General features: G+C 46.5%; 4 protein-coding genes across 16 annotated transcripts; 2 read left to right on the top strand and 2 right to left on the bottom strand.

The window, feature by feature from the left end:
- Nucleotides 1-6,697: 6,697 nt before the first annotated feature.
- Nucleotides 6,698-30,178, bottom strand: GJA8 (gap junction protein alpha 8). Its single transcript, XM_041420986.1, has 3 exons — nt 30,097-30,178; nt 29,577-29,669; nt 6,698-8,437 (listed from the first exon to the last, which is right to left on the bottom strand). Exon 3 carries the CDS (start codon nt 8,425-8,427, stop codon nt 7,228-7,230), a length of 1,200 nt encoding a protein of 399 aa, XP_041276920.1. The 5' UTR covers nt 8,428-8,437; nt 29,577-29,669; nt 30,097-30,178; the 3' UTR covers nt 6,698-7,227.
- A 12,317-nt stretch (nt 30,179-42,495) lies between these two features.
- On the top strand, nt 42,496-60,922 carry GJA5 (gap junction protein alpha 5). Of its 4 annotated transcripts, none has more exons than XM_041420970.1 (2): nt 42,496-42,809; nt 58,092-60,922. In XM_041420970.1, exon 2 carries the CDS (start codon nt 58,141-58,143, stop codon nt 59,251-59,253), a length of 1,113 nt encoding a protein of 370 aa, XP_041276904.1. In that variant the 5' UTR covers nt 42,496-42,809; nt 58,092-58,140; the 3' UTR covers nt 59,254-60,922. The 4 variants fall into 4 exon arrangements, with proteins under 4 accessions (XP_041276904.1, XP_041276908.1, XP_041276907.1 ...); XM_041420974.1 differs by having other exon boundaries at nt 58,066-60,922; XM_041420973.1 differs by having other exon boundaries at nt 42,496-42,815.
- A 13,246-nt stretch (nt 60,923-74,168) lies between these two features.
- Nucleotides 74,169-82,045, top strand: ACP6 (acid phosphatase 6, lysophosphatidic). 3 transcript variants are annotated; one of them, XM_041420991.1, is made up of 10 exons: nt 74,169-74,453; nt 75,865-75,993; nt 76,084-76,214; nt 76,866-76,945; nt 77,643-77,730; nt 79,140-79,272; nt 79,990-80,090; nt 81,283-81,378; nt 81,587-81,752; nt 81,867-82,045. In XM_041420991.1, exons 1-10 carry the CDS (start codon nt 74,259-74,261, stop codon nt 82,005-82,007), a joined length of 1,260 nt encoding a protein of 419 aa, XP_041276925.1. In that variant the 5' UTR covers nt 74,169-74,258; the 3' UTR covers nt 82,008-82,045. The 3 variants fall into 3 exon arrangements, with proteins under 3 accessions (XP_041276925.1, XP_041276926.1, XP_041276927.1); XM_041420992.1 differs by lacking the exons at nt 75,865-75,993; nt 76,084-76,214; nt 76,866-76,945 and having other exon boundaries at nt 74,323-74,453; XM_041420993.1 differs by lacking the exons at nt 74,169-74,453; nt 75,865-75,993; nt 76,866-76,945 and having other exon boundaries at nt 76,096-76,214.
- A 5,938-nt stretch (nt 82,046-87,983) lies between these two features.
- On the bottom strand, nt 87,984-118,353 carry BCL9 (BCL9 transcription coactivator). Of its 8 annotated transcripts, XM_041420945.1 has the most exons (10): nt 106,201-106,705; nt 105,991-106,073; nt 102,807-102,889; nt 99,508-99,814; nt 97,316-97,632; nt 96,211-96,400; nt 95,641-95,740; nt 92,996-95,225; nt 91,085-91,345; nt 87,984-90,031 (listed from the first exon to the last, which is right to left on the bottom strand). In XM_041420945.1, exons 4-10 carry the CDS (start codon nt 99,558-99,560, stop codon nt 88,914-88,916), a joined length of 4,269 nt encoding a protein of 1,422 aa, XP_041276879.1. In that variant the 5' UTR covers nt 99,561-99,814; nt 102,807-102,889; nt 105,991-106,073; nt 106,201-106,705; the 3' UTR covers nt 87,984-88,913. The 8 variants fall into 8 exon arrangements, with proteins under 8 accessions (XP_041276879.1, XP_041276877.1, XP_041276886.1 ...); XM_041420943.1 differs by lacking the exons at nt 105,991-106,073; nt 106,201-106,705 and adding an exon at nt 118,277-118,353; XM_041420952.1 differs by lacking the exons at nt 105,991-106,073; nt 106,201-106,705 and adding an exon at nt 118,277-118,353 and having other exon boundaries at nt 87,984-89,995.
- Between the last annotated feature and the right edge of the window lie 22,442 nt (nt 118,354-140,795).

Here is a 140,795-nt window from a genome sequence, read left to right as displayed (position 1 = left end):
AAAGAGAAGAAAACACTCAGTTTTCATGGAGAAATGAACTGAGGGAGCAGCTTGTTGTATCTGGTCTGAGACCTTTTGTTTTACACCTTCTGGTATTGCTGCCAGTTAATGCAGAGCTGAGATCAGGCCTTGCCTGTTCTTTCTTTCTGTATCTGCTACTTAAAAACTGTTATTTCCTAAAGTGATGAGATTCCTGAGTTTGGAGGGATTTGTGGTTGTTTTGTTCTGTGTTGGTAGGTTGTGGGGCAAGGTTAGCTGTTGGTTGCCTTTTAGAGACCAAGGTTAACAGGAAATCCTTTAAAAATAAGTTATAAGGAGCCAAATTCTGATCTTGTTTATGCCTTGGCAACTCAACTTCAGCACAAGGGTAAAAAACAAGGCAGAGTTTGGTCACAGGTCTTAAACTTTCTTCTTTGCATGTGTTTGGAAATAGGCTTGAAACATGCCTCTGCTTAGCTGTAAATTACTGATCCCTGGGCCTTGGGAGAAACACACAGGGAACAAGATAATTCCTACAGGAAAAACCCAGCCCTGCACCCACCTCGCAGCCCCAGGGCTTCTCCTCCAGGGAAGAGAAAAAGTGTGAAAAGAAAATGGGAAATTTATTTTGTGCTGTTCCTCCTTAGATGGTCGCTGATGTGCCTGTGTGGGGAGAAGGGTCCATGGCCTTCCACAGGTACAAAGGCAGCTTCTCAGTTGTAGTTATTCTTCCACATATTATAGTGAATGAGGCTATTTTATGTTCAGTTTGTAGAGAGAACCAAAATCAAGCCTTTTAAGTAAAGCAGGAAGGTGCAGCATATTGAATTGAATCATGGGGTTTGGCCAAGAGTATATTTAGAAATCACACAGGTTTCCAGAAGGTGCTACGGGGCATATTTATGACAAATAGCCTTAGCTGGCAGCCAGCCAGCCATTTTCTTTTCTCTTCTCTCCAGAGGTTTTCATAAACAAGAACTCTGGAAGCTGGAAGCATTCCCACATCATTCTGATTTCTGCATTTCTTTTGAGTTCATTTTTGATGAGTTCAGGTGATGATATTCACTGGCAATTCATGGATACCTTTACAGGGTTGTCTGTGACTCTTTTGTGAACTAACACGTATGTATTGAAAAACTTACCTGAGCATTTTTTATATAGCTTTTGCACCTTGGAAGCCAACAAATGCCTGATTTGCTTGCACTGTACCAAGCTGGATCTAGCAAGGCGAAGGCCAGCACTCTTTGTTTTTTTCAAAATGTTCTGTCAGTAGCTCTGTAATCACCATTTCTATTCAGTGCTGCTTCATCCCAGATCAGCAAGCTTTAAAACACACAGGTTTTTGTTGACAGAATGTTAAAATGCAGTCCTCTGCACTTTCAGATGGATTTAAAGGCACACTTGATGCTGAAGTTAAAATATGGAAAGACCTAAGCCGCTATGTTTCCATTATTTTATCTGTTGAAAAGCATACTCTCTTTTTTCTTTTCTTTTTTTTTTTTTTTTTTTTTTTTTTTTTTTTTTTTTTATTTATAATGCTTTTTCCAAACCAGTTACACAACACGATTCTGGCCTCAAGCAGCTTTTGTAGCTACCAAACACCATTTCATAGAATCACAGAATCATAGAATAGTTTGGGTTGGAAGGGACCTTGAAGATCATCCAGTTCCAAACCCCTCCCATGGGCAGAGACACTTTCCATCAGACCAGGCTGCTCAGAGCTCCATCCAGCCAGGCCCTGAACACTTGGCCAGCGACTCTGTGTGTGCATGGGCCTCTGCTGGTGCCTGGGGAGGTGGTGAGGCCTTTGGGATAGCCTAAACCAGAGCACCCTGAGAGGCAGGAACTGCCCTACACGTGTCATTCCTCCATGCAGTGGCTGCACTGAGCTTTCAGCTTGGGATATCCCATGGGATAGATACTTCAGGCTGGAAGACATCACCTGGTCCAACCTCCAGCTCAACACAGCCAGATTTGGATGCTCAGTGCTTTCCCCGGCCAAGCTTCATCCCCCAAGGATGAAGATCCCACCATGTCTCTAGACACCTGCTTTAGTGCTGAACCACTCTCCATTTGAACACTTTTTTTTCCTTGTCAGAGTTTTTTTTAGCCAAAATTTTCCTTTACTGCTCATTGTGGTTGTTACCTCTGGTCTTTTGCTGTACACCTCTGTCAAGAGCCTCCAACATCCCTGGAATTCCTCCCCCTTTGGAACCTGGAGAAAGCGTTTAGGGCTCCCAGTGCGCTCAGCCCCCTCGTCTCCAGGCTGAACAAACCTCCTGTGTCTCTGTACAGCAGGCTGCTGAGAGGAAAGCTTGAATTGTTGACAGATACGTAAGTCTTGCCTCTTCTACTGAAATAGGCTGGTGCCAAGCTGGTGGCAAGGAAAGGATTGTGTGCCAGGCTATGTCTTGGCAAAGCTGACACATATTCACTTGCCGTGGTTACTGCTCAGCTGTGTGAGCACATTTGGTGTTGGCAAAAAGCCTTTCCTGAGCCATGTTAAAAGGTACAGCACACACAGAGCCCAAGGAATGGCAATGTCATTCTGTTGGGGGGAAAAAAATTATTCCAATACTTCAACAGGTCCCCTGATTTTGGTACATTTATCCAGCCCTGGCCCTCAGGAAATCTGGCACCATATACTGTTTTAACACAGCTGCCTTGGGCTTACAGGAAAGCTTTAGTTAGTACTCATGGATGTTCCTGTCTTTACTAAACAAAACTAAGCCTAGGCTAGGATTACTTTTGGTTGTTAGCCTGAAAAGCTATTTTCTATACAAAACAGCAAACTGCCCCTTTTTTTTTTTTTTTTCAGCATTGTGTGACACAGCTGCCCTTTAAATGTAAAACTGCACAGTCAGTGAGTTACTGAGCAGCAGGAGGGATAGGACTTCCCCCATCATTAAGTAGGTTTGATGCCCACACAGACCTAGAGAGCAGAGATCCCCCAAATCTCTCCTCTCCTGCAGGAGGAGGAATCTGCACCTCACTGTGTTTCAGCACTGAGAGGTTGTGGGTGTCAGTCTGGGTTGTTCTGAGTGGTTTAAAAGAGAAGCCCAGCAATATTCTGTATGATACAACCCTCTCCCACATGCCTTGCAAGCACCTCAGAACTGTCAGAGCTCCATCAGCCTGAACCAAGTGCTCCAGGAGCTGCCTTATTGAAGCACAAATGCTGCCCCAGAGCGGATGCTGGGCAGGGGACCACATCACCACACTGTCACCACAGCTTCATACATGGCCTTGGCTAAGGTGGGAATCATGGGTGAGGGAATCAATAAAGTCTTTTTTTTCCCAAGGCAAATCCACATCCATGTTCATGTTGTCAGTGCACTGCAGTGTTCCCATTTCCAAACTACTGCCCTTCTGGTGGAGGAGTCATATATTACCCAAGTTAGCAGTTCTGCCAAGAAATAACAAGGATGCCATGCATTTCAGCAGTGCTTTTCATCAGATCATTCCTACTTACTTTACAAACAGAATTAAGGAAGCCTCACAACATCCCTGTGAGGTAGGTGGAAATTCTTACACCCATTTTACAGGTGGAGAAAAAGGCACTGAGAGGTAAAGTGATTATCACAGCAAGTCAGAAGCAGAGCTGGAAATAAATCTAAGATTATTATCCTAGGTCCACTGCTCTAGACACTAGAGAACACCAACCCCCACATGCTATTGTAAGCTAAGAGACTACCTTGCTCTTCTACTTTCACCTCCTTTGGTGATTTTGACACTTGCATCTTATGCTCCTTGCAGAGAGCCATGTGATCAGTTAGGAGTTTATTTGCACAGGGAGCTAAGGGGGCAAACACACATTTTTAAATGATCCAGGCATGGCTCTAATTGTCCAGTGATTTCCCCCTTCCCAAGGAAATAATATTCCTCATTCATCATATATATCTCTGTGTTTTGCTAAGTTATTTTTTGGGTAGAATCATACACTGAATCCACAGCTCTGAGGCTGTTATGCAACTTCACTAGGAATTTCTTGAATAAACAATTACGTTTGTTTCTTTGAGAGGGAATAAAGCACATTTATGTGCTATCACATCCAGAAATAGCAATAATCCTTTGCTCATCTGTAGGGCTTTCCATCCAAGGACCTCCCTTTCCATAACTAGCACAACATGTCAGGCCTCACATCATGATTGTAAGGTAGGAAGTGATTCCCAATTGCACAAGAAGGAAGAATGACTTGCTGACAGTCCCACAGAGATTTCCTTGCAGAGATGAAGCTGAGTGCCAGAAGACCGGACTGTTCCCTGCCCCCTTTGCAGAGCAGCTCTGTCCTGATGCCATGGCCTGTGCTTGGTGGCTACAGATTCACTGCCAGCCAGGCAGAGTACTTGAAAACTGGCTTTAAAAATAAAAAATAAAAACTCAACAAGCAGTTGAGTGGATGCAGGAGGGAAATGCCAGCTTCTCCTTGTGCTGTTGGGACCCAGAGGAAGAAAGGAGCTTTCCTGTGGCAGCTGTGAGAGAAGCACAGTGTCCGTGGAGTGCACTGCACATGGTGCATTTTACTGAGGCTCTCCAGTGGAAAAGGACAGAATTAACATGTGGTGATTAAAGACTGCCCTGCCTCACAGCCACATTATGAAGCATGTACTCCTGGTGAAGAAGCACTCATCTTTAAGTAGTCCTGTAGTCTAATGAATGTATGAGTGTCAGAGATCAGGAGTGGAATTGTCAAGTAATTAAAAGTCAGCATGAGTGGGTGTGATTCAACCAGTCCAGTACCTTGGTATCTGGAAGGGTCAGATGCTCTGATGCAGGTACCTCATATAAACTGTAACAAGGTTGTGGGTTTTACCTGCAGGAAAGTATGTTTCCAACCCCCTTCAACAAGTGGGCTCAATGATCTCTAATCAACAATGATTTAGAATCATTCAAACTCTTGTCTCTTTCTATGGAGAAAATAAAATAGATCCCATCTAGTGTAAGTGTGGTGATTGTGTTTTTCATCTAAATCTTAGCCCTTTCTTTAGTTCTAGTGTCTTGAACTGGGCACAGTGGACTCTTCCTGCTGAAAAACATTCTCTTCCCTCAGTTGTGATAACTGTTCTGTTCTCCTGTTTCTGTATTAAGAGAGTGGCTAAATGGTAGGCTCCAGGCTCTCTCTCTGCATGTGTTACTTTGTCATATTCCTTCCCAAAACTGAGGAGGGACCTTCCAGTCTTCCTTCACAAGGAAGGACACCCAACAGCCTTTGTCTAAGGAAAAAAAGGTTTTGACCGCAGGCTGCAAACCTTGGGAAAATGTCCAGGCCCAAGAGGAGCAAAAGGATAAAAGGAAAAAAAATTTAAAAAAAAAAAAAAAAAAAAAAAAAAAAAAAAAGGAAAAAACTAAAACAATACGTGGCACCTCTGTGGCAGCTGAAGAATCCCAATGCACCCTACAAACTTTCTACATATGTACAGCTTATTGTCACTCGGCAGTGAAGACCAGCCACCTTCACGGCCGCATGTCCAGGCAGGGAACTCCACCAAAGGAGTGGGATCAGGAGCAACAGGACTGACTGTTGTGGGGCTGGGACAGGGCCCAAGCCTACCCAGGGCTCTCACAGACACCCATCTGCCTTTCCTGGGCTTTGAGTCAGACCTGCTACAATGGGAGGCTGCAGGGGGTCTTTTCTAGCTAATGGCAGGACGAGTTTGATGCATTGTGCCAAAGACCTTTTTTCCCTGACCTGGATTAGAGCCTGCCCTGGGAACAATGGGATGGGTTGCAACCCAGCAGAAAGAATTTGCTGAGATGGCAGGCTCTGAGGTTTGCATAGCAGAGCAGAACAGAGTGCATACCTGCACTTTTTTGGCATGGGGCTCAGTTTTGGGGGGACATAGCTGTTAACCTGAAGCTTTTGAACACATTGCTTCACTGTCCCAGCCAAGAGTTGCTGCTGTAGTCCTAAAATTAGAAATTATATTGGACATCTAAACGTTTGCAAGTACATAATTTTCTGCCTTCTGTAAAAAAAGATTTTTCTGAGTCTCTGAGAGTTCTGTACAGACCTGTTGGCACAAAAGGTCTAAGTCATCTTTTGAAAGGCATTGTCTTACTTGGTCGAGACTTTGGCATTTAATGGAGAAGCAGCCCACTGAATGGCTCCTGTCTGTCAAATTAAAAACAAAGGCTGTCAAAAGACTTTTACCCTATCAGTCTTTTCAAACTTGACTAACCAGTTTTGTATTTAGAAGTTTTAAAAGTCTTGTAATTACCCAGACCCCTGGTTTAGGTTCACAGGTGCCTTCAGGACTCTGTACCTGAGATTTGCTGAGTGCCTGGGAGGCTGGAAGCTCCAGGAACTGAACACTTGTCAGGATCATACCGTGAAGGCTTGTATTTGGTTTCATGCTCTGGGGGCTATAGCTGTCCCCTCCTTTCTCAGAAGATTTTTCCCTCTTGCTTGGATAAATCTAGTTTCAAATCTTTAAGTCACAAGGCTACAAGTAAAAAATATCACTTGAATTTATTCTTTCCAGTATTCTGAACTAGTCTCAGGGCTGGACGGCCCTCTTGGGAACAAATAATCCATCTCTGGGCATCTGCTAACTCCTAGTAGAGAGCTACTGTTAACCTTGCCCACTGTCAATGTCGCTTGAAGAGCAGAAATATTTTTGACCAGGAAAAATATATTTACCTAACTGAGATATGCATTCACAGAGAAATTTGGAACATTTTTGCCTTTATTTTCTGAATAAAGAAGGGAAGTATTTGGCTTGGTATTTTAGTGTGTTGATGCTAAGCACAGAATTCACTTTGTGAATTAATAACTGCAATTCCATGCCAACAGCAAAGGGGAGCTCTGCTCAGTGAGCCATAGGAGGAAACAGAAAGAGAAAGACTAGGTACAGTTGTTGATCAGTCTTTCCCCTCACTGGCTGAAAGACAGGTCTGCCCCACATTCCTAGGGAAATGTGGAACACAAGGCTTTCAGTAAGTATGATCACAGTGGCGACATTTGGGTATCACTGCCGTGTTAGGCTTTAAAATACATCAGTTATGTGTACAGTGTAGATATTACTGTAAGGAGTGAGCTGGCATGTGGAAACAGGGAAATACAGGGACATATGGGGCAAATAAGGCACTGTTACCATGGTAGTACCTTTCCAGTTGAAAATCTTAAAAGGAAATAATATTCAAGTGGCCATTTTAGCACTTTGCTTAAAAATATCTTTTGATTCTTTCTCTATCTCTCCTTTTCTCTTCAACTTTTTCCTTTTCATGTGCTCCCCACATCCTGCACCTTCATACAGTCAAATCATCTGACCTGGCCCGGCTGCTGGCTTTACTTAGCCTGCTCAGGGGTCTCATATCAGCAGCAAGTTCAGCAGGTGCTGAAGGCCCTTCCACTTCATCTCTCACCACCTCCTCTTCTGCTTTCTTCACCCCTGGCTCTTCCTGAGGCCTTGGCTGCTCCTCCTCTCTTTCCTCCTCCTCTGCTCGTACCTTCTCGTCTTCTGGTTGCTTCGCTTGCGCATATGATGGTAACCTCTCATCGAACGCCCTGGAGAGATCTTCCAGTGGTCCCATCCCAATCTTCTCCTCAAACTCATTGTAGGCTGATGGAAGGGGACTGGGCTCAACCCCTACTTCCGTGAGAGGGAAATAGTGGGACACCGGCTTCTCTTCTTCCAGCAGCTTGTAGCCTTTGGCCTTTGGGATGGAGGGGACTGCGATGGCATGGAGGGGCTTCTCTGGGACCTCTCCAAGCTGCTCCTCTGCTGGCCTCCTCAGAGCCCTCCGGATTCTTTTCAAGATCAAATGACTGATCTCCACCAGGTTGAGGAAGAGGGACACGGAAGCCACCACCAGCATGAACATAATGAAGATGGTCTTCTCCGTGGGCCTGGAGACAAAACAGTCCACAAGATTGGGACAGGGCCACCGCCCGCAGCGGTAAAGGGGCAGAATTCGGAAGCCATACAGGAAGTACTGACCTACTATGAATCCCACCTCAAAGAGGGTTTTGAAAATGATGTGGAAGATGTACGTTCTCAGGAGAGTACCTTCCAGGCGAAACTTCTTGGTTCCATCAGGGTTGTTGCCTTTGTTTTGGTTTGGAGCCAGGGGCAGCTTCTCTTCATCCACCTCAGCTTGCTGGCGCCTCTCAGCTTCCTCCCTCTCTTTCCTCTTCTCCTCCATGCGGACGTGGTGCACAGCATGTCCGAAGTACATGAGTGAAGGGGTGGATACAAAAATGATCTGCAGGACCCAGAGCCGGATGTGGGAGATGGGGAAGGCCTCATCGTAGCAGACGTTCTCACAACCAGGTTGCTGGGTGTTGCACACAAAGTCTGACTGCTCGTCTCCCCACACGAGCTCGGCAGCCGTGCCCAGGATCAGGATGCGGAAAATGAAGAGTACTGTGAGCCAAACTCTCCCGATGACAGTGGATTGCTCGTTCACCTGCTCTAAAATATTCCCCAAGAAACTCCAGTCACCCATTTCTTACGGTCTAAGGGAAGAAAAAACAAAGAGAAAGACCACAAATTATGCTAAATTTTAAAGATTTCAGGTTTTCCCGCTGATGTCTTTTGTTGCTTTGAGAACAGAAAGGCAGGCGTTTGCTTGCTTGCTGATTTGCCTGTTCACAATGATTTATTAGCAGAAGAAGGGCTGGGAAACCAGAGCAAGCTGCCTGCTAAATTCTTCCTTCCATGGCTCTAAATGGGCAATTACTTTTCAGCCAGGGAGTATATTTATCTCCTTTTGCAGGTGAGAGTCTTCTGTGGCGCCTTGTAGGCTCAGTTCTGTGAATCTGCTTAGATTTTGTACACGTACAAACACTCACCAGCAATACAGTGGAACAGATTTATCAGCAGGCAGCTGCAGTGGTTAGAAGGGAGGGTGAAGCTTTCAAATACTTCTGCACCAGAACCCCTCTCAGGTCAAACAGATCTCAAATCTGCACTCATCTTGCACCTAAACAAACATGAATTCTCTCTAGGTTGCAAATGTCAATCCTACTTTAACAATCACTGTTGGCTAAGAACAGCAATTACAACGCCATTACTGTGGTAGTAATGCTGTATAAGCTTAACAACTGCTATATAGATTAGTTTTGCTATATAGAATATGTTATATGCAATATAATTATTTGTGGCTATTGGGACTATTCTTTGCACCTCCTTCTAAGGTTGATTGCCACGCTGACAGTGGAACCAACCTGGGGAAAACACCACAGTCTCTAACTGGGACCTAAAATGCTATTTGCTGTCTCTAAAATGTCAGTGCCACTATCTCATGCTAACACAGAGCTGGAAGCCAGCTGCAGATACACTATTGGAAAGCTAAGGCAGTCATCCATTTTTGAGTAATGCAAGTCAAATATTACATCTGTCATTACTTTTGCATTATAGGAAATTATTCCTAGGTCAGGGCTTCATTCTGCATATCCTGAACTTCCCACTATATAATTTCAGGCAAGGGAAGATTTATGAATGAGGAAAATAGAGATGAAAGTTGTTTTGTATGGGTTGATTTAACACATCACAGCAGTCTGAGGTCTCTGAGGAATGCGGAATATTACAGTGGCCCAGAAAGACCAACTTGTAGAGCATGACAAGTGAAACAGGGAACATTATTCATAAAATAGCTGTTCACAGGGATCTAGAATTCCGTCTCTTAGATACTACCTCCATCTATAGTTCCCTAAATGCAGACACATACACAAGCACTCGGAAAAGGAAGGTACAGTAAACAGCATGAAAATCTGAGTATCTAAACTTTCCTCCTCCTTCAGATACCACTGGGATATATTTGTAATGCCATATGTTATGACACACCAACGCACACCAGTCTGTTTCAACTACTCTGTGTACGTAGTCACACATAGACAAACACGGAAAATATTGAGAATTCTATGGCTCAGGGGAATTTCACAAATTTTCAATCAGAAAAAAAAAAAAAACCCACAAAAAAAAGCCCCACAAACTTATGATGGCATTTTGCTAAAGCAAGATGGACTCATATTCCTTGTCTTCAAACCTCACAATATTTTTACCCCAGACAGCCATGTTAGAAAATGAAGAACAGAACACAGTTCCTCAGCTTGCACAAACACCTCGAATACATAAGTGGCAAACATATAATTTAATCACCAAGGAAAATTGCTACTTTCTCAGTCATTAAAGTCGTGTAAAGAAGTGTGTTAATGTCAGCGCTTACATTAACAAGTCTAGCAGAAGATTATGCTGTTTACATACATTATCTAAACTGATTTAAACATCCTCTTTCTGCAAATTCACAGAGCAAAGTACACCCCCCAGTTACCAATCACGTGCAACTCTGTAAAAAACATGACTACACACAGTACAAGCTTCATTGTCCCCCAGGCACCTCGGTTACCTCCATCCCCTTCTCCCCCTGTGAGTCACACTGATATCTACGCTATCATTCGAGCATTTCCCCTGCAGCCCTCAAGAACAACATTCTAGGTGTGATAGACCTCATCACACGGAAAGCTCTCTGTACAAGAGAAGAGAAAATGTTTCCTGTCTAACTCCATCGCACGTCTTGCTCGCAGCTTGCTACGTTTGGCTAAGCCCTCCCTGAGATCACTTCCAGCTGGCCACGTTCTTCACAGCTCTGCCATGCCCATCCCCTCTGTTTTCTGCAAGTGGAGCGGTTCGAGGTTGCTCGGTCGGTTCAACTGAGAGCAATGATATTGGGTGGAGGGATGAGGAGCTGCACAACCAGTCAGAATGCCTGGGGTTCCACCTGCAAGCAGTCAGCCCCTCCAGCCTCAAAAAAAAAGAGGTATTTAGGTAGCCACCTTTCCCCTGAAATCGCCTGCCACGAGGAAAGAGCAGGACTCTGCCTAAGCCCGCTCAGAGCCAAGAGATTGGTGTTGTGGGCTCTCCTGGGCTGGCCGCAGACCCCCACCCTGCGCTCCCAGACGTCGCAACCTGCGCACGCTACCGGCGCGAGGGGCTCGACAGGTTAAGGATGGGGAGCAAGCAACTTGCCGCTGTCAGAGGCTCCACCGAAGAAATGTGTCCCCCTCCTCTCTTGGCACTCTGCAGGGAAGAGTGAACTTTTGTCTCTCTTCTTCCCTACCCTAAAAGCCCCAATCTTGTCGCACGACTGAGCAGATATGACTGAATTGGCTCTGATGGTGGGTTTTAGTTGCCCTGCAATATTTAAGCTCCAAGCCAGACGGCTTTATGAAGTGAGTGACAGTCAGTGACGTGGGGAACAATAGGGAGAAAAAAATAGAGAGAGAGGCAGAGACACAGAGGGGAGAGTCCACTGAACATGAAAAAGCAGAGGGGGGAGAGGAACAGGCAGCAGGCAGTGAAAACCTAATACATGCATAAATGGGAGTTTGCTCAGTTAAGCAGGGACCAAAGCATCTCTGCAGTTCCACTGTGGTTCAGCACAGCTCTGTGTGTGCCCACACTCGCTGGTCTTTAGGTGCTGTGGTGTGGCAGATGAAAAGGGAATACCAACATCTCTGATGGTGGCAGCATTGATTGAATGAATTTGTTACCCTACGCCCAACTCTGACAGACAAGTTTCATTACTGATTTTCAGGCAGGTACTGAAGTACTGGGTTTATATTTGGCATTATCGGATACTTTGGTCTGCTCTTTAACATCTTTTACCTGGAAAAAGCAGCAGAATGGGAAAACAAGATTATCAGTCAATATTAATCAAGGCTGAGAAAGATCAATTTTCACAGCCTCACCTCTCAGTGTCCCAGCTCTGCTTATTTTTTCTTCCAAATGCATCTTGCATGTGCACATGCATCAAGAATGTCTAAACCAAACTGTTTTGTTAAGGAGCACAGCTGAATTCCAGCAGCCCAGCACACAGGAATGTTACCGCAAGCACACTTGCCTGCCACCAGCCACCTGTAAAAATGCTGGAGAGGTCAGAGAAGAGAGGAACCACAGGCTCAGTAATGCATCCACAAGTACAACTAAATGCCCTGAGAGTTTTAATTACAAGTCAAAGGCTATAACCTTACTCTGAGGTATGGTTTTTGTAGTCTCTCTGGAGGCATTGCTCAGAATGTTCTCTTGGTGCTCAGCTCTGAAGAAAAAGAGGATTACTGGAAGCAAGATTTGCTAAGCAGTGATACAGATGCCAGGCTCATAAAGTGATGAAGCAGCAAGTACCTCTCCTCTCTCTTTATGCAAACTCAGCACTGAATTTAATTTCCCAGAATGGCACTGGGAGACACTCTGTCTCCAGAAATGCTATCATTTGAATGAGATATTAAAACACGAGGGCCACAAAATTTTGTACCTTCAAACCAACAGTTTCAGGCCACTCTTCTGTGTTTCTGGGCATTTGTGTCCATGTAAGTTCAAGCTTCATCTCAGGAGTTGTCTTCCCAAACAGCTTTTCAGCTGATTTGCGGAGCCCCAAGGTCCAAAGCACAACTGGAGGCAGAGATGATGTTTTTCAAACTGGATTTCAAAAAAGCTAAAGTGTGAGAGATGAAAAATAATAATATTTTGCAAGAGGAACCAGTCTGGAGACACAAAAGAAAAATCGCCCTCAATGCACATAGTTGGACTGAAAGTTGTATTAAGAATCCTTAAGAAATCACTCTCCTAAATAGGGAAGCAGTAGCAGAACATTTTTTAGCCCAATGCCACATAAAGCATGGGAACAGACTTCCTGGAGAGAGGACACAAAATGGAGAATTCATAAGTCCCAAGAACACGACATGAATAAGAAAAGGCATGGTTGGATAAATGAGAGGAACAAGGAGAGTAAGGAGGAGGAAAGATCACCTTTGTGGTTTTGTTTTGCTTTGCTATATACTACTGAGATAAACAAGTATCAATGCATGAGTGAGTGGTCATCACTGCCACCCTCAACCCCTTTCTGGGAAGCAGTAAGAGAGGGAGGAACAGTACCACCAGCATCCACCACTTTCAGAGAGTATCTGCAGGCTGGTGCATCACAGAGGGCAGTTGGTTCAGATGTTAAACTGCCCATTCTTTTTCAAACCAAAACTGTCTTTTTGGAAAACTCAGCTCTAGCTGAATGTGCACATCCCTTTCTAGGCCTTTTCTCTCTAATATAATGAGCCAAACCCCAAATCTGGTATGCAACTACATGGCTGTAGTCCATCTCTAAATTACATCCAGCTACTGTCAGAGACCTTTCCCATTAACCTTCTATCTGCCTTTTGCTAATGCTATCCAAATATCAAACATTGTCTGACAAGTTGCAGAACAGCTTGCAATATGCAACTGATGCAGAAATTACATTGAAGTCTGTGGTTATTGGGTGTGTGTTACCTTCATCCAAATGATCAGGGCTGACTTTCTTTGGTATCACAGAGTGCAGAGCCTTTAGCGTGGGGTGTGCCCAGTTTGCAGGACATTTCTGGTTTATGGAAAACCGGAGTCCCTTCATCTGGAGGCTTTTTATGCAAGCATCACTGAGCTCTGGGCCAGGTTCTCCAACTCACTAGGGCCTCCTCCCTCTGAAGAGAAGGGTCTAAATGAAAATAAAGCAGGGCAGTGAGGAATTACTGTTGTACTGGGGCTATGCAGAGAAGAGGGCAGAGCACGAGAAGAGCAAGAAGTTGACTTGATTCTCCTAGGCACAAGGGTAATGCTGGAAGGCACGGCTACCTTTGTAGCATGAAAGCAGTGGCTGTGAAAGGAAGGAGTAGAGACCATAAAAGCAAAGGTCGAGAAGCCTGGACCTCACGTGCAGCATGTGACAATCACCGAGTCTACAAAAGAACTGCAGCACTGACAGTGCCAGACTGAGAAGGGCAAACACTTTCAACCTGTGTACCTTGGTATTTATGTTTTCATTAGGCAACCTGTAGATGTGCTGAGTACTTTCATCCCCAAAAACCAGTGCTAAAAATAGTGAATAGTATTTCACTATTCACAGTGCTAATAGCTAGTGAAAGTAACACTGTTAACTCACAGTGGCTTTTCCTTGCCTTCCGGACTTTTCTTGCCTTCAAAGTCATGGGCATCTCCTGCACTTTTCAAATACTATTTTCTTTTGGAAAGAAGTTTGCTTCATTGCTGACTTCTCAACCTTTATCTGCTTTGAGGCTGGCGATGGAGCTTCTGTCCCTGGCACCACTGAGTCTGTGAAGTCTCCACTGCAACTCAGCCTTTTGCTCAAAGACTACGAGGTCACTTGGGGAATGTGGGATTTTTCATTCCAAACGGATTTCCAACACAGACATGATGTCAGGACAAGGCAGGGCCATGCTATTGAACAGCTCTGTTCATGCATGATAGCAGATTGTGCAATTATATAGCGCACAACCCTGGATAACGATACCCCTCCCTCAAACAGAGTTATCTTCTGGGGATCTGCTTAGCTAGGAAGTGGCACACGCTTCCTGTTCTTCTGCTGAGCACACAAACCTCTCACTTGTGGCAGAGGCTGAACACTGGGCACATTCAGCCTCCCTACAAGAAGCTGGGACCTTCACCCAGCGCTCTCCTGTGCCAGACACTCGCCCAGCTCTCTAGTAACGTGTGTCCTCGTCCATCCCAGAGCCAAAGGGATCTATCCTCTCATCGCCAGATTTTATCATCTCTCTGCCACCTACTGGCCTCAGAAATCAGGTAAAGTGCAGCCAGCCCTGGACAAATCTTTAAGCAGACCTTACCATGTCCCTGCAAGCCTGGCAAATGTCACTGCCTGCATTTTTAGGGCCAGGCTCCCAGATTTTTCCAGGACTCTCTCCAGGCAGCAGGTGGATATGAATTGCTGGGGAATATATTTTGCTAGGGAGGTGCAAGCAAACCATAAAGAAAAGAGAGGGAGGAAGATATAAAGCATCAAGGAGGAAGAAAATTGGGGAAGTATGTAACAGGAGGGCAGGAACACAGGAGAGGTGAAGATAGGGCTGGGTTGTGCTGAGCCTCTAGTGGAGGATGAATACTTATGGGAAACATGTTTTTAATTTAAGGGATGGAACCAAACTAGACAATTAATAAAGATAAGCAGGGCAAAAGTGAATGTCTTTCAATATCTGTTAAATGCAGTTCTTCTCTGAAAATTACTGTTCTAGGAGGACCTGGGGAATTACAGGCCAGTCAGCCTAACTGTGATACCTAGAGAGATATGGAACCAATTATGAAACAATCAATTTATAAGGAGCTAAAGAACAATAAGCTGATAAGAAACAGCCAGCAGGGAATTTTGAAGAACAAATCATGTCAAACCAAGATAATTTCCTTCTTTGACTAACAGGCCTGGTAGATGAGGAGGAAAGGGTAGGTGTAAAATACTTTGATTTCAGTGAGCAGATAGAAAATATCTAGATTACAGGCTCCCAGAGCACCAAGCAGAGTCACCATGCAGAAGGTACACAGGTTGAAGTACCATAATCAAGGGTAATTATCTGGGCTTCACTTTTCCAGCTGGGAGAATTGTGTCCCTGAAGTTCTGCCTCCGGGGCTGTTCAGTATTTCCTTGAGTGTCTTGGACAACAGACTAGAGGACAAAAGGAAGAGGATGGCAGCTGGGCTGGGGGTCAGCAGTCCCTCCTGAAGGCAGGAGGCTGAAGTGATTGGAATTTGAGAGGAATGTGAGACACTGGGGAGCTGGGCTGCCTCTGCAGAGGTGACTGCACCAAGATCCAGCTCAGGAAAGGGCTGCACAGACACCAGGTGTGCTGCTCCAAACTCAGTTGTGACCGGTCCAGCAGAGAGAGCTGAGTGGGACCCAGTGTGTGTCTGTTAAGTGAGATCCCCACAGAAGAGGATCTCATTCTGAGGTGCTTTAATGCAGATTTTGTGTATAAGGCAAGGGAAGCAATTATTTTGTGCATTTATTTGATACTGCTGAGCTCCCAGCAGGAACAGTGTGTCCACTCCCAGGCACTACATTTTACAGGAGATGCAGACAAGCTGGAGAAAGTCCAAAACAGAACAGCAAAATGATAAGAGAGGTGGAAAAAGCCCCATGACTTACAAGGAATGGATAAAATAATTGAGTTTGTTTTCTCTAGGAAAAGAACAACGGGAGGGGAGGTATGATAACAGTCTTCCAGCACATAAACATTTGTTATAATGGGGGGAGAGACTAAACAGTTGTCCCCTACATTCACCAAAAGTAGAAGAGGAAATAATCAGCTTAATTTGCAATAAAAATGATATAGCTAAACATTAGAAAAACACTTTGCAGTGGCAAGAATAGCAAAGCACAGCACCACACTGCTTGGGGAGGCTGTAGAATCACAGGAGGTTTTTATGAAGAGGTAAACAAACATCTGTTAAGGATGATCTTACCTCATAAGCAGAAAAACAAACAGGGGGAGAGGGAGGCTTTCTAAGGCTCTATGGTTTTGGGTAGGACCAAAGACCTGAAGAAACCTCAGGGAAATATTTTCAGTTGAAAAACACACACAAAAATAATAGTATGTTGCCACCAGTTGTGAAAATCCAGCCTGGGGGGACACCAGCTCAGAACTGGGAGTGCAAGCAAGGAATTCCACTGGAGTTAATTATCTCCTCTGGAGCGGGGCTAATTAGCTGGGACAGTGAGAAGCACGGTGGAGCTGTCCTGCTTCCCGCTGCTCAGCCCGGCTATCCATGCAAGGAGAGCTGTCCCCAGGACACCTTCAGGGCGGTCACGAACGAGTCCTTTGCCTCCGCTGAGGGCTCTGAACGTGCTGCAGAGTTAGAGGTGTTTGCTCACCACAACCAATGCGCTGTTTTGTCGCCCAGCCCAGCCTTCCAGAGGTGCTGATTTGACCTTGTCCCGGCGCAGCCCGGGCCGCTAGCGGGCGGTGTCTCCGCATCCGTGCGCCAGGGATGCTCCCAGGGATGCTGTGCGGGACCAGCAGCGCCGCGGGCACGCTGAGCCTTCTCCGGGCTGCACCCCGCCTTCCTCTTCACTCGCTTCTTAAACTTCGGCTGCAGATGCAAAACTACGCACGGCAGACGCAGGAGAGTTGTAAGAGGAGAGGTTGTGTGAGAGGTGATGCTGTAATGACTATTCTGAATACGATTTTTTTACTTTTACAGTGGTTAAGCAGATGGAGTTAAACTGACATGAAAATCATTTTGATGCCTCTAATTTTACCTATAGACTCAGTGTAAACTTTGTTGACAAAGCACCTTTTTTACTAGTACTTTCACCTGAACCTGCATCCCTTTTCCAGCAAATATTTCATAGGTATACCAGCTGACCTGCATGATTTTCCCTTTGACAATAACATGGTCAATAATAGCAACTTCACCAAAATTATATCAATAGTAAAAATTCATTAAAAGTACAAAGAACAAGTAAGACAAGAAAGATGAATTCTCACGTGTCAAAGGTAACTGCAGAAGCACCAGGAAGAGAAGAGTTCTCCTTTAGACACACTTCATGGATCAGCATAATTTCACTTAAAACCCGACCAGACTATTTCTGGAAGCACAGACCTTTACAAGAGTGTGTTAGTTAGAAATTCTAAGTTCTTAGAGCATCTGCAGTGGCATTTCTGAAGAGCAGCACTGGGGCAGGGCCCAGAGCTCACAGGTAAATTGTTAACCATGCATTATGCAGCCATCATACACAAAATGCCTTTCCCTAGATCCCCATATAACCTCCTCTTATCTGTCCCTTTCCCTGCCTCCTGCCTAAAACTTTGCCCCTGGTCACAGAGGTGGAGCACATCACTGAGAAGACATAAAAATACAGGCATACTGCACACGTAAGTGGTCCATGGACTCAAATTTCTCGAGGTTATGGCCCTTCCACCGGTGCTGAGATCCTCAGGAGAGGAGCAGAGGCACAGCTATCAGGAGCTGGGAGGGATCAGGCCAGCCAGGGAACATGTTGCTTACAGCCAATCTGGGCTATGTGAAGTGGATCCAGGGAAAGCAGTGACAAGTACCTGATAATACTTCTGGTAATTAATTGCTCCAGGCCTGCCAGTAAAAGAGGAGCTAATAATATCTCCCAGCCTCTTGAGGGGATCTCCATATGTTTGTTTTATCAAGACTTTTTGTGCAATCTCTTAACATTCCCAGGCAGAAGGAGCTAGAAGGGACAAAGCTTCTGAAAGATGGGAACAAGTCTGTATGCCTGGGAGCATCCCCTGTTACCTCACTGTCCATTGGGGTCTTTGCCTTCCAGTTTTTGATGGGGGCTCATTCCCTACTCCTTTCTCACTTCTTCTGGGCTCTTCTCACACCACCAGGGCCTGCCTTGCTGAGTGGAAGGCTCAGGGCTCTCAGGAGCGTTGTCACCACCCACTCTCCACCTTTATCTCCCTGCCTTCATTTCCACACCACGGAACCACACAGCGTAGGTGCACTCTGCACACAGGGTGTGAAGGTGGCCCAGGAGAGCTCACCAGCAGGCCAGGGCAGGGATGGGGATAGCAAAGCATTATCTCTTCTTCCCATCCCAAGAGATGTGCATACCTGCTGTGCACTTTGGCTGACCTCAGCTTCCCATTTCCCACAGCAGAGCGCGTTCCCAGCCTCTCTGGGGAGGACATCCGTGGGGATGGTTCCTGTTTCCCTGCCCTTTCAGTCTTCCTGAGCCTGATATGATTGTTTCTTTGGGCACAGTGTAAGAGATGCCAGCAAGGAACGGAAGCCTCTCATGCCTCAGCAATTCATTAAGAAGTAAAGGAGGTTATTGAACTTGGAAGCTGTTGAGCCAGTCATTCTCGTTTCCTGATCAAGAAGACAACCTGCCCATAGATACATCATTCATCCAGAGGTGTTCAGCATTCACTGAAACAACTTGGCTTCAAACTAATAAACAGCCAGATGGAGAGAGTCAAGGATTTTCTACATAAAGATCTGCCAGAAAACATAGGTGGGAGAGCCAAAGGGCTTTTCCAGTTTGGAGAGGCCTGGAGATTTTTTCTTCATTATTTCCAGCAAGCTTCAATCCCTTGCAGCCCTGTTAGCGCTCAGTGAATATGATATTCTTAGGAGGAATATGGTTTAAAGCATGTTGGGATCCTTTTAAAAGATGCATGAAGACTCTCTGGGGGTTCCCTGTCCTGTGTGAAACCTGGCAGAATTTCAAGGAGCTAATTTCATTCCATTCCAAACTTCTAAATCCCACCTTAGCACAGCAACTGTAGAACACTCTTCCACATGCCCTGAACTATGAGGCCCCATTCCTGTCTGGTTGATAAACACCATCCCAGTGAATGCAGCTATTACAGGTAGCTGCTCAGCAAAATGTAGGCATGTTTTCTAATGGATTGTATCTCTCCAGTCCCCAAAGCTCTGAAGCAAGGACATGAGCTCTAATATTTCTGTTTGCTCCCCTGCTTTGGCCCAGGGTGCAGCAGGTTTGGTGTGTTTCTACTCCCCCTGAGCAGTGCTGAGTTTATGCAGCTGCAGCCCTGACTCTGCCTTTCAAAAGCATGCCCTCCTTTACAGGAACACAATATAGAAGTCAAGTCCATTCCAGTACATCCTCTTTAGCTGCACACAATTGTGGCATTCCTTTCCAGTTTATATTCATCAAGGCTTTGCCTGCCCAGGGGACTACAGCTGTAAGACATTGCAATAAATGCTGGCGTGGTTTGTAAGACAGTATTAAAATCAATAGGTGTAGCCCTAAGACTGAGTAGGGCAAAAATAAAAGTACTTGCTAGCTTGTTTGTGACTTTGAATCACAATTTCCTAGTTATCAGTATTCAGTATTTATGAGTTGGGGCTCCAGTAACAGGATTGATGATTTGGATGGATAACTAAGAAATACTGGGATATGGCAGCACTGGTTACTCAAGCACCCACCAAAGAAAAACTTAAGTTTTGCTTAGCTTAACACATGACAATGTTGCTGACTCAGACAACCTTGAGGATTTTTAAACATTCCTAACATCTTCCTCATCTGCAGACCTTAAATCCAATAGAACAAAACTTGTGTTTCTCTTATCAGGATGGGTAAAGTGGTAGCAGAAATGAGAGGCTGGTAGCAAGTTCCCTGATCCCCAGCTCGCTGCACTCTTATGTGAAAGCAGAAGGAGGTCCAAACTGGTAATGCAATGCTTTAAAAGATATGTTGCTTTAAGAAGTCCTGTTTCCCAGCCCTGAAAAGAATTCTGGGCTAAATAAACACCAAGAAAGTATTTAAATACAAAAATATAAATAATCACTAGCAACTGCTTAAAAATCATTTACGAGGCACCAAAAATACACAACTCCCCAGTAAAGAAGGAACAGTGCAACTGGAAAAACACAACCTGATGTAAAATTGAAATGAGGCAGCTTAAAATAAGTAAGGTGTAATACATGTAACAAGCAGTATGAGAGAAGCTGAATTTAAATTAGAAGATAAGAATTATAAAAAATATGATGGAGGTGAAAGGGGGGGGAAAAAGACTGACAAAGGTCTTTTTTTAAAAAGAAAATTAAGACCAGAAAGAGTCTGACTCATAGTATTGATCTGTTATCAGATGGAAATCTTAGATTATTCAATAACAATGCAGAGAACAACAAAAGAAATCAATAAATACTCCTATCCTACTGCTGAGAGGAAAGAAAGTAGTTGATGAAGACCTTGGTAATGACATGTCTATTCCTGTACTACCCCAGAGGAGTTAAATACCACCTACTAAATCAGGCATTTTAAATCACCAGGACTAGGTACCTGGCACTGAAAATGTCTAACTTTTGTTAGTTTTGGGGTTTTTTTTTCATAAGGTGCATACATAATTCCAATATTATGTTGATCTTCTGTACTTCTTGGTGCAATGGGTAACTCCTGGAGGAGAAGAAGAAATCCCATAGTCTGCCTTTTTTTAAAAAGGCTATGTAGAAGGGCATAAATATTTTATAATAATCTGATAATTACTCACAAGTAACTACAGACCTGTGATAGGATCTCAGACCCGAACTAAATAATGAAGTGGCTAACAAAGAACACAGGGAATAAAAAGAAGGAAATATAACTAGGGGCAACCAACATGGGCCTACAGAAAATTCACCCCCACTGAACTGTGTTCCTACTTTTCTCCAAGGAAATTGCATGTACAGTTGTTAAATATAACAAAGCTGGTACAATATACTTGAGATCCTGGAAGGCAGTTTCCCTTCTATCATGTGGCACTATGATTAAAGAACTTGTTTGGCATAAAAATAAGACAGCAGTCATTAAACAGACTATAAATGACCTATCAGACTGGTTCCAAAACACAACTGAGAACTAGAAGTGGTTGGGGGTTTTTCTGTAGTATGTTTGTACCAAGGTCCTGGAGGGTGTTCGGCATCAGGATATTTTTAGTAATCAATAATCTGGAAGAAAACATCAAACATTTTACAAAAGCCACCAAGTCCTGGAGAGGGATCGTGAAAAAGGGCACCGCAGAATCAGGCACACCTGATGGCTCAGAGGGTTGGACAAACACAGCCTGGGTGTGCTTTAGCCCTGGGAAGGGAAGGGCAGCTCCTGCCCTTCCGCAGGGAGACCAGAGCTGTAGCTGTGCTGTGGAGAACTTTGTCCCAGGAAGCAGTGACTTCCTGCAGGACTCTGAGCTCCGGGCAGCTGAGGAGCTGCATGGACTCCCACTGCACAGCTTGGGCTTGACACACAGAGGCAAGGTGGACACACCTCAGTCCTGCCTGGTTTATCCTCTGCTGTCAAAAGCTCCTGTTACGTGTTCTCCCTAGTTCATCAAATTTAAAAAATAGTGCTTATTTTCTGGTTCAAAAGCCAGCTTATTTTAATGGCTACCTGCCAGCTTGAATGAAGAAGGTGTCAAGGTGTACCCCCCAGAATTGTCTTCTTACCTCGTACTGAGCATGTGAGATTGCAGATCTACATGTCTGCTGATATGTAATTTTAAGGGCTCAAACCTGCTCATCTCCAGTCCACCTCCCAAAAACAATTTATGATTTGTGAGGTAGCCCAGAAAGCAGAGTCACAAGTGGTGAAGTGCTGCATTGTCCTGAGGATTCTTACACAGCATGAGGGTGCCAGCAGCCTCCTGTTTGGTACTGCACCATTTCAACTGCATTGGAGCACAAACACCAGTCCTGGAGAGCTGTTGATGAACCTACAAAGACTTCTGAACGACCTGGAGACAGACACTTGCATGAACAAGTGTCTTGCATCTCCCTGATGCCAAAGACCAGTCAATGATGAGTCTCAGATGTCAAAGGCTGGAGCCACCCCATTTTTCTGCCAACTATCCAGTGCTGTTTCCATGCTTTGACATTCAAAGATTGCAAACATGGATGTCTCCGAAACATCAGTCTTGGGAAAACCAAAGTCTGCCAAAGAATTTAAGGAAAGGTTCTTTGTTTAAGGAAAGGATGCCTGAGCTTGTCTGGGTAGAAAAGTCTCATTCATGGAACAAGAGAACAAAATAAACAATATAGGGTTTCTCCTAGTGCAGGGCAGGCTGAAGCTGGGACTTCTAGAGGCAGCATTTAATCTACAGTGTGTCCTTAGAGAGAAGATAGAACTTCTGTACTGATAGAAATTTCCATGTGAAAGGAGATCTGTGAAACTGCCAAGAGATTCTGGTGATCCAGGCCCAACTCTCCCTTGTAGGCAAGGTATTTAACAGTGACAAAAGTAAAGATGGTTGGAGGCAGACCACTCATCCCTGGCCCATGGAAACCAATGCCACAGGCTGGGCCTGAGCCCTGAAGGACTGCATTTATTTATCCAAGAGGTTTCAACAGCTGTGTTTGCTACAGAGAGGGGAATGGGCTTCTTGGGAAGGATTTCCATCCGGGCAGCAAAGTCCCCATGCAGCAGGGACAGAATGTTCTTAATGACTCATTAACTCGACTGTTTAGCACAGCAATAAGCCCTGGATAAGGAAAGAGCCAAGAGCAGCCCTGATTGCCAGAGAGGGGTGGGGTAGAGCAGAGGTCCTGACAAAACCTTTCACCTTCACTCCTCACAACCAGCTCTCCACCTCAGTGGCACCACGAGCACAGCCAGCTCTGGTACCACTGGGAACAAAACCACGGAATGGCACGTTTCTGGCAAGAGCCATCGAGGCCAAAAGCTGCAGGGCCTGGAGAAAGGGAGAAAGTCTCCTGGGGCCCGCTGTGCGAGCACAGCCGTGCTGACCGCGTGCTGGCGCACAGCGATAACATTGTGTGCCGAGGTTGGCACACACTCCAGGTGAAGTCACAGGAGGAAAAAGCTTCCCACCCCGCACAGCCTCGGCAGTCACATCCACAGATCCTCGCACGCCCCACCCAGGCAGCCCTGCGGCCCTGCCGGGCTTTCCTCCGCTGCCCTGAGCCAGGGCTGGCTCACGAGTGGCCATTGTGTTTCCTAGGAAGTTCTGTCACTGTTACAGCACGCTGTGTGCAAAGGCTCAGAGCCTCTGCTGGCACCTCCTGATGCTGTCCCAGCCTCCACCTGCATCAACACCCATCCTTCTGCTGCTCTCAGACCTCACACATTGCACCTCTGAGTCTTCCACAGGCACAGACTTGGCCTCTGACAAAGTTTAAGTCTGCGGGGAATAAGGTAAGAAATAAAGCAAAACCTGGCATCAAGGGAATATAGATTTTCCACCAAAAAAAAAATAATTAAGATGTTCATTGAGGTAGCAGAAGGAAGAACTCATTCTGGTTTGGCTAAGAAATACAAGAGAGTAACAAGGTTTAAAGTTTGAAATGGATGACAGAGCCATAGATGATGGGATGTAAAAGGAATGCCTTGATTAGGCTAGAAGAGAATTAAAGCACCATTGATAGATGACAATTAGTCATCACTGACCACTTCACTGGACACTAATGAAGCTTCATTTACTTTGGGATATCAGAGCAACATTACCCAATAAAAAGGTGAAGCAAACACTGGTGAGTGTTTGCACAGGGCAGGGTGAAAAGGAGCAATGCCTTTGCCTCTTGCCCTGAGGTCCCAGTTCTCAACCCCAGAGCTGCCTACAGCTGTGAGCCAACATCTGACTGTAATGCCAGAAAGAAGTGGCATGACCATCCAGACCCACATCTTCACAAACTTGCGTCAGAAAACTTGGCAGAAATCCTCCCATCTCTACAAGGGTCCAATTTCTGACAAGAATCCAGCCACAACTTTAAAGCCTCGTGGGAAGGATCCTCCAAAAGCCTCCCTGAGTTTTCCTAGTGGTTAATTACAGATGATGTTTAAAAATAGTGGTTCTTCTCACGTCATTTTTTTGGGATTTTAAATCCAGTTTCACATTCCTGTTTTTGAGTCTTACTGCCCCTCAGTCTGCTAGACCACAGGAAGTTTTTTCTCCTTGTAGGTATATATGGACACTGAAAAAAGTTAGTCTTCAGCTTTCCCTTTTCACCCCACCTCTTGAACCTCTTTTACTGGAAGGCACACTTCCAATTCTTCAACACTCTCAGGCATTGTCCCTGAAACCTGTTCCATCCAGGAATAACCAACAAAAGCACTAAACAGAGTACATGGGAAGTGATATGTTAGTGCTAAATCACACACACACTCAGCCCTTCCTAGAACCATTCAGTTTGTGGCTATTTACTGAAATCTGCATGAGTTCCCCCAGCTACAGCATCCTCCTGGAATTCTGTAGTCAGCCAATGAGCTGCACCAGCCCCCACTCCTTCCTGAGACAGACTTGCCAACTGATAAATGCAGCCTGTATTCCTTATTCTTTGACATGTGACTTACAGCAGCTAATGTTATGCTTGGCCCCATCCTTCTGAGTCATCCAGACTATTGCAGTAATGTTCTTTTGGTTTGTGGTTGGGATTTTTTAAATTTTTTTTTCCAGATCACTGATTTTTTTGAGTCATTCCTACTGATCAGTTCCTATCTTGCTGTCTTGCTCAATAGCACTGAGCCACAGATGTCCAACTTTCCAATGTTTACTCCTGCTTACAACTACACATCTCCACCCATTTGGAGAACTGATGGGTTTCCCGTAAAATCCTAACATCTGTACTGCAAAAAACCAGCAGCAAACCTCTCTAGAAGCACTGTAGCAGCACCACTTATTCCTGCCTCAGCCTACCTCGTGTAATTTGACTCTCAGAGCTTTAAGTAAAGCCAGCATTTGATGAATGTTTCTGTAGAGCCTACCACAAACAGGACCCTAATGAAGAAAGTTTTCCTCTTTCTGGCTGGAGCAAAAACAAGCTTAAACACACTCTCAGCTCCATCCTGTGTCAGAAAAAAAAACAGCCTCGATGCATACTGAAATACAGGATTTCCACAGGACTGGGCACCAGGGAGATGCATGACCTGCAACAGGGGAGGTGAATCAGGAGGTTAGACAGTCACAGTTTTCTTTATAATGTACTCACATCATCTTTTCAGCTGTTAGATACACAAATATGGGATTACATTGCCATGCCTGGTTGCCTTAGGGGCAGTGTACAAATTACAAATAAGCAAATATATGGATTTCTTGACTTCCAAGGGATTTTTTGAGATTAACTACTTAACCCCTAATTACACCAACACTAGCTGGCTAATGAATAAGGTGAGACAACACCCTTGGCTGGTAAGATGCACAATGGAAAAAAAGGAATTTCATCCCATGGAGGAAACAGGCTCATGGATCTGGCAGTCTTACTGTGCAGATTTCCCATCTGGGAAAAAGGAATATCTGAAGTTTCACGTTGTACTGTAGGATCACTGTACAAGAAGGTATGAAATCCCATGGCTTTGCTCTGTGCAAACAAAGGGTCCAGGTGAAACAGGTCCTACCTGGACAGGCACTTTTCCCCCACTGTTATAGCTGATGAGTGTGAGAACAACCTACCTCCTAGAAGATTTTAGTTTAGCTGTAAGGGACGCTTCTGTTCCTGCATCATCCATGTGCTTTGCACTTCAGTAATCTTCACTTCAGTCCCCTGACAGGACCAGGCAAAACAGAGCAATGCCTTACAAATAATTCCAAAGCACCCACACCCTGCAAACTCTGCACCCCATGGAATGGCTGTGGCCTGTCGTGACAGACCCATGGAGATTTTTTATGCCAAAAGCCTACATGCCAAGAAGAGCTTCAGAGACTCAAGCTGCAGCACCACTGTCTTCAAGCTAGCAAGAGGGGTAAGGATAAACACAGCATCCATGACTACTGCATGTGGCACTTGCCCTGTGATCCACAGAGTAAAATACCAAATGCATTCCCTTGCTCCTATCAACCTTCTCATTACTTTGGGGAACACAGGCTTACTCAGAAATCTGATACAGAGGAGCCAGACCATGCTAGAGCCACAGCACCTCCCCCAGATGAATTCGGGATCGTTATATAGGTGATAAATTCTACTCTCATTGAGAGAGCAGCAGGGCTTGGGGACCCATCATTTGTGTACTTGCCCCCACAGAGGCCCTTAGCCTAGCTAGCTGAAAAAACACAGTGTTTATGGAGTATATTTAATGGCTGAGCCACTTCTCCATTGTTCGAAAAAATGTTAATAGTTCCCCCACCTTTGTCTAATTATTTTCTTCTTCTTTCCTGCTTTCTTTTTGTTTTGACTCCTTCCCCTTTCTGTGTCTGACTGCTTCAGCTTGATAGGACTTTGATTTCCTCTTTGGCCCAAGATTCTGCCTTCAATACCATCTTCTTGGATGATCTACGCCAGTGGCACTGGGCACTTCTGTCCCCACAAGTGATGGGCTTCATCCTCCCCACAAAAGCATATTTCAGTAGTATTAGACCTGTTCAGAAAAGCAGACAGCTCTTGAGTACTGTCAGGTCCTTATTGTTTCATACAGGAAGAGCCTGTTTATAGCCTGGGGCTTGCAAGGAATTTGAAATGCTTTCTTCCACTTGGAGGGCAAGCAGCTGAAGAGAGCAGGAATCCTGCCTCCCCTCACAAATATCTTGGCATTCCAGATATCAGCCTTACCTTTAGATCCTGCAGCCCAGTAAATATGCTATCACATATCCCAGTGCTTACCCAGCCTATGCAATCTGATAGGCCACCTATACTGAAGGGGGTGATTAACATCTAAGAAGGGATGGGAGGTGACCTTCCACACAGCCATGATATATATTTTGGGAAGAGCAAGGCAAAGTCAGAAGGTCTTACTAAACTCTTTGATCATTTAAGTTTCTGGTTACCAAATAACCACCAGTATCCTTTCCACAAACGCATTTATTCTTAGCTGCATGAATTCCCATCCCCACTTCTGCAATATTAGTGTCTACTCCTAAGCTACATACTCCTAAGCTACATCTTTCCTCCCAGCTACCCCATCATCCCCCAGCAGCTCCAGTAACCCATTCCCCAAATGCTCTCCTTTTCCTGCCTGAAAACATGCCATGCATCTTGCTTGCTGCTCCCTTCTCTCACCTTCTACAACATCCCAGTCACTTGACATGAGCAGCCAGCAGGACACACTTTGAAAACTTCCACTTCTAAGACCTCCACACAAAGAAAGTAAGAGAATCTGCTTAGTTCATGGAGTTCTCATAGCTTCTCTCGTTCCCCTGACAGTTGTACAGCTGTTACATCTGCTGCTGCTAACTAGACTCGTTTTCAGCAAAGCACAGCAGGAGCTAAAGAAACCTAATTCTGGCAACGTTATAACACCAGAAACACTCCCCCACTTTCATTAATTTCATGCTCTGCTTTTTATTTTCTCTAGTCCCTTTTTTCTTCTCCTCCTCCTCCCTTTTTTTCTGGCACTGTGAACTTTTTCACCAGGTCAGCAGCAAACAGGAGCAGCTCAGCTGGGAGCTCACACCCCCTCGCTGCTGCACAAAGAGTGGAGGTGGCTGGCACTGGGTGCCTTCGCAAATACCAGCCCCCTTAGGGGATGCCACATCAGGTATCCATGGGAAAAGAGTTGCTGAGGGCATGGTTTCATAAGGACATGGATATCACACACCCATAGCACGTGTGTCCATCTGAAAATGGGACTCACCACCTTACTGTCTTTCCTGCTCTGTGTACAACATGTCGTAAAGCACTTGAAAAAAAAAAGTGATAAAATTATAGTAAGTCAGGCTGGTGGTGATGTGGCCCCATAGGTCACTAATTAAGTCACATTTCACAAAAATATGGGAAAAAAGAAGAAAAAAAATCAAGATCAACACTTTCTCCATTTGACCTCAAGTGCCTTGGACAAAAGGCTCCACCCTTCAGGCTGGAGCACATTCTGGAATGAAATTGACTCAAATCTGAAGTGGAAGCTCCTTGAAATGTCAAAGAACAACCTGTATGAGATCTAGCCCTGACAGAGGGATCCCAGTGGAAAGAAGCAAGACCTAGATGTTACAAAATACAGACTTTGAGGGCATTACTGACAGAGACCAGAGACAAGGGGGCATCAGCAGCACTGGAAATCCAAGTATTGCTCTCAAAGGGCTAACAGTGGGTGCCAGGGGGCAAATGGCAACAAACACCTTATATTCCCTTGCCCACCTCCTAGCTGGGCAGACAATCAGTATCCATGACAAGGGGAATTAGTTTTCACTGTTTTCAAGGTGTTGTGGTCTCAACGCTGCCCAGTATGAACAAAGTCCAAAAAAAAAGAAAATCAAGAAGACCAACAATATTGACATGCAGTGTAATAAATTTTGAAGGCTTGGAAAAAAAGCATAGATGCATTTTCAGTCAAACAATATAGACAGAAAGTCAGGTTTCAGAGGAGAAAATGATGAGATTTCATAGGTTCATGTTCAAGGCAGGGCTTAGACACAGTAACAGGCGTGGGGATCTGAATGTCACTGTCAGGGAGAAGAGCAGAAGTGCTGGGGGTGATGAAGAGTGGTGCTTTTGGGAAAAGGCCCAGGTTTCCCACACAGAGTTCCAGATGTTGGTGGGGGATGATGGAAGACTAGAGAAATGGTGAGGCTCTGAAATAAAGAGATGCTAGCACAAGATGTTGGGCAGGAACAAAAAAAAGCAGAAGAGGAGAACACTGCAAAATACAGAAAATAGCAAAGTTGGTGGGAAAAAAGTGAGAGACTCCTAAAGATGACTGGGGCAACACTAGATATTCCTGTGAGAAGAGCTTTGGGACTATGATTTTGAAAATAAACTTTGAGGTATCCCTTTAAGTATTGGAGAATAAGAACTTGGCAAAGCTCATGTCAATAGAGGGAATATGGAAGGAGTTTGCTCCATTCTGCAAGTTTGCAGCATGTGGAAGTGATTATAGGAGTGATTCCAAGAGCAATGCTATATAAGAGATCTGGGTTAATAACATTCAATAATAACATAGTACAGAGTAGAGCTGTAGCCAAAGAAGAAAAAAAAATATGCCAAGAGCTGTATAAGCCTATTTTCTGAATAAGATATAAAAGAAGGACAGCAAGTCAAATTGAAACCTTCCATTGATTTCTCTGCAAGTTTCTGTTGTTAACTATAATTCCTTTCTCTAAAGCAGTCCCTTGTTTCACCTTTAATCACTTAAAATATTTGGACCAGTAAAGGTGAAGTCAAAACTTCAACCACAAAATAAAGGACTTTGACTCCCTGTTCTGTGGTAAAAAGTTGAGAGGTTTTTTCTCAGCAAGAAACTCTGGCATCATGGATTTTCCCTCCAGTTCAGAAAGGACACCCATTTTAAAACCCTTTATTTTTTTTTTTAACAAAACAAAAGTAAAATAAAGGAAAAGGACTTCTAAATTTCACACTCAGAAGGAAAATTATTCTTTCCAACCAGTCAGGTTTCATTGTTCTCCCGTAGTGGCAAGATACTGTTCACCAGTTTGGCAGCAGTTACAGATTTCAAAAATTACATACCTGCTCAGTAGATGCTCAGGGTTTTATATTCAGAGAGCCTCAGTTCAGACCATCAAGAGGACTCTCCCAAGTGTATCACTGCAAGCTGCTCACCTGTAAAAAACAAAAAAATTAATTAATTAAAGCTACCTTTAAATTGCTGTGGGCCCACAGGTAGGCCTAGAGGTAAAGTAGCAGTAACGTGGGAAAATGATAGCCTTTTTTAGTGATAACTAAAAAAGTACCAGAACTACTTAGGTGTTTAATACCCCAAGAGAAAGAAAAGAGAGAAAGAAACCACAACCCTGGGCATTCCTTCCCAACTTTATTGTTTATAGCTCTGAGAACTAACATCCTGCAATCACTTCACATGGCTAACACATCCAACTGTGCCAGGTATGGGAAAGTCCCAGCGAGCCCCACTTCTGCAAACCCCTCTTCTGCCCCAAAATTCCCTTGCTGCTGCGCCCATCCCGTGGTGCACACCTTGGAGATCATCCTGCCCTCGCCTTGTCCCAGGTTTTGAGAGTTCCTTTGTTACCTTGCTGTGCCCTGGAGCCCCGGGCTGGTCTCTGGCAGCTCAGCTCCCATGCTCGGCAGGGTTTTCTGCAGGGCTGCTCACAGATCGCCCCGGCATTTTATCGGCGCCGCGCGAGGTGAGCACGGACACGATAAGGAAGCGCTAAAAGTCAACGAGGTGCCACTGACAAGGACTGGAGCTGGGCTCACGCTTCCCCACGGCCCACGTGTGTGCTGACACTGAGCAGCCCAGGCTCCTTCTCACCAGCTGCTGCCTTGGAAGGAGGCACCTTTCGCCCTCTCCTCTCGGTGTGCAGCCTCCTGTCCGTCCGTCCATCCATCCCATCTCCATTGGAAGCAGTCACAACTCCAGCCCTGCAGCGAACAAATTTTTTCTTATGGAAGGTCCAAGGGTTCCTCAGTGAGCATTTAAGAGGTTTTTCTTTGCTCAAACACACTGATGGATGTGTCTCCTGGTTGCTTCATGCCTGCCCACCCTTCCCTCCCAGGGAGGAAAGATTTGCTGCCTGAAGTGACTTCTTTCCCAGGCAAGCATTCCCGTATGCCTGGAGCAGAGCCCCCAGCAGCATGCCTGGCATACACTCCACAGAGATTAGCCCCCTGCTCAGGCAAGCCCCAAGATCTGGGAAGCCTGCTGTGACTAGCAGCTTGATTAGGACTTGAGTGTTTTCCACCAGATTTTCAGGGGAAGATGAAAAAGCTCATGAGAAATTTATTTCTGTTGTGCACCCACGGTCCCTGAGCTGAGTCCCACAAAAGAACAGGAGTTTAACCAGCTCACAGGGCAATAGATGCTGTTAGAGTAAAAACATCCTGGACCCATCCTTGCCACAGTGACCATTAACTCGACATGGCAAGAGCAGAGACAGCCCAGCTGGCCACAGACTGATTGGAGTGTTTCAAAACAGCCTGAAACTCAGGAATCTGGACCCAAATGTGTATCAAGGACATCCCCTCTACCTGAGCTGACACAGGTGGGGCCCAGTGGCTCAAAGCAACACTACTCTGGAGAGCAACCAACTCACCACAGCACTGCTACCAGGCAGAGACACACAGCAAACGCCCACAACCTCTGCAAGAAGTTAAAAGCCTCACAAAAGACTCCCTTGTATTCCCAGGGGGTGGGTGTGGTTGGCTCAGCTGCTCCCTTCCTCAGCTGGTGCCAATGAAGCCCTTATGAGGGACTTATGAGCCTCAGCACAGACAGCCAGGTCTGAAAAGCAATGTCCAGTTCATCTGCAGGGAGTCCCCACCTGTGCCAGGCTGAGCTGCACTGAGCGTTTAACCAGCCCAGCTGTGAGATCCTCTGACACCTGAAATTTGCATTCACAGAGAGAAGAGAGAGTCACTTTTTCTGGGTGTGTCCTTTTTGGAAAACACCTCCTGAGATACCCATGCTTTCTGTTTCCCAGTTTTCAAAAAACCATGGGCAAAAAGAGTCTCTCCCTACTCCCTGAGATCCAATACATCTCACCAATGGACCTCACAGGCAGTAGCAGAAGAGGCAGATCCTCCTGCTCACTCCAGCAGGCACGTAGGGTTTAGGGTGAGAGCTTGCTGTTGGGCCAGGCCAGCCCTCCCCATGCCATACCGTGCTTGTGTTGGCAGGCTCCACTTCCCGTGCTGCGAAAAACACATCCGAGGCTCCCAGGAGACTTAAACACGCAGGGATGTCACTAAAGGGAGATGTTTCTTTCCCAGAAGAAACAGATTTCCTATATGGGAGCTCTGTCACACACTGAGATGTGGATGCTGACCTGTTTATATTTGCACAGGGGGAAGAGGCTGTGACAGACCCTGCTCAAACATCTTGTAGATGCTATTTCAGCTTAATTTGAAAGAATTTCACCATTGCCTGTAACTTCTGCTTCTCTCTCCACTTCTGCTCCTCTCTCTGGTTCCTGACAGGCATCCTCAGCTCCTGACTCCTCCGTGCTGTCAGTCCTTGAGTGTTTTAGCCGAGAGCCTGGCAAGCTCCTCGTGGACTCCACGGACAGCGGCTGAAGGTCTGCTCCCACTCCCAGACAGGAGCAGCAAGTTTGCCAGTCTGGTAGGCTTCCCCCCAGCATTTTCACAAGCACTTGCTTACCTTGTTTGAGCTTCAGAGAGTTCAGTTTGGGGTGAAGGGTAGGTCAGCTCTTATCTCATATCTACACGCGCAAATGTAACCCTTACCGGTTCCCTTTGCAGCTCCAACAGTTCCTGCCCGGCGGCACTGCCAGGACCACGCTCTCCCCTCTGCTGAGACCTTTCAGCAGGAGGCAAGCAGGGCCAAAGAGCCACAAAGATGTCCTGGGGACCCCCCAGCCCTGAGGAAAATCCTGAAGGTCTTTGAGCTTTCTCCTTCACAGCCTTTGGTGTAGGTGAAGAAGCAGAGCCGCAGTTTCCCCTGCCTTGCTCCAGGCTGGTGAGAGGAGCTCTGGAGCAATGCTCAGGGATGACAGGGGCTGGGTGAAACCCCTGAAGAGGATCCTGCAAGGTCCTGTGAGATTTCAGAAATCCTTGCTGGCCTCCTTCTCCTTCTGGAAAATGTTTTTAGTACATCTGAGGTGGATTCAAGAGCTTGAGCTACTGGATCTTGCAGTTTGTTTAAGCAAATATCACTTCTGTCAATTTTCCAAATGTCTGTTCACACACAGACTGTCTTAGCATCTTGCCAGGGCTCTAAACATTCATCTGTGGAGAAATTTTCTGGAAACCTGTGCCTGCATCCCTGTCTTGCCTTCCAACCATTTAAAAACCAAACACATAAATATGAGCCCACATGGAAATGTGGGTGTGAAAGAGTGCATTATCTAAAGCCCTGCAGGTGTGTGTGACTCAGGGTGCCCAGCTCAGACCACAGTCACCTTGTCCTGACCACAGCACAGCACATCACACTCACCTCCAAGCCCAAACTAGCAAATCATACCCATATTCCTCACTGCTGGAGGCCACCACAGGACAAAGGCAGCAAAACTGAGTGGGGGTGGTGTGGGAAGGGAATGGTGGAGCAGGCAGAGACATGCGGCCCTGTGTGTTTTCTTTCCTTAAAGATAAAACTCTACCCCAGTCAAATGAGAAATCAGGAACAATGTAGGAATTTTAAAGAGGCCCGAGCTGCCACCTGACTCAGCGTCTGGGCAGGATATTGATTAGCAAGGCCATTCTTTATTCCTCTGCTATTGTTCGAGAGCAGCCTCCCCCATGACAGCAACAGGCGTGGGAACACAGCAGCTTTGGTGTTAAAAAGTGCTTTTATCACTGAGCTGAGGACAGGGGTCTCTGGGAACCAGAGATGGTTGTGTCTGATAGTCAAGGGAATGCATTCACACCGAGAACCTTATTCTGGGATCTCTGAGGTCCTGGGGCACACCAACACAATGCAGCACATCCCCCATCCACCATTTCTTCTGAGCTGTGTTCAGGTTCTGGTGAGTTCAGAGAGCTGCAGGAAGAAAGCACCTGTGCCTGCTAAAAATTCTTGGATTTCTCCTCGAGCTGCAGTAGCTGATGTGATGGCTGTTCCTACCAGACCTTGTTTTTGAAGAAGCCAGGTTGAGTTGTGTAACTTGTGTGGCACAGGACAGAGAACAAGCTCCCCACCAATGTCCTTATCCCTCCTCCTGAGCAGGTTTCTTGCCAGTTTTTTGCAGGGATTTCTTTTCAGGATGGGCTCCAGCCTGCACTAGCTACCACAATGATGTCAGTAGGTGAGGGCATCTCCTCCTTGTTCAACACACCAAACAATGTGGGGTGTTACACATCACTGCCACTTCAATTACCCAGCTGCCTGCAGCTGGCCAACAAGCCAACACAAGCTCTGACCAAGTGAACTGACAGACACTTACACAGCTTCCTGGGAGCTCCAGGCAGGAAAAAAATAAAATCTTTTGTTTCTGGTAATTCTCAGTACATTAAAAAGCTCAGTTCAGTACTTGAGCTCTTCTGATTTGGCTGAGTAGAGGAAAAGCAGTGATCAAGAACCAGGTTTTCAGCAAGCCAAAATATTTCTGGCTGTCCATAGAGCCATACAGTTGGCTTCTGATTTTATATTCTTTGTAGGTTTGTTCTTCATTTCCAAAAAAATCTCATCTGTAACCACCTTATATATACACATGGTGGTCTTTATTTTCACCCTTAAGATAAAATTATAAAATGGAAGTCCTAAAGGTGCTGCCTGGACAAACATCAATATACAAATTCATTTCACAGACACCTCAGCTGAAAGGGCACAGTGCACTAGGGAGTGGACCTCCAGACACAGCATGTGCTCTCTGCAGACACAAGACATTTATTCCAGCATCTAGAAATGCTCTGCAACATTGTCATGTAAAAATGCACAGTTTGGTAATAGCGTGACTGCACCAACTTTTTCTGCAGGCTTTCATGCTCCAGTTTCATTCTTTCCACGAATTTTTCACCTTCCCAAAGTTGAAAGGCAGTCAGGAATCAGCCAAGATTCTCCTCCTCCAATCTGTGACAAGTGGACAACCAAGCTAAACTTAGATGTTTAATAGCTGATGGTTTTCCTTCTACAAAAAGCAGATTTAGTGCACAAATACTGTTTTCCAAAGCTGGTGGACATGTTGTCTCAGGACTGACTGCCTCCCTGCCAGCTTGTACTCAGAGCAAGCCATGCACAGCTTGGGAATTCTGGGGCCCAGAGCTTGGCTCGCTCTGTTCATGGAGATACCACAGACACAAAAGGCTGGAGCCTCTTGGCTCTGCAAAAGCCAGCCCTACTCCAGCACCAACCTGCACATCAGTCCAGAGCTACACAAAGTAGCCACTGCAACAGCTCATCAGTTTAACAAGGTGTTGATTATGTTCTTATCCACTTATTTGGGCAGCCAGGAGTTGAGGAATCCATCACCTTATCCACTACCTAAAAACAGTCCAATAAATGCAGCAGGTTGCAATTTAAGGGATTTAATTTTCCCTCTCTCCCTGAGCTCAGTGGCACAGTCATACTTTTATTGTTTACTTTGTGACCTTCCTCCTCTTCCAAACCAGTGTGCTCTCAGAAAGTGAAGGCCCATCCAAAACTCACAAACTAAAGGGACCAAGGCACAGGTTCCAGTCTGCTCCCACTGTCATCAGTACTGTTGAACAGTCAGCGTGTTCCCTGACCTTTTATTCACAGTTCAGTGATGCTGTCCCAGGATGATTCAGGAGCTTGGCTTGATGAATAACAGCTCCCACAAGACAGCATGGACAGAAACACCCAGCATAGGGTGTGAGGGAGGAAGGGAGGCAGAGGAAAGCCAAATGGACATAAACTGTGCCACATCAGCTGTTCTCAAGATGAGCAGAGCAGTCTCTCATCAATATTAAAACATTGTTTTTTCACCTCCAGCAGTAAGCCCCATGTTTGGGCAGTCGTGCCTCTCTTGTCATGGAACAGCTCATAAGAATGCTTCCCAGAACCTTTTCTGTGAGGAGTTAAGGTCACCCTGGAGCCTGGAGTACTTAAAGATCATCACACTTCCTCTGCCAGTGCAGCAGCTCATATTCCTGCCAGGGGTTTCCACTGCTGCCTCACTGCTTTGTCCCCTGGCCATTTCAGATTACTCCATCACAGGAGTCCAGGCCACAGCTCCCACAGGACTCGTGCCATGATGTCTCAGAGCAGGAGAGATGGCTCTTTGGGAGTCTCAGAAACCCCCTGGCACATGAAAAGAAAGATGTCAATCTACGAGGCACTTCAGCAATTGCTCCCTAAATGGAACAGGAACTCAGAGGCAGGAATAGTCCCTGTGGAACCTGGGAACAAAGCATCCTCTGCCAAAGGAGTCTCAGCTACAGAACAGTGCTCCACGGAAAGCAAACAAATCCAGAATGTCTGTATCTGCTTTTCAGGACTCCTTCTTCCTGAGAAAAGGCAGCCATGAATAAAAGTTGATATATTTATTTCCAACCAGGAAAAACCAAGCAACCAAAACAAAAAAGGCCCCTCTGACAGATATGCACCTAGAAAAGTAAAGAAAATATGTGTTAAAACATTAGAGAGAAGAGACATCCTCAATGAGCAATCTAACCCCCAAATAAGAAATGTTATTGATGCTGTGGGACATATGTGCCTATGTGTAACACTGCTTACCAGACACATACAAGGGTAGGTAGATACATTTGCACTAGTTACAATTTTGGCCATGTTCTTGTTCCTTTTCAGGTCACTGCCATATATTTTAAACAGTATCTGTGATCTGGGATATGTCCCTTAATTATTTTTTTTCTGTGTTAGACTGGCAAACTACTTCATTAATTTCCTTCTTTTTACTTATTCATGATCTGTAGCAAAGCTTCCTTCTCAAACCAAGGCCACTTTGGCCCCCTTAACAGCCTGATCTGATTTTTTTTTAAATAACACAAATAATTTCTCCTTTTACTACTTTTCTTGAAATGCTGAAGAAATTCTGTACATTGATATGATTTACCTGTATAGGCCTGCATTGACCTCGACCTGCTGCAGACCATCTGCTCCCAACAATTTACAATCACAGCATCATTCAGGTGGGAAGGGACATCAAGAGACTTGAACTTTTTGTTCTTTAATTTTATCAGCTGAGACCAGCCTCCCATTTTGACACCAGTTCTTCCAGCAGCCCATCTTTATTTCCAGACAGACTAGGCCTGGATGGTGGCAGAGCTCAGCATGGGTATAGCTCAGAGGACAACCTGTTATGAGATAGAGCTGCTTGGAGGCTGCTCTGGGTAATACAAGAAGCCTCAAACAGATCCAGAACTCTGAGGGCTTTAAGACGGTTTAAGGTACAGAAGTTAAGGGTCTTCTCTGCTTCACTGCACCTGACAGCTCAGCCCAGAATTAATTTCTCCATGCTATCCACACTGACCATGCCACCACAGTCACCACAGTTCTGCTCCAACACCTGGAAATGCTGCAGGGAATTTCTGACCATCACCAGCTGGGTTCAGCCACTTGGACAGGAGGTAACAGCAGGGGACTAAAGGAAGCAGAAGGCGCAGAAATTTCCATCTTTGGAGAACTCTGACCATTACCAAGGCCAGGTAATATTAATGTTGGCATCACATTAAGTTTCTTCATCTCCATCATCTTTTTTTTTCATAGCTGAACCATGTCAGAGATCTGTTGTGCTTGGAAACCAAATGTGAGTTCCCATGCAGGCCAGCACAGAGCAGATTGCCTGCACAAAGCAGGCCAGACACCAGTCCACAGATCACCACTGACCTCTGCATGGATTCCTCTAGGGCTGGTCTATTTGCTTACACAGCTGCAGGCTCCTAGTTCACATCACTTTGGTAGCTGACAGATAATTTTGTGTCATTCCTGTGCTGGAGTTTTCACACAGGCCCACTTTTGAGGGTGGAGAATTATTCTTTTTAAGTATATGAAGAAGTTTATCAAAGTATCTTTTCTAATGCAAGAATGATCAGGGTTCTGAGAGGAGGAGGAGAAATTGAAAGGATTGCTCAGGTGGAAGGAAAAGTTGCGTGACCTGGATTAGAAAGAATTTGACTGGAGAACTGGCTTGGATTTGCCCAGTCCTACCAGAAGAGCTTCTCTCAGAATTATTTGGGAGAGGGTTGTAGGGACTTCTGGAGAAAGTTCCTCTTGGGTCCAGCATGGACAGCTACAGGAGCTTCAGGTTTAGATTCTCCCTAGATTGTGGTACTCCGAGAGTTCTCCAGCTCTTAGGAACCTGATGGCATTAAGGCATCAGCCTCTACTCTCAAGGCAACATTTTTCATGTTTTCCAAACAATTTGAGAACTGCAAATCGGTGCAGATATCTCAGCTCAGTAATTGTGGTGTTGCCTCAGCATTTTTCTATCAGGATTCTTCAAAGCCCTTTAGATTCTCTCCCCAAATGCAGCCATCCAACCTCCTCCAAGAAATCCCAGACCTCACTGATTGTTACCAATAAAGTTATTGATGTTGGAAATGCTGATACAGGAAGATGAGGCTATTTAGGAACGTTTTACCAGATGCTGGTTGAGCAATACTGCATCATTTCATGCAGCACATCACAAAACCTCTTTCTTCCCTGCTGTGTTAAATTGTTACTTTCCCTGAGGGAGAAACATGGCTCTTCACAAATCTGGCCTGAGAGGAAAGTGGGGGAAGAGTGTGGGAATAGCAGACAACATCAAGGATTCCCATTTCCTTATTCTCTGCTTCTTGTGAGCAGTCTTGCTTTTAACCACTGCCACTCATTTTCTGAAGAGCTCTTTCAGTGGCCACATCCTGTGCTGTCTCTGGTTTGGTGACAGCACTCCTAAATACTGACAGCACTGTCAGAAAAATCAGTCTTGGGTTCCTCTTGGGCTGAAAGAACCAATTTACTGCTCCCCTTCAACAGGCATAGGATAATTATAGGAAGTCCCTATGCCACATCACATGGGTATCACATGCAAAAACCATATATCCTACTAATGTGCACTGCTTAGGCATCTCTGTTTCTCATACAGAGAAAGATGAAACTGAACACCCCCAACCAGGAAAAAAAATTACTTCTCATTTTGATAGCTATTTTTTCATATCCCAATTGAACCTGAGGGGTAGTTTTTAAGGAAAATAAATTTCACATTTCTCACCAAGAAGCCAAACAGGACTGCAAGATTCAGAACAAAACCAATGAATTTATAGGTACTTCAGCTTGTTTCAATCAAGTTTAAATATTTCTTCCTTTTCTACCATTTCAAGGAAAGCAATAAACATCAGCAAGCAAACACAATCCTGTCTGACATCACTTACTGGTCAGATTTTATCCCCAGGTTTCTGCATTCACTCATACAGGGGTTTTTCCACAGTGCAAGGCCATTTTAACAACATCTGTCAATCACCAAATCAGAGAGATAAAAGACATTGACCCACAAATGAAACATTTCTGTGCAGGTAGCAATTTTGGGGATAGTTTTCTCTTAGGTGTCCTGTGAGCATACTTCATCTTTTACTTCACTTAGCATTAAAAACAAGAAGCTCCAGCATGCAGAGGACCCAGTGAGAATGCAGTGCCTGGATTTATATGGAGCAGGGCATCACACTATGTATGAGCACCAAGAGAGAATTCAAATTAAATTAAATGGAAAGCTAAGTGGGGAAAGTCCTGTGTTAGGCCACTGGCAGGACGTCAGTCCTCAGGGAACTCCCTAGCCTCCTCCTCACTCCTTGTAGCTTTAAACATGAGCTTGTGGCCACCTGGAGAGCCAGCAGGGCTGCCGGTGTGGCTGTGGGGAGAAGGCAGGACACCACTTCCTTGGCTTTGTGCTGCAGGTGACTCATGCACACACCTGTTTCCTCTGCAGCCTCTCACCTCTCCGGGCAGTGGGGCTGGCAGACTGACAGGGTTTTACCAGGAAACCCAGGTGTCCAGAAAAACAATTCAGGAGATTTGAATTGACCAAATCCTTCACCCTTCCAGAGAGCAAAACTGGGTACAAATCCTTTCCAAGCTTTCCTGTGATAAATCCTCAGGACACCACGTGCCTGATGCATGCCTGTCAGAGGATTTGTCTTTCTGCAGCCCCACAGAAGTGCAGCATGAAGGAGCAGGGCTGCCTGCTTCTCTCACAGGGCTCATGGCACACTTGGGAAAGGAAAGCCCCTTCAAAGGCATTTTCCCAGCCCCACATCACTGCTGGGCTTGTGAGCTCTTGTACACACACTGATACTTGGTCTTCTGGTATGAAATGCACCCTTCTAATCTGCTTGGGCCAGCAGTGTCCTCCTGCCCCTTCCCCCTTCCCCCCATTTGCTGTGATTTACTTTACAGAAGGCTTCAGAATCCAGCCAACACACATCACAAAATTGGTGGGAAGAATCACGATTCATTAATTTTTTCAATTAATCAAGTTCTTAATTTTATCCAGGAGGTCACGCCTTGAGATTCTTTCAGACCATCACAAAAGAGAACAAGCTGGCTGGGAGCAAAAAGCACCATCTGAGAATCCTCCCATAGCTCAGGCTGTTTACTTTTCAGTTTCACTCACCATCATCCAAGCACATGTCTCTTTTCCCTCAAATCCTTTCAGCTGTTTCTTCCTCTGAAGCTGACTTCCAGGGAAAGCTCTAGAGATCCTTGCCTTCAGAGCAGATTCAAGTCCTGATTTCTCTTCCCTCTGTGGACAAAGAACAGAGCAGGCTGAGGTCCTTCTACCCCACAGCTTGCTTTAGGAAGAGACATGCCTGTGATTCTTTCCACCTCTGCAGACTTTTCCTAAAGCCTCAAGATTTAGAGCTGGGATCTTGCAGCAGCACAACTCCAGGATGAGAGAGCACATCCCAGGAACTCGGTGCCAGCACTGGCACCACATGGCTGCAAGTCACAGCCTTCTGGGGTGAGAAGTCCCCCAGCAGCCATGTGTCCAGCAGGCTAGGAGCTGCTGCCATTCCAGAAGTTTCTGAGAAACCATGTTGGGTCCTGGAAGAAAAAAAACCCCAGGGGTTTCCACAATCTACAGCATTTTCCAGTCTATGACATTTGTACACGGAGGGACCTTACCCACAGAGCTGGCCCCAAGCTGTAACTATATCAAGGCACTCACATGACCAAGACTTTGCAGGATCTCAGCCTCAGGGGCTACCAAGAGTCCAGCAGGCCTGAGAGACTGACAAAAAGGCTCTCACAGCTCACATTCAGGATCAAAACTCTACTTACTAGAACAAAGCACAGATTAAGTGAGACCAGCCCAGATGAGACAGACCCCAAATAAGTGCAAATAAAATATTTTTCTGCTGCCAGAACACCGTCATGGGATTTGCACGTGGCATCTCTTCCCGCAGAGGCTATGGAGAAGTGCATCCACTGTCTGCTGTCTGCCTTGGAATTCCCCCAGGAAAGCTGGCCTGGCTGGCAGTGTAGGGTGCCTAACTTCCAGACTATTAAATTACACTGCAATCAATGCAACTCAAGAATGTACTTAATTTTAAGTAAACACCTAGAGACCGTGATGAACTAGGATGCTGCATTGCTCAGTGCACTTCTTTGGCTGATTTGTTCACCAAGGCAGTACCTCAGAGGGACAGAAATCACAGAAACCTTCTAAAAGCTGCTAGGATACCTTAAATAAAGGGAAGACTGTTGCATTTACATTAAAATTACCAAGTTTTTAAGACCCAGTTTCTTAGGCCCTTACAGAGATAATGCACTCAATGTGACTCTTTTATAAACACCTAACATGGATAAATTAAAAGGAACATATAAACCAAGATCTTCTATCACTTGCCAATACAAGATGCATTATTGCCCCAGGCCTCAGAGAAAACTGCAGCTTTGCATTTTTGCTTTTAGTTAAGCTAATGAGGAGAAGAAGGAAGAGAATTTTTGAGGTGGGCTCTTCTTCCTTTCATCTGAAAAGTGGTTACTGAGCTGTGCAAAGCCTGTGTGCACAGCTCTGCGAGCTCAGAACATCAGCGCCTGAGCTCCCAGAGACTGCCCTGCTGAAAGGAGAGGTGAGTTCTTCCTATATCCTCCCTGGAAGCTGGCTAAACACTCACTTAGCAGAGGGCCCTCTGAACAAGGGATGTGGCTTTGCACTGGGTAGAGTTTGCAAATGCTTCTCAGTTGCATGTTTTATTCTCTTCTTGTTTCGTTGCAAACCGTGAGGCTCCTCAGGAAGGCTCAGGCTCACAGACACTTTGTGACTCTGATGGTTTAGCTGCCCCTTCTTCACACCAGCCACGTGCCAGCGTGCATTCAGTGACTTCATGGTGTGGCTGCTTTGGGGGAGCTGGATGGGGAAGCAGGCTGCAGCTGCTTCTGAAGGATATAAATATTTTTTGCACTCGAGAGGCTGCAGCAGCCCAACAGGGTCAGGGACACCTGGGCTCTATTCCTGGCTCTCCTGCAGACCTGATGCATTGTTTCGCTCCTTTCAGTGGCTCTAAATGAAGACTTTTTCCTGCCAAATTTGTTTTCTTAGGTGTGAGGCTTGCACTTGAAAATTTGAGCCACAGTAAGGAATCTGGGGTGATGGGTCTGGCCTGTGAATTTGATCCATTCATTTGATAACAAATCCCACAAAAGCCATTGCACTGGTGAACACCACGAATGGCTCACAGGCCAACCTTACTCTCACCATTTACCAGTTAGCCATCTGCTCCCTTCAGATATTATTTTATGGCTTTCCTTTGTTTTCACTAAGGCCCAAACAGGAATGAAATTGCAGCTCCTGTTGCTAGCCCTTTTAAATAAATAGTACTGCCATCACTCTAATAAGTTTGACAAGTTGGTCACAGGCCCTGGGCAGGAAGCTAATAAACTTCAAGTTGCTTTTCTATTGTTTTCCTAAAACAATTTGACTTCCTTTCTGATAGCCTCAAATTCCTTCAATAAAAATAGAGTAGCTGGGAGCCAGAGGAAGAGCTGAACCTGAGCCAAGCTGTGCTTACAATGCCGCCTGCGTATGATCACATTTTATCCTGATCCACGAAGACCCTTTAAAAGAATAGCAGGCAGACAGCTGCCAGTGCATGTCAGGAACAGCTCAGGAGCGAGTCTCCCCCAGCACTGGTCCTCCAGGCTGGAGGGGATCTCCAGCCAGTGAGACAGTGTCAGACACAGGCTGAGCTCCTGGCAGCTGACGGGGTTTGCTCAGCCTGTGTCCTCCCTCAGACTCTTCAGGATCTCTTCTGGGAGCCCAACGCTGGCACAGAGGTGGGCTCCAGCAAGTGCTGTGCTAAAGCTCACCCACCCTCCAGTCAGCTTTACCTGCTCCTCTCTCTACCTGTGCAGGCTCAGCAAAAAAAGAGGTAAAGGTCTGTTCTTTCTTTTCTTCTTTTGGAAACATATCTGTGAGTATATGTATACACACATATTTCTGTCAAGCAGCAATTCATCCAGCTGGAAGTTTGCAGGACAAGGTGAATGTCTGGTGGCTAGGTAGATGAGGACTCCTTGCTTTAAAATGACTTGCTGATCCTTTGGACCAATCCTTTATGCTCTCCACGGTCTGGTTCCTCCACCTGTAAAACAAGGAGGGTGTTTATAGGAGCTGCAATTTCATTATCATCTGCAAAGCACTTCTCAACTATTCAGAGATGCTGCAGAGTTGAGAAGTGGAGGCAGAAGGGGTGAGAGGGCCATACTTTGTCTCTAGTAACATAAAGCTGACAGCTGAGCATTTGCTTTGGGATAGATGGCAATTTCTCCTCAGTGAGACGAAAACCTCTTCCAGTTTTTCTTGCTGAAAACTTTACTGGAAAATTAGTCTGACACAGAGTGATATTTCTCAACTGGCTGTTTCTTGTTTCCTCTTTTCTCACTCTGTGCTGGTATGGTACTCTGGGTTGGGAATATGAATACGGAATAATTTGGGATTTTTACTAAATGAGGAACGGTAACTATAAAACTGTTCTTATTCAGAGGCCTTTGCTACTCTTCCCTTGGGCCCATCATGTCCTTGGGAATTTGCCTCCTGCTGGAGGATGCCTACAAACTGTCTCCAGAGGTCTAATGCACAACAGAGAATTTCCCTCTCTGGCCTTCTCTTTCAATCATATCCGTGCATGGGGATTTGAGATAAAATGTTTCATCAGGAAGGTAATTTGGAGAAGGTACTAAGGTGCTTTGGAGAGTTGCCTGTCCAGCATGGAACATTATGAAGAACCAGAGTAAGTGCAGTGCTGTGGCCAGGCAGCAGAGATGAACTCAACCACTGTTGAGTGGTGTTTTTTTCTGAAATTTCCCGATGCAGTAAACCTGACATTCTCCTCACGGACAAAAGTCCTTCAGACAATCTCTTTCAGTTTTCACATCTCAAGAGAACATCCAGCTGCATTTGAAACAGCCTTCCAGCAAAGCCAGGTGCTCTGGGAACGCCTGTTTTATGTGAAGAAACTCTTTCAAAATGAGCTCTCATCTGTACTGCTGCGTATCTGCAGACCTGCTCCATGCATCGTCTTGGCTTGCTCTTTTCGTTTGTTTAAATCTCAGGCACAGAGTGAATCCCTCCATTAAATACCCATGGGATCAGTGCTGAAAAACTCATCACACAAACTCTGCTCCAGATTAACCTGCCTTTTGTGTGCAAGGGTGCCGATCTGATAAGGCACTAAGGCCAGTACAGGAAATAGAATGAAAAAGGGACATCTTGGCTTATCAGGTTCGCAAGTACAAACCAAATGGCCTTTTCTAAACTTACTAAACTGTGTCCTAAATCTCATTAGGTTTCCACCCTAACTTGTGCTGCTAAAATGCTGTTCCAGCACCTCCTTGCCTGCTCTGTTGCTTAGAAACCTTCTGATTTCCAACCTAAATTCATTCATGGCCAATTTATATCTATTTATTCTTGTGCCACATTGTCCTTTAGCTTATGTAGCTCTGCTCTCTCCTGAGCACTTACTTTCCCAACCCCCAACCCCTAAAAGTATTTATAGGCAGCAAATCTCTCCTCTCTTAACCTTTGTTCTGCCAGACTAAGTAACTAAGCTCCCTTATAGTATTCACCCTGCAGGCACATCACACCGTGGTTTAATTACTTTGTGTAGCTGCACTAGCATGAAATTCAGTGCAAAATAATTAATGCTGAAAAGCTCAAACTGGTAGCACATCTATTTTCAAATCAGCTCAAATACCTCTGTGCAGTCACTGCTGTGACCAATGAGTAAACACGCTGTTGGCTGAGACACCTTCCATCCCTCTGACCACCCCACTCCCTTCCTCTGCACCTGCTCCAGGCTGGATATCCTCCTTGCATGTGGGGAAGCAGCACTGCAGACACTATTTTGGAGAAATCTCATCCTCTTGGATAGCATTACTTCCACTCACTGCAATTGTAACTACTGCAACATCCTCAACATTTGCTTGCCTTTTTCACCCCCACACAGCATCGCTGGTTTCTCCTCCTTTGAGCCATGAATTTTCCCCATCTTTCTCCATCTCTTTTTCCTGGAAGATGGAGATTCCTGTTACTCTTCAAACCAGTTCCTAGTGTGTGACTTTGCACTCTCCCACTTAACCTCACCTTGATCACTCCAGTCACAAAGAGCCTTCAGCTCTGGCAGTGCTGGAATCCACCTCTGCCCTCATGATACCTCCCAGCTTGGTTTCACCAGCAGATTTCATTAGTGTTTCTACATTCTGTGCCAAGGTAATTAACAAAAATATAAAAAAAAAAATCATTCCTAAGAGCAATCTTTAAGCAGCCTCACAGATAATTTCCCTTCAACCTATTAAGGGACTGGTGTATCAATTCTGTCAGTCTCTTACTCACTTGAGGATTTATTTAATAATCCCTGTCTTCTTCAGCTGAATCTTCTATACTAATTTGCTTCTTCTGGGACACCGTATCATATGGTTTACTGAACTCCAGGTAGATAAGGGTTGCTCTGTTTCTTTTACCTAGGGGGTTGGGAATGCTAATTGAAGAAAGCTCTTAAGTTTTGATCAAAAGATAGTACATGTTGTTTTATTTTCCCTTTCCCTCCCGGTTTTATTTCTGCTTTCCTTCAAAATGCATTGCACAGCATCACGAACTGCTGTGATCTGCAAGCTTAGCATGGCAAGCTGTCAGCTGTTCTCCTCATTCCCACTGTCTGGGGCAGCATTCCCTTCCACTTGCTCTCCTCACTTAAGTCAGACAAGTTTTGCATAACAGGCTCTTGGGGAGGGGAGTCAAAATTCTTCCCTGCTGAAGATTGAGCAAACCAGCTATTTTTCTAGCTGATGGGCTGGAGAAGTTTCCAGGACTCCTCTGTTTTCTCTTGAAGAGGGTGCAGTGTAGAAGGGATGACACATTGAGGGGCTGGCTGAAGTATCTATGCAACATCTCTACTTCCCTTTCTGTCTCTTGCCTCCCTGTCTGCCTTCTACCATTTCCTTTTCGTGCATTAAAATCCAAATAGTTACCACTAGCACCAAACAGAAAGAGCTCTCAACAGGTACCTCCTGTGCATCATGCATGTGTTGGACCGAAGCCTTCTCCCCTCCCTCATACATTCAGCAGGACCAGACTGTATCTGCTGGACTCAGGATTAGCTCTGTATGCCACTCAGGAACAACCCTTGGGCAGGAAACACAAAGGAGTGAGCAGGGAGAATCAGACCTGATCACCCTGAGTGTACAGCAAAGTGTCAGGCACGCAGGGAGGTGAGTGCAGTTCAGACAGCTCTCTCACAGGAACTGTCTCTCTACAGCATGTGAAAAACACTTGACAAGCCTTATCCCTAGCCTATCCCAAAGCCATCTGTGAGCTGGACCTGTATTATTAACACCTTTTTTTTGGACACTTCTATGATGAATTCCTTGACAATCTCACTGGCATAAAATCAACATGAGTTTACATAATAATGCTTCATGGAAATTGCTCTACAAAGACAAAAAGCTGGAATGATATTCTCCTTCCCGAGAATTTCCATTGCAGATACACAGCTGCCATATATGAGAGGGAGAAACCACTCCAGAAACATTTCCATTTTCTTAAAAGCCACAGAAGGGCTTTCAATAAAGTTAGAAATGAAGCAGCAGGTGACTATACATGTCTCCATACCAGGAGGTAACTGAGCTGCTGTGGGAATTCACTGTGCACTCCCTGTCCTGCATCCTGCACTAACCATCAGTGAGGATACAGCCCTCCTGGAAAAGAATTGCACTCCTAACTTCAGAGTGAGAGTGTCCACACAGGACATGTTTCCAGAGACAGCCTCTGCACAGAACTGTCCCTTTGTAGGCTGGCTTTCAATCTTGTGACTAAAGGAGGTATTAAATTAGCTGGAGAAAAATTATTAGAAGAGTTGCCCAGCATTGTGTCTTAGTCCCTGGACAGCTTTTGTTTCATGATCTGCGCTCACTGATACATAGAGACCACCAGGCAATGCTCTGGGTGGAGATATCTGGCCTGGGAAGGATTGCTGGAGGGATAACCACCAAAGCTTGTGTGCAGCAAGTTAGTTCTCAGGTCAGCAGAGTATTCTGTGCAAATCTCACTCTCCTGCCACTGATTCTCTGAGACCTTTATCAAAGCCAGAAGACATCTCTGATTCTGCCTCCTCGCTGGGCCATTCCTGATGTGCAGGAATCAGAGGCTCACTTGACACATACATGAAATACAAGACCTTCAGAGACTTGATATGTCAAAAAAACATTTTCAAGAGAGGCCTAAAGGCTCATGAGTCTAACTGTGTGTGCGGGGAGGTGGTGGTAGGGTGGTGTGACAAAAAACACCTCTCTTGACAGGCAGATTATTCTCTACTTATCAGTAAGGGGGCATGTAAAAAGTCTCTGGGAATCATTTGGTGTCCTTTAGGACAAAGCTGCAGCTGTGCTGGGCCCCCGGTCCAAGCCAGCAGAGCAAGTTCTGTGTGATTTGAAGAGGTGGAAGACCCTGCTCCACATGAACTCTGCTTTGCCAGATTAAACTCGAAGGAGTCAGAAATACGTCCTTTGTCGGTTGAATTGTCTTTTGTCTTGTCTGGAAAAAGCTTTCCAGGGTCTGGCTGGTGTAACTGTGGGGCAAGGCTGTCTCTTTTCATTTGGGGAAGGCTTGGAGTGTTATTTGTGGGAAGATGTGCAAAGGAGCAGGAAGAGCAGTGGCTGGAAGGGACTGCGCGAAGCCGGCAGCGAATGCATCCTGTCGGCATGAGGAGGGTGGTACAGGGAGAGGCTGAGAATGGAGAGGGAGGAATGAGATCCATGGTCTTTAAAGGAAAAACAACAGGAAACCAGGTTTGAAAATAGAAAGATTAGTCTGGAGGGGGTGGGAGAGACAAGAAAAGTAGGTGAAGAAAGAAGAGGGGGAAAGGCGGAGAGGCAGTGGGGAAGACAGAAAGTGACACAGAAAGGGGGTGGAGAAAAAGAGAGGAAGAGAGAGAGAGAGAGAACCATATTAAAGGAATAAAACGAAGCAACTGAGGAGAACAAGGAGTTCAACTTCACTACAAAAAGGGCAAGTGCTAAAGCAAGGAAAGGAGACTGAAGACAAGACACTGGAAATCAGGTAAGACACCAAGAGGGGGAAATAATAGAAATGCAGAAGTGCCGATGGTAGATCAAGTTATTACACTCAAGGGGAAAACAGCATGAGGGGGAAAAAGGGATTTGGAGAGGCATGAAAAGGATAGCAAAAAAATGACTTAAGAAATTTACTTTTTCTTTCATTTTCTCTTCAAAACATTCCCACTAGTAACATGGTGGGCTTGGGACATTTTAAAAATTAAATTGTTTTGCCACAGGCAGCTACAGAATTAAGAAGTAACTTCCCTGTGGTGAACATAGATACCAATAGATTCCAATGTATAGGAAAGCATGATAAGAGCCCCAAACATCCTCCCTCAGACAGTATAAAGTGCAAATTGCCATTTCTGTCAGATCCCATTTCAACATGCTATCAAGCTGCTCGGGGGACAGTGGTGAAGGGAACTCTTACCTAGGAGAGGCTCTCGGGGTACAAACTCTTTATCGAGTGTCTGCATTAACCGCCTATATTGTGAAGTGTGCAGGATGCTTTCAAAATACTGCAGTTTCTTTTCCTTGAGAGTACTGTGTCCTGGCTGGTCTGTGACATGGAGCCTGGGAATGCAGCTCCAGTGCAGGGAAGTGCCTTGCTGGTATCTGGCAGTCACACGTTCTGTGCGCGCCGCCAGGGAATGAATGCCTTTCTCCTCCATCCCCACACTGCCCGTGGCAGCCTCAGCGAGGAGCCACGCAGACCTGAAGGGACAAATGTCCTCTCCCACACTAGCAGCTGCTGCTTCTTTTTATTTGCCTTCCTAACTTTCTCCCCGCTTTTTGTACTTGGAATAGTTATACGTAAATTACATTTACGTAATTTAACACTGCTTGTTCAAAGAACAGCCTGCCTGGAGAATATGGTACCCCTGGAACACACCCACCTGGAAAGAGGCAATCTCACCAAGTATAAAGGTTGCTGACTAATTGCCACCTCAGGTCTGTGGTGGCTCCTTTGATTTCCTGAAGGGTCTTTTGGCTGCCAATTTGTCATGTCTAAGGAGCTCTGTGGCATTCTGGTTTTAACAACTCAGGTAAACTGAGGCAGTGCCCCTGTCCCTCAAGTGGCATAACAACCTTTAGATGATCATATAAGTGGCTTTTCTAGACAAACCTCAGCTAAAAAAGTCCTGTGCTGAATGAGCCTTAAGCATTGAACTCTCCCTCCATGATAATAAGCATATCAAAATTCCTTGGTGAAGCATTGTGGATGAAAGTTTTCCCCTACTGCTGCCTCTGTGCTCCTCTCTTTAAAGAACTTCATGCATGTAGCATGTGTGTCCATATGTGTGTGCAGCAAGGAGCAGCTTAAACAGTTATTTAAAAGCCTCACAGTATTCAGCATTTTTATCAGGAGCCAAGAAAAAAAAAAAACTGCATTTGCTGCTATTTTCAAAATCTACTCTGAGAAGAGCACACATTTCTAACTTTGTTCCCCTTTTTCTTGGGAGCAGAGCAATACTTTAGGAGAATTCCTGAGGCTTCAGGGTTTAAAATACTCGTCAGGCTCTTGTCGCTTGGGAACTATGTTAAGTATTCCTGTTACTATAAGTATTTGGTGTTGGTTGTTGGTTTGGGGTTTTTTTTTTCTGCTCAACAGTATATATTATCACAATATTTTTAGTACTATATGGACATTAAAAAATTTAAGCTCTGACAGAAAATACAGAACTTCATACCTTAGCCGCTCTTCTCTTTTTGACCTTCAGACAAATTTCACACATTCTGCACACATTTGCCCACTTTCTGACTTATCTTGCAGCATTGAAAATAGACAAGGAGGAATGAGCAATTCAGCACTACCCTATGCCATTAGGGAGCACAGTTTGGAGACTGCTCCACACTTTGGGTGCTGTCGTATGAGGCACAAGGATAGAGGCTTAAAATTAGAAATAATTCCCAGAAGACAACAGAAAGACTTCAAAATTTGGGAGGGATCAATTTTATTGCTATTGATAAGCAACAGAGAGATGTCTGTGAGCAACACTCAGCATGTTAGCTCTTCCCTGAAACAAAGAAATATTCATGCCACACAGCATGCAAGGAGCAGAGAGATGCACTCTTTTAAGTATCTCTAGTGTATCTTTGAAGAGGTGTCAGGGGGTTTTAATTTAAGAACCACGGCGTTTACACTTATATTTCTGCCTTTCTCCATTCTTTATGTCATTATGGACATGCTGTGAGAATGGCTGAGAATTTCCATATGATACTGCTCTCCCTTAGAAGCAGAAAAGCTGACAGATGCCTTGGTCAGGGCACAGGGTGGCTGGGAAAGTGAAGCAGTCTGGCAAGGGTGATGCCTGCAGAGCTCCAGGGTCTTCTGCTATACTCATGTCTGGTGAAGAAAGGAGGGAATAGTGGGATGGGAAAAAACTGTCTCCAGTTTGTAATCAGATAAAGCTATCCAAGAGGACTGGGGTTAATTCTTGCTTCTTACTCCAATTTCCTCTGTCATGATGAGGTAAATCACTTAAGCCACATTTCCCCACAAATGCCCATTTCTTATCTTTTGGGTATCTGACTTCTACATGTGGTGTAACTGGTGGAAGTGATAAACTCTCCCACTCCAGCATAAAGAGACAGAGCTGTGCTTTGAATACACATTATACACTGCTAAGTACACTGGGAAAAAAGCACCAACAGATTAACCACATCACCAAGGAGCTTCCAAAATTAATGAACAGTTTTTATCTTAATCTCTCACTGCCTTAGTCCCTCAGCTGCACAGCTGATCTAATACCATCTCCTCACCTCTGGGTGGTAATGAAAGTAAGTAGATTTATAATTGTGAAGCGATCAGATACTGTTGTGATGAAAGCCATAGGAAAACCCATGAGGAAACTAATAATTCTGCCTTTAGAGCTGGACTTGAATAATGTACAGTAAATGAGGCACAGGCCACCCACTGAACAATGAGGAGAAAACAAAACATTGAATAGCTGCCGTTCAAGAAAGCCCCCGCCAGGCTGGCACAGAACAAGGCAGGCATCCTGTGCAAAGAATGAGGTGACAATGTGAGGATGTGGTTAAGGACTCTAAGAGGCACAGGCACAAAGAGATTGAATTAAGATTAGTGAGAACAGTAACCCCAGCATTTCCTAACTCCCTACTGCTGGGCTTTGCCAATTTAGTATTAGTTGGTTTCCAAGGGGGGGTGTGTTTTTGTGCATATAGATATATATATGGTGCATACACTGAGTACAAAAAATAATCCACTCACATAGCCAGACTGAGGCAAGGATACAGCAATGATGCTGGAGTGTGAAAAGAATCCTACAGATTTTTGTAAAGAAGGAAGAAATGAGATTTGACAAGGTAGTAATAAGTGGGAAATAGATAGTTGCTGAAAATGTCCCCTTTCTAAGGCTGAAAGAATTAGCAATTTGGGTGCTGTATAGAGTTAGCTGGTCAAAACTGCCCAGAAACTGAGGCAATGCTCTCTGGAGGAGCTTGACTGTAGGGAAACCACGGGGAACTGATAGGCAGGGAGATACTGGGGAGAGAGGAAGGAAGGATGGGAAAAGTCTGAATGAGAGTTCTGTCCTTCTCTCATTACCTCTTCAGTCTGTTTTATTTCCACACTATAACAGGTTGCATCTCATGCAGCCTGTGAACAAGCCTAAAATCACATGGGCAGGTTTAATTGCTGCTATACTGTGCCCAGTGTGAGGCCAGCCATCCCTGTACATGTCCTTACACCAGCCTTCCCCACAAACTGAGCAGTGCTTGGGATCAGCTTCTCTCAGCAGAGCTCAGGGACAGCTTTTACTACAGCAGCCCCCAAATTTCTCAGCTTGTTTTTGTTTTCCAGAGCTCCCTATGCCCTCTTTGCCTATCTCCTCACCTCTGTTTTGCTCAATTTAGTATCATCTGCAAGTTCAGAATCCCAAGAGAATTAGAAGATGCTACCTGCTTTTTAAATGTAAGCCTGGATACCACCATCATGTAACTATTTGATGCCAGCTTTTCAAAGATAGTGGGATAAATTCATCCCTCAGCTTGACTCATCTGAGTTCAAGGTCTCTTCTGTTCTTGGTCTCCTGAGATTACACCAGGCAGAGCTTGGCCCTAATATTGGGATATATGAAAGCACACGGGGAGGAATAACATTAGATGTTCTGGACAGACAACTAATAAAAATTCAGCTGACTGAGAGTCTGCAGCTTCCACCATCACTTCAGATGAAAATATTCTACATATTATTATCATCTGTGTGTGTAACACATCCCTGATGTACACACTTGGAGGTGTTGAGTGATTCCCCTCTGTCTGTGTCCCTGTGTGCGTCAGGGTTGTGTGCCTGTGTGTGCAGGAGGTGACAGGTCATTCAACTCCCTTATCTTCTCACCCACTGTCTTTTTCGTGAACTCTGAGATTTTCCACATTTGGAGAGGAGGGGGAAAGCACACCTCATCAAGAATAACAAGCTGTCTGCAACTACAAGTTGGGCTGGTGGTCTGGATACCAGCATGACCCTTCCAGAAATTACAGTGAACTTGGGAGGAGCAGAAAGATAAGAAACATTGGATGTCTGTCTTCTAGGACAAGAGCTGTTAACACAGAGCTCTTCTTCTCCTACGAGATTTCAGCTCTAGAGTCAAAGTCACTCTCATACTGGCTCAATACAGGACTTTGAACCCAAGGAACTACAATGGTACCTATGCAAACATGTCAATTATCTTCCTTTAAAAGCACAAGTACAAAGCTATTTATTCCAGATTCATGTGCAGATCAGAGTCACAAATTTGGCTAAAGAACTGGCCTGGTTCAGGCAGAAACTTATCATAAGCATATGTGTGCATATATGAAGCCAGAGAGATGGTGTTTGGACAAAAATGCCTTATAGGTTTGTTGCTTGTCCATTGTATATCCATAGGAAGGAGCCAGTGCCTGAATGTAAACGCTGAACAAAAATATACCTGCTGAGGTGGGCTTTAGCATGACAAATTCTCTGTAATCCAAAGCATTGCACCCACTCTGCAGAGTTGATTTCTAACTCTATTCATCATTTAATGCTGTAAGCCACATGGCCCCACAATGCAAAACAAAACCAAACCAAACAAAACACCTCTGGTTCTGCCAGGTGTACCAGCTACAGAAGGGCAGCAGGACAGGGTTTTCTCTCAGGTAACCAAGTCAGTGTTGTCTGAGGGCACAGGAGAGAAGGGTTGTGGTCTGTAGAAGCAGATGTGCAGCAAAAGCAGTTTGTGTTGCTGTCATGAGGTTTAAAAGGCAGTGCTGAGTGGAAAAAAGGACACAGTCTTGCAAGTCACAACCTCTAAGCTGTGTCCCCAAACTGTCTCTAACACAGTGACCTCAAACAAGCAGTTTGTCCCTTCTGTACCTCAGTGATCACCGTCTGCAACACAGAGGTGACAACACCTGCACTGCATGGGATGCTGAGGCTACTAGCCAGGGGCTGGAGATCCTAAAGTAAAGCAGCATTAACAGACCTCTAGTGCAGAGTTTGAAGGGTCCTTCCCAAGTGCCACAGCTGTGAGTGCACAGTTTGGCACTGTGGGCCCCACTCCTGTCTGGGTTCAGCCAGGTATCAGCACAGGGCAAAGATCTCTGCCCACTCACCCACCATGATCTGTTGTGCCACGTGCTGGCCTGGACCTGTATGAGATATCACAGCTGGAGGGAGGAAAGCCATGAGCAATTCCTAGGCACTGACCATGCCCCAGCCAGCCTGGATGCCCCACTGCAATGTCACTGCTCATGTGCCCAGTGCCCAGAGGGGACAGCTGCCTCCTCATTCAGTAGCTTGGAGGGGATGCACTTCTTGCATGGCATCCACACACAGCCACGTGTCTGGAATGTGAGCTTCTTAAAACATCCTGGGCCCTCCACTTCGTTGTGAAATCTCATTAATTCCCAGAGACACGCATTTGTACCTGATTGAGCAAATCACAGCAACTGGGCAAAAATGCAATGGCTTTGAATCTGATACTTTCCCCCTCCCTGGGAACTGTGCTTGCCTCACAAGAAGGAGCCTTCCTTGGAGAGCCTCTCCAGGTGCCCCTGGGATCTGCCACGGGGAAGAGGTGAGCCAAGCAAGGGAGAGCAGAAACAGTGTTATAATCAGACTCTCCACTTTATTTTAGAATCATCCCACAGAGATGGCGACCTCCTGTCACCTTCCTTGTGGGAAAAGCTAGCTTGAAGTGTTGAGCTCAGCTATTTATATCACTGCTGATAGTCTAGCCTGTCTTCTAAAGAGGGGAAAACTTTCTTCCTAGTGACCCCCAGGGAAATAAACTCATATAAAGTTGATTGCACAGGAACAGCCCTCCTGGCTCTCTGGTGTGGATTTGCTGGCTGCTCATCAGAGCCCTGGCTAGCTCCAACCAGAATGAGCGAGCAGCAGTGATGTGAAATGCTCGCCTGTCCTTCAGAGCACGTGGCATTGCCAAGAGGATGGGCAAAACTGCTCAGAGGGCACAGACACTTCCCCTCCCGCAGATAAAGGTAGTGCAAAAAAGGAATGGCAGGGAGCAGCCCGTGGCTGGTGAGCCAGCCTGGCGTGCTGGCAGGTGCTGTCCCCGCTGGGGTATTTTTATCGTGGAATTTGGCAGTCACAAGGCAGCCCAGAGCTGAGCAGACTCCGTGCTTGGCCCGTGGGGTGATGCTCAGTTTTCCTCAGCTTCAGTGGCGCTCCAGGTGATGACTGAGCCAGGCTGGCCACGGCGCTGGGTTTGTGCCAAGCTGCACTGCTCTGTGTCACACACGCTTCTCCCGGTGCCAGGGTCCCGTGACGGCGCCCAGCTCCTGTGTGGATCCAGCAGAAAGCTGCCAGGAAAAAGCAGGCAAGGGCAGTGGCACAGCCCACAACTGCTCGTGAATATGCACGACCCTGCTGCCAAGACTGTCTTCTACCAGGTGCTGAGACCCCACAAAAAAACCCAGAGGTGTTTTTTGCCCAGTCACACCAGAGCAGGACGAGATTTGTCCAACTGAGCCCAAACTAGGAATATAAAAGGCTGCAGATGCTCAGACGCTGAGAGGTCAAAGCATGTGAGGGCAACAGTAGTCTGGGACTGAGAAAAAGAGCTATATGGAAAATTCCCAAGAATAGTAAAGCTATGAGGAGAAAGGCTAGGTCAGGGGTAGCTCTGCATAGCCAGGAAAAGCTGTCAGGAGGTGACAATCCTTCTTTTTTTGCTGGCAGCAGAGAACTAGATGCTCTCAAAGACTCTTGGTCTGGCTCTGCAAAAATAGCTCACTAGTAAGTATCAAATGTCTAAGCAAAAAATGCTGCTCTAGGAGGGAAACTCCTTCTCTTGGTTTCCAAAATCTGTTCCCCTGTGGCCACCTACGCCCTTGCAGCAGCCACCTCAGCTCTCTACAGGGCTGTAGCAGGATGATCAGGAGGCACCTCCAGGGAGAACCTTCTTTAGACAGTCGGTGCAGGGGAGGGCAGAGGAAATGTCCCAATTATCTAGCCTAAGCCTCATGACTACCAGCCTCAGATCCTTCTCATTTACAGCCTCTTGAAATACTCTGTGCGTGTGTGAGACAGGTAAATTGCTGTTCTTCTTGCATCCATTAACATTTTTTATTTCTGGATTCCTCTTGCACTTATGTTTGCTTTACTTTGTGTCCTGCACGTCCTGATTTTTACAATTTGCAAGTGTCTAGGCTTAGTAGCCTTCCCTGGGGAAAGCAAGCTGTTGTAAAACCCCAAACAACCTGCACACAGTGGAATGGATGGGAAGAGGGGCTCAGTTTGTGATTGTACTTCCCTGTGGCAGTAAGTAAAAACAGCCTTTGCACAGCCAGGGAGAACTGTGCTCATATTTACACCATCAAGCAAGGTGAGACAAGAAAAGGCATGTGTAAACAACATAAACTCATCTGGAAAAGTGCTGCCTTGTAAGGAATATTCCAGACATACAGCTGTACTACAGCACAGTGATGTTGGACACACGTAACACTGAGCTGTAGGCAACTGGTTGCCTTCTCTGCACTCTGGGGGAAAAAAAGCAAACATGCTGATCTCAGTGCCACAGTCTGTAAATATTTCCCATCACTGATTTATCTGCCTGTGTTTAATGCCCTGGTGCTCCTGGAATGAAGCCATATGCTAATTTCTCCAGAATGCAGTAACTGCACCAAAGCCATTTCAGAAGGCAAGGCAGACCCACACATTCACCAGGTTCCACCAGTGCACACGAGAGGAGTCAGAAAGACCAGCTGATTTTCCGTATTACTGCTCCTCCAGCTCTGGGCTGGCAGCAGACCAAAGCTTCTGCATATGCCAAGCAGCCACCAGGACCTCCATCAGGATGGTTGCAGCATGCCTGCTAGGGCAGGAAATAGCCAAACCCCATCCTTTGCTTCCTGTCTGCCCCTTCTCCCTGCTCACATGGCTTCTGACAGGTGGTGGGGCAGCAAGTGGCCACTGCCCTGTCTCCTTTCCTGGGCAATCCTCACCTACCCCAGGGCAGCCCTCAGCAGCACCAGGAACTTGAAGATTCAGCTTTTGATCTTTGTCCCATCCATCCTTGCAGCTGGACACAGCACAGGAACAAAGGATGGGATGAATTATGGTGTGTGCTGCTACATTAAATTATATCACTCACATAACTAGAGGAGGGGTTATTTTTCCCTCAACAAGTGTTTCTGTTCTCCAGCTTTTGCTCACAGGAAATCCACACAATATTGCTACAGTAAATTTTCAGCTTTTAACAGTGTCTGCTCTCCACAAATGTTCTTTGCACTATAAAAATAATTGGCTCCTAAAGACAGGACAAGGAACAATAAAGGAGAGTTAACAATTTAGTCCCTGTGGCTTTGGGATTTACCTTGACTAGTGCTTTTAATATTTCATTATAATGATTATTTTTGCATTAACTTATTAAAATGCTATTTTCCAAAAGAATGACTGTGGGAGGACATTAGCTCCAAGGTAATAGTGCACACTTTATAGCACCCAGACCTTAACTCTCACCAGGGAGAGCTTTGCAGTGCCCTGGCAAGGAAAGTATGGTGAGCATAACTGGATCAAATGATTGCTCAAGCACTCCCACAGAGCCCCACAAAAGATGGACTAAACCCATGGCTCTCTTTTTATCCATCAGGTTAAGTGACTTGGCCAGAAACAGTCAGTCAGAGTCAGAAACAAAACTGAAACAGTCCCTCCTTCATTTCCACTTTGCAATCTTACTCCCAGTCCAGCAAAACTTTCCTGTCATCAGACCACCTACCATCAGCACTTCCCAGGAGTTGCTAGTCCTTGGGAGGCACTTCAAAGGAGGCTTTTTTCTTTGTCTGTTTCATTTGAACTTTGAAATTTTCCTCATACTTTAAGAAAAGCAGAAGGAGCAAGACCTACCATTTCGATTTTGCAGCAGTTCCCTCTCAGAGAGGTATGACAGGGTGGCAGCAGATTAGGTTTCCGGAACTGGCACAGCCCACCAAAGTCTTTACACTCCCCTAAACATTTTCAGCTTGTAAATGAAATTTGCAGCTGAAAACACTGCAAAACCAAAGCAAAACCTACAGACAGGGAGCAGGTGGGCAACAGAGAGGTTTTCTCTGTGCTTCAGTGGTGGCATTGAGCTCATAAAGGAAACCCAGAGCTGAACACACTTCACATTCCAGGTGTTGTGCAGGTATTACACAAAGGCAACTCTTATCTCCCAGGGGATCAGCCCACTAAGGATTTCCCAGAGTGCAGTCTACAGACAGGTGAATGCTGCTTTAACTACCCTGCCCACAGAGGATGCAATATGCAGATCACAGTGAAAGGACTTTCTGAATCAAAAATAAACCTGGCTCACCCTCAAGGTTTTGGGAACTCATTTAATAGGCTGTGGATGAGTTATGTTAAAAAAAACAAAAAAAAAAAGAAGATCACTTTTTGTTTCAGCAGCTGAATTTAAAAAGAAAAAGAAATCCCCAAAACAACGCAAGGTTTCCAGCAGATGTGAAACACAGTTTTCAGCAAACCAGACCTCATTCATTTCAGATCAAATGAAAACATTTCCTCTGACACAAAACAAAAAAATCCATTTCATTCCATCCATTACCAGCTGGGCATTTCCTAACCCTCCTTAGAACCACTCTCTGTTTTCTCCCAACAGAGGACTGCGCTTAGCTCTCAAGACTTCTCACCCCTCCTGGTGAGCAGAAATGGGGGAGTGGAGTTTCCTGGGAGACTTCCTCGAGAAGGTCCACAAACACTCCACGGTGGTGGGGAAAGTCTGGCTGACTGTGCTCTTCATCTTCCGGATGCTGGTGCTGGGAACGGCCGCGGAGTCCTCCTGGGGGGACGAGCAGTCTGACTTCATGTGTGACACCCAGCAGCCCGGCTGCGAGAACGTCTGCTACGACAAGGCCTTCCCCATCTCCCACGTCCGCTTCTGGGTCCTCCAGATCATCTTCGTCTCCACCCCGTCCCTGGTGTACATGGGCCATGCTATGCACACGGTGCGCATGGAGGAGAAGAGGAAGATGAAGGAGGCAGAAATGGAGGCCCGAGAGAACAAAAACGGCGGTGACACATACTACCAGCAGAAGTGCTCCGTGGCAGAGAAGGAGACTAAGCTGTCTGGCTGGGATGAAGCAGGAGGCCAAATCATACTCAGGGGCAGCCTGCTCAACACCTACGTCTACAGCATTCTGATTCGAACTGCCATGGAAGTGGCCTTCATTGTGGGGCAGTACGTCCTGTACGGGATCTTCCTGGAGACCCTGTACATCTGCCAGCGGGCGCCGTGCCCCCACCCTGTCAACTGCTACGTGTCCCGCCCCACGGAGAAGAACGTCTTCATCGTCTTCATGCTGGCTGTGGCAGTTCTCTCCCTCTTCCTCAGCCTGGCCGAGCTGTACCACTTGGGCTGGAAGAAAGCCAAAGAGAGGTGCTCCCGGTCCTACAAAGCCAGCCCCAGCACGGCCCCCGGCAGGCTGGAGTCTGCCCCGCAGGCGGAGAGGGCACAGATGTACACCCCGCCGCCGGATTTTAACCAGTGCTTGTCAAGTCCCAACGGGAAGTTCATCAGCCCCTTCAGCAACAAGATGGCCTCCCAGCAGAACACCGCCAACTTCGCCACCGAGAGGGTCCACAGCCAGGAGGATGCTGCTGGGGAAGGGCCCTTCATTAAGTCCAGCTACGTGGAGAGCCCAGAGGTGGCCAGTGAATGTGCAGCACCTGCCTTCCCCGAGAACTACTTCAACGAGAAACGCCGGCTCAGCAAGGCCAGCCGTGCCAGCAGCAAGGCAAGGTCGGATGATTTGTCTGTGTGACCTGCCTCCAGCAGGGATGAGGAGAAGGAGTTGTCCCAGCGCTCAGTAAAGCTTGTGCAAAGTGGACTCCAAACTCTCTCCACTAACCTCCCTGTTTTAATATCCTCTCTCTATCCTGTCCAGACAGCACCTCTCACAGCTCAAGGCAGGGGCAGCCACAAGCACTGAAGAGAGACATCAGTCTTGGGATAAGAAGCCCTCAGCTGTATTTTCACCATGGGACCCACAGGGGTTAGAGACCCCCCACCCTTAGCCTGGTAGAGCACAGACCAGCAGACTACTGCCCAGTGGATATCCACTGTGACACTGACAACAGACTGACTGCACCCCTACATCTTCTGTGGTCTCTATTCAACACTTGCAACATCAGCCTGGCAGTTACACTGAGCTGAAGCTTCTCTCACCTGCAGGGAGCAGAAACACACCAGCCAGCTTTCTGAAAGAGAGATTTTTCTCATCTGCTTCATTTTGGCTCTTTCTAACCCTCCCTTTCTCTACCTGAGCCCAGGTATTTTATACCAGTTTACCTACACAATGAATCCTACTTGAATTTTTTGACACTGTGTATATAACAACTCCTCTCCATAAATAAGGACATCTGTGGTCCCCAGTGCACAGCTGCCTCATGTCTAACATTGGAATCCCTTCCTCATTCCTAAGTCAGCACAGCAGACTGGCCCCAGGGAAATCACTTACATGACCAGTTGAAGAAGACTGGGTAATTTTCCCAAGATACTTATGTCATCAATCCTAAGCAAGACATCCATTACCAGAAATAGAGACTCTCCTGTGAGAACAGATATCTCATGAGTATCATATAGAAACAAAGTGGTTTTCCCCTTTTTGAAACTCATCTTTAGAGCAATCTGAATTCTGCTGAAAGGGTGCTGCCAGCTGCCCACTTGAGAGAAAAGCATCCTCTGTTTATCTGCAGAAGAGGTATGGCCTGTGTCTTCTCACCAACCTACCGAAACACTTCAGCATCCTCTGCAAGCAAAAAGAGTCCTGCTCAGGTCCTGCACATCATTCAGCTCCTGCCTGCTCTCTCAAGTTTGCCAGCCAGCACAGGTCAAGTTATTTGTCCCCACAGCAAGTCTCTGCTCTGCCCCCAGGCCATCCTCTCCACTCCATCCCTAGCACACACAGTGCTAGCAATCACCCATGGACCGGGTCTTTCCACCACGGTAGCCTCTCAGAGCAGCCCCTGGGGCCCGAGGCTGCACTGTGAGTCTGGTGGGTGAGGTCTGCAGGCAGCTCCCACTCCAGATACATTTCCTCAGTGAAGAGCTGACATCCCTCTGTTAAAGATCTGCTAAACAGAGCCAAGCTGCTCCCTGTTGTTTACCCTGCACTGCCCTTTCAGACACAGGCCACAGCTTCCCAACACTGGACTGCACAAGCAAAAGGCCTGGGACCAGCTGATGAGGGGACTGAGCCATTCCCTCTCCTAGGGCCACTGAAAGTGCATGCCTGCTCCTGATACACAGCTTTGGTACAGCTCCCTGTACATTTAAATACACATTCACACTCAGATGGGGGAAACCATGTTTTTGTTTGTAAGTTTTTATATATTTGTATTTTTTAATCCTGAAAAGACCGTGTGTGTTTTCCTTAACATGAGATTTTAGTCAGCCGTGTCCAGGTTTCTCCTAATAAAGTTCTAACTCCATCTCTCCTTGTGGATGTTTCTCCGCTCACATGGCTGAGAATGAGCTGCTAGCAGGGCTCAGGCTGCCCGCCAGCCTCTGCTGCTCAGAGATCACAAAAATTCCCATTGCCCAGAGTGGCAGGAATGAGGGGAGGGTTTGGCCAGGGGGATAAATAATAAACATAGGGAAATGATTGATTGACTGGTTAACAGGAACCCCCCAGCTCCCCTGCCTGCCTCTGCATTAGCAAGGAAGGAGAAGCTGGTCAGGGAGCAGAGCTTCCATCCTCTTGCAAATGCTTTCTCTCTGCATCTCCTTTCATATCCCAGCACACTTCTGTACCCAGAGAGGACACCTGTGATGTGAAGCCAACTCAGCAGGAAGAGGGAAGCAAAACCTGTCCCCCATGCATGTGATTGCTTGTCCATGCAGTAGCCGAACCCTGAAGTCTTTTTAAGAGAATCCACTGCTAACCATCTCTGCAGCGATTCTTTGAGTACTCAAATCTCCCAAGATGTATTTGTCCAGCCCAAAGAAATTCCTTTTCTCCCTTCAGTTATGTCCTTCCTCTGAAATTTATCCTTTGCTCTTCCACTTTCCAACTTTCACAGGCTCCCTCCTTCTGGCCTGGGATCCCCCTGTTCGCTCAAAGGAAGTGCCCTTCTTCATTTTCTCCACACAATCTCCCATCCCGTGGGACTCTGCAGGCTGGGAAGCTGGAGACCAGTAAAGTACTGGGTCCCAGCAAGGAGCCTGAGAGGGGACATAAAGAGCGAATCCAGAATTCAATGAGGACACTGGGACAGGACCTTTAACTGCATTAGAAACTACAGGCGCCCTTTAAGATTAAGGAGCTGTGATTTGGGGGTTTCCAGCTCAGGAGTGAGGATGCCACCTGAGCAGCCACAGCCCCACAGTGCAGCAAGAAGGCAGGATTGGTCCTGCAAACCCCGGGTATAACTGGCATGTGTACAGCCCTGAGCATGCCTGTCCCTTAGGGTGCCACCTTGCTGTGAGAGACAGGCAATGGGGAAGTCAGGAGCACTCCCCGCGGAACACTTGGCTACTGAGTGACATTAATGTTTAGTAAAGCCACTCAAGCATGAACACAGACCTTGTTTAATAAACTGTTTGTGGTTTAAAACAAGCAATAGCCCAAACTTTAAAAACTCTGAGCTACAGTCTCTGCTGTAGGGCAAGGCAGAGCTGAAAAAAGAGGACAAAGATCTCCTCCATGCTGTCTCAGACCTCTGTGATCCACAGTCATGGGTGGGGTTTTGGTGATCTTTGAGACCAGGGCAGTACAACCATCCCAGCTCTCTCTCATCCTAGAGACTGAATGTATCAAAGCAAATAATTTCCCTCTGCCATCCATTTCTTAATGCCTCCGTGGTTCTGTCTTCTAGGCATAACAAGTGGGGAATATTTGATGGATGGATGTTTGCACTAGCTGACAGGCCATAAAGTTGTGATTCTTGGAACCTGCTGTCAAGGCTGGCCAGGCTGTCACACCATGGTAGGAGCACATTTACTACAGGCTGACCTGTCCTTTCTGACAGACTTAGTATGTATTTCTTTTTACTAGATGGATGGGTAGACAATCCCACAGCAGCAACTTGAATCAACATTACATATTAAATTCAGTTCTTGGATAGGTACTCAATCTTTAAATGGCAGCATTACAAAGACAATGCTCTGAGAGGGAGAAGAGAGGAAACACAAGAGCTTTTCATTCTGTTCTTGCCCCTCTTCTCTCCAATTCTACCTGCTGGGACTGCTCAGACTCTCAGAACTGTGAATTCTCCAGCAACAGCTGGAACCAACATTTGGCAGAAATGCCAACCCCAGTTATCTCCTTGGTCAGCACACCTCAAACCATTTCCTCCTCTAGCTGATGTCTGAAGGAGCCAGAAGTCAGTTCTGATCTACAGTCTTGTGCTGATCAGCTGCTGAGCCTGAGATAGGAAGACAGAGGAACATGTTTCAACTAGCCTTTAAAGCAGAAATACTTAATCCTATAAAAGGAAAACCTATATTTAAAAATACATAGAATGCCAAAACTAATAAAGTATTGAACTGAGACAAGGTCATGCCTCTGAGTTCTTCTCCACGAGCAGCACAGTGGGACAGAAGAGCAGGCTAAGAGAAATTTGAGGGAGAAATTGAGGGAAAGGTTTAAAATAATGGCTGATCTAGAGGACAAGGATCAACCAAATTGTTTCCTCTTCCAGAATATGTGGGTAAGACAATACTCAAGCAAATTCAGTGCTAATAAAATTTCACACTGTTAGAAGGGAATAGGTAAGAAGATGATAGCCTGCACAATCCCCCTTCAAACACTTTTCCATGAAACATCACTGAGGCCAAGGAATTAGGAAGACCCAAACCCCAGAGAACAAAAGCACTGTGTGTTCACAGAAATGAGACCATGCTTGACTGGACTGCAAATGGCCAAAGTACAAAGAAGGCAGAAATTCAGAGCTCAAAAAGTCAGCGTAGCATAGCAGAGAGCCTGACACACAGGTACTCCAGAGCAGCTTCCCTGCTGGCATCGCTGCTCCTGGGAAGCCTGGGACTAACACAGGCACAAGGGGAACTGCTGCCCCCAGGGGAGCTCCCTTGGGAGGCTCACAGCAACCATGCAGAAGGCTCTGAGTGCCCCTGAGGGAATCCAGCACCTCCTCCCAGCAGGGGTGACAGGAGGGGATCCTGTACAGGGCTGATGGCAGGTTCTGCACACATTTTGAATAAAGAACACTTCACTGATTCGGGTTAGTGGGGCACCAGAGGTATGGATAGACTGAGAATGAGGATGGAGAGTGGCAGCTCTATAAGATACACTTTGTAGGGGAAAAAACCTGTGACTTTGAAGTGCAAAATTAATAGCTTTGCTTTTGCCTGAAGTGTTCATTGCTTATATGGTCTAGATGATTAAAGATCTTTCTGGGGAGCTCGGGAATTGCAATACCATATATATATAACTTTGTCATGAAAATCTGATGACAGAAAAAGAAGGAGGATCAAATGAGCTTGTAAGACTCACTGCAGCCAAATAATGCAGAAATGCTTCATTTTTCCTCCAGTGAACATTGGTTCACTTTTTTAAAAATGAATTTGCTGAGGCCACATACCACCACTGGTTTCCCACAGACCTTTGAGCAATTGAGTTTGATGGGCAACAGAGTTCTCAGAAAGTAAATATCAGTCAAGGAAACCAAATTTTAAATTCATATGGACCAATATCCACCCCAGAGGCAGCTGTGTGTTCCTCCAGCCCTCAGGAAGCACAAACAATATTGTGTAACCAATCCTGTGCTCTGTAGCCAATCACAAACCAAACAACACACCTCCACTGGAGATTTTATGCAATAAATACTTACCAAAAGATATTTTAAGGACAGTTAAATGCATTTAGATTAGTAATAGCAAACACCTAAGAGAACTGTGATGTGGAACCACTGCCTGGTGGAAATGATGGTTACAACACCAAGGCAAGAGGTCAAGAATTGTTTGGACAAGGATGTGATTCTTGGGGTGTCCTGTGCAGGGCCAGGAGCTGGATTTGATGAGCTTGATGGGTCCCTTCCAACCCAACATATCCTATGATTCTGTGGTTCTGTGATTCTATGAACACACTGCAGCACCAGCCTAAAACCTCCTCCCCTGTCCTCTAACATGCCAGGCTTCATAGCCAACCCATTAACACAAACTCACTGGTCTCTGGGGAAATAAAAGCAATCATTCCACATACATTGGAAGAAAGTATTCCCTCAGAGCAAGTCAGAAAGCAAAATGTAGAAAAGCTGCAATATTTACATATTCCTTTAAAATTATTCCCTGACTGAGGCCTGTAGGGCTGCTACATTAAGCCATTCTCCTCCCTCGAGGTGGCTACATTTTATTAGAAGATTAGGCAGTTTTTTCTCTTTTCATTTCTGTATTACAAACTCTGTTTGGCTGCCACATGACAGGCAAGAAAAACAACCCCTCCGCAGCGTTTGCAGGAGCAAGACCAAGTCTGCTGCAAACCCCTGCTATTTTTTGAGAGGACATCTCCACTTCCTGGGGCTGGATCACAGCAGGGAGCTGCTCAGGGATTCCTCGGAATTGGGGTTTGCGACTCACTATTCATATGCAAGAGATCCTCTTTATGATAAAGGTGTTTTAGACAGGAAGGGGTAAAGCAGACAGGGCCAAGCTAGAGGTCAAAATGAACTGGTAGAGACCCATGAGAGAGTTAAATTTCATGCTCTTATTGGACATGAACATAATCTTAGGAAGGCATGTCAGTGATGGTCAGCCATTTGACAACACAAAGAATGCAAAAGACACATTGGACGATTTTCCTAGAAACTGGATATGGGTGTGTGGCCATGACATTTTTATCAACAGCCCCAGCAAAACCCAACATTCTCATATTCAGCTGCAAGCAGGGTTTCACTAGAAATCATGTTAACCACCAGCTCCTACCCTTAAAAGGAATCAGATTAGCAGCAAGAGGCAAGCCTGAGGTCAGAAACTTGCTGCTGTTTGTTTGGGTTTTGCAGTAAATGCCGTGCCAGCTCTTCGGCCTGGGAACAAACTTTGAGGTTGAAAAGTGCTTCTGACAGAACCAGTTTGATGTGTGCCAGGCTACAGGCAAGACTTTTCAGAAACAAGTGTCCAAAATTAGACATTGCAAAATCATGCAGTCCAGTGAAACCATGTTTCTTTCCCACCTTGCTTTTCTTCCACTTCAGCCCAGACTCAAGAAAGCACTTAGGTACACATACATAGCAGAAATTACCACCATCTTTGCTGCATATTCACAGAAAAATGCACTTTCTTCCAATTCATATTAGTTTTTCACATTCAGTTCATTTTTTTCAACCCTTGGAGATCATGAAAACTCTTTTCTCACCTGTTTTTTTTTCCTCTGAAATGAAGTTTTGGATTATTTTTTCCCTCTGTGGCCTTGTACTTTCTTAGGATATAATTACACTTTGCTCTCCCTATTTCTAGCTTCACGAGATTAATCTCTGACATTTCCAGACAAATGCCAAATTTGAGGACTTTCTGAAAAGTTCATTAAAGTACTCAGTCCTAAATCAACAACAAAGACATTCATTAAATGAAAGAGAACTCGGAATAATCCTTCACTGATTCCTGATGGATATCTCTGACCATTCAAGCACATCACAGTGAGGTACCTGAGGGCTCCAGATCATCAAAGGAAAAAACATGAGATACTTTATCCCTTTTCCTGCCCTAGTGCACACCTGGCACACTCCACAGCACCCCTCCCACACCCCAAATCAGGGCTGCCATCACACCAGGTACATTCCTAAGCAAGCAGCGAGGCTGCAGAGCACATCCACCTCACAGCACCTCACATGCACAGCATCTCAGACACACAAACACAGAGTCAGACAGGCCTGGCTGCTCTGTACTTCCATGCAGGGTCACCTCCCATGTCACCCCCAGCATATCTGCACCACAGACTGTCCTGCAGTGGGAGTCTGCAGCTTGCCCTCTTTCACTTCCCAAGACAAAGGTGAGAAGGATTCCAGTTCTGATATCTTGCAAAAAGGAACAACATTTCTGACATCTGACTGCTCTTCTAACAGAAGCACTCTCACAATGAGAAGTAATATTTTAATTAACAATTGGAAAGCACAGTCTAGGGATGAGGTAATTTCTAATTATTGTGATGGGATTTTAAAAGGTGTGCAGTGGTACCAATAGAAATTACTGACCCCATTGGAAATTACTGGGTAAGGTCCTCTCCCCTACACTAAGCAAACAGCCAGACCAGTCACCCCAGCAGTAAAACCCACAAATCTGTGAAAAATTCACTTTGGTTGATACACTGCAGCTCATAATGACTATTTTTTGTTCACAGTGCTGCTGTTTGTTTCAAACCATTTAGCAATATTCATTAGCTCCCCACTTCAAATTAGGGTAATTGAGAGTAAGAGAACATGCAATCAAGTTTTTTACTAAGGGAGACGTGCCCCTTTTCCTTCTCTGACTCAGGTGTTGACTCTGTTGACTTGCAGTCAGGCTTTACCAGGAATCTTTCCTCAAAAATGCCAAATGCATAAACGAAAAGTGTTGTGCTGCCTCTTTCTTAGAATCTCACCATCACTGGAAATTTTAAAATATATGTTTCTCCTCCCATTTATTCTATTTATTTACAAGAAAAGGATATTAAACTCCGATACCAAGACTGTTGTTCCTCTGACCCTATTTTATGGCTGAAACCACAGGCTCTGAAGCCCAAGAAAAACTCATGTGTGTCAACAATCCTTAAAATTAATACTAAAACATAGTCTTACGACAAAAACTATGTCAGCTATACCATTGTCTGGGATACTTCAAATTCTTCCTCTCCAGGAATCTCAGTCACCCACATTAAATGACTCCCAATTGAGACATGAGAACTGGCAGCAGCATAAATACCCACGGAGCACTGGCTGGTACAGCTGACAGCCAGATGGGATCAGAACAGCAGCAAAAGATAACACTGAGCCTGGACAAGCAGCTCAGGCACCAGCCTGGAAATTTGGAGAGTGCCCTCAGGTTCCTACTCCAAGAAGTTTCATGTCTGACAACAGGCCAGTCATCTTTGGCTTTGCCTGCCTGAAATTCCCATCTGAAAAAATATAGTGGACTCTGCCTCCCACTAAGGAGGTGCTGAGAGCCTACAGGAATGCCACGACCTGAGAGAGGCAATAAATGTACAGGGGAATCAGAAAAAAAACACCTTTTTGTCTTCAGAAAAATCAGTTGCTGGGGAAGACAAATCAGGATAAAAGAGTTTAAACTCTGTGTCTTCAGCAACACTGCATGTGTACCCATGCAACATGCACAAAAGCAACCCAACTATTTCCATTTTGTAATAGCAGTGTTCTCATAACCACAAGGGTCCAGAGCTGTCAGAAAAAACCTGAAGGAAAGGTTGTATCTGTCACTCAAACAGCTACTAATATAGTGTGAAAAAACAGCTGAGCTCTTGCATAGACAAAGCCTTCTGCATGTACTTTTGCTACCTCACAGCCTTCCTGCAGAGACAGGGAATAATTGTTATTCCCATCTGCCAAAAGATAATCTCAGTTTGAACGGCCTGCTGAATGCTGCATGAGAAATTACCCTGCCTTTGATTTAGCTCAAGTTCCCAGTGCTCCCTCCACGCTCCTCACTGTGCGCCAGGACCCAGTTTCAAGTTCATTACCTTCGTGTTTTGAATTAGTGCCTGCTGCCTGCATACAAATGTACTGTTTGCAGCCAACATTCCAACAGCTTTCCAAACCTGGGAAAACCCTCAGAAGAGATGCAGTTCACTCCTTCTAGCACTGTTGCATGAGTCAGGTTTCTGTGTGCTGTTGCCTGTTCTGCTGTGGATTCTCAGCAGCACCAGGGCACTCTGCTAAATCCCCTCCCAACACCATCCCCTCTGAGCGGGCACCAGGAATCATCAGGATGTGTGTAGGACTTCACCAGGGAATGGTGCAGATTAACAACTGCAACCGGCTTTGCACTGCATGGATGGGAGACACTTCCAAAATATGGACATAAAATTAATAAGGGATAACTGTGTGTTTCTTAACATTATCAACTGCTGCTTCGTACTGGATTTCTCTTGCTGATTGCACGAAACAGCGAGATGCATGTCCTTTATTTATGAATGTAAAAAACCATGGTATGTCTCATGTCTCTGCCAGTTCTTGATAAGAGGAGCATTCACGCTGTGATTCTGCAACTGGTGTCACCCCAGATGTGGAGTCTGCCCAACCTCTGCCATAACTCAGCTGGTTTTATGCTTCCTCAGAGCTGGTGGTGGAGAGCTAACTGCTGTTGGCTCCCTGACATTTTACACCATCCAGTGCCTGTATCAGCCTGATATGCAAAACAGCTTCTCCATTTGACCACATGAAACATGTCAAAGAGACCTGCCACACATTTGCAATTAGGTGCTGAAAAATAAAGTGGCAAGACTCTGCTTTGAAAAAGCTCTTGTTTAGACCAACAAGTCTGATTTCCACAGACCTGTAGGGAAAAATGTCATTTTTCAAAAGTTCCTTGGTTTTTTGTTTTTTTATTTTATTTTATTTTATTTTACTTTTTCCAGGGTATGAGAGCTGCAGGACCAAGAATAGAAGGAACAAGTTATAAACCTTTCAAAGCAAAGATTGGCATGGAAATTCTGACAACCATCAATGTGAGCAATGCCGCCAGGCACCATTCACAATCCACAGCATCTTTCAAACCTGTCGGGGACTTTTAGAAAGGGCTAAAAATAAATGCAGAAATGCAGCAATATATATATACACACACACATATTATTGATCAAAAAAAGAACAGGTGGTCCTGCCAGCAGTGTAAACACAGATGACATCTTGAAAACAGCTAACAAACACCCAGCTGAGCAGCACTTTGAGAACTCTCCTTGAGTTCTCCCAGCCAGAATCATCTGGGATCCAGACTCTTGGTCATGACAAGGCCTGGGTACTCCCAAGCGTCTTGATTTCCTCCACCCAGTATATTCACACAATTCCACCCTCTTGACCTCCTGTGGATTATTGCCCTTCTGAAAATAACACACATGGAACAGCTGGTGAGGCCAGAAATGTCTTAAATGTAAATAGCACAAGTCCCTGTTTTCTAGCTACCCACCACTTGATCTGACCCCTATTCTCATGTAATGAAGAGGAGAATTTACTGAAAGGGAAAAAGGATCAGGGCACTACGGACAGCCCAGAAGGATTCAAACAGCAAACGTGAGTGGCTGCATGTTGAAACCCATCAAGTCCACTACCAGCAGGGAAAGCAAAGAATAAAAAACAAAGCAGTCCTGGAGTCTCAAAATTTATCCTAAACCTGCAGAAAAAAATAGGGGAAAAAAAAGAAGTAAAAACCCCACAAACAAATAAAAACCCAAAAACATTTAAACACAGATTTCAGTTATGTCTCCTCTGCCCACCACAGGAAGAAGACTGATGTCACAGGCTGAATCACACACATAAATCCTCCTGCCTGGTCACTTCTCTTTGAGTATGAAAGCATGACAAAACAACTTTGCTAGGAGCCTTTAAGGCTCATCATCTCTTTGCAGCCCTTCTCTCCTGGCTGTTTTGAAAAAACGCAAATGCAATTTACACTTGCACCATCTCTGTTTTAATTTCACCTCATCCCAAAACATTTGGTCTAATAGAAATACCCTTGGTTTAATACATATCCACGAAAAGTAAATGAGGTGATAAAGCTTACAAGTGCCAAATGGTTAAGTGCTGCTACAGGGGAGTACATCTGCCATGGCATCAGAGCACCGAGTCCCAGGGTGCAGCATCTCGGGCACGGTGACAGACTGGCAGCTCTCCCACCACACCTGGACTGCACAGGCACGGAGAGTCCACCTGACATGGCTGGGAACAGCTTATCCAGCTTGCTTCTGGAGGCTCCTACTTCCCTCAGCCTTCCTGTGCAAGGGAAGAACACTCCTTCAAAGCTGAAGAGAAAGCCAGCCTGCTGTTCTCCCAGAGCGGCGCATAATTGAGTCGGCATGATGCCGCAGACTACCAAATGCAGCAGATGGCTGCAGGCATCATCCAGTTTAGGATGACAAAGTTGGAACAAAAGAAAAACAGAAGGCAGGGAATGCATCTTCTGCTCTGGGTTATTGGGCAGGGGCTGAACTTAGGCGCAGTCGGTCCGTCGGCAGCGCACAGCCAGCTTCCAGCTCTCCCACTGCCACCCGGACAATGACCAAATGCCCAAGCTTGGAAATGACAAAGAAAAGTGAGGAAAAGCCACATCTTCTCAGGTAAAAGAGGCAGGAAACTACCAACTCTCTGATGACCTGTTTCTAAACTACATAAAAGAAAAAATTTCCAAAAATCCCCTGACAATGCCAGCCCTAAATATGACAAGTCTGACTTCCAGGACTCATCCCACATAACCTGCAGGAATTCAGAAATTAAATTATGACCTCTGTGTATCGACACACATCATTTCACTGCTGGAAGGTAAAGCACTGATGTGAAAGCATGCAGAAAATGAGACGAGACGCATCAGATCTGTACAGTGTACCATGAATGGTGTCTTGCAGGGAGGGCTCGGTCTGCAGTGGCATTTAGGGGTTTATTTTTGCCAAATCCACCCCAAAGGATCACAGACTTTAGGAGTGGAAACATTCCTTCCATTTCCCCAGGCGCCTTGCTCACAAAGCAGCTGGCTACAAGGTTCACCACAACAGACAGACTGGAGGAGACAAGAGTGATATGGCTCCACAGGAAGCAGCACAGCACACTCAATTTATTTATAAAGTTCAGCCCTTTGTGAAGGCAATACAGCTTCCATGTCCAGACTGACTGGTTTATAATAACCACTGTGGTCAGCAGTCCTTGCAGGACACAGAGACAGCACCGTTAGCTCCAGAGAAGGGAATGGAGAAAGCTCTTTTGGCTGCAGAATGCCACAGCCTGTGATCCCAAACGTGAATCCTGCACAAACTCCTGCCCATGTTGCCTTTGAGATTTCAGGACCTGTGATCACTTCAAGGGCCCAGAGTAAAAGCACCTTCATTGCACTCGGAAAGCCAGCCATGGGAACATTTTGGAGTGGAAGAAGTTTTTGGAAGGGCAGGAAAACACTTTGTGCTACAGCAGAGCAGCCCGTACTCCACCCAGAGGTGGAGCTGCCCCAAAACAAGGCTGGCACACAGAGATATCGTGCTTGGCAGGAGCTGCTTGTGGCCCACTTTGGGTAGTCACACCAGGCTGGTTAAGACACCTTTCTCCAGCAGCCAGGCTCCCAGCCCAGCTGCAGCTTGTGTGGTGAAGACCTGCGGGAGAACATTCCCTGTTCACTCTCCTCGCTGAGCAAAACGCACTTGGGAATGGAACCAAAGAAGTCAAGGCAATATGTCTATTTTCTGACCCCTACCAATTGGGGGGAAATAAACCCACCTCCCTAAGGGCCATCCAGATACTATTTGTGCCTCTACCATACAAACACTTTATGGTAAATCTCTGATTTACACCGTAAGGAGATAAAGAACTTTTGTAGAACGATATAATGGTTTGTGTTGGAAGGGGGCCTTGAAGATCATCCAATTCCAAACCCCCCAAAAGGCAGGGACACCAACTAGACCAGGTTGCTCAGAGCCCCATCCAACCTGGCCATCCTCTACCTTTGTTCAGGGACAAGGTGTTCACTTAGTCTGAAAAACAATAAACCACACCAATTCATCAGGTTAAATTGTTTCTTTTGGGGGTATTTTTAAAGCATTATTTAATTTCGAGCCACGTCGTGGAACAAAAAAATCTAATCGTGCTAGTTGGCCTCACACCTTATCGATGTATCAGCCACACAATGACTGCATGACTTGGTCAAACTACAAAACTCAGGCCTCACACCTTATCAATTTATCAGCCACACAATGACTGCATGACTTGGTCAAACTACAAAGCTCACTATGACTCAGTTTCCTCTTCAAAAAAAGGAAGATGTAAATGCAAACTTATAAAACCAGAGTGTTCTGAGGTGTGATACATTTTTGCAGCACTGTAAAAGGCAAATGATAGCAATCATATTTCACAAAGATAGCAATCATTGCAATTTTGGTTAAATTCCAACCAAGAGGAAATTTGCTCTCTGCTTTCAGAGTGGAAAGTTTCCTGAAACTTGCTTGTACATTAGAGCTCATTACTTTCCTTCAGTGAAAAAAATTTCACCCCTGGTGGCCATTGGATTAGCCTTCTGCTCCTCGTCTGGTCACAAAAAGCAACAGAAGGGTAAAAATAACAGGTCCTTTGAAAATGTTACTGTAAAGATGGTGCATCTTAGAATAAATTTCTACACAGTTGGACAAAGGAAAAAAAAACAGGGCAACACCATTTGCTAAAAAATTGACAGCCGCCTGCTATTTTGGAGATCTCTCCTCTAATTGCAGGCACCTGCTGTGGCAGGGTGTACTCTAAAATATATCTCACCAGTAATGCTGCTTGGCAGCAGCCGGGGCCACCCAGGAGGGACCCTGTAGTCCCAGCCTTCACAACTTCACAGGAACGGGGCTTTTCTTCCAGGGTAACATTTGAGTGGAAATACAAATAAATTCAGTGTGAGCCTCTCTCCCTGCTCACTTCTATCACATCACCTCTATCTCTTTTTCGCCTCCCTCCCTCCCCCTCTTAACTACTTTTTCCTGTTCCCTCTCCCCTCAGCATTCTTGACCCCTCGCTCTCTTGCAACACAAGATTTAGGCTTGAGTCCTTCATTTGTTATTTTCTTGGCTTCTGAAATATTTTTTCCCTTTCTCTCTCTGCTTTTGTTGTGCCTCTGTGTTTCACGTACTCTTAAGCTCAGAAAACTGAGGCAACCCTTTCAGAACTGCAGGGCTTCGAGAAAAACGAGGAGGTGACCAAAATCCCCCCTCTGCACGTCCTGGTGTCTGTGCCAGCCTCACACCACCTGCAGCGGCTCCTCCCTCTGGCCTGTGTGCAGGTCACCATCCTCTCCCTCCTCTTTCTCCTTCACCCTTGCCCTGCTCCCTGAACACCTCCGGGGACTATGATCCCAACACCTCCCGGGCAGCCCATCCCTGTATCTAATCACCCTTTCTGTGAAGAAATTCCTCTGAATGCCCAGCCTGAACCTCCCCGGCTCAGCTTGAGGCCGTGTCTTCTCATCCTGCCACTCGTTCCCGGGAGCAGAGGCCGAACCCCACCTGGCCATACCCTCCTTTCGGGTGCCTGTAGAGCAGTGAGGTCCCCCTGAGCCTCCTTCTCTCCAGACCGAACAGCCCCAGCTCCCTCAGCCGCTTCTCACAACACTCGCCTCCAGACCCTGCCCTTGACTCGCTCCAGCCCCTCAAGGCCTTTTCCGAAGTGAGAGGCCCAGAACTGGACACAGCACTGGAGGTGCGGCCGAGTACACAGGGACAATCCCTGCCCTGCTCCAGGCCAGCATGCCATTGGCCTCCCTGGCCACCTGGGCACACCTGGCTCAGTTCAATCGCTGTCACCAGTATCCCACATCCTTTTCCAGTGGGCCACCCTCCAGCCACTCTTCCCCAAGCCTGGAAGGCTACACGGGGTTATTGTGCACACTGGCCCCCGGCGAGTCCCTCAGGAAAGATAACGAAATGAAGACGGGGAGCGGAGACACGTGAAAGCCGGCAGCCTCGGCTGACGGCCGTGCCCCATCGGGGCGGGGGCGCGGCCCGTCCCGCCCAGCTCCGCATGGTTCCCCTGCGCGGCGCCCGCCGGGAGCCGCAGTCCCCGCCCGGCCCTCGTCTGTGCCCGCTTCCAGGCGGGGCTCAGCCGGGGACTGCGCTTCCCACTGTTCCCCGCGGTGCGCCGGGCCGGCGGGGCGGCCATGGGCTGGGGGGTCCGGCTCTGGGTGCTGGGCGGCCTGGCCGCCTGGACGCAGCGGCGGCGGGCGGCGGCGGCGGCCGCCGGGCGGGAAGGCGGCGAGGGCGGGCGGCGCGGGGAGCTGGAGCTGAGGCTGGTGCAGGTCGTGTTCCGGCACGGGGCGCGCACCCCGCTGCGGCCGATCCCGGGGGCAGAGCCGGTGAGCTCGGGACGGGACGGGACGGGACGGGAGGGGGCAGGGGTGGTGCGGAGGTGCCCCGATCCCGAGCCGGCGGCGTGCCCGCTGCTGAGCTCCTGCTTGCTCTCGGCAGCCTGGTGGTTTGGTGGTTTTTCCCCTTTCCGGGGTGATACCGAGAGTAATTTTCGAGGGGAAAGCTCGAAATTGGGAGTTACAGGCTTGGGTTAGGGTGGCTGGAAAGCTCTCCAGTGGAAAAAGGCCTGGGGTGCTGCTTGACAGCGACTGAACTGAGCCAGGTGTGCCCGGGGGGTCAGGGAGGCCAATGGCATCCTGGCCTGGAGCAGCAATGGAGTGACCAGCAGGAGCAGGGCAGGGATTGTCCCTGTCCAGTTCTGGGTCCCTCAATTCAGGAAGGGCATTGAGGTGCTGAAGCGAGTCCAGAGAAAGACCACGGACCTGCACAAGGGTCTGGAGCACAAGTGTTAGGAGAAGACACTGAGGGAGCTGGGGGTGTTTAGTCTGGAAAAGAGGAAGCTTAGGGGTGACCTTATCACTTTTTACAACTTGTTGAAAACAGGTTGCAGCCAGTTATGGGTCGGCTTTTCTCCCAGGAAATAAGTAGCAGGATGAGAGGAGACAGTCTTTAATCTGTGCCCCGTGAGTTCAGGTTGGACATTAGGAAGAATTTCTTCACAAAGAGGGGGATTAGACATTGGAATGGGCTGCTCAGGGAGGTGTTGGAGTCCTGGTCCGTGGAGGTGTTTAAGGAAAGACTGGACGTGGCACTGTGGCCTGGTTGACACAGTGGTGTTCAGTCACAGGTTGGGCTTGAAGATCTCAGAGGTCTTTTCCAACCTAATTAATTCTGTGATTCTTTAAAGTGGAACAGCAATAGCACATTAGTGGGACAGATGACAGTAGAGGGAACAATTGCTGCAACTGCAGGGAGCCCTCAGGGGCAGGATACAGGGATGGGCATCCTGAGGCTTTATTCCAAGGCCAAGTTGTGCACCTCACAGTGGGTGCTCAGCAAAGGTTTGGCTCCTGCCTCAGTGTTACCACAAGGGCTCCGGCGCCCCCAGCTTCCTCCGAGGTGGCCTGGGGAGCCAGCAGGAGTTAGCTCAGATAGTTTCCTACAGCAGCTTTTTGATGTGTAACAAAGAGCATCAGTTGCGATTTCCCACAGATTCTTCTCCTGTAAGGGGAGGAAAGCAAGTACTGCATTTCCTGCACATCAGGTCTGCAAATCCAGAGAGTAGCACTACTCTCATTTCTCTATGAGCTGTGTAAAGAGATCCCTTTGTCTCCTTATTGTGTTGTTGGCAAGACAGCACACTGTATTACTCCAGCTTTAGTTAAGAAGAACTTAAAAGTTCTTCATTTAATGCCCTTGAAAGTTTTCCACTGAAGCAGTTTGTTTGTTTTGAAACAGGTGGAATGGCATCCCACTCTTTTAGATGTACCTGCTAAGACTAAATTTGATTACATGGTGACAGACCTAAATGGAGGACCTCAACCCCCCTCATCCTTGGATGAGGAATACCATAAGACTGTTTTTAAGGTGAGGGTATATTTTCTGGTGAGTTCCTCTTTCCTCTGTAGACTTTTTTATTTCCATGGTCCACTGGAGACCTCTCCTCTTTGCTCTTAGGGTGGTGCAGTCGCAGGACAGCTGACAAAAGTGGGGATGCAGCAGACATTCGCCCTGGGGGAAAGGCTGAGGAGAAACTACATGGAAGAAGTCAAGTTTCTTTCACCAATATTTAAGCCTGCTGAGGTCTTGTGAGTCTCTCAGGTCCCTCCTGGACCTTCCCTTTCTTCCCGCCTCGTAACAAGTAGCCTTGTGCTAGGGAAAACTCTGGCTAGCATAGCCTTCTCTGCTCCACATCAAAATGTCTGGCCTCTCTGGGCCTTCATCTTTGCTCAGCCTGCAGAGCCTGGCACTAGAAATCACTCATGACACAAAGCATCCAATTGCCCAGCAGTCCTGAGAGTGATGCCAGGGACAGATTCATCTCACCTAGGCTGAGCCGTTGGCAGTGCTGTTCTGCTCTTCCATGGTGAGTGAAGAGAAACAGGCATTTCTGGAGCACGCGTTAACTCACTGCAAACAGCTGAAGTTCAGTGAGATGAAGCAATCCCTGCTGCTCACATCAGTAATGCTGAGAGCATCTGGCTTAGGATGAGATTTAAAAAATCACACCAGACAAGTGCCAGTTTGTTGTCTCCGCTATCTCTGAAATGCAGTTAAAGGGCAGTTCAGATTATAGGTGTCTACCTAAGATATCTGTGGTGACAAAAGATGAGTCCCACCACAGATTTCCAAAGCCATGGTGGAAGCAGAATCCTCAGTTCCAGCAAGACCTCCCCAGCTGCAGCCATGTTAACGTGAAGGAGAAGGTGCTGCCTCACAAACTGCTTTCTCTCTTTCAGCATCCGTTCCACTAATATTTTCCGGAATCTGGAGTCCGCACGCTGCGTGCTAGCTGGGCTGTACCAACAGCAGAAAGAAGGTTGGGGAGACTTCTGAACAGTGCCTTTCCTTGCTTAGTCTTCCCTAGATGCACACACCTTCTGCATCCTAACTCTCTGGCTCCTAGTTGTTACTTCTTCCTCAGTTCTTTGCACTTGGCTCCCTTCCCCAGTTCCCCTGGTCCTGTAGATTCTTTACCAGCTTGTCACTTGTTCCCTCTCTTTGCGTATCTTTCCGCTGCTCTTTCAGACCTGCTGAGGAGGTTAGTGTTAACCCTCTTCAAAATCAAGAAGGCAAAAAGTTCACACATCAGAAAAAGGTTTCTCAGGGAAACCCAAGTATCTTGGACACAAGTTCAGTATCTGGAGTAACTTTCACCTGTATCCTGCAGTTGGTAACTACTTGTTCTAAAAATATGCTCTGCATTTTAAAGAACTCACATCTGCTCCTTCCACATTCAGTTCCACGAACAAGTAGAAGTGACTTGCCAGAGCTCCTTACACTTCATGACACAGAGACTAATTTTTGGTGCTAAGAAAAATGAACACACAACTGGGAAGCTTTACAAGGTGCACAGCAGGCATCCCTGTGGAAATAACTGCACAGAAACAAGTACAGTGGCTTGTGTTGCAGGTGATAGCTCGGGGGAAATTGCTAGTTGATAACACTGGACTTGAGCACAAAGCATAAAGCAGTCTAAAGAAACTGATCACAGAAACTTCCTTCTTGTTCCACAGGACCTGCTGTCATTGTCACTGATGAAGCAAGCTCTGAAATGCTCTACCCCAATTACCAGAACTGCCCGCGCCTGAAATACTTGACCAGGTAATTGCCAGCGATATCTCCCCGTATGATTTCACTGCTGTTCCGTTTCAGCAGTAGTAATTTACAACAGCACATTTTCTTCCCATTTCCCAATTTCTTTCCCTACCACTTACTGTTCTTTGGGAAAGGTTAGCTAGTTGTATAAAATACTTGGTAAGCGGAATTATACACCAGGCAGTGGTATCAGAAGAAAATAAAATAGAGACTTTTCCTTGAAAGACCAGTTTAATTTAGTCTGTCTAGCAAACATTCATTACTAGCTAATGTACAGCTAGTCTGTAGCATTGCTGCAGGGCAGAATTAATGTCATCTACATCCCTTAACAAGCCTTTCAAGTGTGAACATATTGGGCCTCCTTTTTATATTCAGCTTCTGGTTTGGGGGTTATTTCAACACTCCCGTCACATTCATACCTTGAAGAAACTGAAATATACTCAGCCTTGACACATTTAATGAAGGCTAATGAAGTGAAATAAGGAAGATCCTGCATAGAACACTCATGTTTGTGGAATCAAGTACTCTGAAATGCCTGTGCCAGGTTTGGGCACAGGGCGGAAAATGAAAGAGAGGCAGATATATTACAGTTTGGCTAGATTGTACATTAGCATATTTTTGCCCAAAATTCAAGAGCTGTCAGAATTCACTTGCAAGAGCTCATTGTGCAGTGCTTGACTCTGCAGGCAAAGGATAGGTCTAGACAGTGGTGAGGTGACAGTCCCTGGAAGCAGCCTATTCAGTAACATCACTTGTCCAAAAAAGGAGTAAACTGCAGAGTCTGCTGCTCCCTGCCCACCAACTGCACTTTTTGTGACCGTATCAAGGTACACTTTTTGAGCTGCACTAAGCACTGCCTCAGCTTGCAGGCTACCTAGGGACTACAGTGGCCAGCATGGATATTCTCAGCTAAATGTTTTAAAATAACATTTAAAGCAGCATAAAGATGCAAATGGCTTCTAACAAAGCAAAAGTTGATTTAAGCTACAAGCAAGTATCTAGGTGTTTCCCATTTCCCACACCATACAGCAATCAGTTCAAAGCTGCTTCTTTCATGAGGCTGTTAAAGGCTACTCCTTGAAGACACAGACCTGTACTGTTCCAGTATGACCAGATCTGTTAGCTGATACACAGCCCTTGCTTGTGAACACTTCTGGGGTGTTCACATCTCATTTTAATTTTTCTTCCTGCCTTTGTGAGAGCAGAGAGCCAGCTCTGATCCTTGAAATCTGGATACAGCATCTGTCCCTTCTGCAGCTCAGACTCCCAACATCAGGAATCCCTCAGTATGCTGCAGTGCTTCCCTTCTACCCCTCACTGATATGGGAGAACTCCGCTGGGCTGTGTGATGAGCAAAACAGAAGATAGAAAGCCTGGTGTGTGAAAAAGTTTTGATTTTCTTAATTCCTTTATAGGAGTAAGTCGGAGAATGCTAAGCACCAGCCAGGTATCTCTGATGACTTGAAAACAATTAAGAAGAGGATGGGCATTAATGATGATGAGTCTGTGGATTTTTTTGTCCTCCTCGATAACATTTTTGCTGAACAGGTGAGCTGAGCCGTTCTGTTGCACTGTCACAGAAAGAAACATCCCCTTACCATGCACATGGAGGAAGTCACAGTGCCAACACCCAGATACTACTGTGCACTCCAGTAGCTTTCTGTGCAACCCAGAATGCTTATAGAAATAGCACAGCCTTTTTAAAAAGCAGGTTGTGGGGCCAGCCTTGCTGTAGGATAGATGAAGACTTGTCTCCAGTATTTTTGATCTTACCTTGAAATCCAGTATTTCTTTCAAGTGTAGTGTAGAGCTAATAGAGGCATTCGGCCTTGCTTCCCCATTATAAAGTGCTTTCCCTTTTTGGCATTCAGCACCTAACAGTCATCTTAATCCCAGTTCCAGCAAACTACCTGTGAGCCAGACTGCTTCTGCTACTGGAAGGAAGTTGGGCACATTTCTGCCCCTCCTTAGTGACTCTTTTTTGCTGGAGCTAATGATAACTGGTCTGCCAGCTAAATGGCTCAATGTGTTACACTCTCCATGGAACTGGATCCTAAAAAACAAACATCCATCCTTCTGGTACACAGAGCAAGTCTGTGTGTTTAAAACCATCCTAAAAATCCTCACATGAGTATTGTAGTACAATACTGTAGGACAAAAGGTGTGACATGAGCAGCTGTTTTTTGTGGGCAGTCATCCATGTGTCTTCAGGCTGGGTTCAGAAAGGGTCAAACCCTACCACTCTGCTGCATCTCCTCCTTCCAGGTGCACAATATGCCGAGCTGCCCTGCGCTGAAGAGCTTCCAGCAGACAGTGGAGCGCCGATGTGTTGACTCCATGCTTTTCCTTCTGCAAGACAGTTCCAGGTGATTGCCTGTGTCCATGCCTCTGGCCTCAGCGGCTGTCTTACCCGGGGTGGATGTGCTAAACCAGCTTACTTCAGCAGACAGAAATGCTTTCCCAGCTGCTGCATTCCCCCACCAGAGCCCACTCATGAGTTTTGTGCCTCAGCCGTCTCCATGTAAAGTTCAGCGCCTTGAGTCCTAGGAAAAAGGAGTGCACACTGAGGAGACCAGGATGCCACTGAGGTAGGCAGTGAAAGCCTCAGCTGCCACAGGGGTTTTAAGTGAACCAGTGGCAAAAGCAAAAGAAGGGAGGAGATGCTTCCAGCCCGTGCCCTGAGGCTGCCCTTGCAGTTGCACAAGTACAGTCCAAATTCCAGCCTGGGAAGCTTATCCCAGGGATGGCACCTGCACAGCTCGGCTGAGAAGCGCTGGTGCTAGCGGAAAAAGTGATGCCAGGTCCTGCACACATGTAACTACTTGCAAAGAGAATCTGCTGCTACATGCAGCTAATTACCTCCTCCACAGTTGTTTGTAAAGGCTGGCTGAGTTGCTAGCCTAGCAGTCATTTTCCTTTCAGATTCATTTGCAGCTGCCACATTCACCAGCTCTTCTCAGGTGGTAGTATAGGACTGTCCTTTCTTTACCATGTATTAGAGATCTCAGGTAATGAGACTGATTTACCCCATTCCCACAACACCCAGGAGAATTAGTCACACACATTTTCCATTTCCACTGATGTATTCATTAGGTATAGGGAGTTTCTTCCCACCAGATATTGTATAAAGATCATCTCATTGTTTAATAAGAGGACAAAAACTACTTTTTAAATATAACAACCACTTTCTTGAGTCTTGCCTCTCCTCACCAAAGACCCCAACCACTTCAGCTGCTGTTTTGCTGCAGTCATCTTCCCTAGCTGAAACCCATGCACTCAAAAACCATACCAGGGAAACAAAACAGCCTAGAGAACAAAGATTGCTATTTACATGGCCACACCTCATGCTTGTTAACACCTCTCTCCTCCCAATCTGCAGTCACATTAGTGGTGCACACCAGCTGAACTAAAAACTGGCCATATTAATTGCATTTAATAGTTCTTAGGTACACTTAATGCAGGTGATCAGATAATAAGGGAAAAGCAGGTTCTCAAGTTTTCATGTACAATTGTGTGAAAGTTTTAAAACTAATAAATTTGTTTCTGCTTCTTTTTTAGAGAAATGCTTCAGATGAATATTGGCCTCCTGTTCAATACCTTAGAGAAGAACATTAAAGCAGCAGTAAATCCCTCAAATCCAGCTGAAAAGGCCAGGTACAGCACAGAACTCCTCCTCTAATCGTTACAAATTCTAACTTGATGGCACTGTGAAAAACTGGTTCAGAAAGTCATTGAATGTGAGGAATAAAAAGGAGTGCTCACCTGCTGGAAAAAGCAGGAGTGCTACTGCCTATCCATGGAGGAACACAGCTGACATTCCACGTCTGTCTTTTCCTTTTTTTTTTTTTTTTTTTTTTCCCAGAAAGCTCTTCCTCTACGCTTCTCATGACTCCACTCTTATTCCTCTCCTGCTGGCACTGGGCACCTTTGATGAGAAGTGGCCCCCTTACGCTGCAGATGTGACGCTGGAACTGTATCAGCACCAGCGCTCCAAGGAGTGGTTTGTGCGCGTGGCTTACCGTGGAGAGGTGAGATCCCGTGGCAAGTCCCATCCACAAATCTTGGGCTTGTGGTTCCACCATGCAGCAAAAAAGGGCTTTGGCAATGCACAATATCTGTGATTCTGTCTCTTTGCCTTGCAGGAGCAAGTGGTGAAAGGCTGTAAAGCAGGTCTCTGCCCACTCGAAGAATTTCTGGAAGTTCTTTCACAGTACTCAGTCACCCCAGAGGAGTACAGTAACCTGTGCTCCAAAGTGGACAGGAATCAGAAATCTAACTCATAATTAAGCTGTCATAAATTAAAATTAGTTTATTGTCACAATCTTCGACTATTTTTCTTTATGTCCTTGCTAGCCTTCTCTATTCCAAATGTATTTTAGATGAGGGGACATTTTCCTACCAGACACAGGGTGGCACAGTGTCACTTTACACTGTTAGCAGCAGGCTGAAAGAAGCCACGTGACAGAATGGCTCAAATTTACTCTGAGGTGACCACACAAAAGCAGGGAGAGGCTGGAAACAGCAAGGGTGAGAACAGACCATTTAAAATTGCCCATCTGTATCAGGAATGTGACAAAACATACTTCTTCCTCATATGCTGGGACTGTGGCATGAAGCACAGCTTGCTCTGTGCTACCAGACTTCAAAGCTTTGACTTAACATTGATTTTATGTTTGGTAAACTGCAGAAGCCATTGTGCCTTTCCCTTTCTTCTGGCATGTTGGAGGGTTGCTCTCTGCAGACGGATGAGTCTCCCTAATTGCATAGCATTTAGCTACCCCATCTTCTTGAGGGCATTTTTGTGCACAGAAAACATCTCCAAAGGGGCAGCAAGCCTCCAAACCTCTTCCCTGCACTCCTCTAATTATGGAAATTCTGCCATGAACAGGCAGAACAACCACAGAGGGCCAAGTACAAGAACACAATCTTGGTGAACTCTGCTTAATGTGCTTTAAATGAGGAAGTCTGGGGAGCTGGTATCGACTTCAGCTTTGGGCAGCAGTGATCTATTTTGCCCTTGCTGAAAGGGGAACACAGCACTGGCCAACAGCAGTACTTCTGGCTGAGATGACAGCTTTTCCTGTAAGACAGTACTAGAAATCACAATGTTGCCAAAGTCATAGAATCAGAATGGTTTGGGTTGGAAGGGACCTTAAAGATCATATAGTTCCAATCCCCTGCCATGGGCAGGGATGCCATCCACTTGAGCAGCTCAAAGCTCCATCCTACCTGGTCTTAAACACTTTCAGAGATGGGGCATCCACAGCTTCTCTGAGCAGTCTGTGCCACTGCCTCACCACTCTCACAGTAAAGAATTTAACCTAAATCTCTCCTCTTTAGTTTAAAACTGTTCTCTCTCTTGTCCTATCACTGTCTGCCCATGTAACAAGTCACTCTCCTTCTTTCTTACAAGCCTCCCATTAGGCATTGCAAGGCTGCTCTGAAGTCCTTCTGGAGCCTTTTCCAGGCTTAGCAGCCCAAACTCTCTCAGCCTGTTTTCATAAGAGAAGTTTTCCAGTCCTCTGATAATCTTTGTGGCCTCCTCTGAACTGATTTGTACAGGTCCACATCTTTCTTGTGCTGGGTGCCCCAGAGCTGGATGGATGCAGCACTGCAGTGGGGTCTCAGCAGAGCAGAGCAGAGGGGCAGAATCCTGTCCTTGACCTGCTGCCCAGAGGGCTTTGGATGAACCCAGAACATGGTTGGCTTTTTGGGCTACGAGCACAGAGTGCTGGCTCATGTCCAGCTTTTCATCCACCACAATTCCCAAGTGCTTCTCCACAGGGCTGCTGTCAGTGACTTCTCCTGGACTGGTCTCATGTCTGGGACTGCCCTGAGCCAGGTGCAACACCATGTACTGGGACGTGTTGAACCTCACTAGGTTCTCACAGACTCACTTCTCAAGTTTGTCCAGGTCCTTCTCTTGTGTCAATGGCACCACTTGACTTTGTGTCTTCTGCAAACTTGCTGAGAGTGCACTCGATCTCACTGACTATTTCATTGAAAAAGATCTCCACTTTTCAATAAGTAAATAAAACGTGGTCCCTACTTCCTTTGGGATAGGCAGAGGTTAAAATAGGGGGACCATTTATTAAAATGGCCCTGCAATTTAGGTCCTGTGTTACCTCTTCTTGGTTAGCGAAAAAATCACTTAATGTAAGACACTGACAGATACATGATGGAGGCACTACAGCACCTTTTCCCTAAGAAGAATGGGCTGGATTTACCTCTACTCTTTCATTAGCCTGCCCCCACCACAATTACATGTTGACACCATGCACAGTGAACAGAATAATTTGAATGCTAAATACATTGCTGGAGGTCTCACTGAACTGCTATTAGAAGCTGTCAAAAAAGCAAACAAAACATTGTTATTTTCCATCAAGTTTTTGTACAGCCTGAAACCATAATGCCACTATATAAAAATCAATGCCTACCCTGCCTTAAGAACAGTGTGTTCTGCTCTAATCAAGCTCTCTCTTATACACAGTGACAAGTATCTGGGGAACAGTGATGAAAATATTAGGTCTACAATTACAAGTTATTCGTGAGGCATGGATTGCATGCATCAGGAACTTTGGCCATAAAAAAGGAGGATTTCACATACCTACTCCTAAATAATAAATAGGAGCATCCCCAACAAAAGTGACCAGTAGCCAGGACAAAAATTGCAACACAGCCACAAGCCAGAGCACTCAGCAGTGCAAGTCGTTCCAGAGCAGGTAGGATTGTTAAATGGCACTGCTTTTACACAATTAAGATCCTCCTATCACTCTAGGCAGGGTAACACAAATTTCAATAACAGCAGAAGACCTCAGAAAAGCTTCTTGGCAGTGGCTTGGAGGAAGGCACCACTGGGAACAGGTTACTTCTCTGTCTCTTGCAGGGTTTCTGCAGTGCCCCCTGTTCTAGCCTTACCCAGTGTCAAAGTGGTTGGCCCATGCAATGGCCCACCCCACTGAGCATTTCCACGGCAGCTGTGCCCACAGGCTGAAGGAGGAGTTATTTCTGACCACAACTAGTTTAAATTATCATTTCAGAAGAGGATTGGTTGGACAGTGGAAGAGTTTTAATACCAAAAGGCAGAGGTAAGTGGGAGCTACTGTACTGCAAACACAGCATGGAAAAGCTAAGGCATTCCTGAGAACATGGAATAAAAATTTTCAGAAATCAACAACTTCCCAGTATCCCAAACAAAACATCACTTTTTTTCCTGTGTCATTAACTATTTTAGGTTAAGAATTACTACCAACTGATAAAGTGAAGTGCATTTTAGTAAATACAGGCCTGTATCAAACATGGATCATTTTTCCTCGAGAAGTGTCACATTAGGGAACAGGTTTCAGCCAGCAGCCTGGTGAGGCTGCACAAGGAAAGCGTTCACCATCATGAGTGCAGAAGGACACCACCAATAAAATGCAGCCTGTCCTGCCACCTGAGTGAAAACCAGCACAGCAGAGAGCACACAAAGCACTTCAAAATTAAGCCCTGCCTATACCCTATTTGTAATAGTCCCAACACTCTGGGGGAACAAAAAATGGGGCATTTCAACTTATCCTCGGAAAGATTTGGGCACCCACATCTACTCAGAGTCAGGACACATGTATTGTACCATAAGCACTACCAGCATTCAAATCAGAACAGATCTCCACACACTGATCTGTCTTCCAAAATGTGACTCTAAGGATGTCAGGACTAAACTCCTAAGGCTGGCTCCTTGCTGTCACCTTCTTTGGCAGACTAGCTAGCTCATGATACAGGTACAAATCTTGAGTTTATTTGGACAGTGCTTAGAACTGCCAGTGTACTTCACAGATGACCTGAGTGCAAGTCTACTAATTTAAAACAAACAGATTTCAAATATTTTAAACTTTTGATTTAGCAGGCACATTACTTCGTGTTTCAGAAGTTCACCATCTGCTGGGTTTACCTTTTAAGTCTCTCCACACTCCGGCTGCGCAGCCATCTGGGATGAGATAATTTGAACAGCAGACTGTTTCCTCCCATGTTACTAGAGAGGAAGAGCAGCCAAGCATGTATGAATAAAGTCTATTTCATTCTTTCAAACAAAGGTGGAGGAGGATGATTTGAAAGCTTTAAAAAAAAAAGGGGGGGAGAAAACTAAAAATGGCAACCCACTTTCCATCTTCAACTGTACCATGACTACCAAAGCTGAGTCACAGTTACTATTGATAAGCAGGAGGGAACAGAGCCTGATTACAGATCCTCAGGTGAGTCCGCAAGGCTGACAGCTAGAAAGCTTTTCCATTTGCAAAGCAAAAAGGAAAGAAGTAGAATCAGAGCAAAACAAAGAACTTCATCTATGCACATCTACACAGTCATTTTCACAACTGGAGCCAGCTAAGACCTTAGCAACTCTTGTTCATCTGCTGGTGCAAACACTGAATGCATCTATGTGGACTCAGGAGAATCCACATCTTCTGCACTTTGTTTAAGAAAAATCTCATTAAAATACTAAATGCCAGCATCTTAAGTTAGACAGACACAGAAGGAACTTTAATTATACAGCATGTTTAAAATGTATCCTCTCACTCTTCAGTGGCTTTGAAACAGTGAATTTCCTATGTTAATTTTCCTAGAATAAGTCACAGCCACCTCAAATCCTTCGCTATTCAAAATCATAACAGGCACAGGAGGCCCTATGACAGCTTAAAAAAATCCCAAAACCTCATTTCTATGTCGATCAAGAACTTTGCTTTGTTCAACATGGTAAAAACAGTCAGGAGTGATGGCAGAAGTGGCAACACTTAAAAAGGTTGCATTGTAACAATTCCCATGCAAGGTCCTCAAAAGGGAGCTGTGCAACCACTTAAAGAAGAGGTAATTCCGCTCTACAGAAATAACACTTACTGTGTCATTGTCATCTCTTTCCAAAATCTTGACAAGCCCGTGCTTCACGCTGCCTGTCTTGTCAGAGGGAAGCACCACAACAGACATCCTACACTTTGTCAAAAGAGTAATTCTCACCCAAAATCATCGTAAATTTGCATGACAGCACAAAGGTGAATTTGGAAGCAGACAACAGAAGGCTCTGAGGCTTGCGTGCCTCCAACAGTGCATGGCTTCACTCATTTTATAACACCAGCAACAAAAGTTTAGTAAATCAGCCACCAAGAGGAATTCTTTTTCCACCTGTTAAAGATCAGTTCACTCTAAAAAATTCTCACACACAAGCATGTTAAAAATACTCATTCTCCACAGGAATTTTCACGCTAATGGACAGTCTCTGAAGAAACTACTCATTGAAATAATTTTAAGTAGCAGTAAGTGGAAGGAAGAACAGATCACCCACTCCATATACAGTGCTGGGGGACCACAGAACAGCCAGCCACAGAGCCCACACCCTGGCCTACAGATCTGTATCTGGCTCATGCTGATATTCTCCAGGAGCAGGGCTCAACTCCCAATCCATGTTTTGTCATCCAGCCTTTCACTCCTCATAGGCAGGACCATAAAACCTCCTTGCTGAAATCCTCTCAAAAGGCAAGTTTGAAAAGACAGGGGATTAGGAAGCAATCGATGAGAACTGTGGCAAAGCAACAATTTACTCAGCAGGGCTGTCTTGATAAAAATCTGCTCACTGACAATTTCTGTCTCACCTTTGTTATTAAAGCTCACCCTTCCCCACCACCTCAGGCTCTCAGTGCTGGCAGTCAGAGACCTGACCCAATCCAGAGTCCCCAGGGAGGGACACAATCCCAGTGGCTCGGCAGACTGACACTGCTGCTCAGGGGGAGCTCAAACCCATGTACCTTGCAGTGCTGCAAACACTCTCCAGGAGGAAGTGATGGAGACAAGTTTCATCTGTTCCTTGACCCTCAACAAATTGAGGAAGTCTCTAAGTATAGTTCCTGGGGTGTTCTGAAATAAGACCTCACTCCAAGGGAAAACAAGCTCAGTTCAGGATTCAGTTAACGGAACTGCCTCAAAAGGAGCACACAGCTGCCTATTGACCAGACTTTTAGGAGCTGTCAAAGTTTAGCCCACTTGGCCTCTAGGCTGGCTGTGATCACAAGGAAGAGCAAACAGTCATCTGGCCAGCTGCTTGATCTACACAGAAACAACTGGACTGGATAAAGGAGACGGTTCATTTTTGTAAGAAACAATATATTTTATTTTTCTGACACCACAGCCCTGGCGAGTGGTTTTGTACCAAATTTAATGGAGGTTACACAGAACGTTTTACGCTGGGGAGGAAAAAAAAAATAACCACAAAAAAAAATCCTGGATAACTTTTAGTGTCTGTTCCACTCCCACATTAATAAAATCACTTGGGGTTTCTAAGAAAAGGAGAATAGGAAACAGTGAGAGAGAGACTACTGTAGGATGTAACAGTGTCCAAGTCCAGCCCCTTCCTAAAAGTGGGAAGAGTCCCCACGTGAGGAGAGGCTCTCCTAGATTTACTCCCCAAAATAACACAATGTATTGCAGCTGCCATAGGAGGAGACAGAAGGGGACGGAGAGAGAGAGAAGCCTATTTAATAAAGAGTGGGAGGGAGAGACAGAAGGTGCTGGACAGCACGCCATAATTTGAAAAATATGTCCTTAACTTATTATTTATTTCTTTTAAAAGATTCCCCTCACTGAACTTAAGTTCCTTTTTGTGCTTTTCATTAATACTCTGCTCTGAGGTCGTAGTTTGGTTTTTCTATACATTGGAGTTGAAGGAAAATAGTCCGAAGTTCTGAAGATGGATTCTCCACCTAAAGTAAACAGCCTAGAATCCCATTCTCCTCTCACCCCAAAGACTAAAGTCTCTGCTAAAATCCCTTTTACAATATAGTACAGTACACAAAAAACCCCAAAAATAACCGAGAGTCCTGGGAGAAGCCAGTCCGAAGGACGTAAACATACAGAGAATGGTGCAACTTGTGACAAATGGCAATTCTCAAAATACAGCTACAGATTCTCAAAGCAGGTGCCGTCACGGGATACCCAAGTCCACAAAAATAATTTTTAAAAAATAAATCTTAAAAAAAAAACAACCTGTTAAAATGAATATTTTTTTTTTCAGGTAATTCCATACATTCGAGATTTCCCAAAGCATCCTCTGGTCTCTTTTCACCTATTGCATGGCCAAACTGTACTCCTGAAGCTCCCAAAAAAGCCCTCAGGACTTGGAATCTCATCTTGACAAGGATCAGAACATCCAGTCTTATGGTAGCAGCTTAAAACATCATGTTCCCTGGGTTTCCAGGGCCTTGGCTAAATCCTCCCATGCCAACATCAGCAGCCATACCTCGGGGCCTCATCTGGGGGGGAATCATGATGTTTTGTTGGGGTCCCATCATGCCCTGCATTGACATCATCATCCCAGGTGACCCCACGGGGCCTGGGTGGCTGTAGAGCCCGGCGGGGGCTCGGTCCTTGCCCGGGATCATGCCCACGGCGGCCACGGGGTTGCTCATGAGCGCGGGCTGGCCGGGCATGGCGGGCTGTGCTGGTGACATCATGCGGTGGTGCGGCCCCATCATGCCCTGCTGCAGGAAGGCCGGCGGCCTCATCGGGTTGTGACCGGGCATGGACGGAGCCGTGCCAAGAGGGATATCCGGAGTTCCCACCGGCCCGGGGCCCCCCATGCCGGGCAATGTTAGTCCCATCCTCGGCGTCTGCTCTCCTATCATCCCCTGCATGTGGGAGAAGCCAGGCCCGGGACCCTGCGGCTGCTTGCGGCCTGGCACCTCCCCACGAGGGAAATACTGTAGTGTCTGGCTGGGCTTCTCCGATGGGATAATCCTGGACAGGTCAAACTCGGGTATTCCCGTGGCTCCAGGACGGATCACCTCCTGCAGCTCTGGATCAGTGAAAACCGAAGGCATGTTGTTTCCAAGAACAGTGAAGGAGTCTGGACCGCCAGGGCCTCCAGTCTTGCAAAGTGCTGGATCTGTCGAACTTTGGGGCAGGTTGGTAGGACGCCCCAGAGGTCCCTCTCCGTGGAAGCCCATTCCCGCTGGGAAGTTGCCTTGTCCACCGCTGGGCCCGTTGTGTGGAAATGGCACCTGCTGTGGAGGGGACTGTACGGGAGGGAACCCCTGCGGGAAGCCCAGGCGTCCTTGAGGTACCATTGGAGACTCCTGGGAACCATGCCCCATCATTGGATTGTGTGACATCAGGCCGGGTCCCACGGGGACCCCGTGAGGAGGTATATTGGGTCCCATAGCATTTGGAGAGGGCATCTGGTTGTTATGGGAAAGAGGCTGGGTCATTCCCATTGGGCTAAGGGTTGGCATTGGACCCACTGGGTTTGGACCTGAAATTCGAGGATTCTGAGAATTAATGCCCATTCCTAGGGAAGAAACAAGGAATCACATTTAGACAACAACCAGTAATAATCAATAAAGCTGTCGGAGAGCTTTCTGCAAGGTTACCAAGTCTGCACACACACAAAAATACAATGCTAGTAAAAAAACCATCAGTAGTGGCTTTGAAAAGTGTTATTTTAACCAGAAATTTGATGCCACTCAAACAGCCACCTCCCTAAGCTTGTCACTGCCCTACGAAACAGTGACAAAAGCCTGCTCCATAAGTAGGATTTCAATCCAAACCGTACTTTTACTACCTCCCTGGCAGTCTGCATGACACAGGCAGTAGCAAACACGTCTGTGACAGATAATCAGCATATGGACACTAGTCCACTGGGAAGTGACCAAAACTCCTTTCAAAACTCAGCAGTGATAAATCAGATAACCCTCATAAGACTAAGAGGCAGTGATCAATGAGGTTAATGAGTTACCATCATGAACTTATTCAATTAGCCAGCTTTCCCCAGATATATTCAGCCATTACTGTGTGAAACTCACTGCAAAGCTACAGATAAACTCATCAAGAATTCATTACCAATTGCCACTCTCTTGAAACATTCACTCATCCTCTTTTTCAACTATTAATTAAACAGGGTGGAGGTGCTACAGCCTACATTTCTTTTTTTCATGATTCAGCGCCAAAAAAAAACCCAAACAAACCCCCCAAAACCAGTGAAGCTTCTATTGCACTGCCTTAAGACAGGAGACAAGCTTCCTCAGGATAACACATTGTAGATCTGACCCTTAATCCCATGAGCAGCCTTCATTCACACAAATAATCCCAGTCTGCCTGAGGGGCAATCTCTCCCATACACAAGTGTTTTCCATGTTCGACACATTCTGAAGAATGCACACTTTCTGAACAGAAAAAAACAGTTGCAAGGAGAATTTCCACCTCTACATTTCAGAGCTGCTTCCTCAAAACCAACCCATGGCTACATATTCCTCAAGTTTTTCCCATCTCACCGTCTTCATTTGATGAGGTTTCCATAGAATCACCCTGACACCTTGTGCTTATGTTCCTTTGATTTTCTTACCTGGTACGCTGTTCATAGGTGGCAGGTTTGGGGAGCGTGCTGGAGGGGAGTCGTCATCCGAGCTGGCCACAGTTTTGATGGCATCATGATAGAGCGGTGTAGAGCTGGGCATGGCAAATTTGGACATCCTGGACATCATAATGGAGAGGGGATTCTGGGAGAGGGTTGGCTCCGGAGGCATTGTGTAAGGACTGCTAGAGGGAAGATTTCCAGGGAGAGTCGCAGGAGCAGACTGGCTGACTGTGGAAGGAGGTGGACCAGCTTAGGAAAAAAAAGAAAGGAAAAAGAGAGAATGAATTTAAATTTTTCTCCTTCTTACTGTTTTCCCTAAATCAAACTCTTTTCCCCTGGAAATCTCAAAAACTAGCAATCTTTCCTATTGCAAGACTTCACATGACTAATGCAGTCAATGACTATGAAAGGTAACCAGAAAAATAAGCCTATTGGTCAAGTTGATTAATATCTGTTATCCTACTGTATAACACATCTAACTAGAACTATCCTGAGCCTCCACAAATCCACATGAAGAATTACCAGTTTAGTCTGAAAATGTTACTATTTAATTTCCATACACTGAAGACAGACTTAGGTACCAGAGCTAGCCATAAATATCAAAATCTAAAATCAAATAAGACACAGGCAGCACAAGGAAAGCTGTAGCAGATATTATGCTGAGACATGCGAGCACATTTCTGACAAGCTGCACCAGGAGCTACAAGTAAAACTCCCTGTTTACGTTGCATTTCTTGTTTCATATAGAGATATTAGCTGCTTATTCCAGTGAAAGAAGCATTCTCTGCACCTATTAGCTTAATGTCATCCTTTGCTCTCACAAAATTAGAAGCAACTTAACTACACTTCCAATCTCCTTTGTTCTTCACCGATGAATTTTATGCCACCCAGACCAATGTGCAGATGCTAAACTGAAGCTGTACTCTCACTGAAAATTCACTGCACGTTCCTCAGCCCCTCCCAACCAAAAGAGGAAATGAGAACAGGGAATATAACAAAACTGCACTGCCGAAAGATGGATGGTTTGGAAGAGCTGCGGGTCAAAGCATTCATTAAGCACTAAGCAAGGCACAGACTGAAGCACTTGGGTGCCCTCCCGAGCCGCCGACCCCACAGGCACATCCCGGTCCTGGTCCCCGCTGTTACCCGCGGCAGCACTAGAGGGCAACGTGGGCAAAGGGCTCCACTTTCCCAGCCAGGAGAATTTCCCGGGTGGGAAGACCGCCCAGGGCTGGGGAAGCCTGGACTGAAGGGTGGGTGAGCTTTGAGAAGGTGAGGGCAGAGATGTGCCAGCACTGGAACCCCGAGGTCCAAGGCACAGCATGGTCCAGCACGCAACCAAATGTTATGTACAGTGGTGGTTACATCGCTCCAAAATGCCTGAAGCCTGAACAACTGAACCACAACTTCCTGTCTGCAATGTAAACCTGGAAAGGACCAACCATTCCTGACCCGTGCCTAGATACACAGCTGGTTAACTGCTCAGCATGCCTTTTTGGAACCTTTTATACCAAAGTGCTTTAATAACATCAACAGGATCTTCTCCATTGAGCTACAATGACTATGAGCTATGGAAGAACAGCACAAGACCCTTCCAAGGAGAGATTTCTCCCATAAATCCTCCATATCTTTTCACACCTCTCAAGCCCATCCTTTTGCTTTTACAACCTCAGAGTGACCAGCCCTCAGCTCCACACATGGTAGGCAGGGTGCAAATCCACAAATACAACACGAGGAGGAGAAGCCCTCACCTGCCACTTGCACAGCCCCCTCAAATAAGGAAAGCGCCATCCAGCTCTTGCCCTGCTACAGGAGCCCTCCTCCCCCTCTTTGCTGCACATCTTGGATGACCCAACATGAACCAAAGCACCGAATCTGGCTGGCGGAGGCAGCACTCACCCGACTCCACATTCCCCAGCATGGCTGGAGAAGACATGGTTAGAGACGCCTTGTGGTTCGGGGGAATCCCAGGGCTCTGCAAAGGAGGCTTTGGAGATGAAGTCCATCCAGGAGAAGGTGCGGGGAGAGACGGAGACTTGAGGTGGACAGGAGAAGCAGCAGCAGACCCCAAGACAGGGGGGGATTTAATGGAGGCAGCAGCAGCTGCAGCAGTGGGGCCCGCGAGCATTCCTGCCAGCTGGGAGGGCGTCTGAGGGGACTTCAGGTTCCCCGAGGGAGACCCCATCATGGGAGACTGCACCTGGCGCATCGTGGGGGACTTCAGGGGGTTGATTCCTGGCGAATGCACCTGACCAGCTGCAGAGATATCCAAGGGCTTGCGGCCGAGGCTGCGCTGTGCAGGGGGAGCAGTGTTGAGGCTATTCGGGTTACTGGTGGGATTGAGAGGTAGTGGCGGCATGTGGCTGAGCCGGTTGTTAGTCCTTTGGTCAGGCCCGATCTGTTCTCTGAGATTCCGGAGACCGACTCCTGGGCCCTGAGACATGGGAAGGAAAGGCCTGGGACCCATGCCATACTCCTGCTGCGGGTGCTCCCCAAACGGCAGCGGCACCATTTTCTGCTGAGAGGAGAGCATCTCCGAGACACCAGGGCGCAGCTTCATCATCTCTTCCGGCCCGACTCCTGCCTCCCTCAGCTTCTGAGGGACCAGGGGTGGGTTGGAGCCCATGCTGACATTCATGCCCATGTCCCCCTTCATGCTGCCGGGGCCCATCCCAAACTCCAGCTCCCTGCTAGAAGCCATTTGTGGGGGTAATCCTTTTGGGAAGTCCCCCCTAGACGGGCTCATCGGTCCTTCTACCGGCATGCGAGGGAAGATGGGGTTGTTCCCAGGCTCCATGTGTCTCTGGGAGGGCATCATTCTGTTGATCTCCATGCCGGGCCTGATGCCTTCCATGTTCAGACCAGGAGGGAGGCCCATCTGTTTCTCAGCCAGCTGCTGCTGATAGAGCTCTTCAGGCAGGCCCTGCGGATTGGGGAACCGCTCCCCTCGGCCAGGGCCACTGAAGACACCCTGACCAGGAGGGAAGTTTCGCCCATCTGGGATTTTTGGCACATCATCTGGCCAACTAACTCCTGAAAGCCCAGGCCGTGAGGCGGGATTCGGGACATTGGGGCCTTCCATGTCAGGGTTCATCATTCCTGCAAAACCAGGCAGGCGCATCTGGCTCCCGGGCACGTTGGGATGAGGGGCCATGCCCCTGGGGGGCAGAGAGTGTGACATGTTCATGCCTTCAGGGAAGGGCTCTGGACCCCCAGGTCCCCAGCCCTCACCAGGGGTCATCTGGTAGGGAGGGGGAGGACCTCGGACCACCCCACGAGGCCCGTGCTGGTGGACCATCATGTCCTGCAGGGAACACTGCTGCACAACCACCTGCTCTTGCTTCCTTCTCTTCTCCTCATAAAACTCCTGCTGCAGCTTGAGCCAAGCCACCTGCTCAGGAGTCATATGGTCCAGGTGGTCTGGGCCTATGGCTCCTGACTGGGAGTTCATCGGTGGTGGCCCCATTTCATCTGGGGAAAAAGGCATGTCCCTGTGTCCTTGAGGGCCAAATGGAGCCCCTCCATCTGTCCGAGACCCCGACCCTTTGCCTAAACTTTGGGATTGAGCCATCATAGCCTGTATCGGCCCTTCGGGTTTCTTTTGGGGACCATCCAGCACCCCAGCATTTGGGGGTGGCCCTCCACTTTGCCCTCCCGCAAACTCCTTCTCATCAGGGAAGAGCATGCGCTGGATATCTCTCAGGGTCTGCAACGAGCGCTCTCGGTGCTCCAGCTGCTCCTGTGACAGTCCATCGGGATTCTCACCCAAACTGGATGGGTCCCCACCAGACCCCTGCTGGGGAGGACCTTTGGGGTCCGCAGCAGAGCTATTGCTACCTTGGGAAACTGGGCTAACCGCTCGATTATTGGGCGTTGAACTCTGCCCAAATCCTTCTGTCTGCAACGGGGTAGAGTTGGCAGGGCTGCCCACAGACATCACTTTGCTTTCCACACTGGGACTGTCCTGATCTATGGGACATGGGGGGCCAGCGGGTTTGGATACTGGCGCTGACACGGGTGGAGTCGGCTGCATTTTGGCGTTCTGGGGAGGGTTCTGGTCCTGGGCAGCGGGGGGCTGGGGCTGTGGCAGGGGCTTGGGTTCAGTCCGAAGTGCAGTGATCTGAGGATTCTGCAAGAGAAAGCCACACTCAGTCACTTGCTCTTCTTACAGCCATGTCACATAAGCAGCAGTGCAAACAATACACCCAATCTCAATCCCACCAGTCCAAAATTTGCCTTCATGCAGCAATTACACAGCAGCCTCTTGGCAATGCAGAAACCTACTTTGCTCAAGGCATTACTGCAGGGACCCCTTTTGTCTGTGCTAGCTCTACATGACCTACAGGTTGAAAATACACTACCCAAATATTGCAGGACTAACTCTTCTTTGGATGACCCAAGACATTTATTTGCAGATGGTCTGAACGACAGCTGTCTGTCTTCCTAAAACTTATTTCAGAGTGTAAATAATCATCCATCTCTTTGAACCACACACAGGCACATTTACAATTTCCCCTTCTCACCCCCATGCAGGTATTCCCTACCAAGGGTACAGTGTTTCGTTCCGCCTTGCTGTTTGAGATGTTCTGGATATGAAAGGAAACGATGGTTTCCACCTGTCCCTTCAGCACAGCTTCTGCAGCCCTGCAAAGACAGACAGGCAGATGCAAATATGCAGTTGAAGCTAAGAATCATTTTTCTTAACTGGCCTCCTTTCTGTCTTTCAGCTGGCAAAATGGAGAAAGACTTAGCCACACATATTTCACTCTAGATGAGTAGCAAAAGAAAAATGCTTATGTCTACAAACTCATCAGCATTCAGGGGTCATGTCTCAGTTTAAGCCATCCTGGCTGCCATTCATTCCATGGATTGCAAAACAATATCCACCAGCATTTACAAAAAAAAATATATATACCCATACCTCAGAGAATTAAACAATTACTTCTCAGAGCAAAGAAGGCAGGGATATGGTCCACTCCAACCTCTTCAGCATTCCCAAAACAAGCAATGACTTTTTGCTACTTGATGCAGAAAGTGCCCTTGACAATCTCTTAAAAGATGAGCACAAACATAATTCCTGCTCCCAGAAGACATTCAAGCAGCTACCTACTTACTTGTTGGCCATCTCAGTAGAAAAGACGTAAACCACTTTGGATGGAGTCTTCTGCCCACTTGCTGGCTCCAAAGTGGCAGTCAGACCATGGGAAGGTGTGGAAGACCTTGGGGCTGAAGCATTTGAAGGAGTCATGGAGTGTGGTGTGTGCTGAGACTCCTGGGACTTCACATGATCAGCAGAATTGCAGTCTGGAAAGGGACAAAGGGGGAAAGAATGGAATCACTATCTTGGGATCTCTTTGGAAATCAGTTCTGGAAACTGATCAGAGCTTTTTCTCCTCTGAAACTTCCTGCTTCTTCCTCAAGCACCACTGAAGGCAATTCTTCTATTACACCACACATCTTTCCTCTAAAGCCTTGGTGTCCTTCAAGCAACAGTGGGAGAAAGCTCCTCTTGTGTCCCTTTCCAAGGAAAGTGGCAGTTCCCACAAATGATCTCTTTGAATTCTCTAATGACCACATAAAAAAGCAGAAAAACTACACTTTTATGTAGGAACAAAAAAAGATATGTCTGCCTCATGAAAACACTCCTGCAAAAATTTACTTTTTCTTTTGCTCAGCCACCTTAGCTAGGTGGCCTAGCAAATGGACAACAAAGATGGACAACTGAACATGTGGTCTCGTTTTGCACTGCCTCACAGAAGCAATGTTGGAGCCAGGAACAGAACACAGAAATCCCAACTCTCTGGCTAGTGTTACCAGTCAGGGTGCTACGGGTTATGTATCTGTGTTGACAAAACAGACCTGCATATTGTTAAAACCCCAGTTGCAACAGAACAGTTCCTGAAAGGCCAAAGGCCAGAGGGAGACCAACAGGTTGCATTTGTACTTTTAAATCCTCTGGGGGAGTTTAAGAGTACAAAGGAACTTTCCCACCAGAGTCAGGTCTGGGCTCTAACCGAGCGTGAACAAGACATTTACCAATGCCAGCTATGACAGCCTCTCCTCTTCGCCTGCTTTCAAGACCTTTAGACTTCATTGGCTGGAACTTATACAGAACTCCAGACAAACAAATGTTTCACTAATACTTGCAGAGCAATTCTCCATCTCACAGAGGATTCAGACTGATTGTCTGCACTTGCACATGAACCCTAGCAAACATACCTTTGATTTCCGGGTCATCATTAGGAGTCCCAGCTTCCCTCTGTTCAAAGGAGTCTGCTGAAATGCTCCTCTCTCTCTTCCCCTTCCCCTTGGCACCATTTCCAGCCCCATTCTTCAGCCCCATACTCCCACCCGGGCCTGGGAGCACTTTGGGGGTGTGACCTCCACTTTTGGGGTCACAGGGAGAGGGCTGGGATTGGCTGGTGGAGCCCCCTTGTTTGCCTTGGTTGGAAAATTTGGAATCCAGCTGAGGGTTGCCAGACGGGGACATCACTGTAGGGGGACGGACCATCACCTCCTGCTTTGATTTGGGGCTACTGGGGAGAGAGAAAAAAAAAAAGAAAGAAAAGGAAAAAGTGACAAATCACACCATTGATTCATTCAGCCCTGTAGGAACAGATTAGAGTGAAGCAGAAACAACCACTGTCACCTTTACAAGCTAAGACAATTGCTGACAAATAAAAAATGCCTGCAAGCTTAGAGTCATGCAGGTGCTTTTTTGAACATGCCCTGAAAGGGTTATTATCCAAGATGGTATCTCATTGCTCAAGAAGGCACCAGGGCAAACCACAGACCTGCCAGATCCCAGAAACTGCTGTCACATGAGGACCCACCTCTGGTGCTTCTGTCAATAAAGACAACGGTTTCTATGTGCACAGAGAAGCGCCTCACACCAAGACTAGCTCAGAGTAAACAAACAAGGCACAATAAAGTTCCCCTCACCATTCTCCTGGACCCCAATTACACTGCAGCTCTGATCAGCAGACCCCCCCCTCCAACCCCTCCCTTGCACCTCCCTATCCAGTTCTACAGGGAGCACAAGGAAAACCCAGCATTACTGCAGCATTCGTCATCCATTGGGGCGAGCTGCCAGAGAAACACAAACCTCTGACCGTGAAAACAATTAAACCAGCTACAACCTGCCTCTGAATAAGGAAAGAGAAGGATACCATCTCCAAGCACACTCCTGCAAAATGGGGCAGATGAATCCTCCTCAATTTGCCAAAGAAGACTCAGAGTCCTTCGTTCCTCTTCCATCCAGCAAATTGCATCCAAAAAATATTTTGCTCCTCTGGGCTCTCCAGGTATTAGGCACCCCTTCCCTCCTCACCCTCCACTTACTCCATTGCTATTGGATCTTCTGCATTGTCTTTTACCATCATCACTATCACTTCAAACAGGCAGTGCTTGCTAGCATCCTCACTGTGGGACTCACACAAGCTGTGCCTTCCTTTGGACAGACATCTGACTCAGAAGCATTCCCTCTGAAATACTGTTAAGCTCCAGATGACCTCCAGGAGTAAATACTCAAACTCAAGAATGCTGTCAATCAGAACCATCCTAAGTCCCTGGACACTGCTTTGCTTTCTTATTTTTCTCTTTCCAAATTAGTGGAGAAGAAATGCTGCCCTGCTGCACTGGCAGGTGACTGACACAGAGGATTTCAGTGCTCAGCTGATCAGTTCTCCAGGCTGTTCAAGCCAATAATATGGAGAAAGCATTCTGTGTGAAAGTACAGACAGACCTTCTGATGCCCAACTACCTCTCAGGAAATAAATAATTAGAAGAGGAGGAAGGAAAAAAAAACCAAGATAGAAACAGCATATTTACTCTGCTACAGCCTATCCAGGCACCTGGTGGAAGGGAGGAGAGCACAAGAACAGAGAATCCACGCCTCATGGCTTTACAGCTTTCAGCTCATCCTAAGCTTTGCAAACATGGAGACTACCAGCACTGTGCAGCCACTGCTCAGGTACTCAGCAGGCTGGTGTGTGTCGCCCTGATTTTGTAAGACTTTGTTAAGCCTTCTGATGTTTGTATTCTTTCAACAAACTTTCTCACACACAGTTCTGTAAATAACCTATGTTTTGCATTCTTTCATGGAGGTAGAGAGAACTGATGGACCCTTGGTCTGTCCAGTGGCATTGGAGAGGTGGCACTGTCACCCTCCAATCCACTGTCACCTTGGGAAAACTATAAATGTTGGAGTCAGGAAATAAAGGTTCTTCTTCTTCTTTTTTGTTCCCCTCGAGAGCAGCAGTATCTGTGTCATCATTTGGTGTCTTATCACAACAGGTGTGTGCACAGAGGGACCAGGAAGCCACACTGCCACAGTCCTTGGGCTAATCCCCTAGCAGAAGGGACGGCATGGTGCACCAACCCACAGCAGCTGACTGCAGACTCTTCCTTACCTCTGTGTGCTGCCTGACGGGGAGTTCCTCACTTTGGGGTTACTGGAATGCATTGACAGAAATCCTGAGCTCACAGTCTCACACACACGCAGATGGGCTCTCGTCAAGTTCCTCTGGGGAGCGTGCCGCCAGAGGCAGCGTCGAAGCACTTTCTGCCACCCGCTTCTCTCAGTGCTGGCTGCCTGATTGCCTTTTTTCTCTTTGCTCCTCGCTGCTTTTGCACTGGGCACTTCCCTCCTGCAGCTCCAGCATTCTCTAGATGCGTGCCTCCTGCCGCCCAGGGGAAGTCTCGCATCTCCAGGGCACACTGCAAACCACCCCACAAGGAGAGAACAGAAAACCAATGAGGAACTTCACACCAGACACACATGCGTGGCAATTCTTCCCCCATTCCAAAGAAGACAGAGAAGAAGAGCTTTCAGACAGATGTGTATTTCAGACCAGAGGCAGCTCTGGCTGGCCATTCAGTTTACAGGCAGTGAGGCCATCTTCCCTTTGTCCAAAGCAAATCATTCTGGAATCAACAAAACAGGGAAGCACCTTGTATCTGAGCACTTCGATTCTGCATCCGTGCTCAATTTAAAGACACCTCACAGGAACTCAGTAGGAAGCCAAAAGTACAAATCCCCAACATGACTTAGCTATCCAAAATTCTCCTGTGAATGGCCGTAATCTGATATTTCTTAAGAACATAAACTCTGCTTAAATCTTTTGTCTCTTTGGTCCAATATACCTAGACACATGTTCAATGATGTGTGGTAAGGGTTACACAAAGGGAGAAAAAAAAAATAAAATGCCTTCCTGACCACCTGTAAGTTACTGCTCTGTGTCATTACTCGGAAAACATGAGGGGTTAGTCACTCATCATATCTATTAAAAAGGTAAAAAAAGCACTGGAGTAGTACCCAGCTAAATTTGCTCAGCAACACACTACACATTATTCAGGCATAAAAAAAAAAAAAAAGGCACAAAAAAAGCAGCTGCTTTTTCAGCTTCTTTCTAAGAAACAATACGCATGACGCAGGCAGTAAGGCACATAAAGCTGTTTCTGTAGGTGGAAACTATTGAACATTATTGTTTACGTGCTTTGGGCTAAATTATTTTGGAACAAATTTCTGTCTTGTTTACGGTTCAACAAAATCTCTCCTGTTCATCTCACCTACTCAGATGCAAATCCACTTAATTTAGAATCTAACCAAGATTTATTGTTAATGTATTAAGCATCGCTAGTTAAATATTATTCAAATGTAAATATTCCCGATATTCCTTCTCAACACCAAAGAAGTAGTTTTTTCCTATATATACCAAATGAAACAAAATAAATCTTATTAGGATGGGAATGTCTTGAATTTTATGAAGAAACTACTGTACAAACTACATTTCAAAACAAAAAATTGGCTTATGTGCTGATGACACCAGAGGATTAAAAGACATGGGCACTCTATGATCACCTCTGGCCAAGTAAAGTTATCAGCAACTTGTAGTATTGAGCACCATGGTTTTTCAGTTCCCCAAATTTGTACAGTTGTGAGGTTGTGCTGTCACACATCTTAGTGACTTTGTGCTACTCTGCTTTAACATGATCCACACTGCAGCAGTTGTGTGAAGTTCTGCATCACCTACGAAAATTCTCCTCTCTACCACACATCTCCTAAATGAGCCAGAGAAGTAATCCTACTGCCCATTCTCATATCCACAGTGCTGCACAAATCTATTCATGTAGGGAATGTCTCTGCAACAAATGTATCATTTTAAAGGCCTCTTATCAGGCATAATCAGATGAACTCCAGTCTGAGCCACACTCTCCAGAGGACTCACATGCCTCTTTGGGGCTATTAGCTGGTTATCCCACTGATTTTGGGAACAATGTTGGAGTTACCCTATCCCTATTGTTCCTACTATCATGTTGCAATTACAGCTGGTTCTATTCAGATACATTAAAGAGGAAAGAGAATCTCTTCACACATATCTAAACTGTATCATCTTTGCATGCAAATTTGGCTCCTATGTCTGTTTTGTTAAATAAAACTCTAACATTATCAACAGCACCCAACTCTGCTTTCCAAGAGATTGACACATCTGTAAAAGACAGTGGAACTCTGTGAAACTTCTGCACTTCTTCACTTAAGGTGAAGGTGTGACTCAAAATACAGTGAATTCCAGGTCAAAAAAAAAAAAAGAGAGAACAGGAGTAACAGCATAAAAGTGAGCAGAGCTTGATGCTTACAGCAGGACATTGATGCTTAGCTTAAGTTAAGCATGATAAACTTAAGTTTCCTGGTTGCTTAATCCTCAGCTTTTCCATTGGGATATTTATACATTATGTTACCCTTTATTACAGGATGAGAATTGTCTCATTGGTCCCAGTCTTGCTCAGTGCAATGAGAAAACATGAGGAGAAGAATCACAATCACACTGGCTACATGGTATTCCTGACATCACCAAACTTTCAAGTACTTCACCCAGGGGTGGGAGGAGAACCCTCCAACTTTTTAACCTTACCTTTTTATTATTCTATATACACATCTTCCATATATTAAAAGCGATGTGCTGTGCAAGGGAACTGTGTTTTCCAATCTCAGTTTAAATTTATTCTTACCAGAGAGAGCTATAAAGGATACATCAATATATTCATTGGAGGAACAACAGCAACTCAACTTCCTCAGCTTCTTATTTCTGCACACGGGGAATGTACTATCTTTTATAATGTGAAATGGAATGTCTCATGATTTTTCTCAATGCACTTCTAACACATATATGCCTCGGAATCTAGGGTTCAATAATGGAAAAGCTCTAGAGAAATGTATTTTTGCAGCTGGAATCTGCCTGCCACAGCAAAGCCCGTATCATTGCTTTAAAATTAGAGGTAGGGTCAGTGACAGTGAATGGTCAAACCACTTTTCAAGACATTTTGGAAAGCTACATCCAAGGCTGTATTTTCAGGATGGCTTTAAGGTATGGCAGGCAAAGGTTACAAAGAAATGGGATAGTTCAGCTGGCTACTCATTCTCACCACATCAGGGAAAGATCTGAATGGGAACTAACACAAGGGGAACACCAGAAATTTCTATTCAGCTGGATTTTCCCCCTGACCTGGTTGATCATGTAACCCCATCACTATCATTACAAGCTCAGAAGAGGAGGTGAGAACAGATGAAAATGTAGCCCCACCCCACTTGCTTGCAGCCTACAATTTGGATGGCTTTAAATTAATTCAAATTTTAACTGCAGAGACAAAACATACGGATCTGCATTTGTGGAGATATTATAGATCCTTGTTTTTCCAGCAAGTAGCTTACCAAGACCCCTGGTGTCACGACACTGCAGTACTCATCGTGGAGGCCATGAGTTGCAAACCACTTGTCTCACAAAAAACAGTCACCTGGAAAAAGGAGAGAAAAAGTTTCACCAACAAGAACTCACAGCCAAGCTGTGCACCCCTTCCATGCATTCAGAGAAGCAGAGAAATCAAAAGCTGCTCTGAACCACCAAGGGGAAGTCTCTGCACAGCCTTGAACTATTTATCAGCACCCAAGAAGCCACCATCAGACTGGAAGATTCTGAAGATCCATGCTGCCCATGGAGGGGAAATAGGGCATACCTACTTTAGCACTCCCAAGTTTAGCCAGTTGGATTCTCATGAGTTCATCTGTGCTTAGAGAAGCTGGCACAAAGTTTGGACATGTCACCTTTCCTTCTCTGCACCCATCTCTCTTCAAAAGCTCACCTTCCCCTCACAATGTGCCCAGCAACTCCTGCCAAACCCTTGTGCTTCATATATGCAACCTCCTCCACAGCCAGACAATGTATAAACAGAAACATCAAATATCAGGTAAAGGCAGGCAATCACATCTAGGGGAAAACCAGGCAGGTTTTAGAGGGAGGAAGCACTATCTACTGCTCTGGCAGTTCCTACTTCACATCACTGCATACCCTACAGGAGGAAGGGAATCCAAAGCAAGTGTAAGTGCCTGAAAGTTCAGCAATCCAAGGAAATGCAGGCTCTGAAGAGCAGCTTACTGCTAAATTTGAGGTTAGTAAAAAACCCAGCAGTGACCTGCCAGCTTCTCCCTCACCTGCTGTGAAAACTGTAGAGGCTGCAAGACAGTATGAATCCAGACAACACTCACACTGCCAGGGCCAGTGTGGTATCTCAGAGCACTCTCAGCTATTTACACAGCATGGACAGCCTTGCAGTTAAAGTACAACTGCAAACTGAAATCACTACCAAAATTTTTCTGTGTAATCCCAATGCATTCTGCTGACCAGATCTCCTGACAGAAACACAGGAGCTGGAGGCTCAACTAGTCATGCATTGTGAAAGCCTGTGCATATTCTCTTCCCTCCAACATTCTCCAACTATTATCTACTGCAGCTTCACCTTAATAATGTAGCAATGTGCTGCCATGTAATCCACTTCACAAAACCAAACTACAAAGCTAGTCCCAAACAATGCAGCTACATTCTCCACCCAGTCCAGCCAAATCAAACAATGAAATCATCAAGTGATAGACCATCCTTATCTAGCCAAGTCACACCTGCAGACAGAAGCTGAAACAAACACCTATCGCAACAAGCTGCTTCATCCAGTAAAACTCACCACAGCAGCACAATCATCCCTGAATCCAATTACCCAGTTATATCTCCTCTCCCCTTTCCCCCACCCCACCCAACAAAACAATACAGGCTAAGCCATGCTAGTGCCAATACTGACACACCTCTACCAAAGCAGGGACAGAAATCACCTTTTCCCTTGAAGAGGAAAGTGTGTGAATACCAGCACACATCAGGATGGAGAGAATCTACCACAAACATTGCTCAGAGCTCCATTCCTCGAAAAATTCAATCCCAGCTTGGCAAGGAAGGACAGCCTTGCAGACCATAGCTCAGGATTGCAAGAGGGGCACCATCCATCTTTTAGGCTACCCAGTTACTGCACTGTAATTCCATTCCCTAGTCTCCCATCTCTGCTGCTCACCTGTGCAGTCTTAGCCCTGTCAGCACAAGGCAGTTGGCTTCACAGTGAATTTCAGGGCAAAAGGCTGAGAGCATGCACACAAACCAGCTAGCACAGAGTACCCAATAAGATGTAAATGCACATCTTAGTCTACCTTTCAGTTAAATATTTTGACCACCCCCGTAATTCTACAAACCAGCCACCATATTACTGTACTGCAAAGAGAAGGTTTAAAAAAACCCCAAACTAGCTAGTTCCTATTGAATGGCCTTAAGCTGAAGAAGCTTGATAGTGACAAGTGGTCAAGTACTTGGAGATATACAGCATTATGGCTATTCCAGCAGGAACAGCTGCAGTTATCACTGATTCACTTCAGTCTTTTCTCCCTCTTTGAGGAGGAGAATGTGGAGAGATGAAATAAAGGCATACCAAGTAGATAAAAGTATCAGACTTGTGGCCTGACTGTGACATGAAGCATTAAAGGCAAGAAACCTTTCTCTGCATACAAGAAAGAGCACACTGCTATTTTCCCCACGGCCTTTCTGAGACTGTCAGTGTCTGCTGGACTGAGGGTGGTGAGAGCTCAAAATCAGCACGGAAAAAGAAAAAAGGCTGGAGACCTGCTGCTGCAGAAAACAAATGATAACTCTGAATGCAAGCTGAGCCTGCACCCTGAATTGTATCTGTGACAGTGGAGTGGGTAAGGAAGGAGAGAGTGGAATAAGGGATTGCTCAGGGAAGAACAGAAGCTTTAGAAGGAACCAAGAATAGCAGCAGCAGGAGATATCTGAGCAACCGCTGATCCTGACAGCCACCAGGAAGCAAACTTCAGCGAGTGCATCCACCAGTGGATTCCCAGTGCGAGCTGAGAGGTGGGGCAAGGCAGTGAATCAGCCAACGCGCTCCTTCAGCACATTTTTACTGGGAAGGGCACCTCCAATTTCTCCGACCCTCATTCAACCACATGAGAGGGAGAACAGCTGCACTGGCAAAAGGCGACTCCGCTACACCCAAGAGCTACCACTGGTTTTCATCACGTGCTGCACTTACCAGTTTTGTTGAGCATTTGATTATTTTACACACTTGCAGCTGAGCTGCACATTACTTTTTAATAAGCTGCTGTTTAATAAAGTGCTTGATTACACACCTCATTGATAAGGAGAGCGACTGGCAAACAAAGAGGACACAGGAAGTGTTATTCAAAGCTTTTATTGAGCGGTGTGACTTCCTTAAGATCATGTAAAAGCAAATAGATTAAATGACATGAATATTCTACACCCCATACATCTCCCTATGACACTTGAGGATAGAGGAACACAAGACACTTCAACCCCTTGAAGCAGTCCTAATTTTCAGACAGGGCTCCCTAACAAGGGCTAATAAATACACCTTTAAATCTGTCTCTGCCTCCTAGCAAAAACTGTCCTCCTCAACCTTTTCCAGGAATGGATAAAGCACATGCCCGTCACACTACTAGGATTGAACCCATCATCATTCAAACAGGTCTGCCAAAAATGCAACCTTACCTTCTGCACACCAGCGCTGTACCAGACCCAGGACAGCAACTTCAACCAGCATAAGCCTATCCAACTCTTATCCCTTCCAGCAACTGTGAAGATATAAAAAATATTCAGGAGACAACTTTCCTGTTTCATCCCACCAGGTGTCCACGTGCTCACTGGTACTGGCACAAAGGAGGCAGTGCTGACTGATGGCAAAGGCATGGATAGACTTACGCTTATTGAAATATATTTGTGCCCATCTTCTGCCAGGTCCCTCTGCCCTTTTTCTAAAACAAGGGCAGAAAATACCTCAGGTCCCTTCAGATAGGTAACTTGGATACCTAAGGGTAGGTAGAGATAAGTTGTTCATCTAAGGTGATTAGATAGCAACTCACAGCCAGTCATCAGTTTCTATATGGTCCTAACTTACCCTGGACTTTCCTATGTTCATGTCATAACAATAAAAAATGATACACAAGTTCTCACAGTGTCCCAGAGAATTCCATCTTACCACATCAGAGAAATCACTGCTATTCCAAAGTCTGCACAGCATTATCTCTATGCTCACAGTTTTAGACCAGAAATTACTCTCAATAACCAGAATAATCAAGAATTGTAGCAAATTAAGTTTAGGTGACATGAATGCGGGGACTACACAATCTCCACCAGGCAGCATGGCAACCTCCACAGGGAAAATACCTTCTTCTGCATGTGAGGTGTGTAAGCATCTCTTTTAAACTCTAAATGAGTAGGTTATTGCCCACAACTACCTCCAGCCCTGAAGCACAGACAAAGGGGCTCAGCAAAGACAGACTCACCTAAAATTAGCACCCTGAAGACCAACAGACACAGACAGGGAAAGGGCATGCAAGATTCTATGCTGTTACATGGAGAGAAGTTCCCTTGTCAGAATTTAGGACCACAGCATAAGCCTCCCAGAAACTGTAAGAATATTTAATCAGGCCCATGCAAATGCAGTACAGTGTGGTCACATAATGCAGCTCTGCTGAGCCTACCTGTGCCTGCCCATCCACACCTCTCAAGTAAGACGGTACAGACACCCTTCCTCCCATAATTTCTCCCACCCCTATCAGCACATACAGGGACCTTTCCCAAAGAACAAATCTCTCCTGAAGTCCACGCTAAACAACAAAGGCCACAGAAAATCCAACCTTTTGCTCTACATCCTTAAAATGTGCAGTGAAGACAATCACTGACAAAGCACAATACCAACTCAAAGGCTCAGAGAATTAAGTGTTTTATGAGTTTCTCATGTCACTATCCCCTTTTCTGAGAAAATGGTATCTCTAGCAACTATTCTCTTCCTTCTGACAAGTAAATGGATAATCAACAGTAGCCATGATATAAAGGCTGTATAAGTAATCACTCTTTTTAGGTACTTTAAAAAATCATTCTAAAAGAGTCTTTTGCAACAGACATGTTGCCCACTACTCTCACAAGCATAACTTTCAAGAGTCGTGAACAACACTAACACTTCTTGTCAAACAGACAACTATATGTCCTTTAAAGTTTATTTTTAATGTATTTAACAACACTTCAGTGCATTATTAATCCAGTGGGGATGCACAGCTGTCCTAGACAGATTCTGACTCCGTACAACTCCTTCCCCAAAGCACTGGAGGAGACAGACACTCACGGACACTGGTGATCGAATTCAAGGTGTACCCAGACAAACACAGAGAGCTTTTCAATTTCCCATCTGCTATTATGTAAAAAACACTTGAACTACTTGGTTCCCTTGGGACTGGAACAAGCTCTTGGCAGATTCTGACACACTTCCAGAAATCAGTCTGGGGAAAAAGCCAAAAGAAAAATTCTTTAAAAAAAACCCTCAAAGCCTAAGCTGCAGCTATCTGCTTCTGTACAGGAACATGACGAACGCTTCCCCTCGGTGCTCCTGCCATTTCAGCTTCAGCAGCAGCAGTGGCGCTGGCAGGTGCGGGTCAGCCGGGGCGTCGGGGACGCCGTCGCGCACCCTGTCACGACATGGCGCTGACCTCAGCTGCCAGCATCGCTCCAGCTCCACCTCTGTTAGCAGTGCTGGGAGCAGCCTATGTACTCTGCAAGTGGAGTTTGGAGCTCCCTGCGTGGAGCGTCGCTTACCTGAGCAGCAGCCGGGCTGCCACGGAGTCCCAGCTATTGTAAACATTGATAAAAGATCAAAAGCTCGAGCAATAAGGGATTTTTCAAGAAACATTTTAACAGTATTTCCCTAATATATGACAGGCTTCTGCAGCTTTCCATGTCATGTTAGCAGTTAATAGCCTTAGCATCAGTCAGCATTGCATGCAGGAGTCCAGTGGGTAATGAGAGTTCTCTATGGCCTGCTTTCATAGCTTTGGCTTCTGTCAAAACTTCATTTACTCTTCAGGAGTTAGGAGAAGCCACAGGCAATCTCCTTCCCCTTACTTCTCTGGGTTTATTTTTTCAAAAATTGAAATAGGGACATCAGCATGAACAACCACAGGTAAAAGACACCTGTGTCAAGCTTGCCAGCAGGCCATTCTCTAGAAATTCTAGAAAATCTGTTGAAAGGGGCTGGGGGAAAATATGCTGAAATACTGTTTGGGGAGAAAGGACAAAGGAGGCAGCAGTTTTTTCTTCTACAAGTATTAACCCACACTGCTTGAACAAAAGGCTTGGGAGAAACAAGTCACTAATCAGTTCAACACAGAAAAAAACCCAAGTGCTTTCTCCTTCCCTTTCAGCATCCCTTCAACAGGCTTCCAGAATGAAAGATAAGCAGCAATCCTCAGGCGTAACTCCTTGGGCTGCAGTCTTGTCAGTTTTCATAAGCTAAGTGGGGCTGGGATGGGTCAGTACAGGACAGAGCTCCTCTGAGAAAAACCCAGTGCTACAGCAAGCAGTAATTCCCCACTCTGCTGCGAGGGGACATGACACACGACACCAGTCGGAATTGCTGGGGCAAGCCATACACCTTCCTTCACGTTAACCTTCACCCTTACAGCTCTCTGGTCTCTCTCCTCCCAAATGAGCACTTTTCCAAGGTCCCCCTGAGCATCACTACCTTCCAGCAGTGCCTGCCAGACCAGTTTTTGTTCAGGACTGTCACCACCAGCCATCCCTCTACCCTGCTCCTCTGCATGAACCCTCTTGCTGTTCTCAGGCACCTGGGGAGCTCAACAGCACAAACCCGGCATTCCCACGGGAGCAAAGCTGAAGAGTTACTACATCCCCTGCAGCTTACTGCTGGGTAAAATGTGTGCCAGGGTGTGCTTGTCCCTGGTGCCCTGAACCTCTCATTCCTTTGCTTTTAGACCCACATTAGGCGTGGGACAGGCAGCACGACCCTCAGTGACACAGCGCAGTGATTCCATACTGGCTTCCTGGTTATTAAATGCAGGATCCTCCACACAGCAATGACTCTTCTAAGGAGTAAGGCACTTCAAAGAACTCCAGCAAGCAAAAACTGCATGTACACAGTACTCCACGACGCTACACGATTATATCAAAGCTGCTGGGATGAAAAACTGACATTTGATAAATAACATGAGGTCACCTCAAAGATCTCAGAACACTGCGTGTAAAAATGTTATTTTGACAAGAAATTAAGCAATTGTATAATCAGGTCTATTATCAAATCTACTGCTTTGACACGATCTTATAAAAGTACGAGGAGCATGCAATTCCAATTGCTGCAGGATCCTCCCTCACTCAACACAAGATGTAGGCATTTAATATTCCTCTAGTTAGCCACGCATGTACAGCACAGCCTAACGCACTTCAAAGTATTTACTGTGCTGTATAAACACAGCGCTATTTTCAAAGCCTCGTAGCTGTCAAATCAAAGCTGGCTTTCACTAAAGCATTCAGAAGCATTTCTGCTGGATGGTGGCTATTTGCCTGACAGTTTCAACCTTCTATCCCCCAGCCACAAGAAGGTTAATTTTTTTTTTTTGTATATATGCATATATATACAAAATTATTATTTTCAAGAGGCAGAAGAAAGCGTTTTCTTGCTAACGAGCTGTCAAACAATTTTGACCTGAAGTTTTATTACTTTTTTTTCTCATACATACATATAAAATGTGGTGGAAAACTTCCATTCCACCATCAGAAGTCCTGAAGAGTTTCTCCATACATAGGACTGCTTCAACTGTCCATTGTACCAGCTGTCCCTGTTGAGGCTGTGGCTGCTCACCTCAACAGGCTACAACTTGGTTTTATATTACACTGCAAATACATTTCTAATCAATCCTCAAACAAATCCAGATTGGTACATAGATAAAACACTGCCATTTCACAGGCAGTGGAACAGTGATATCAAGACACCTGAAGAAGTCAGTTTAGTAAAATGCAGAAAGCAGAGCTCTGGGCAATGTGAAAAATGGTCTGCACTGCTTGATCTTACCCAGTGTTTTATCAGTGAACCACTAAACCAGAATTTTTGTTCAGGTCTTCACAACTGTGTACACACTGCAAAGGTGGCACAGATAGCTTGACACAACACACACAGGCAGACTCACAGACTTAAAGCAATTTGTAGAGCGTAAGTAACACGGTCGAGTAGATAAATCACAGGCACATTAAGAGCCAAGCTCTGTTCCCAAGTTTGCCACCAAATCCAAGCAACCCTGGCTTTAAAAGAGCCCATGGGCCCCAGGCACCCCGCTGATAAGGTAAAACAGATATCTGCACCCTTTGTTCAGCAGGCAGAGAGGACAACCACAGGCACACGGAGACCATCAGTGACTGATTTAAAGCTCTCTTGCTCTGCTGCTATGCAGAGCCTCACCAGAAAGCCAAGGAGGAAAAACACAGAGACACTGCTTTCTTAAGAGGCCAAACAGCCATGAAAACAAGACACCCAGCTCAGAGTAATTGCCAGTGCTAGGAGCTGAACAGGCAGCTGTATGGCTATCTGTGCCTGCACAACAACTGCTCTGCACTCAATACAGAAAACAGCAAGCTCTCCCTCGATTCCACATGCAGCTAAATTATTGTGTATATCATCCACTCTTTATGCCATCAACTGTACCACCAAGGAGCATGTAAAACCATCACTGTTTTCAAGACCACAGCACCCAATTTTCAGTGAAATCTCAGAGGACATTGCTCCATCTTTCTTTGTTGAAAGAAATCATGTCAGTGGTAAAAGGCATTTTTTTCCTTCCCTTGAAAGAATTTCATTGATTCTGCCTAGGCTTTAAAAAACAAACAGGCCAACCATCTTATAGCTCCACTGTTCATCTCCCTTCCCTATTCCACGAGCATCTTCTTGGAGGCAAACAAGGAAAATCCCACTTCTGCTTTTAAGTCTGTCTGAAAAAAGGGATCTCTCTATAGAGATAACATTCACTCTTCAGCTATAGTTAACTGCAATCTCGTAACAGTATTTAAAATAAATTCAATTAGTGTTGTCAAAGTAGATCAAAACCAGAGTGCTCAGATTCAACTCTGCAGAAGAATATGTAAGAACAACCCACAGAAGTAGGAATAAAGAAAATGTAAAAAGTTGTGAGGCAGCAGCTCACTTCACGATAGCCACAGTTTAGTAACTCAGACCAGATTTCAGGATGGTTCACCAGGATCCAACCAGGAGCCTATGGCACATCTCATATGCTGGTTCTGAATCTAGTTTCCAGAGAAGAGTTTGAGAATACTGCAGCAAACCCAGGCACAACAGGCTATTCCATCCCTCCCTTTCCCAATATAGAAGCACAACTGCTACAGCAGAATAAAAAAGAAGCCTTAGACCACAGGCTTAATACCTCTTCCAAAATTTCTACTGCCACTGATTACGATAATTGAATATTCTTCATATTCTTAAAGACATCTGATGCTTTTTAACTCTTGTTGAATTCTTGCTCCTCAGCAAGATTCTCACAGCGTGAGTTTCACTGCTTAATTGCAACCATACTAAATAGTCTATCGTCAATTTACAGTACATGTTCTGTATCATCAGAAAGTCTTGAGGCAGCAGAAACTCTTCCATAGCAAAGCCACCACACTCTTCTGTTGGCCCCGCTTAAAGCTTCTTAAAGAGGGCTTCTCTTTTGATACCTTGCATACACATTCAGAGATGATTTTTGGCAAAAAGAACAAGGTAAGCTGGAGGAACTGTTCTCAGGCAAGGGAAGCTGTAACAAACAGGTGTCAAAAACATTTAGCAAGTTTAGCAGACTCTAAGCGACATAGTTAGATGAGCATTCCTTTTGGCAGCAACGCCAGCTCAGAGAACTGCTGGTACCAATATTTACTCCCACCCCTGCACCACGCTGTCTGATGTGCCCGTGGCCAAAAGGCAAACCAGTTTGGCAAACTGGCTAAGTATCATCATTTCTTTGCCAGGCTACTTCCAATCCAGATCAGCTCCCTGATCCGTTCCAGCATCCAGCTGCTCCGAAGCAGCAGCACCAGCACACACAACGGGGTGGTGCAGAGTCAAAACAGATGAGCACCAAGGACGCCTCAAAACCCAGCTCTAGCACTGAAGGAAGAGCTCACAGGAATAGGAACAGAGGGCAGCTCGGCTCACAGGTAAGGGTGCAGTCACAAAGCACACCCCTGCTTCTTCAAAAACATAAATCAAAAGTTAACACTGGAACGGTTCGCTTGAATTCAGCACATTAAATGTCACCTAGTGTTGCTAACCGGTGTTTATGAGCCCGCGTGTTCTTAAAGGCAACCCTTCGGAAATTTCCCAACAGATCCTTTTTTTTTGTTCAAGTTCTTCAAGATTATCTGGACTTCCTAATTATGAATAAAGTTCCTGTTCTTCTGGACTTGTATAATCCCTACTACAAAGGAGGTCAAGCTCCAAAACAATTAAACTTTTAAAGCAGTAAAAAAAAAAAAAAAAAAAAAAACCAAAACAAAACCTAACAGACAAGTACGGGTACATAGGGGAAAGCTCTTTTAAATTCAATAGGCAGTGCAGTGCTTGAACAAAAATTCGGCAATGAAATCTCCTTCCATTCACAAATTGCTCTGAAAAACTGAGTTAACACCTTTATTTTGCCAGCAGGAAGGCTAGAGGGACTCCAGCAGAGCCTGTAAGCAGGAAATCCAAGCCCACAGCAAAACTTGCTGGGTTAAAGGACTTCGTATCTATGTAAACAGACCACAGACCTTAGGGAGGCACGGAGATTTCTGTGAAGTCCAAGGCCACACAAACGAGTTAGAAGGATTTTATGAAGGCTGCCTGCATTGCTATGAAGAAATTCTGACAAACTTCTACAAAGCAGAAGAGAAAAAGCTCTGCAAGGTAGCACAGCTCACATTTAAGATAAAATTAGTTTGAATACTCACTTGAGTGTAATTACTTCACAGGATAAAGTTGTTGGTGGTGTTTGGGGTTGGGGTTTTTTCCTATTGAATTTGTAAAAGGCCAGCAAAATTCCTAAGCCATAGGCATAGTTTGTGAGGCAAGAGAACTGACACAGCATGTCAAGAATTCAGAGGAAAAAAACAACATCTAGGAAGAAACATGTAGAAATAGGTATGGGAAGTCAGTGTGCTGCAGAGTAGCAAGCCTTTGAATAGCTGGGAAATATGGATCAAAGGTACTCCATTCTTATCCACATCAAACATATAAACTGCTCAGAAAAGCTGTAGTATATGAATATTTTAGCCTTGTGGCTTACATTCGCCTCAGTTTCTATATTTGGATATTTGGTGACAAATGCAGTTTGGCTGTGGACTAACCCTAACTGAAAACAATCCAAGCACATGAACTGTAAAGATGAAATGTAAGATGGGGGGGAAGGAGGGGGAAAGCACAGGGAAGAAAGAGTCCACACCCTTTGTATTCATAATATCCAGAAGAGATCTACAAAGTTTCTGGTTGTATGACCAGAAACCGATTTATTTTCTTCCACATTAACATTCAGGTCCTGCCTAGCTTAGAAGACTGTGTTGACCAATAAACAAATTAACTCATCACAAGAGAGAAAAGCAAAATAATTCCCCAAAACAAACAAGGAAAAAAAAAATAGTGCACAAAAAGATGGCCACAACACTACTATCATAGTCCAGCTACTCCCACAGACCAGAGCAAATCACCATTTCTCCCAGAACCTCTTTAGACATCTAGGAGCTAAATAATCTTTGTTGGGAAAACTACACTTGGAAGTCATAAACAGAACTTTTACCAAACACTGCAAAAACCAAGCGCACAGGCACAAAATACATCCCCAAAGAATTTATCACGTTAACCTGACCAAAGATGAGCAGCTGAATGGGAGGGGGACTTACACAAAAACTTGTTTAGGGTGGGGGTTTTTTTTGCTTGGTTTTGTTCACACTTATTTAACGTCAATGATTGATTAACATTTTGGATAAAGGAGGTCTTTGTTAGTGATTCAGCATCTCCACCCCTTCAATTAAGGTGTTAAGAGTTCACACAAGTGCAGTGAGATCCAAGATCCCCAGACCCCTCTCCACAATAAAATCCCGACCCAAAAAAAAAACCAGATTTAAAAACAAAACAAAACAAAAACGCACTTGCCCCCCTGAGAAAATTCCAAAATCCCAAAACTAACATCGTTGCTAACTCCAAGTCAAAAAAAGAAAGATGCCTTTCTTTTGTTGTTTGAGGAGAGGCCAGCAAGGGAGACAGGGAAAGAATATGAGCCCTTGAGCCATTTTTATGCACTGAGTAAGAAAAAAAGGACACATTCATTAAAAATAATCTCTTTGGAGATCACTGTTAAAAGAAAAAAAATCCACACCGCCTAACAGAGCCATCATGCCAACTTGTCCAAAATGGCTATAAAACCTCAGGAAAACAACCCCTGTAGCTCAGGCAAGAAAGGAGATCCGTGCCATGGGAAGCAGGCGTGTGCACTCCTGCAAGCACAGCTCCTCTGCCGCGGGATGGACACAAAACACTCTGTGTGTGTGCCCCATCAGCTTCCCACACCTGTAACACCCCGCTTCAGCCAGAAATCGGCCATGACAGACCTCAGAGAAAGCAGGAGAGAGGTAAACAAAAAGAAGTGGGAATAAAGCTGGTTAAGTATGTTAATTCTTTCATTTGATTTCACATAAAGCCTTGCCTAGCTTTCCAACGGTTGTTATTGTAGTATCACGAGCAATCACTGATCAAATAATCCAACAAAACAGAAAAGAAAAAAAAAATCTGCACCACTTTTTCTCCTCATGCTTTTAAAGCGCGATACATTTAAGGATCCTTCAGAGCATCTAATGTCTGTGTGGGCTTTTCACAGAGAAACCAAGGACAAAATACTTTCAAGGAAAATAAAAATGTTACTGGAACCCCTAAAAACAGAGAGAGCCGTCTCCCCCGCTTCCTCCAACTGTGTTTTGACAGAAAATCATCCAGTCACCAACAAGAAGGCTTAAGGAGACAAACTCGACTTGGCACAACCCTTTCTTCTCTGCCCAGACCGAGGAGAAGGTGTTACTTTACCAGGTAAGGGCTACAAGACTCGATGTTCCTCTCCCAAAAATGAGGTTCATGATTATTTCCAGACCAGCTTCAGAGTCCATGTTAGGTCTGACATCTGAAGAAGGAAAGCATCTTCCCTTTCGCCTTGGTGGGCATGAAATCACTCCACAACCACTTCCCATCTGACACTTACTTCATTCTTTCTTTGCTGCATGACAATTTTCTGATTTCTCATGTAGTTTACTATTAAAGCACTAATCATGTAATCATCCCACCTTAATATTTTACACCCAAATAGCAACCCACAATTGACTGTCACATCAGATTCTTCCCATCTGTTTCCTCATGCTTTGTCTACCCTCCCTGAGTAAAATCCACCTTCCACATCCCAAACATTCCATCTTCAGAGGCCTTTTTAGACCCATCAGCTACACAGGGAGCCTGGGGACAGGGAGCTGGACAACACAGAAATACAGGGTTCTCTCTCATCCTAGAAGTGGAGCCTTGCTGCCTGCATGCATCCACCTGTGCCACCATTTCCCTAAGCATTTGGGGTCTCCACTATCCATTTTATTTTCTCATCATCTAACACTTAACCTCATGAAACTTCAGATTTAGTCTGTCTTCCCCCTTTGCAGCCAGCCAGAGCACAGACTCTCTCTCATGCATACACATACAGAGCCTCTCCTCTACCTAGCAGGAATCCTTCCAAATAAACACATTTCCCCTGCTTTGACAGATACTGCTCTTCCCAACAATCCCCATATACAAGATCCTCCTCCCACACTTAGTATCCCACCTACCAGTTTGATACTACAGGCTTAGCTTCCCTGGATTCCTGCTCCCCTGATCTATCAACACTGCCTCCCAGCTCTGGAGCCCTACAGTTTCCCTCATGACCATGTGCACCACCTCCCTCCTGCTGAAAGCACTTCCTACCTCATATTCTGGCTCCCAGTCCTTCCCCAATCCCACTCCCATATCTCTTTCTTACAATGACTCAAGTCCCAACTCCTCACATGCTTCCCTTCATGTACCACTCTCCCCAGCAAACCTCATACTCATTTCTTCACCCAGCTCTCCACATTTTTTCCTGCAGATGCCCATAGTTCATGGTGCTTCCTGCACCACAGCCCCCATCCCTTCCTCACAGCACGTCCCAGGTGATCTATATCCCACACACTATCTCCCACCCTCTCACTTCATGGAGTGTATCCCACTCCCTACATCCCTGTGTCCCTGCCCCTCACTTCAGCCCAACCACAGAGTTCACACACGCAGCTCCCGCCTCACTTTTACACCAGCTTCTTTCTCCCAGGACAGTCTTGACTCCCAATCCAACAGCCCCTCACTGAGACTGGAATCTCACAACCACCTCTCTAATCCACCCAACACTGTCCTCTTCCACAGCACGGCCCGAAGGCACTTCCACAACCCTCAGGGCAGCGCAGATCACCGCAGTGCTGCACCCCACCGGGCACAGCCCCAGAGCACCCCACAGAGCACAGCCCCAGGGCACCCCACAGGGCACAGCCCCAGGGCACCCCACAGGGCACAGCCCCAGGGCACCCCACAGGGCACAGCCCTAGAGCCCCCACAGAGCACAGCCCCAGTGCCCCCACAGGGCACAGCCCCAGGGCACCCCACACGGCACAGCCCCAGGGCACCCCACCGGGCACAGCCCCAGGGCACCCCACAGGGCACAGCCCCAGAGCATCCCACAGGGCACAGCCCCCAGAGCACCCCACAGGGCACAGCCCCAGGGCACCCCACCGGGCACAGCCCCAGGGCACCCCACAGGGCACAGCCCCAGAGCATCCCACAGGGCACAGCCCCAGAGCATCCCATAGGGCACAGCCCCCAGAGCACCCCACAGGGCACAGCCCCAGAGCACCCCACAGGGTACAGCCCAGGGCACCCCACAGGGCACAGCCCCACACGCAGCAGAGAGCCCCAGAGCATCCCCCGCACCACCGAGCATCCCACACATCTCTCCACCAAGCACAGCTCTTGGAGCATCCCATGCACCACACTGCGACCCAGGACAGCCCACACATGCCTCCTCCCAGCACATCCCCTATGGCATCCCATACATTCCTCCATAGATCACAGCCCCCGGGGCATCCCCTGCACCGCGACGCGAGGCACGGCATTCCATGTGCCGCTCCACACAGCACAACCTCCAGGGCCCCCAGTGCACCCCAGACCACCCCACACATCCCAAAGAGCACAGCTCCCAGAGTATTCCCTATGCCCACACCTCCTTCCATGGAGCACAGCTCATGGAGCATCCCCTGCTCCCAACACGTCCCTCCATGGAGCACATTCTCCAGGCATCCCCTGCTCCCCACGGAGCACAGCTTCCAGAACATCTCCCATGCCCCACACACCCCTCCGTGGAACACAGCTCCCGCAGCATCCCCTGCTCCTCACACATTCCATGGAGCACGGCTCCCGCAGCATCCCCTGCTCCCCACACATCCCTCCATGGAGCACATCCCCCAGGTATCCCCTGCTCCCCACACATTCCAGGGAGCACGGCTCCCGGAGCTCACCCCCTGCTCCCCACACATCCCTCCAGGGAGCACATCCCCTGCTCCCCACACATCCCTCCACGGATCACAGCCCCCCAGGCACCCCACGCAACCCCTGGGCTCCCCTCGCCGCCTCCTCTGGGGCACCCCCGGGACCTCCTCCCCCCGCAACTCCCGAACTTGGGGCGGGCGGCGCGGGTGCCGGTGCCCGGTGCCCGCCCCGCACTCACCACGCTCAGCCCGGGGCCGGCGGGGGCGGCGCGGCGGCTCCGTCCCCCTCCCGCACACACACCTCCCGCCGCGTCCCGCAACCCGCGGAGAGAGGAATGGTACCGCCCGTCGCGCGCGCCCCGCCCCGGCAGTGGTACCGTCCGCTACTCACTCGGCCGGCGGCGGGACCGCCTCTCGCTCCCCGCGCCGCGCAGTGGTCTCGCCCGGCCCCCCCGCCCCGCCTCTCCCCGGCCAGAGGGAGGGGACTGCGGCCCTTCCCCCTTCTCCGCACGGTGGTACCAGCCGGGCTCTTAAAGAGACAGGCTCCCCTCAGCCTCGCGGCCCCGCCCTTTTATTAACATAGTCCGGCCCCCGCCCCGCGGCGGCCACGCCCCCTCCTCCCCTTTTAAAGAGACCGCGAGCCTGGAGCTTTTCTTAAAGGGGCCGCCTCCCCCGCCACCCCCCCCCAGCGGCTGCACCCCCTTAACGGAAACGGCGCGCGGGGCCCCTGAGGGGCCGCGCGCGCTGTCCCCCGGGGGATGCGGGATCCGGGATGCGGGACAGGGGATGGCGCCGCCCGGCCCCAAACTGGTGCCCTGCCCGCCCTCCTCGGCACCGGCCCGCCCAGGCCCACTCCGCTGCCGGTGCCGTGGTACCCCCGCCTCAGCCTCGCTGCTCCCCCCGCCTCGAGGGGGATTCCATGCGCCCCGGCAACCCGAGGCGGCTACCGGGAATCGCCGCCGGACCGATGGCACGGCCCGGGGGAGCCACGGTCCGTCGTGGAGGGGCCCGGCCGGCTGGCACATGTCCCTTCCACACGGTTCTGAGGAAAGGGGGATGAGAGCGGAGGGGGGAATTAGTGGAGGAGAAGCGCGTCCCTCCTCCCCGGGGGCTGAGCACCCCGACTGCCCACCCGCCGAGTGACCTGAGGGCTTTCTTCTGGTGAGAGAAAGCGCCGGGATAAGCCACAGCTTGGAACTGAACAGGGAGGGACCAGGCAGTAATGGCAAACAGACACAACCTATCAACTCCTAAAAATGCTCAAGGGCCCCATCCTGGACAAATGCTCCGTGTTTGGGGGATTAGACATCAATGTAGTTTGGTTTCAAACTGGCAGTGAAGAGTTTTGAAGATTTGTAGCAATCCCCCGCCCTTTTCAGTCTGAGACTTACTCTGTGAAAAGACGGCTTTCAACATCCTCTAATCCTTCTCCTTCACCTCCACAAAATGTCCTTAAAATGGGCGATGTCGTGGCTGTAAGGAAGAGGTTTCCAAGCCACCGGTGGCACACCGATGCAGCCGAACAGAGAAAGTCAGCGGATCAGTTTTGCTTATCCGCGCTGCCTGAATAACCTGTTTAGCCAATACAACATCAGTGAACAGAAATGCAGTGTCCTCCCTCCCCCTTTATCCTCGTACGACCCATTCTTTGTCCGACTCCCACTTTTAAGTAACTCAAGTCTTTGGAAGAAGACCCTTTTAGCGCAACATTCACGCTGGGCGTTGCTCTTGGCAGATAAAACCACCTCCTCTCTTTGCTCAGCCCTCAATCCCTTTTTCTCTTATTGTCCCTCTCTTCTCCTCCCCTTGTCCTTGCCCACTGGCAAACACTGTTAAAGAACTCTTTACAGCTTCCTGAGCACTGCAACAGTAGCTAATTATCACCTCTTACCCCAAATAGATACTCTTCCTTCAGGGACATACTTCTTAACAGTGAGGTTTCAGTCTCTTCTGGTTTGCAGACCAGAGACTCGAAGCATTTCCCGCTGGACAGACTTTCAGCCCACTGACACCTTTTCTAGGCAAGTCCCTGGGGCTACAAGTTCCCAGGATCCACGACCCGAAGGTGGAAATCTGGTCTCTGACAAGTCTTTCCACCCACTGACGCCAGCCCCACCTGCATCTTTCCAGTGATCGCGGCCAGCACCTTGTACAGCTGAAGCGTCGGTGAAACTGGAACCACCACCTTTGCTGCCATCGGCTCCACGCTCTCCACTACATGATGTTTAAAGCTTGCCCATTTTTACATTGACACGGGTCTCTTTCAGTGCGACTCCTGCAATTCCTTCTGTCCTTCACGCATCCCACCATGCTGGCCAGGCAGCCCAGCACGGTGCAAGGAAGAGAATGTACCTCACAGTGCTTCCTTCCCACAGAAGATCCAGTCCCACTCCCACCGACACCAGGAACCCATCCTGGTTTGCTTAAAAGGGAGTTGTTTGCCCTGGGCAGTAGAGGCTGGGATTTTTCTAAGGAACCTAAGGAAGCCAGGCACCCAACTTCCATTTTCCAAAGCTATCTTTGAAAATCCTACCCTGCGCCTCAGTCCCAACACATGGAACAGCAGTGATAAAATACATGGAGCTAGCGAACTGCCGTGTTTGTTCTCCTCACTCCTCCGACCCAGTATTTCGCTGTCTGGTCCCTTTAGGAGTTAGACCGGGGAAAACGAGCACAAAATGCTACTAGTTTGCAGATGCTGTGGTTCCTCCGATTCCCCTCCCATCCCCCCGACCCCATCCCCCCACATTTCAAACAGTTATAAATGACTGTGCAACTCTGCAGGCAGCGGTCTCAAATAACCACACCAAGCCTCTCCCCTCCAACGGCTTTAAGTCTCTTCCTTCCTCTCCTTGGGGCTCCGGAGAGCAGCGATCAAGGTGCTTTGCTTCACTCTCAAGAGTTAAGTTGCTGCTTCACCCACCACCTTTGGGAATCCGCCACAGCAGTGAATTCCCAAGGCTGTCCTTGAAGGGTTTTATCATGGGAACCGACAACAACAGGCTCCAAAACGATCCTAACTGGTTGTAAGTCGGGATTTCAGGTAGCAGAGCCCCAGATAGTGGGATCGTCCCCGCCAGCCTCGAGAGCAGCCCCCGGTATTGGGGCCTTGCCCTCCCTTGGCCAAGCTCATAAAAGCTGCCCCAGAGAAACCAGCTGTCCCGACTCTTTAGAGCACTCCGGCAAATCCAAGAACATCTTGGAAGCATTACAGCTCTCACCACACTGTGTACGCTCTCCTCACAACTCCCTGTCTGCAGCGAGGGCAGGACATCAGCCCGTCTATTCAAAAGCAGGGCCCTCTTCCATTAGAGCAAACCAAGCCTAAGGAAAGTTGCCACAGGAGCTCTGGTTCTTCGGAGCAGACAGATCAGACGAGATAGCCCAGCCAACAAAATATATTTGCATGACACTTTCTGTACATGGTTCAGAGCATGGCACACCCCAATCGCGGCTTTTATTCTCTTCAAGGGCCTGGCCCTGCAAACACTTAATTTTACATGTGTAAGTAGAGTCCCACTGAAGCACAATGGAGCTACTCATGCAAATAACATTAAGAGCGTGTAGGGCTGTGGCTCTGTTTCACTGTTCCATCTGCAGCAGACCCAGTTTTAGAGGATCCTGCCATGCTCTCTCAGTTATTGCCGCTCACTTGTGCCAGTTAAACTATTTATGTAGCTACATGCATAGGTGAGCTGTTTAAACGATCCAACTTTTTTTTTTTAAAAGCCCTACTAACCAGAACAAAACCTTAACACCAGACCAGCCCTGATGTAGATTTCAACCCCACAAGCAGCTGAACTGGCACAACTGGAGGAGGTGGAAACATCTGAGAAAAAGGAACTTTTGAAGATGGGACTGAGGGAAGGTGAAATGGAGACATGGATCCTCAGCATGTGAAGGGGATTACCCTTTCCTGAAGTCACACCCTGCTCCTGACCATCGACTGTCTGAAGGGGAGCCTTCTACAACCACACACACGGTCAATCCACGTAAAACACTTCCACCTCAAACACAACAGTAGATTGGGCCTTTTCAATCAATAATGTTTAAAAAAACCTTGCCTCAAGGGAAGCTGTCAGCAGTAAGAAGAATCTGCCAACAGTCTCGATACCCAGGATCACAGACAGGCACTTTTCCTTGTAGGTAAAGGATGCCAACACCATGCACCCTGTAGCCAGTACATTGCTGCTTCTGCAGTCACAGGATCCCTTGCTATTAGCTTCGACATGGCACATTTGGGCCATGCAAAGTGTGCCCTACAATTATTTATTTTTTTTTTTTAGTTTATGGGCTATTCTATCACTAGCAACTCTGTGCTGAAATTGCATCACATATTTCCTGTCTGCCGAGGCAAGATTTCCCTCTTTCAGTGCGATTATAACCTTCCAGCAGGGAAGCTCCACTAAGTCCTTAAGAGCTTTGCTCTCTACACTGCTTCCCGACCCTCATTCGTGTACACCTGCACAAAGTGGGTGTAAAACACCATCACTGTTGGAAATTAAGAACACACGCCATTAGGAGGATGTTTTGCTTTGTTTGTTTGCTTTAGGTTTGGCGGTTCTTTGCCCTCTTTTGTGCTCCCGTGTAAATGATCAGAGGAGCTGTGGGACAAGAGAGATCAGTCTCTATGAAACCATTTTCTTACACGCTTTCAGGTTTACACTGCTGCATGCTCTAATGAGCCTTCTCGAAAGGAAACAACCCATTTCTGTAAGGAATCCAGGTGATTATGGTTTGCATACCGCCGTGATCTCTCTGCATGGGCACAGGGGAGTTGCCTTCATGAATCTTACTGCAGGATGAAGTCTAAAGCTGGACAGTGTGAAAGAAATGGGAAAGGACCACAGGGAGGGGTACTTTAACATCTATTGTTAACTTGGAAAAAAACCCTTCTTTCAGAAAATCTTTTATTTATTGTAAATCATTCCTAAAAGATTAGGAAATCAGGCCTGGGGGAGGGGGAGAGATTGTTGTGGCTTTCTTTCTTGTTCAGTTTCTTTTAGTATTAGACATTAACCCGAGTCTCCTCAGTTTTGCTGAGCCTCCATCCTGCAAACCACCAGAGAATATTTTTAACATACTTTGTGTGAACAGTCCCTCTGCATCCCATCGTGGGTGGGACTTCACAGCCTCCCAGAGGAGGGAAATGCCTCTCTACTCACACCAAAGTCAATTTCCATACAGAGTCACACACATCCCCCCCAAAACACACACATATGCAAACCCCACTTCTGTCCCCACTGCTGGTGAAAAACTACCTGTAAGTCACCTACAGCAATGACTGCTCTCCGGCTGGCTGCACAGGGCATGGAGCTGTGCTGGGAGCGAGACTGGCTGATGGATCTGACCAGCACTGGCTGCTCATCACCCCAAGGCAACAGTGTGCAGATGATGGCAAATTCACCTGGGCAAGAAAGGCCCTGCTCTCGCTTTCCCGTCTGCACTGAAAAGAGAGAAACAGTTGATGTCGTGTTTTCCTGTTCACAAGAGCACCCAAACAATCTGAGCCTTAATCAGGTTTGGGCTGGAACATGGGACTGTGCCTGTGGTTAAAATATTCTTCTGGACATCCACAGAGACTTACAATTAATCTGCCCACTTGAAGACATTATCTCCCATTAAAAACTCTGATGTGATGAACAAATCCTGTGTATTAAAAGATTCCAGCTGCAGGATACTCTTGCCCTATTTAGAAAGTCTTTTCTCAAGTCAATAAGCAGGTATGAGGCAAGTGTCATGCAGCCATAGAGATAAATGCTCAGCTCTATTTCCGATGATTAAAAAAAAAAAAAAAAACACAGGGAGAAGAAAAAGAGGGAGAGAACAGATACTGAAGGAAAGATTCAGAAGGAAAATCAGGTAAACAGAATCTGGGGAAGCATATGCTCATGCAACACATGAAAAATATGAATTCATACCGAACAAAGGTGGGAAATTTTGGCACAAAGACTTCAGAACCAATGATTGCACAGGAATACTGCTTTCACCACACGGTCTCCATGCTTTACAGGGAACTGCTAACATGTACTGAGAGCTGTGGTCCTACCAGGAGAATTAGTCTTTAGAATTGCCTGACCTTGAGCCTTTTAAGACTCTCAGCCATGTCTTTACACTCCCTTTGTATGTGTATGGCCATCTTTGACACCAATGAGAACAGACATGGCAGCAGCTCACAAAATTGCCAAACTCACCTCCTGCTTCCTTTCAGCCACCTGTTGAGCCTGGTACAAGCCACCAAGCCCCCTTACAGAGCCACACAGCCGCATTCTCTGTGCTGCCTGCCCACAGCGCCGGGGCACGCATGTGCACCTCCATGGTGCAAAACCAAGCAAACAAAATTTCATTCCCAAAGCAACATTTCTGAGAAAGCCACGACCAGATGAAGAAAGCACCTCTCACTAGAAGCATCCTTCTCACAGGATAAATAGGAGGCTAAGTCTGCCCTCAGACAGACAGAAGAAGTCATCTGTCGCCAACACATACAACAGCTCTCCTGACATAACGGGCTTTTTGTGCCTTCCAGCACTGCTCCTCCAGCATCCAGCTGCTCAGGGTACCCGCCTGCTGCACAACAGGCCAGCAACAAGGACAGATTCCACTCATGCTGCCCTTACAGGCAGCACAGAGTTCTTTAAGGGTAAAATTTCGCTCATGTCTCTCCTTCAAGGCTATGAAAAAATAAAAACAACTTCAGCATGAATTCCCCTCTAGACTGTGCCCAAAGAAACCAAGCCCCCACTGTACCGCAGACTGGCCCATTAAAGCGAATGGTTAAATTCTTGCTATGAAAAAGTAGGCGTTGTTGTCTGTTTTGCGAGGCAGAAATCAATATTCCCGCCTCCTCTCCTTCTGCTATTTCACCTTGAGATACTCATGCTCAGTTAGATGAGATCTGAGTCTTACTCACTGTTACTGCAACTTTTCTCTCTCCAGCATTTCACAGGGTCACGGGTTTTCTTGGAGTCCTAACCTGCCTGAGTGATAATTTACCACTCAGCTCTCTAAACTGATCACCACTGGTGACTGAAATAGTGACTGATTTTCCTTCCAAATCACACCTCTGCAGCCATTTCTAACTATTTATCTACACCCTCTATCTCTGTCATTTTCCTCCCTGTGTCCTCCAGTAACAACCCTCTTTCTGCCACGGGCTCTCTCTTCTCCGGACCCCTATAATTCACTCCCTGGTGCTAGCCTCTCCCGTACTGTGGCCATCTTGTAGAAATTATGTTTTATTGTGAAATGCCCCTCCTGCTCTCACTCTCTCTCTAATCTAACTGTGGGGGATAGCTTGGTTAAGTCTATAAATTTGGGGCGTGGGGGGTTGGGCAAGGGGGCAAAGGAGCTGGGCGACTGATGCTCAGCCCAGACAAGCCTGCAGCAATGTTGGCTGGAGAGGGACAGGCAGGGGAAGATAAGCCAGTACCATACCACAACAGCTGCTCCTTCAACCAGGTTTCCCTGCGGCAGTTCAGATCCAGGGCCTGGACCGATTCCCACAGATCAGGTAGCAATAATGCCAGGCTGACTGGGCTGTTCTGATGAGCCCTCTTGGATGCAGCTCTGCCTACAATCATGCCTGCCTCTGTCACCTAAGGATTAGACAACTGCAATATGGTCTGTTTGGCACCATGCTTTAAAGCCATTCATAAACTGAAGGCAGTGCAGAATTCAGCGCTCAGTTAGATAAGCCATGTCTCTCACCCACGATCATTCTCACATTTGTGCTTCATTTTAAAGCCATCTGACCACTGGCTCCCAGACAGATTTTAACATGTTCTTGTTGACCTCTAATGCCTCGCAACGCAGAACCCTCCCCAGCAGACATATCACCTCTTATATTTCCTAGAAGCTGAAAAGACACCAGGTACTCTAGCACAGGTACCTAGGAGAGTAGAGCTGAGGGTTGTTCAGTCTTTAGTTTGCCATTGTTTGCTGGTGACAGTCTGATGAAATTGCATGAGTTATAATGAAGATAGTTTTCATTATCTGTCATTTAAAAATGTCAAGGGAGGTTAGATTGAATGGATAGGCGCAACCTGTTGTTTCAAACAGCTTTTGATGAAAGAAATACATTTCAAAAGTACCAGCCACTGATTTTCAGGTGTTATACCAAAATTACATAAAACAGAGAGATGCCTCCAAAGAAAACACGCAGATTTCCCCCCTTGGTCTTTAGATTAGACATTGGCTTATCATCAGTATGGTGCTGACTTTCTCCTGCAGTAATCACCAGCTTTCATATCTGCAAGGTCTTAGATGATAGAGGACAACACCAACAAACCCAGGACTCTTCATTATTAGAGGGCACTCGAGAGTTTTGGCTTAGCTATATAAACGCTTCGCTCTTGTTCTTTTCCATTTTTACTTATGCACTTTTATGGTGCAAACTGTGGACCACTTTAGCAACAGATGTCATGACTGGACATACTTCTGCCCAAACATTTTGTTAGTCCATCTCTGCTAGTGGTGCTGGCCTCTCACAGCTGAACTGCAATAACAGACTGCGTGAATGTTCCCAGTCCATCTGAGCACAAAATCTGCCAGCTTGTTTTAAATCATACCGGGCTATTCCCCAGCAGGAATACATCTGCTGACAATACCTGCCTTCCAGGTCCTGAGAGACACCTAGGACAGCATGCTTCTTTCCATCTATACCCTTTTATTTCAGAGAATCCATTTAACAAGTGAGCTGGTGCTGCACAAGGGACCAGCCTTGGTAATGGAACTCTGATGACACACTCCCTGTCCCTTGACTTGCTTACAACATGGGCTATTCCTACACACAACCTGCATCTTTTGCCTGCCCTCTCTGTCCAACCAAGACAAAATTAATGCCAGCAGTCCATCCAGCATGCAAGAAATGCAGGTAATACTGTGTGCACTGTCCTTAGAAATCACTTGTATTTTTGGTAATTGCTTTTATTTGAGCATCCAGCATCAAAAAGTGTAGCAAGAATCTCCTGTAAATATTTAAATGCTGAAGCACAGATACCTTCCACTTTAGAATCTGATAACAGATTGCTGCTACTCTGTCCAGTGACACTACTTCACCCTGCCTGGATCCCATGCAAGTCAGCTGGCTTCCTCTTCCAAGTCCTTATTTCCCCCATGTGCAGAGACTGAAGTGTCCCCTGGGTGTTCCTGCTCTTAGTGGTGTATTATGATGTTCAAAACTAGGATGATAATGAGGAAGGAGAGAAGAACCGAGCCTTAGGATGGTGGCTTCTGAAAGTCACAGATGTGAGAAAGAAATAAGCGTTCTTCTGAGACCTGATCACTCCAACGTCTTGTTTCCATTAGGACAATGTTTCCCAGGCATTTACTTGAGTCATCCTTACAAAGTATCTCCCAAAGAAAAGGGTTTATGTTCCTGGCAACATGTTCCAAAAAACCACGTCCCCAGCTCCCTGCTGCCATAAGCAAGCACAACTCCAATGATTTCAATAAAGCTGCACTTTCTGTGGCCCTAAGGCTATAACACTACAGTAAACAAAGCCAAATTCCATAAGCCAGATGCTTTAAGGTCTGAATCCAAGTCTTCAACATCTTACAGATACGATCCACTGAAAGATGGCTGAACCCACACCATCAGCTGGCTCTCACTGAGATGTTTCAGCCACCAGCAGAACACGGACCCCAGGGCCTCATCCTGGGGCACAGAAATGGCTGGTGGACACCACCTGGTTCCTTGAAAGGGCAGTGGTACCTCACTCCTCTAGGATCTGGGCCAGCACTCTCAGCCTTCCTGCTGAGTCCTCTGCCCTCTCCAAAAAGAAATCCCTGTTCCCCACTCTAGTGGCCACAAGGATGAGTCTGAGAAATGAAATGCTGACACCAAAACCAAACAACCTTACAATATCAGCTGCTTACCACTCCGGTCTCTTCATCTCCCCATTGTACAGCTTGTTTTCCCTTTACATCTAAAACATCCCAACAAACACCACTCAGTCCAAGGAAGGGCCAGCTCAAGGCTCTTGCCAGATTAGGCATGGGATCCACTGGCACACAGTGAGAGCAGACCCATGCTCAGTTAGATGACAATGCACATCCTGGAGCAATAAGGATGTGATGCAGGATAGTTGCGCAGGATTGAGTGAGCACAGCAAATGAATGGTCTTTCCAGCTTAGAAATGGTCCCTGAAGAGCAGCAGTGAGGGACTCTGGCTTCATAGTATAGTCTGGGGAATGTACTGCACACAGCTCCAGTGAGTAATGCTGAAAATCCATAGGCAAAGGAAATGTTTTAAAACAGAGGAGGAAAATCTACTTGAAATCAATACTGTGAAGGTCTCTAAAAGGAAACACTCTGCAAAAAAGGACACATTTGCCACACATAAATCTTTAATGATATCTTGTAGTTTTAACAAAGCAACAAAAACCCAAACAAACAAACAAACAAACAAAACAAAACAAAACAAAACAAAAAAAAATAAAAAAAAGAAAGAAACCCCAGTCGCAGTAATACACCTGAGAGAGCAAACATCCTCATATGGCAAAATATGATTTTCACACCTGGTAAGTGAAATAACTCTGCTGCATCCCAAGGCCAGGGTTAGGGTCTAAGGTGAGCTGTTAATGTAAGGTTAGAGACCACAAAAGGGCCCTTCAGGGAGCACCTTTCAGATGCTCTTTTCATGTACAGCAGTGCACAGTAATCAGAAGGCAGTGGCAGCACACACTGAAGTCACTGTCACTGACAGTGGTTCCAACTGTGCAGTCACCAGTTGATAGCTCGGATTAAGATAGCCGGCTCACGTGGCCATGCTCCTCTGACTCAGGAGAAGGCTCATGCTCCTGTAAGAGCAATCCTGTATTCTTTCATCTCTCTCCTGGCATGCCTTCTGCAGCAGACCAGGGTTAACCACTCACCCTCTTCTCTCAGATGAAGAGTGAAGCTGCAGAGCTGAGACGACAAACTTTGCAACCGCACACAGCTAAAGCCTCTGCACCGTTAAAAGAAAAGCAAGCACAGAAAATCAAGGAAAATCCTGATCACAGGCCATGCCGGTAGGAACCCAATGACATTCAGAATCTGTCCTGTATCAGCATGCTAGACTGCTGGATCCAGGCAGGATGGAGACACAATTTGCCAATCATTCAGGAACATTAGAGAAGTGAGGCCTGTGGGGAGCCAACAAGCCCCAGAGGTACATACAGATATTTACAACAAAAAATCCAAGTGGAATCAGCAAGAGGAAGAAGTACAGAGAAAAACACTACATGAACTAGCACCAACCAAGACACATGGCCTAACAAGATGCTTTAGAATATCTGGCTCCATAAATTAGACTGTGATTCCCAGATCTTTGGCTCCCAGCTCCTGCTGATTTCTGAGTATAAAGGGGATGTTTGTCACTCCCAAGATCAGACGCCAGCTCGAATGCCTTTCAAGAAGTACACAGATGAGCATGTTCCTAGGGAAGAACGAGCTACAGCTAAGCCTTCAAACGAGCACAAGGAGAACCTCCTGCCCACAGACAGGAAAGTGGTAACCTCCTTCACTTCCTTTGTGGCTTTAACCTAAACCACAACTCCTCCCTTTGGGTTAGAAGTCTCTTCCACTCATTCAGATGTTTGTCAGCTTGTCTCTCTAATACCCAGCATTAGTCACTGCCACATACGGAAAAAAAACCCCAGCTCTCTTCTTTTTTTTCTCTCTCCCACACCCCTTTTACAGTTTCTTCCCTAAACAAGAATGGCTTCAATGCATGGGAAAGCAAGTCTAAACTACAGCTCTTCAGGCACAGGCACAGAAATTAGCAATTGCAACATGAGGGGGCAGGCAGAAAGGAGACGTTGGCATACAGGCTACACCAACATTTGGGAATGCTGGCAGTGAAGAAACATTGCTGCCAGCAGGAAGAGTGATGCCAAAATAACTCACAGGGCTTTTCCATGAGTGCAAGCACCCCTTCCCAGCCCAGGGTCCAACATCCCTCCTGCTACCCAGGAGAGCTTCAGAGCATGGATGAGGTGTTGGAAGCGAAGGGCAGAGAGGGATGAGCACAGGGAAGAGCCGTGGTGCCACTCGGGAGCCCTCTTTTTGTCCGTGCATAGGGAGGTGAGAACAGACCCCAGGATGCCCAGTGTGGGGCAGGGAGAGGCGGCAGCTGCCCCTCGGAGATCCCCTCCTCTGCTGAATCCAGGTTTAACGATGTGACAAACAGCGGCTCCCACCCAAAACTTATGACATCCTCTGGACCTCCTGGTCCAGAGGTTTAATCTTATGCTATCCAGGTGATACTGGAGTTTTTAGAGACAGCTGAGCCTCGTGAAAGATTTGAGCAGTTTCTGGAGCAGGCATTTTTTGCTATGTGCCTTTACCAGGTGGTTACAGAGGTATTCAGTGGGAAACTTAACTTCTCCTGCAGCTCCCATTGCAACACACAACCGGGCAGGCACCCAGGGTGCTGGGTGATGCAGTCACTCCCTTGCCACCTGCCACTCCCAGGACAGTTCAGGACTATGTAGTGTGAAAGAACAAGCTTTTTATTCCTTCGAGATTTTCAGAAATTTCAAATAACTGTTCTACATCTGATCACATTAAGAAAAAAAAAAATCCCAAAAAAGTAGTTTTCAAAATTTCTACCTAGAAACTGACTAAATGAATTAAATGTAAGGTTTCATTTTACCTTCTTGAAATGTTTCGTTTTGACAGCTTTAAAATTTTTCTCTATTTTTTTTTTCCAAGATGAAACACAAAACTGGAGTTAACTTTTCCTGAAAATAGCAACAATTCTGGCAAATCAGCAATTTTCTAAGAAAAATTATCTCTGGAGAAAAATCCTAGCAAAACCTAGTTCTGTTATTTCCTCCCAACACCACACAAGAATATGCCTCCATGGTGTAATTCTCCCTTAAGTTTCATAGCAACTCTGATTCAGACATATTGCACACACAGATATTAGAATATGCCTTTGACATCACCAGCACAATGCAAAACAGTGTATATACAATATGGCCAAGCAACGCTGCTATGGAAACCCTTGCTTTGAATTCTCGTGTATGGGGTGTTTAAATTCTTATCCCTAATATTGCTTTAACAGAATTCTGTGTACTTTATTTGCTCAAGTCATCTCCTTCCTTCTGGGAGGACTCTCCCTCCTGGAAAAGAAAGATGTTTTTGTGGGTGAAGCAGAAGGTGATGAGACCTGCACTGCATCCCTGGTTCTGCCACATACACCAGCTCCATGAGCTGCAGCAAGAGAAGTAACTGATCTGTGCCTCAGTTTCTGCAGCTGTAGAATGAAAATAAGATGACGTGTTACTTCGGATGTGACTCCAATGTGCTTAGAAATCCTTTGTGACAGCCAGAGGATACATGCATTCCTATTTGTTACTTTCTGTAGGCGAGGAGTTACTGTCCTCTACAGACCTATGCTGATGATCTCTCTATGTTGGAGAACCAAATCAGGAAGTACAGTCGCCCACTCATGTAGCGAACAGATAAGTAATAAAGCAGCACACTTGCCAAATCCTAAGGAGGTGGTTTCTTAAAAAGACATAGGAAGCTTTCGTGTTTTGATGCTGACTAATTTCAGAAAGTTCCCATTATCACTCTCTTCATTTTAAACTTCTTCAAAAAACATGTTTACCTGGTATTCTGAAGGGTCTTCTGCTAGGCAGGATCAGACCAGCCAGACTGAAGGTAACACTGCTGGAAGAGGACTCTTTGTCTGCCCATCTCCTCCAATTGCAAGATGCTCCTGGTGGCCCTAGCAGTACCTTCCAGGTCTCACCTCCACAAGGAGAGGACACTGCAGCCAGCAGTGGCCATCTGAAACTGTGCCAGCTGCACCCTGGGACGTACGGCACCACCTCTCACAAAATCTGAGCAGAATGTGCAACCTAATAACCATCACCCAGCAGCCAAACTCACCCCTGCAATCCAGCGATTGCAAATGCAGATTAACTCACTTGCATTTGTCTGATGGTGTAATTGCCAGACTGCACATTCAAATGAGTATTTGTTTAACTGTGTGATACACAGATAGAGCTGATACACTTGAGGCCAAATTTACCCCTGTTGCAATTTCCCTAACTCCAGTAGCAATTACTCAAAGGACTAATTTGGCCCACAGTGTTTCCTAGTACATGTGATTCATCATTTCTTTCCTATAACAAAGAATAATACACTGTTTCAATCAGTGGTGATGTCCTGGCCTCCTTGAGGCTGCCGGACTCCCTGCTTAATCAGACATAAAACAAATCACTTGCAGAGGCAGAGGCGTACAAGCATGCTTTAATTACAATATTGTAACACCAATTAGAGATCTATCTAATCGAGGACTCAGTACTTCCTACTCGAGTATTACTCCCATGTTGGGATAATTACTGCTAATTAAGCTTGGAACTAATTAGGCCAAATGATCTCATTTATACCAACATAGATGACTTCTAGGAGTTCACACACGCACAAAAAAAAAAGTCCAAGGGTGATTTTATCATTCCTGGACCCATCAGCACTTCACTTTCAAAATGGACTGTCCTTTCCCAATGGATAATCCCTGCTAGAACTCAAGTCCCAGATCTCAGATGATCACACATTCTCCCAAGGTGGAGAAACACTCTGAAGGCATTTCGGCTGGTTGGCCCAAGTCACCTTCTATTCTAAATGACACAGTGGACTAACAGAATCATGTCCCATCATGGCCTGCTCCATTCCAAACCTCCAGGCCACTCTCACAGAGTTATTGTTACAGTTCTCAGTGCACTTAGCACTACCCACACTCCCAGGATAGCTGCGCACCATAAGGAGGTTTGCTGTAGGGTGTAGTGCTGTGTTCAGACAATAACTGCAAAATAAAACCCAAAACAACTCTTAAATATGCCAACAGTCACAGGTACTTGTTGAATGATTTGCATCAATCCTGCTTAAAATTAGAGAAAATACCACTCAGTAATGGTAGCTCAGCTGTGCTGTAAGTGATGGCTGAGGGCAGGGGCTGACTGGCTAAAGGAGATGCTGTTTGTGCTACAGGACTTCCCATGTTCACAGTGTGACTGTATCTAACAAAGAAGGCTTCCTACTGCAGTCAGAAAAATAAAGGACAGCCCATGAAGCTGTGTTTATGTTGCAGTTTCTCCTCCTCCCCTCCAGCCCCAAAATTCTGCACCAGCTCAGCCCCGAGATTCTCAGGTTGAAGTGTCACCAAGGCAACTTTCATTTAGACCTGCTCTTGGCTCACGGAAACAAGTCACAAGCAGTAAGGAGGGTGTTCCCCGCCCAATGGTTGAACGTGGTGGGGTAAAACAAACCTTAAAAATAAAACCTTTACATTTTTTCTGGGTATTTCGGTGACTATGAGTTAGCTTCTCACCCAAAGACAGTTTGCACTGATGGCATGATTTCCTCCTCCAGTATTGGCTGATTTCAGATTCATGGCTGAGTGTAAGAAGAATGCCACCTACCAGAACACCAGTCACACCTCTCTAAGTGACTGGACATTTTGCAAATGAAAGGAAGGACCAACATCCAAGAATTGGCTGGGGGCACCCATCCTGGCACTCATATTAACTTCACAAACCTACATAGTCTCCTGTCCCTGGGTACTCAGCACCTCTGCCTTGCCTGTTGCATCTGCAGAGGCTGCAAACCAGCAGGTCTCTGCTGACAGACACTACAGGTAACTCAGGAAGGGTTCAGTTACAGTCACTGCACATCCATTCTTCCAACTCCAGCCTCAAAATCAAGCCTTAAAGGACCCACTTCAAGGTGCAGCATTGCTTCCTCCTTACTTCTGCCTTTTTCTCACCAGCTGCCTTTATTACTCCTAAAGCTTCCTCCTAAACACATCATTTTCTCACGCTTTCTTGTACCTCAGGCTGGAATCCTGAAGCTGCTGAACCCAGGAATTCACCATTGTCTCCAGGTCTTCTTCCAGCCTGCCCCTTTATCCTCACAGCAATCATTGTTCCCTGGTGAGTCACAGACACCCCCCCCCCCCCCTTTCTCCCCTCCAAATGCCTCCTGAACAATCTTCTCTTTTCCAAAGCCTGTCAAAACTGAGCCCAGCAGGATTCCCTACACCAACCTGACCTGGTTACAATACCTCCTGGAACTGATCCTCCAGCTGTCTGTGAAATTTCTGTAGAAGTGCCACTTCTTTATGCAGTACCATTAGCAGAAGTCTAATAAATAATGCACAGGAATAACACAATCCCCAATAAACAATGTACTGCTTCTTCTCCTATTTTCTTAAGTGAGCAACATGGATCCTAAATCTGATCTCCCCCTCCAGTTGTTACCCAAACCTCATCTCAGCTACCAAACTCTCTCCTCCCTCCCCTAGCAAGCCTGTCATTCCTTTCTTCCCAGCTGCCAGAGGCTTCGCTGCTACCTCCTCCAGCCCAAACACACTGGCAGACATGAATGCAAGCGTCCACACAACACAAATGCAAACATCCAGGCACGTCTCAGGTTGCATGTTGAAAATGCACGTTTCCATACGCTGCAGCAGCGTATGGAAACACGTGCACAGCCCACTGAATATCATATTTATCTGGGTATCTGCTGGAACCCCTGAAGGAAGAGGTGAGTTGGAGAAGATCTTCTAATGAAAACAAAATCACTGAACCCGAAGTCTGGGCAAGACAGTGGTAGATATATGATCAGGGCAGTCTTCAGCAGAAGCACACATTGGGCCCAGGGGGCCTCTGAATGGCTTCTTTAGCGTTAAAAGGGAGGAATTCAGGAGCTTTAGATCAGAAGTACGTCCCAAACGGGCACTAGACTCTAATAAATAAGGTGCTTTACACTGACTGAGTGCCAGAAACCTCCCAACATCCTCCCCATGGTCTGCATATAGGCATCTCTACAGTCGCTGGTGGCTTGGATGGCAGAAACCAAGCAAACATCCTCCCCGTGTCACAGAGGAGGGAAGGGAAACAACATCCTTCTGAAGGAACATCAAGCACAGCCACGACAGAAAGCACCACGAATTTGGTGCTTGGTGTCTGTTTGTAGGCACAAAAAGCCTGTTTTCCAGCTCTAATTTGGGATTGCAGTAAATCCTTCAGGACAGGAACTGTCTCTTTCCAGGGTCTGGACAGCACAGTGCACAATGGGACTCCAGCCCCATATCAGCACTTCAGCATGCAGCGTACAAATATTTACTGTCACCAGCAGCCTGCAGAGAGAGGCTGTCTCAGATGGACCTCCCCAGGGGCATCTGCAGAGATGATGGAAGTCTGAGTCAGTGACCTAAGACCCAGACCTGGGGAGCTCACTGCAAGTAACAGTTCAGCATGTCCTCCTTCTAGACAGGTTCCCTTTTTTTCCCAAACACTCACTGATTTGGAGGTTTTAGCACTTTTCTTTTCTGAGCAAATCCCATAATCGTATCCAGGGTCTGCATACATGCAGAGTTGGTAGCCAGCCCTGCATGGCACTAAATGGTCAACCCTGTATTTGAAAACAAGAGGCAAAAAGCACAAAGAAACACACACAGGCAAGAAATAAACAAATTCTCATTCTCCCAGCACACTAGCCATGGGAAAACATGCAGGGTCCCAGCAGCAAGATGGCAGGAGTGTGGGGATGTTAGCCCTGTCCCCTCACATCCTGAATATCTGGACTGGTTCCAGCTCCTTTTACAAAAGGAAAGCAAAGGGGCTGCTGCTTACTGCAGGCAGCTACCAGGTTCATAACCTCAGCCCTCCCAGGAGCTCAGGCTCTCGTTGAGTAAGGCAGGGACACATACCTAAGCCTGAGGTTTAGAAACAAGATGTATTTATTTGTTATTATTTTCAGTTATCTGAGTGCGGTAAAGGTCAGAACACTTATCTTCTGGGGTTGGTTCCTGCTCCCCCTCATGTGGTTCAAAACCAATTGAATGATTTTCTGCATACTTCTCAGGCAGGGAAAAAAAAATCCAGGGGGAATGAAACCTGATACAGGGCATTTTCTAAAGAGGATCTGTGGGAAACAAGGATCCACCGCAATGGGAGGAAGGGCTTGTGGGCATTCCTAGGTACCTCCTCCCCAGTCTCTGTTACACACAATGAAACATGAATAAAGATGACTGAGGAGGCCACAGCTTTTTACCTACATTTAAGCCTCAGCTGATATCAAGGACTGGAGAGCACAGTATCACCTACGTGATACTCCCAGAGCTGCATTTTGGGTGACAAGATTCAAGGACATAGCTGCATATCCTGTGCCCTGTGCACCGGCTGCTCCATAATCTCCAAGATTAATTTATGCAAAACACGGGAAGATGTGCTTTTTCCTTTTGCAGTGAATGACTTCATTAACCTTTCAGGAGCTTGCCAATAGTGAAGTAGAAGCAATGGGAAAATCACACTTCTGGGAAAAGGGGACTTCTGCCTTGTAGCTAAGAGCACATACCTGGGAGAGGCCAAAGACCAGCAAATGATGGAGCCTGGTTTAGGAATCTGCCTTCCTGCTCTGCTCTCCCTCACACCCTCCAGTCTGTGCCCTGCTCTTCCAATGGTCCTCCTCCCCTGGCTTCTGACAGCTCAGGGCATGACCACGGAGACAAGGAAGCCAGATGGGAAGGCAAATGAGGCAGAGGGTTTTAGACAGAGTCTGGAGAGAGACCTAGCCCAGAGGCAGAGCAGGAGGGAAAAAGCAGGTAAAACAGGTGAAGCAGGTATGGAGAGGGAGAAAAATGGCTGTGGGAAAAACGGGAAAGGGTGCACAGCACCTCACATGAAGCACAAGGGAGATCATCCAGCACGCTAAGGAAGGGTCGGAATGCTGCAGGGACAGAGGGGAGAAATCAGGAACTGTCTGGTCAGAGGAACTGAGGCTCATGACTTTAATGAGTTTGGGACTGAGTGACACCTGGTAGGGGGAAATGTGCCACCCAGGAGTAGAGGTGAACTCCACTGGAGGCCAAAAAGTCACCGTGCCCTGCTCTGTAAGACACTGGATGAAATTCAGCACGTGGCCATGTCCTTGACCTCTTTGTGCCTAGCTGTCAGGAACACCTCATGAGCCCTGATTTCGCTGTCTCTCCCATCAGCCTAGATGCAGCCACCTCTCCCTGCCCTGAGAAAGGGACTTCTCCATGCCCTATGTCCCCTGTGTGTGAAGAAAACAGAGTCCGTGAGGGGATATAAAGAACCCACCATTTTTTAATTGCTGCCACTGGACTTGATCCTTGCAGCCAGAACCCTGCTCCTGAAGAGAGGTGGTTAAATGCACCATAACCACCCTGGCTGACTTGGAGGAAACTCTATCCCACATCAGATAGTGGGATAGCCTCCTCCTGGGATCAGGTGGCTCTCTCAGGCATATGGGAGCGGGGTTCTCCCTAAGGCAGTGACCCTGTTGTTCCTGTCCTGTAACAACAGCAGGACACTAAGCACAGGTCTCCCAGGAACACAGCACAGTTGCCTTGACCTGCTGGGCACTGGCCTGTGAGCTCAATGCAACTCTCCATCAAGAAGCACAGGGCTTCCCAGACCTTTGGTGCTCATCCTCTACCTCCTCCATCATGGCTTTCCCTGGCAGAGCATAGGGCCCTGAACTCAGCTGGAAGTGACACATGGGACAGTCATCCTCTCAACAACCAGAGATGTCAACAGGCAGCCAGGCACAACATAATCCATGTTTTCAGAACAGAGTGTCTAGAGCCAGGGGGAAGTCAGGGGAATGGGAATAGGACAATGGGACCAGAGAAAGTCACAAGGTCACGTCCAAGGAGGTAAGGTGACGCCAGTAGGCAACATTTGAGACTACAGACTTCATCAAGCTTCCAGGCAGAAACAAAGTGCTCAGACATTAAAGTGACAACCGTGCTGCAGCTCAGAGCGGGACTCGAGGCAGCTCCATCCAGAGCCAGCAGCACACACACGGAGGGAGCCTCACCTTGCTCCCACCCTGCCTGGCCGGCCAGGGCTGCAGCAGGGGCTGTCCAGCCGATCCCACGCCCTGTCTTTCTCCCTCAGCCAGCCCTGCCACAGCTCCCAGGCAGCCAGACCGCAGGGACACGCAGCCAGCAGCAACAAAAAGGGGTCTGCGGTGGAGACACACATAAGGGAGGAATTTGGAGGATAAACTAGAGGGAAGCGATAGGAGTGTGCGGCGCATGAATAGTGGGGGAGGGTAGAAGATACAGGGTGAGAGAAGAAAATGACATGAACAGAAGGAAGAGAGCTGCAAATAGAAGGGGATATGGAAACAGCAGAGAGAGACAGATTGCAGGAGCGGTGGAAGTAGAGGAGACCTAAAGGGACAGAATATAATAATAACAACTCTTAAAATGAGAGGAAAAGGGGAGAGAAGAGAGGAGAGGAGAGAGGAAAAAAGGTAGAAAGGAGAAGGGAGAGGGGTGAGGGGAGAGGGGAGGGATTTATGATTTCCTGGAGAGGGAAGACAAATGCCCTGCATGTTTTTCTCCTTAGTTTTCAAAGGTTTTGTGGAAGCAGAGTGAAGACTTGTCATCCTCATTTGAAGAAGGGAGAAACTACGGCACAGAGACAGAGAGGCAGCGAATGAGTGAGGTGGTAGAAAGAAGCTGGGCTCCCTACTTTGAGTCTTCCATCAAAGACACAGGTGAAGAACAGTCTAGACTTTCTTCTCCTGAGCACACCACAGAGAATCCACTACTCAAAGATGGCAGGAAGAGATCCTGCTAGAAAAGTAAGAAATAACCCAAAGTAACGTAAGAAAATTAGGGGTACCTGCCTTTTTTTGGTTTTTTTTGCCAGCACCACCAAGGTCTCTGAAGATCTGTGTTTAGAGTATTCAGGGTAAATTAACCTAGAACACACCAAAATGAGCACTGGCTGAGTGCTTACGTGGGGAGCTGCCCGGAGGGAGATGTTGCAGTGTGGCTTCAGGTGCTTGCCAACCCTCCCAGCCCATAGCCAGCTGCAAGGAAAATGGAAGGAGGGTGCACAACTGGGCTCTGCTCCTGCAATGCTGACTGATGTCTTTTGTTTGCAGCTTTTTTTTTTTAGGTGTCTAAAATTTATCCAGTTTAATTTGTACCACCTTTGTGTTTCAGTTGCCACTATGGAAAACGGGCTTTTTTTGCCTACAAACAGACAGCAAGCCCCCAAGCACACGTACACCCGAGCCAAACATAGTTTGTAAAAGCCTTGAATAAACCAAATACCTGGTGCCTGCTTGAACTCCCACATGCACTTGGGCAAACAGAGCTTCCCTGCACACAGGAACCCAAAGGATCCAGCATTTTCCTAATCTCAGACAACACTACTTTATGGCTTGCCAGCACAACAATTGTCTAGGATTCCCTCATCAATGAGTGACGAAGGTCTCTCTGCTATAAATTGATGTTAATGGCAGGTTGTGTACCTTGTTTGTTTATTGCCAAGGAGGAATGTTTGCCGTGGCTGTCAAGTTTACAAAAATATTTCCATGGCTTCAGACAGCTTGGCATTTTTACATGCAGCTGAGAGAGTGGGTGAATGTACAGATGAAAAATTGAAGAAACATTATTGAGGTTGGAAAAATAATATCTCCTAGCACCACCAACGTGGCTTAGAAAGGCCAGGAAGGTCAGCGATATTTCTGAATAAAAGGCATTTTTTTGCCACCAGGGGTTTCTGAAGAGCTGGCAATAATTAAGCATTACAACACCTTTCTGAAGTAGATAACCCAGTGGAGGCCATCTGAGGTTAAAGGACTTGCCCGTGATCACACAAAGCAAATCAGAGGCAGAGAAGAGAATTAAACCCAACAGGCTTAGCTTCCATGACCCAAGTCCTACACACCTGGCTGACGTCCAGATGGAAGGACAGGAGCTGCACCAGCTGTGGACCTGACTGTCAAGCACAGGTCTTCCCAGGCAGTCTAGCAATTGGGCAAAGAGCTGAGCGACAGGCACCCACCCCAACTTCAGACAGTAATTGTGAAAACAAGTGACAGAAGGCTGGGAAGCAGTGCCTAGTTACCAACCACGGTGCCAACTGGATTAAGTATACATCGATAGATTCAATTACAAAGAGCAGCATGCAAAATGGAAGTGATTGCAGTCAAGAACCCAGGACGGCAAGAAATAACCACAAAATAAAATCAGGGGTTTTGGTAAGGAGAAATCCATGCTTCCAGAACTCCAGGAGAAAGTTCAGCTGTCAGTCCCCAGGGATACTGTCCCAGGCCACCCCAGGCTGGGAGGGTACAGTGACACCCAAGCCCTGAGGGCTAGTGAGAAGTCTGCAGGACTCAAGTTTAGTGGGCTGAGAGAGATCCATATCACCTAATGCTGAGCAGCCCTTTGTTATCACTGTCACCAGAGAAGCTGGAGAGTGAAGGGCAGAGAAAGTGAGCTGTTCTACTGTGTCCTCACCCCCAGCTGCCTGCATCTCGCTGGGGCAGGGCTGAGACACATCACTGAGTGAGGAGGAGGAGATCTGCTTCACACTTTGGGGGTCCTGGGCTGGAATATCCAACGATATGGATGCTTCCTAACATGGATATTCAGCCTTGCATCCACCTGTGCCCTAATGCACGTTCTGTTTTGGGGGGCCCTGAAAGTACTGAATTTGGCAGAAGGTAAGGTCAGATCCTGACAGCACTGACAAACTCAGCAGTTCAATACTCCTCCTCTGCAGGGAGAACAGGACCTCACTCTGCTCTCCTTCACCCAGGCATTTCCCCAGGATTTCAAAGCGTTATGGAATTTTCATTGCAACCCCCTAGCCATCTCCATCCTGGACTTCTCATGACACATGCACTGCCATGATCACTAGTAAAATATTTAATTTCCTTCTTCTTCTTGGAGCAAAAATAGAAAGGATAATCATTCAGCACTCCATACACACAGCTGTCACCTGAAAAACGCAGGTGAACACAGTTAAATGCAAAGGCAAGTACAATCTCAGACCATTTTTTGGTACCTGGAGAACTAGACCAGCAGTGTTTTGCATGCAAGATTACAGGTCTCTGTGTAGTTGCATTTTCACATTCC

This window comes from Onychostruthus taczanowskii, unplaced genomic scaffold (genome assembly GCF_017590055.1).
Source record: "Onychostruthus taczanowskii isolate IOZ18803 unplaced genomic scaffold, ASM1759005v1 scaffold67, whole genome shotgun sequence".
In the NCBI taxonomy this organism is placed as follows: Eukaryota; Metazoa; Chordata; class Aves; order Passeriformes; family Passeridae; genus Onychostruthus; species Onychostruthus taczanowskii.
The sequence above is the reverse complement of the archived record's forward strand: the minus strand, read 5'-3'. Positions and strand labels throughout refer to the sequence as shown.

Coding starts and splice junctions, on each gene's coding strand:
- ACP6 (XM_041420991.1), top strand. CDS start 74,259: ATGGGCTGGGGGGTCCGGCTCTGGGTGCTGGGCGGCCTGGCCGCCTGG. Junction 76,946..77,642: donor GTACCAACAGCAGAAAGAAG/GTTGGGGAGACT, acceptor CTTGTTCCACAG/GACCTGCTGTCATTGTCACT. Junction 81,379..81,586: donor AATCCAGCTGAAAAGGCCAG/GTACAGCACAGA, acceptor TTTTTTTCCCAG/AAAGCTCTTCCTCTACGCTT.
- BCL9 (XM_041420943.1), bottom strand. CDS start 99,560: ATGCATTCCAGTAACCCCAAAGTGAGGAACTCCCCGTCAGGCAGCACA. Junction 97,633..99,507: donor CCGTCAGGCAGCACACAGAG/GTAAGGAAGAGT, acceptor CTCTCTCCCCAG/TAGCCCCAAATCAAAGCAGG. Junction 91,346..92,995: donor GCTGGGGAATGTGGAGTCGG/GTGAGTGCTGCC, acceptor TTTTTTCCTAAG/CTGGTCCACCTCCTTCCACA.
- GJA5 (XM_041420970.1), top strand. CDS start 58,141: ATGGGGGAGTGGAGTTTCCTGGGAGACTTCCTCGAGAAGGTCCACAAA.
- GJA8 (XM_041420986.1), bottom strand. CDS start 8,427: ATGGGTGACTGGAGTTTCTTGGGGAATATTTTAGAGCAGGTGAACGAG.